General features: G+C 43.8%; 2 protein-coding genes across 3 annotated transcripts in view; one reads left to right on the top strand and one right to left on the bottom strand.

Annotated features, from left to right (window-relative positions):
• Positions 1–582, bottom strand: part of GNPDA2 (glucosamine-6-phosphate deaminase 2) — a 25,680-nt gene extending 25,098 nt beyond the window's left edge. The window contains exon 1 of one of the 2 annotated variants that reach the window (XM_056557319.1): positions 458–582. The gene's annotated coding sequence lies outside the window, so the exon portion shown is untranslated. Of the gene's footprint in view, positions 1–369 lie in introns of both variants that reach the window. The other variant, XM_056557322.1, reaches the window with a different exon arrangement.
• Positions 583–47,644: 47,062 nt separating this feature from the next.
• Positions 47,645–139,560, top strand: YIPF7 (Yip1 domain family member 7). Its single transcript, XM_056557305.1, has 6 exons — positions 47,645–47,774; positions 49,541–49,677; positions 53,635–53,777; positions 59,022–59,167; positions 81,376–81,557; positions 139,158–139,560. Exons 2-6 carry the CDS (start codon positions 49,574–49,576, stop codon positions 139,318–139,320), a joined length of 738 nt encoding a protein of 245 aa, XP_056413280.1. The 5' UTR covers positions 47,645–47,774; positions 49,541–49,573; the 3' UTR covers positions 139,321–139,560.
• Positions 139,561–144,179: the final 4,619 nt, after the last annotated feature.

The following is a 144,179-nucleotide window of genomic DNA, read 5'->3' as shown; positions in this document are numbered from 1 at the left end:
CTGATATTTAGTGGGGTTGGAGAACCCCTTTAAGCCCATAAAGTCTGATAACAGTGCAGGGCAGGGTTTCCCAACCAGGGTGCCTCCAGCTGTTGCAAAACTACAACTCCCAGCATGCCCGGACAGCCGTTGGCTGTCCGGGCATGCTGGGAGTTGTAGTTTTGCAACAGCTGGAGGCACCCTGGTTGGGAAGCACTGCTACAAGTATGAATTGAGACACAGATGTGTTCAGTCTGCATTATCCTCCATGAGCTAAGCACACAGCACTCTTTGTTACAATGTATCAGTGTAAAATAGATAAAAAGCAGAAATAGATGAGCTCATCTCCATGGAAACACAGATGACTGACACACGGGCTGGTCAGGTGACCTGAGAGGATGACAGCACGGGTGTCTCGGGTCACAGGCAGTATAGGCCGGAGCTCAGTCACACAGACACCTCTCCCCTCACAACCCACCAACTTGTTCGCCAGTCTCCCTCCACCGCAGCTCCAGCAACCACTCGGACCTGAGATGATGTCATGACCATGTGATCAGTCACGTGTAGGGGAGGAGTCAGGGCCTGGACTAATTATGAGATGGCGTGTGATTGGATGCTTCCCAGTCATGTGATTTCTCCACTACATTCTACTATTCCTGAAAAAATGACATCTCACACATAAGGCGTGCATATAGCTGTGTGTAATATACAGTATATACAGTGAGCTGTGTGTAATATACAGTGTATACAGAGAGCTGTGTGTAATATACAGTGTATACAGAGAGCTGTGTGTAATATACAGTATATACAGTGAGCTGTGTGTAATATACAGTGTATACAGAGAGCTGTGTAATATACAGTGTATACAGAGAGCTGTGTGTAATATACAGTGTATACAGAGAGCTGTGTGTAATATACAGCGTATACAGAGAGCTGTGTGTAATATACAGTATATACAGTGAGCTGTGTGTAATATACAGTGTATACAGAGAGCTGTGTGTGATATACAGTGTATACAGAGAGCTGTGTGTAATATACTGTGTATACAGAGAGCTGTGTGTGATATACAGTGTATACAGAGAGCTGTGTGTAATATACAGTGTATACAGAGAGCTGTGTGTAATATACAGTGTATACAGAGAACTGTGTAATATACAGTGTATACAGAGAGCTGTGTGTAATATACAGCGTATACAGAGAGCTGTGTGTAATATACAGCGTATACAGATAGCTGTGTGTAATATACAGTGTATACAGAGAACTGTGTGTAATATACAGTGTATACAGAGAGCTGTGTGTAATATACAGTGTATACAGAGAGCTGTGTGTAATATACAGCGTATACAGAGAGCTGTGTGTAATATACAGTATATACAGTGAGCTGTGTGTAATATACAGTGTATACAGAGAGCTGTGTGTGATATACAGTGTATACAGAGAGCTGTGTGTAATATACTGTGTATACAGAGAGCTGTGTGTGATATACAGTGTATACAGAGAGCTGTGTGTAATATACAGTGTATACAGAGAGCTGTGTGTAATATACAGTGTATACAGAGAACTGTGTAATATACAGTGTATACAGAGAGCTGTGTGTAATATACAGTGTATACAGAGAGCTGTGTGTGATATACAGTGTATACAGAGAGCTGTGTGTAATATACTGTGTATACAGAGAGCTGTGTGTGATATACAGCGTATACAGAGAGCTGTGTGTAATATACAGTGTATACAGAGAGCTGTGTGTAATATACAGTGTATACAGAGAACTGTGTAATATACAGTGTATACAGAGAGCTGTGTGTAATATACAGTGTATACAGAGAGCTGTGTGTGATATACAGTGTATACAGAGAGCTGTGTGTAGTATACTGTATATACAGAGAGCTGTGTGTAATATACAGTATATACAGTGAGCTGTGTGTAATATACAGTGTATACAGAGAGCTGTGTGTGATATACAGTGTATACAGAGAGCTGTGTGTAATATACTGTGTATACAGTGAGCTGTGTGTAATATACAGTGTATACAGAGAACTGTGTAATATACAGTGTATACAGAGAGCTGTGTGTAATATACAGTGTATACAGAGAGCTGTGTGTAATATGCAGTGTATACAGAGAGCTGTGTGTAATATACAGTGTATACAGAGAGCTGTGTGTAATATACAGGATATACAGTAAGCTGTGTGTAATATACAGGATATACAGAGAGCTGTGTGTAATATACAGTATATACAGAGAGCTGTGTGTAATATACAGTATATACAGAGAGCTGTGTGTAATATACAGTGTATACAGAGAGCTGTGTGTAATATACAGTGTATACAGAGAGCTGTGTGTAATATACAGGATATACAGTGAGCTGTGTGTAATATACAGGATATACAGAGAGCTGTGTGTAATATACAGTGTATACAGTGAGCTGTGTGTAATATACAGCGTATACAGAGAGCTGTGTGTAATATACAGTGTATACAGAGAGCTGTGTGTAATATACAGTGTATACAGAGAGCTGTGTGTAATATACAGTGTATACAGAGAGCTGTGTGTAATATACAGTGTATACAGAGAGCTGTGTAATATACAGTGTATACAGTGAGCTGTGTGTAATATACAGCATATACAGTGAGCTGTGTGTAATATACAGTATATACAGAGAGCTGTGTGTAATATACAGTGTATACAGAGAGCTGTGTGTAATATACAGTATATACAGTGAGCTGTGTGTAATATACAGTGTATACAGAGAGCTGTGTGTAATATACAGTGTATACAGAGAGCTGTGTGTAATATACAGTGTATACAGAGAGCTGTGTGTAATATACAGGATATACAGTGAGCTGTGTGTAATATACAGTGTATACAGAGAGCTGTGTGTAATATACAGTGTATACAGAGAGCTGTGTGTAATATACAGTATATACAGTGAGCTGTGTGTAATATACAGTATATACAGAGAGCTGTGTGTAATATACAGTGTATACAGAGAGCTGTGTGTAATATACAGTGTATACAGAGAGCTGTGTGTAATATACAGTATATACAGTGAGCTGTGTGTAATATACAGTGTATACAGAGAGCTGTGTGTAATATACAGTGTATACAGAGAGCTGTGTGTAATATACAGTATATACAGAGAGCTGTGTGTAATATACAGTGTATACAGAGAGCTGTGTGTAATATACAGTGTATACAGAGAGCTGTGTGTGATATACAGTGTATACAGAGAGCTGTGTGTAATATACAGTATATACAGTGAGCTGTGTGTAATATACAGTGTATACAGAGAGCTGTGTGTAATATACAGTGTATACAGAGAGCTGTGTGTAATATACAGTATATACAGAGAGCTGTGTGTAATATACAGTGTATACAGAGAGCTGTGTGTAATATACAGTGTATACAAAGAGCTGTGTGTGATATACAGTGTATACAGAGAGCTGTGTGTAATATACAGTGTATACAGAGAGCTGTGTGTAATATACAGTGTATACAGAGAGCTGTGTGTAATATACTGTGTATACAGAGAGCTGTGTAATATACAGGGTATACAGAGAGCTGTGTGTAATATACAGGGTATACAGAGAGCTGTGTGTAATATACAGTATATACCGTGAGCTGTGTGTAATATACAGCGTATACAGAGAGCTGTGTGTAATATACAGTGTATACAGAGAGCTGTGTAATATACAGTGTATACAGAGAGCTGTGTGTAATATACAGGATATACAGATAGCTGTGTGTAATATACAGTGTATACAGAGAGCTGTGTGTAATATACAGCGTATACAGAGAGCTGTGTGTAATATACAGTGTATACAGAGAGCTGTGTGTGATATACAGTGTATACAGAGAGCTGTGTGTAATATACAGTGTATACAGAGAGCTGTGAGTAATATACTGTGTATACAGAGAGCTGTGTGTAATATACAGTATATACAGAGAGCTGTGTGTAATATACAGCGTATACAGAGAGCTGTGTGTAATATACAGTGTATACAGAGAGCTGTGTGTAATATACAGTGTATACAGAGAGCTGTGTGTAATATACAGTGTATACAGAGAGCTGTGTGTATTATACAGTGTATACAGAGAGCTGTGTGTAACATACAGCGTATACAGAGAGCTGTGTGTAATATACAGTGTATACAGAGAGCTGTGTGTAATATACAGCATATACAGATAGCTGTGTGTAATATACAGTGTATACAGAGAGCTGTGTGTAATATACAGCGTATACAGATAGCTGTGTGTAATATACAGTGTATACAGAGAACTGTGTGTAATATACAGTGTATACAGAGAGCTGTGTGTAATATACAGTGTATACAGAGAGCTGTGTGTAATATACAGTGTATACAGAGAGCTGTGTGTAATATACAGTGTATACAGAGAACTGTGTGTAATATACAGTGTATACAGAGAACTGTGTAATATACAGTGTATACAGAGAACTGTGTGTAATATACAGTGTATACAGAGAGCTGTGTGTAATATACAGTGTATACAGAGAGCTGTGTGTAATATACAGTGTATACAGAGAGCTGTGTGTAATATACAGTGTATACAGAGAACTGTGTGTAATATACAGTGTATACAGAGAACTGTGTAATATACAGTGTATACAGAGAACTGTGTGTAATATACAGTGTATACAGAGAGCTGTGTAATATACAGTGTATACAGAGAGCTGTGTGTAATATACAGGATATACAGATAGCTGTGTGTAATATACAGTGTATACAGAGAGCTGTGTGTAATATACAGCGTATACAGAGAGCTGTGTGTAATATACAGTGTATACAGAGAGCTGTGTGTGATATACAGTGTATACAGAGAGCTGTGTGTAATATACAGTGTATACAGAGAGCTGTGAGTAATATACTGTGTATACAGAGAGCTGTGTGTAATATACAGTATATACAGAGAGCTGTGTGTAATATACAGCGTATACAGAGAGCTGTGTGTAATATACAGTGTATACAGAGAACTGTGTGTAATATACAGTGTATACAGAGAACTGTGTAATATACAGTGTATACAGAGAGCTGTGTGTAATATACAGTGTATACAGAGAGCTGTGTGTAATATACAGTGTATACAGAGAACTGTGTAATATACAGTATATACAGAGAGCTGTGTGTAATATACAGTGTATACAGAGAGCTGTGTGCAATATACAGTGTATACAGAGAGCTGTGTGCAATATACAGTGTATACAGAGAGCTGTGTGTAATATACAGTGTATACAGAGAACTGTGTGTAATATACAGTGTATACAGAGAGCTGTGTGTAATATACAGTGTATACAGAGAGCTGTGTGTAATATACAGTGTATACAGAGAGCTGTGTGTAATATACAGTGTATACAGAGAACTGTGTAATATACAGTGTATACAGAGAACTGTGTGTAATATACAGTGTATACAGAGAGCTGTGTAATATACAGTGTATACAGAGAGCTGTGTGTAATATACAGGATATACAGATAGCTGTGTGTAATATACAGTGTATACAGAGAGCTGTGTGTAATATACAGCGTATACAGAGAGCTGTGTGTAATATACAGTGTATACAGAGAGCTGTGTGTGATATACAGTGTATACAGAGAGCTGTGTGTAATATACAGTGTATACAGAGAGCTGTGAGTAATATACTGTGTATACAGAGAGCTGTGTGTAATATACAGTATATACAGAGAGCTGTGTGTAATATACAGCGTATACAGAGAGCTGTGTGTAATATACAGTGTATACAGAGAGCTGTGTGTAATATACAGTGTATACAGAGAGCTGTGTGTAATATACAGTGTATACAGAGAGCTGTGTGTAATATACAGTGTATACAGAGAGCTGTGTGTAATATACAGCATATACAGATAGCTGTGTGTAATATACAGTGTATACAGAGAGCTGTGTGTAATATACAGCGTATACAGATAGCTGTGTGTAATATACAGTGTATACAGAGAACTGTGTGTAATATACAGTGTATACAGAGAGCTGTGTGTAATATACAGTGTATACAGAGAGCTGTGTGTAATATACAGTGTATACAGAGAGCTGTGTGTAATATACAGTGTATACAGAGAACTGTGTGTAATATACAGTGTATACAGAGAACTGTGTAATATACAGTGTATACAGAGAACTGTGTGTGATATACAGTGTATACAGAGAGCTGTGTGCAATATACAGCATATACAGATAGCTGTGTGTAATATACAGTGTATACAGAGAGCTGTGTGTAATATACAGTATATACAGAGAACTGTGTAATATACAGTATATACAGAGAGCTGTGTGTAATATACAGTGTATACAGAGAGCTGTGTGCAATATACAGCATATACAGATAGCTGTGTGTAATATACAGTGTATACAGAGAGCTGTGTGTAATATACAGTGTATACAGAGAGCTGTGTGTAATATACAGTGTATACAGAGAACTGTGTGTAATATACAGTGTATACAGAGAACTGTGTAATATACAGTGTATACAGAGAGCTGTGTGTAATATACAGTGTATACAGAGAGCTGTGTGTAATATACAGTGTATACAGAGAACTGTGTAATATACAGTATATACAGAGAGCTGTGTGTAATATACAGTGTATACAGAGAGCTGTGTGCAATATACAGTGTATCCAGAGAGCTGTGTGCAATATACAGTGTATACAGAGAGCTGTGTGTAATATACAGTGTATACAGAGAACTGTGTGTAATATACAGTGTATACAGAGAGCTGTGTGTAATATACAGTGTATACAAAGAGCTGTGTGTAATATACAGTGTATACAGAGAACTGTGTGTAATATACAGTGTATACAGAGAGCTGTGTGTGATATACAGTGTATACAGAGAGCTGTGTGTAATATACAGTATATACAGTGAGCTGTGTGTAATATACAGTGTATACAGAGAGCTGTGTGTAATATACAGTGTATACAGAGAGCTGTGTGTAATATACAGTATATACAGAGAGCTGTGTGTAATATACAGTGTATACAGAGAGCTGTGTGTAATATACAGTGTATACAAAGAGCTGTGTGTGATATACAGTGTATACAGAGAGCTGTGTGTAATATACAGTGTATACAGAGAGCTGTGTGTAATATACAGTGTATACAGAGAGCTGTGTGTAATATACTGTGTATACAGAGAGCTGTGTAATATACAGGGTATACAGAGAGCTGTGTGTAATATACAGGGTATACAGAGAGCTGTGTGTAATATACAGTATATACCGTGAGCTGTGTGTAATATACAGCGTATACAGAGAGCTGTGTGTAATATACAGTGTATACAGAGAGCTGTGTAATATACAGTGTATACAGAGAGCTGTGTGTAATATACAGGATATACAGATAGCTGTGTGTAATATACAGTGTATACAGAGAGCTGTGTGTAATATACAGTGTATACAGAGAGCTGTGTGTGATATACAGTGTATACAGAGAGCTGTGTGTAATATACAGTGTATACAGAGAGCTGTGAGTAATATACTGTGTATACAGAGAGCTGTGTGTAATATACAGTATATACAGAGAGCTGTGTGTAATATACAGCGTATACAGAGAGCTGTGTGTAATATACAGTGTATACAGAGAGCTGTGTGTAATATACAGTGTATACAGAGAGCTGTGTGTAATATACAGTGTATACAGAGAGCTGTGTGTAATATACAGTGTATACAGAGAGCTGTGTGTAATATACAGCGTATACAGAGAGCTGTGTGTAATATACAGTGTATACAGAGAGCTGTGTGTAATATACAGCATATACAGATAGCTGTGTGTAATATACAGTGTATACAGAGAGCTGTGTGTAATATACAGCGTATACAGATAGCTGTGTGTAATATACAGTGTATACAGAGAACTGTGTGTAATATACAGTGTATACAGAGAGCTGTGTGTAATATACAGTGTATACAGAGAGCTGTGTGTAATATACAGTGTATACAGAGAGCTGTGTGTAATATACAGTGTATACAGAGAACTGTGTGTAATATACAGTGTATACAGAGAACTGTGTAATATACAGTGTATACAGAGAACTGTGTGTAATATACAGTGTATACAGAGAGCTGTGTGCAATATACAACATATACAGATAGCTGTGTGTAATATACAGTGTATACAGAGAGCTGTGTGTAATATACAGTATATACAGAGAACTGTGTAATATACAGTATATACAGAGAGCTGTGTGTAATATACAGTGTATACAGAGAGCTGTGTGCAATATACAGCATATACAGATAGCTGTGTGTAATATACAGTGTATACAGAGAGCTGTGTGTAATATACAGTGTATACAGAGAGCTGTGTGTAATATACAGTGTATACAGAGAACTGTGTGTAATATACAGTGTATACAGAGAACTGTGTAATATACAGTGTATACAGAGAGCTGTGTGTAATATACAGTGTATACAGAGAGCTGTGTGTAATATACAGTGTATACAGAGAGCTGTGTGTAATATACAGTGTATACAGAGAGCTGTGTGTAATATACAGCGTATACAGAGAGCTGTGTGTAATATACAGTGTATACAAAGAGCTGTGTGTGATATACAGTGTATACAGAGAGCTGTGTGTAATATACATTGTATACAGAGAGCTGTGTGTAATATACAGTGTATACAGAGAGCTGTGTGTAATATACTGTGTATACAGAGAGCTGTGTAATATACAGGGTATACAGAGAGCTGTGCGTAATATACAGGGTATACAGAGAGCTGTGTGTAATATACAGTATATACCGTGAGCTGTGTGTAATATACAGCGTATACAGAGAGCTGTGTGTAATATACAGTGTATACAGAGAGCTGTGTAATATACAGTGTATACAGAGAGCTGTGTGTAATATACAGGATATACAGATAGCTGTGTGTAATATACAGTGTATACAGAGAGCTGTGTGTAATATACAGCGTATACAGAGAGCTGTGTGTAATATACAGTGTATACAGAGAGCTGTGTGTGATATACAGTGTATACAGAGAGCTGTGTGTAATATACAGTGTATACAGAGAGCTGTGAGTAATATACTGTGTATACAGAGAGCTGTGTGTAATATACAGTATATACAGAGAGCTGTGTGTAATATACAGCGTATACAGAGAGCTGTGTGTAATATACAGTGTATACAGAGAGCTGTGTGTAATATACAGTGTATACAGAGAGCTGTGTGTAATATACAGTGTATACAGAGAGCTGTGTGTATTATACAGTGTATACAGAGAGCTGTGTGTAATATACAGCGTATACAGAGAGCTGTGTGTAATATACAGTGTATACAGAGAGCTGTGTGTAATATACAGCATATACAGATAGCTGTGTGTAATATACAGTGTATACAGAGAGCTGTGTGTAATATACAGCGTATACAGATAGCTGTGTGTAATATACAGTGTATACAGAGAACTGTGTGTAATATACAGTGTATACAGAGAGCTGTGTGTAATATACAGTGTATACAGAGAGCTGTGTGTAATATACAGTGTATACAGAGAGCTGTGTGTAATATACAGTGTATACAGAGAACTGTGTGTAATATACAGTGTATACAGAGAACTGTGTAATATACAGTGTATACAGAGAACTGTGTGTAATATACAGTGTATACAGAGAGCTGTGTGTAATATACAGTGTATACAGAGAGCTGTGTGTAATATACAGTGTATACAGAGAGCTGTGTGTAATATACAGTGTATACAGAGAACTGTGTGTAATATACAGTGTATACAGAGAACTGTGTAATATACAGTGTATACAGAGAACTGTGTGTAATATACAGTGTATACAGAGAGCTGTGTAATATACAGTGTATACAGAGAGCTGTGTGTAATATACAGGATATACAGATAGCTGTGTGTAATATACAGTGTATACAGAGAGCTGTGTGTAATATACAGCGTATACAGAGAGCTGTGTGTAATATACAGTGTATACAGAGAGCTGTGTGTGATATACAGTGTATACAGAGAGCTGTGTGTAAAATACAGTGTATACAGAGAGCTGTGAGTAATATACTGTGTATACAGAGAGCTGTGTGTAATATACAGTATATACAGAGAGCTGTGTGTAATATACAGCGTATACAGAGAGCTGTGTGTAATATACAGTGTATACAGAGAGCTGTGTGTAATATACAGTGTATACAGAGAGCTGTGTGTAATATACAGTGTATACAGAGAGCTGTGTGTAATATACAGTGTATACAGAGAGCTGTGTGTAATATACAGCATATACAGATAGCTGTGTGTAATATACAGTGTATACAGAGAGCTGTGTGTAATATACAGCGTATACAGATAGCTCTGTGTAATATACAGTGTATACAGAGAACTGTGTGTAATATACAGTGTATACAGAGAGCTGTGTGTAATATACAGTGTATACAGAGAGCTGTGTGTAATATACAGTGTATACAGAGAGCTGTGTGTAATATACAGTGTATACAGAGAACTGTGTGTAATATACAGTGTATACAGAGAACTGTGTAATATACAGTGTATACAGAGAACTGTGTGTAATATACAGTGTATACAGAGAGCTGTGTGCAATATACAGCATATACAGATAGCTGTGTGTAATATACAGTGTATACAGAGAGCTGTGTGTAATATACAGTATATACAGAGAACTGTGTAATATACAGTATATACAGAGAGCTGTGTGTAATATACAGTGTATACAGAGAGCTGTGTGCAATATACAGCATATACAGATAGCTGTGTGTAATATACAGTGTATACAGAGAGCTGTGTGTAATATACAGTGTATACAGAGAGCTGTGTGTAATATACAGTGTATACAGAGAACTGTGTGTAATATACAGTGTATACAGAGAACTGTGTAATATACAGTGTATACAGAGAGCTGTGTGTAATATACAGTGTATACAGAGAGCTGTGTGTAATATACAGTGTATACAGAGAACTGTGTAATATACAGTATATACAGAGAGCTGTGTGTAATATACAGTGTATACAGAGAGCTGTGTGCAATATACAGTGTATACAGAGAGCTGTGTGTGATATACAGTGTATACAGAGAGCTGTGTGTAATATACAGTATATACAGTGAGCTGTGTGTAATATACAGTGTATACAGAGAGCTGTGTGTAATATACAGTGTATACAGAGAGCTGTGTGTAATATACAGTATATACAGAGAGCTGTGTGTAATATACAGTGTATACAGAGAGCTGTGTGTAATATACAGTATATACAAAGAGCTGTGTGTGATATACAGTGTATACAGAGAGCTGTGTGTAATATACAGTGTATACAGAGAGCTGTGTGTAATATACAGTGTATACAGAGAGCTGTGTGTAATATACTGTGTATACAGAGAGCTGTGTAATATACAGGGTATACAGAGAGCTGTGTGTAATATACAGGGTATACAGAGAGCTGTGTGTAATATACAGTATATACCGTGAGCTGTGTGTAATATACAGCGTATACAGAGAGCTGTGTGTAATATACAGTGTATATAGAGAGCTGTGTAATATACAGTGTATACAGAGAGCTGTGTGTAATATACAGGATATACAGATAGCTGTGTGTAATATACAGTGTATACAGAGAGCTGTGTGTAATATACAGTGTATACAGAAAGCTGTGTGTGATATACAGTGTATACAGAGAGCTGTGTGTAATATACAGTGTATACAGAGAGCTGTGTGTAATATACTGTGTATACAGAGAGCTGTGTGTAATATACAGTATATACAGAGAGCTGTGTGTAATATACAGCGTATACAGAGAGCTGTGTGTAATATACAGTGTATACAGAGAGCTGTGTGTAATATACAGTGTATACAGAGAGCTGTGTGTAATATACAGTGTATACAGAGAGCTGTGTGTAATATACAGTGTATACAGAGAGCTGTGTGTAATATACAGCGTATACAGAGAGCTGTGTGTAATATACAGTGTATACAGAGAGCTGTGTGTAATATACAGCATATACAGATAGCTGTGTGTAATATACAGTGTATACAGAGAGCTGTGTGTAATATACTGTGTATACAGAGAGCTGTGTAATATACAGTGTATACAGAGAGCTGTGTGTAATATACAGTGTATACAGAGAACTGTGTGTAATATACAGTGTATACAGAGAGCTGTGTGTAATATACAGTGTATACAGAGAGCTGTGTGTAATATACAGTGTATACAGAGAGCTGTGTGTAATATACAGTGTATACAGAGAACTGTGTGTAATATACAGTGTATACAGAGAACTGTGTAATATACAGTGTATACAGAGAACTGTGTGTAATATACAGTGTATACAGAGAGCTGTGTGCAATATACAGCATATACAGATAGCTGTGTGTAATATACAGTGTATACAGAGAGCTGTGTGTAATATACAGTATATACAGAGAACTGTGTAATATACAGTATATACAGAGAGCTGTGTGTAATATACAGTGTATACAGAGAGCTGTGTGCAATATACAGCATATACAGATAGCTGTGTGTAATATACAGTGTATACAGAGAGCTGTGTGTAATATACAGTGTATACAGAGAGCTGTGTGTAATATACAGTGTATACAGAGAACTGTGTGTAATATACAGTGTATACAGAGAACTGTGTAATATACAGTGTATACAGAGAGCTGTGTGTAATATACAGTGTATACAGAAAGCTGTGTGTAATATACAGTGTAGAACAAAATTAGCAGTGAAAGTGAGACAAGTTAGTTAATTAATTATACATAATGAGTTCACCTGACTGGAACCTATAACCCCTACCCAAAAACCACAGACACTTGTATCTTATGCAGCAATAAACGTATTTAATGGGAGGGTATACATGTGCCGCCTACGGACTACAGGAAAAGACAATTTCAGGTAAGAATACATTTTCTACTTCCTGGTCGTCCTTAAGGCGGCACGAATGGGACATGCAAAGCAATGCAAGGAAAGAAAGGGAGGGATATCAATGATTTATGGCACTTTGAAGCATTCTCGAGCCAAAGGCCGATCCCTCGGATGATGCTAAATCGATCCTGTAGTGTCTTATGAACGTGTTCGGTGATGCCCACGTGGCCGCTTTACAAATCTGGTTCATTGGAACATGATACTTCTCAGCCCAGGAGGCAGCTATAGACCTTATGGAGTGAGCTCTTAAGAGAAGAGGGGACTCTTTATCTTCCAAAAAATAACAATGCTTGATGGTGTCCCTTATCCATCTTGCTAACGATGATTTGCTCGCTCTTTTCCCCTTATTCGGCCCTCGGATTGTCTGAATTCTGAGGTTCCCTGCAGGTAAGTAGAGATGGTTCTCTTTACATCCAGGAGATGCAATTCGTCATCTGACTCATCTTCAAATACAGGCAATATGATTTCCTGATTAATATTAGCTACTGTGGAGACTTTGGGAAGGAAACCCGGCATAGTTCTTAGTATAACCGCATCTGATAGCAACCTGAGATTGGTTTCTTTCGATGACAGTGCTTGAAGCTCACAGATTCTTCTTACAGATGTAATTGCCTCTAGAAAGATACACTTGAAAGTCAGGAACTTCAAGGAAGATTTTTCCAGAGGTTCAAATGGAGGTGATATTAGTCTATTTAGAACCAAAGTTAAGTCCCAAGCTGGTAACGGACTATGGAAGGATGGGCGTAGTTTGTTAATAGCTCTGAAAAATCTGCTGATGAGAGGTGTTCTTGCAATAATCCCATTAAGGCAGGAATTAATGGCGGTCAACTGCACTTTGAGTGTATTCGGCTTCAGACCCTTTTGGAAGCCTTCTTGTAAGAACTGCAACAGAGATGCCACTTGCTCTGGAGAGGATGATTTTCTGGCCCACCAAGCTGAGTAAAGAGACCACACTCTATTGTATACCTTGAGGGTAGCTGGTTTTCTAGAAGCTAAGAGGGTAGTAATGACTTCCTGAGATAAGCCCTGATCTGTCAAGGCTCTGAGTTCATGTTCCATGCCGCAAGCTGGAGTCTCCCAAGGTCTGGGTGAAACATCCCTGATTGGAGAAGTAAGTCCTTCTGGATGGGTAGCTTCCAAACCTGATTTTTCGCCAGATTCAAGGCCAGCGGAAACCATGCCCTCCTGGGCCAAAATGGCAGGACCAACACCGCTCTCACCTTCTCGTCCCGGATTTTCTGAAGCACTTTTGGGATCAATGGAATCGGGGGAAAGATATAGACAAAATACTTCTTCCAGCTGATCGACAGAGCGTCTATCGCTAGCGGATTCCCCACTCTGGACAGGGAACAGAACTGGGGGAGCTTCTTGTTCTGAAAATTCGCCATGGCATCCAACTCTGGTAGACCCCACATGTACGTGATCTTGAAGACCAGAGGATTCAATTCCCACTCTCCTGGGCAGACAGAGTTTCTGCTTAGCCAATCTGCTCTCACGTTGTCTACTCCCTTGATGTGGATTGCTGTCAGAGAAAAGAGGTTTTCTTCCGCCCAGAGCATGATGCAGGCACACTCCTTCTGCATGGAGGGGCTTCGTGTTCCCCCCTGCTATTTCAGGTAGAACACTGCGGCTAGATTGTCTGACTGCACTTGAACAGCCCTGTGGAGAATTCTGGGCTTGAAGTGGATGAGCGCTTTCCTGATTGCCGTGAGCTCTTTCAGGTTCCAGGACATTTGCCACTCCTTTTGCTACCAAGCTTCTTGTACCCAATGGTCCCCTACATGGGCACCCCAGGCCAAGCCTGAGGCATCCGAGGTGAGGACCGTCTGAATCGGACTCTTGAGAGATCTGCCCTGCAGGAAACGTTGTGGGTGTATCCAACAATGGAGATCTTTCTTCACTCCAAGTGAAATCCTGATGGTCATCTCCAGGGAGTCTTAGCTTTCGTCCCACTGGCTCAAAATACAATTCTGTAACATCCTGAAATGAGCTTTCGCCCATGGTACAGCTTCCAGAGATTATGTCATCATTCCTAACACCCTCATCGCCTTCCTCACTGAACACTGATCTACTTGAGCTGTTAATAAAACCAATAAGGATTTTTATCCCATAGCCTCCCGCCCTCCGGTTTTGGACAGATTTCAAGAGCTTGTGGAGCGTGACTTAGTTAAATTACACGAGAACGTAGAAAAGACAAAACGCTCCGCTGGCTCTAACCTGTCCAAAAATGAGATTGCGGCAATACAAGAACTTAAAAGTAACAACAACATTGTAATCCGCAATTCTGATAAAGGTGGTGCGATCGTGATTTTGGATGTAGGCTTGTATGAAAAACTTAATATGGACATGCTTCACGATCACACCACCTATAGAAAGTTATCAGGTGATCCAACTAAAGGATGCCAAACAGCACTCAGCAGGTTATTGGAGGAGGGAGTGAGCATGGGTGTTATTGACAACAAAATGAAAGAATTTCTTATGGTGCGGGACCCTGTCACCCCGGTCTTCCACTCTCTCCCCAAGGTCCACAAGGGGTTTTTTCCACCTCCCCTCCGCCCTATTGTGGCGGGTATTGGATCACTTGGGGAGAGACTGGGTGACTTGGTTGACAGCTACCTGCAACCTTTGACTAGGGTGACCCCGAGCTACATCCGAGATACCAAACATGTCTTGAATATTATGGAGCACATCCAATGGGATGATACATACGCATGGGCTACCTATGATGTAGCATCACTATACCCTTCCATTCCTTGGGAGGAGGGCCTACGTGCACTGGCCAAACATATGGATTTCTACAGCACTTACTCCCCTGGTTTGAAGGAGTTTATTTTAATGGCCACTGAATTCTTGCTAAAAAACAATTTTTTTATGTTTAACGGCCATTTTTTACTTCAAACCAGGGGAGCATCGATGGGGGCCAAATATTCCCCATCGTTTGCAAATATCTATATGAGCCAGTGGGAGGAGGAGATCATCTTTTCAGATGCCAACCCATTCCAATCACACATTAAGTGGATGGGGAGGTATATAGATGATCTCCTCCTCATCTGGAAAGGGACAGAGAGGGAATTTGCAGAATTCATTAAATTTATAAATTGCAATAACCTCAATCTTTCGTTTACGTCTACTTTTTCACAAAATAGCATTTCCTTTCTGGATGTGTGCCTATCCACCAGTAATAACAAAATTGTGGTGGCTCCATACAGAAAGGAGAATGCGGGAAATTATATATTACAAGCTAGTTCGTGCCATCCATCACATGTTGTGAATAATATCCCCTTCGGAGAATGGTGTAGGCTTAAACGTAATTGTTCCGAAGAAAGTACTTTTTTGAAAGAATCGGATGCACTTTTTGAAAGACTACAAGAGAGGGGATATAGTGCCTCTGTTCTGAGCAAAGCTAGAGATAAGGCGGCTGCTCTGGACAGATGTACACTTATATCACAAAAGCCATATAGAAACAGTAAAACACAGAATAATGATTTGGCTCCATATTTTATTACACAATACAGTAAACAGTATCACAAGATAGGACAAATTATCAGGAGATATCTGCCTATATTGGAACAGGACCATATGTTCTGCGACTTGTTACAAAACAATGTCAGAATGGTATCCAGAAGGGGACCTTCTTTGGGGACTATCCTTTCTCCAAGCATGTACAATAGTTCCATCCGAAATAAGGGATATGGGGAAAGTAGATGGCTACGACACATTGGCAATTGGAAATGTGGCCACAATATTTGTGTCACGTGCAAACATATGCATGTAGACAAACATTTCCAATCTTACTATAGTAATAAAATCTATCATATGAAGGATTACATTAATTGTAACTCTAAAAATATTATTTATTTAGCCTCTTGTGAATCATGCCATTGCCAATATGTTGGGTGCACCGGCAATACATTAAAAACTAGGATACGCAGACACATGTCTGATGCTAGAAACGCACTTTCATTTGATATCTCAGCTTTGTCCAGGCATTTTAAAAATACCCATAGTGGGAATGTGGATTCCCTGCGGGTTATGGGAATTGAAAGAGTTAAAAGACCTGTTAGAGGAGGAAACATGAGAAGATTATTATTAAATCGTGAGTCCTATTGGATGTTCATGTTGGGGACTAGGGAGCCCAACAGACTCAATTTACGTCAGGATCTCATACTTACTTATTAATGTTTATCACTAATATATTATCCCGATGGTTTCTTCTCCGATTTCCCCATTTTCTCCTATACCTCCATGTATATTTATGTATATATATACGTATATATATGTATATATATATATATATATATATATATATATATATATATGTGTGTGTGTATGTGCGTGTATGTATATATTTATATATATTTTTCTATATAACATGGTATTGTGCTATGTATGTGTTACGCCGAGCGCTCCGGGTCCCCGCTCCTCCCCGGAGCGCTCACGGCGTCTCTCTCCCTGCAGTGCCCCGGTCAGTCCCGCTGACCGGGAGCGCTGCACTGACATGGCCGTCGGGGATGCGATTCGCACAGCGGGACGCGCCCGCTCGCGAGTCGCATCCCAAGTCAATTACCCGTCCCGGTCCCCTGCTGTCATGTGCTGGCGCGCGCGGCTCCGCTCTCTAGGGCGCGCGCGCGCCAGCTCTCTGAGACTTAAAGGGCCGGTGGACCAATGATTGGTGCCTGGCCCAATTAGCTTAATTAGCTTCCACCTGCTCCCTGGCTATATCACCTCACTTCCCTTGCACTCCCTTGCCGGATCTTGTTGCCTTGTGCCAGTGAAATGGTTTAGTGTTGTCCAAAGCCTGTGTTACCTGAACTCCTGCTATCCATCTTGACTACGAACCTTGCCGCCTGCCCCGACCTTCTGCTACGTCTGACCTTGCCTCTGCCTAGTCCTTCTGTCCCACGCCTTCTCAGCAGTCAGCGAGGTTGAGCCGTTGCTAGTGGATACGACCTGGTTGCTATTGCCGCAGCAAGACCATCCCGCTTTGCGGCGGGCTCTGGTGAACACCAGTAGCCTCTTAGAACCGGTCCACCAGCATGGTCCACGCCAATCCCTCGCTGACACAGAGGATCCACAACCTGTAAGCCGAATCGTGACAGTAGATCCGGCCGTGGATCCCGCTGAGGTGCCGCTGCCAAGTCTCGCTGACCTTCCCACGGTGGTCGCTCAGCAATCGCAGCAGATTGCCCAACAAGGACAGCAGCTGTCGCAGTTGACCGCCATGTTACAGCAACTTCTGCCTCTGCTACAGCAGCAACCATCTCCTCCGCCAGCTCCTGCACCTCCTCCGCAGCGAGTGGCCGCTCCTAGCCTCCGCTTGTCCCTGCCGGACAAATTTGATGGGGACTCTAGACTCTGCCATGGATTTCTGTCTCAGTGTTCCCTGCATATGGAGATGTTGTCGGACTTGTTTCCTACAGAACGGTCTAAGGTGGCGTTCGTAGTGAGCCTTCTTTCAGGAAAGGCCTTGTCTTGGGCCACACCGCTCTGGGACCGCAATGATCCTGCCACAGCCACAGTCCAGTCCTTCTTCGCTGAGGTCCGTAGTGTCTTCGAGGAGCCAGCCCGAGCTTCTTCTGCCGAGACTGCCCTGCTGAACCTGGTCCAGGGTAATTCTTCAGTGGGCGAGTACGCCATCCAATTTTGTACTCTTGCTTCCGAATTATCATGGAATAACGAGGCTCTCTGCGCGACCTTTAAAAAAGGCCTATCCAGTAGCATCAAGGATGTGCTGGCCGCACGAGAGATTCCTGCCAACCTGCAAGAACTTATCCATTTGGCCACCCGCATTGACATGCGTTTTTCTGAGAGACATCAGGAGCTCCGCCAGGAAAAAGACTTAGATCTCTGGGCACCTCTCCCACAGTATCCTTTGCAATCTACGCCTGGGCCTCCCGCCGAGGAGGCCATGCAAGTGGATCGGTCTCGCCTGACCCAGGAAGAGAGGAATCGCCGTAGGGAAGAAAATCTTTGTCTGTACTGTGCCAGTACCGAGCATTTCTTGGTGGATTGCCCTATTCGTCCTCCACGTCTGGGAAACGCACGCACGCACGCACCCAGCTCACGTGGGTGTGGCGTCTCTTGGTTCAAAGTCTGCTTCTCCACGTCTCACTGTGCCCGTGCGGATTTCTCCTTCAGCCAACTCCTCCCTCTCAGCCGTGGCCTGCTTGGACTCTGGTGCCTCTGGGAATTTCATTTTGGATTCTTTGGTGAATAAATTCTGCATTCCGGTGACCCGTCTCTTCAAGCCGCTCTACATTTCCGCGGTCAACGGAGTTAGATTGGATTGCACCGTGCGTTACCGCACAAAACCCCTCTTAATGTGCATTGGACCCCACCACGAAAGGATTTAATTTTTCGTCCTTCCCAACTGCACCTCTGAGGTCCTCCTCGGTCTGCCATGGCTCCAGCTTCATTCTCCCACCCTTGACTGGACCACCGGGGAGATCAAGAACTGGGACTCTGCTTGCCACAAGAAATGCCTCTCCCCCCCTCCCAGTCCCGTCAGGCAAGCCTCAGTGCCTCCTCATGGCCCCCGTCCTGGTGTCACCCTGCCCCGTGCCAAGCTTCACCCTCTGCCCTCCCTCCCCATTCCCACTCCTGCTGTACGGCCTGCCTTTGAGGAAACCCTTCAATCATTCCCGGTGTCCTCATCCCATGGGAAGCAGTTACCGGACAAAGAAAGGGGGAGACCTAAGGGGGGGGTACTGTTACGCCGAGCGCTCCGGGTCTCCGCTCCTCCCCGGAGCGCTCACGGCGTCTCTCTCCCTGCAGCGCCCCGGTCAGTCCCGCTGACCGGGAGCGCTGCACTGACATGGCCGTCGGGGATGCGATTCGCACAGCGGGACGCGCCCGCTCGCGAGTCGCATCCCAAGTCACTTACCCATCCCGGTCCCCTGCTGTCATGTGCTGGCGCGCGCGGCTCCGCTCTCTAGGGCGCGCGCGCGCCAGCTCTCTGAGACTTAAAGGGCCAGTGCACCAATGATTGGTGCCTGGCCCAATTAGCTTAATTAGCTTCCACCTGCTCCCTGGCTATATCACCTCACTTCCCTTGCACTCCCTTGCCGGATCTTGTTGCCTTGTGCCAGTGAAAGCGTTTAGTGTTGTCCAAAGCCTGTGTTACCTGAACTCCTGCTATCCATCTTGACTACGAACCTTGCCGCCTGCCCCGACCTTCTGCTACGTCTGACCTTGCCTCTGCCTAGTCCTTCTGTGCCACGCCTTCTCAGCAGTCAGCGAGGTTGAGCCGTTGCTAGTGGATACGACCTGGTTGCTACTGCCGCAGCAAGACCATCCCGCTTTGCGGCGGGCTCTGGTGAACACCAGTAGCCTCTTAGAACCGGTCCACCAGCACGGTCCACGCCAATCCCTCACTGACACAGAGGATCCACAACCTGTAAGCCGAATCGTGACAGTATGGATAATTGAATTTAAACCATTGAGAAAGGGCTGGAGATTTTCCCTATACATAATCCTGTGTGTTTATACATGTATTTATTCTTCATATCTTTTTTGCAACCAGGTATTTATATGTAATAGGTGGATTATATGTCTGGATCCATGCCGCTTTTTATATATATCCCGATTCTTTGTTTGTGTTAATGATCATGTGACTAGATATCTGTGTATATAAGTCCATTATTACACCATGTTTTTATGCCATGACTAAGTGCTCAACAGCCCGAAACGCGTAGGCTACTGTCTCCTGTACTCTTTGCTATTCTGCATGTTGAATAAAGCACCGGATTTTACCTGCTACTATTGTGCCGGACCTCATCTATTAACCTTTAGACCATAGAAAAACTGGCTGCAAATGGTAACATTTATTAAAATACACATGTTAAATTTAGGACAGTTTTGCATGTTGGTAGTCACTTTGGCCCCCAACTTTTCGTGCTGTCTGTAAAAGAAATTAGTAGAGACGCCCTGGTAACTAATAGAGTGAGATTCACAGTGACATTGAAATGTAAATATTGTGGGACAATGACAGAAATGGTCAACAGGGATTGCCATATTTCCCCAAGGATATGTACACGCATACTTCATTTAGGGAAAACTGGGTGAGATATGAGAAATCCAGAAATAGGACTTAATTAGGGCGTGACAATTGTCACGCCCCCTCCCAGAGACTTGCATTGAGGGGGCAGGGCATGACATCATGACGGGGCGGGCTATAACATCACAAGCTCCCGGCACCAGCTCTAAGCGTTCGGAACATTTTGTTCCAAATGCTGAGCAGCGGAGTACCCCTTTAATTCCTGTTATCAGGCCTGACCTTTTATAGGATGAGTGTTTTATCGCATGCTGGAGCATGTTTTCTGACTGGCCCAGATTAGCACAGGTGCTGAATACAACCCAGTCTGCAGACTGAAGTTGTGAGGAACCTGCACCACTGGTGACAGGTTGAATCTAGAGGTTTTCATCCTCAAAAAAGGAGATATTGTAACCTGTGTGAGTAACACATTTGTTGACTGTTGTGATGGGTGGCTGGTAGTAAGCCACCTGAATAGACAGGGAAGAGATCTATATAGTTAGCGTTGTACAAGCAGGACTTATTTTGTGAGTGTGTGAAGGCTATATTTATTTTGGTCCTGAAAAAGACAGGAGAAGCCCTATTTAAACATTACTTTCAAGTCCCTGTCTCTATTTGCTATCTTGCCACTATTTGACTGGTTTTCCGGAGCTAATATCCCACAGTATGTAAGAATTTCTTAAGAAATGAAGAGAAGTTATCAGCTCCACCAGAAAGGACTTCACAACAGGAATACAAATGGACTGGCAAAGGTGACGCGTTTCAGCATCCTTAGAGTCTTACTCATACGTATGAGTAAGGCCTCTAAGGAGGCTGAAACGTGTCACCTTTGCCAGTCCATCTGTATTCCTGTTGTGATGTAAAATAAACTTCATGTAAGAATTTCTTATACCATTTTCTGCCATGACCCCTTTAACTTTTTGTTATTTTGAAATATTAAATGGCTTAACAGAATGTTATCTACATACTTAGATTACACATAGAACAGTGGTCTCCAAACTGTGGACCTTTAAGTGTGGCAAAACTACAGCGCCCAGCATGCCCGGACAGCCAACCGATGTCTGGGCATGCTGGGAGTAGTAGTTGTACAACATTTGGAGGTCCACAGTTTGGAGACCCTTGAAGTATGTAGATGTCATCTGGTTAAAGGGGTATTGCGGGATTATTGCTCTCCGAGTGTAAGACAGGGGCAGCAAAGTTAGTCTAGTTACTAATACACTTCACTTACCTGTGTTTGGTGCTTGGTATCAAATTTCTTTGTGCAGTCCAAGAAGATGATGTCAACACCACACCACATATGCTTTAAGTACACCGGTTCCCACTATACAGCTGCGGTATTCTTGCGTTTCACAGCTCCGTCGGTGCCCGTGTCAAAAGCACATCATGTACGATACCATTCACAGAAGAATAGATGACACGGCACTCGATTAGCTGCTTATTCTTTGCTGCTTTATTGGCCACTTGCCGGCCAAACACAGGAGGATACACTCCACCAAAAACGCTATTGTTTCACGTCACAGAGACGCATTTTCAAGGTGTATTGGGAAAAGAGGGCGGATCTCCCACTTAACCACTTAGTGTATGTTTAATATGCAAACCACAAAAATGTATAAAATCACATAGAAATACATAATCTTGATTGTATACATCAAAGATTAATAAGAACATACAAGATTACAGAATTACAAGAAGGAGGACAAGTCATTCCTATCATTCAATCCCAACATGCTAGTGGCTCCCGTCCAGATAATCCACCTGGCTTCCGCCTGCAGTAACCTTGTATGTCTGTCCACATTGCTTTCTGTATTCTGAATGCGTTGTAAACCTAAAAAACGAACTCCAGTTACTGCCCCATCATGTTGTTCATTCATATGCATCATAAATCGGGGGGACCCCTTCCCAGAACTTAAAGAATAGAAGTGCTCCCTTATTCTAATAAAGAGCGGGCGTATGGTTTTCCCAACATAAAATTGCATACAGGGGCAAATTATTGCACATACCATAAAGTCTGACCTGCATATTATATATTCATTTATCACATGTTTAACAGAACCCAATTGTACAACACGGGATGTATCCAAATATTTTTTCTGCTGGAAAAAATTAAATCTCTACGATTCTGTTTCCTTGCTCTATCAAACTCTTGCTGAATAGATAACTCTGGGTAACCCCGGGCTCTCAATTTGTTCATTAGGGCACACGACTGTTCCACAAATGCCGCATAGTCTGAGTTGTTTCTCCTTAAACGGAGGAACTGTCCATATGGTAGGGCTCTAGTTACATGTGAGGGATGATAGCTAGAAAATTTAAGTAAAGAGTTAGTAGCTGTCGGTTTTTGATACCTCTTAACAGTTGTTATACTCCCATCCTCCAAAATCAATTCAACATCCAAAAATGTAACCCTCCTCCCTCCAAAGTTAGCAGTAAATTGCATATTAATAGGTTGCATAGAATAAGGGAGCACTTCTATTCTTTACGTTCTGGGAAGGGGTCCCCCCAATTTATGATGTGTATGAATGAACAACATGATGGGGCAGTAACTGAAGTTCGTTTTTTAGGTTTACAACGCATTCAGAATACAGAAAGCAATGTAGACAGACATATGAGATTACTGCAGGCAGAAGCCAGGTGGATTATCTGGACGGGAGCCACTAGCATGTTGGGATTGAATGATAGGAATGACTTGTCCTCCTTCTTGTAATTGTGTAAACTTGTATGTTCTTATTAATCTTTGATGCATACTATCAAGACTGTGCTGCAGTGGGTGGGGAGACCGGTATGTGGGAGGGAAATAAATCACCTCCAACCTTCAAAAAAAAGGATCCTGGGGATTGTAGTTTGGGGGAGGCCACTGAAACAGGAAGCAGCCAGATCCCAAAACAAGCCAGCAGCGTGATGTGGATACAGGACATGGTCATTTACCACCAACACAAGAACATCCTTGGTTAGTATGTCCATCACTGTATGACACTTAAAAGGGGTACTCTGGCCATCATGCCCCCTCCCATAGACATGAATGGAGGGGGCTTGGCACGTTGTCAAGACCACGGCCGCCCGAAGCCAGTGTTCTATGGATACTGGTCAAAATGCTGGGGTGCCGGCCCGTAGATCACAGGGGGTCCCATTGGCCGGTCTACCTGCGATAAGATTTATAGGGGAGGAGTACCCATTTAATTACTAAAGTCACCTTATGTTATATAACCCCTTCAAAGGTATCAAAGTTTTCAGTTTCGTATCTGTAGAAGTAGCTATGCTACATCACAGTAAAGAAACACAGGTCAGATGCTGTGAATTTAGTCTGGATATGATCTGAAATATAAGTAGTAGGATATACATCATATATTCCTTTCCACAAAGTAATACATTCGAATTGTGGTTGTAAATAACCAAGGAAGGCTCCACGTGAAATATTAGCCAGCTAGAGACGATAAATCAGGGCATCTTACAGCGAGATCCAGGCTGGCATGACTAGTGACTGAATTATTATGGGATATTATTTAAGGGAAGCAATTTTTGTTACCTCATAAAACATCACCTTTCACTTGGCTTTATAAATATTTAATCACAGGGAAAATTGTCGTTGCTCATTCAATTACTAACGGATGAACAGTGGAGTTAAAGGCAGAGGCCTCCTCCGCATCTGTAGGCAGGCGCTGTTCCGTAAGGAAGCAGTAGGTTAATGTAATCTGTCTATAGATAGATGGTATAGAAATATGCTTGACGTCTGACGTAGAAGACATTTTATATTTTTAATCTAAGGTGATTGCTGATGTGTTCTGAAATAAAGGTGCGGAGTGCTGTAGAGACATGATGGAGAGCCATAATTCGTATGGTGATCTAATGGGAAGTCAGATATTTGTTGTCATGGTAGAGAGGATTCCATTTGTCTCTTCTGCTATCTAACATGATGCAGTGTGAAGGCCCATGCACTTTGCTCTTGTCATCATGGTGATATATATAACAATTATAGTATCAAATAAAAGTAGAAGGACATTTGTTATTTCTTACAACCTTCTTGTGGTACATATGTTACTTTAGCTGTAGAGCTTCCAATGTTAAGCCTGTATAAAGGAGGATGATTGAATGGTCTATTGCTATTGTATATTGCTGGTTATCAAGACCTTACAAACCATAATAGTGGCCTTCCCAGCTCTTAAAGGGGAACCTGTTATATTGATATTACAGGTATCATGTTATAGAGCAGAAGGAGTTGAGCAGATCAATGTGTCATTTTGTGGGAAAAGTTCCAGGATCACTTGTCATTTATTCTGTTTATGGAACCTGAGACACCAATACTAAACTAAATCCCACGAACCAACACTTAAATACTAAAATAAGAGAAGAAAATTAATGGTGATCATCAGGCTGCGGCATTTATTAATGAGTAACACATTTGGCATAACATAAACATTAACCATGACGAAGTAATGGGTATTCAATTCATACTTCATAAATAATGACAATCAAAAAGTATTTGCCCCAACTCTTAGGGCAACAAACCCTCCTCTAATAAACATCGCAACATTGGTAAGAGAGGGAGAGCAGTGCGATGTGAATCCTCTTGACACGGAGGCGAAGTTATAAGCCCTCGGCACTAACGCCACAGACCAATCAGTCCCAGCACACCGCAGGTCACAACTGTAATGAGTAGACAAGGGGATGGGGAAAAAAGGGGGACAAATAAAATAGCATGAAAGAAACCTATCTACAACACCACAATGGAGTTCCTAGTACCCTGTGCCTTCCTTTCAGAGGGAAAGGTGGGGCTCCCATCCATTCTAAGCAGTCAAGTGGGCAGTCCTATCAGTGATTGGCAGCTCTCCCTATATGCACACAGACACAGATAGCTGTCCATAACTGAGCAGGACCTCCTACTTTACTACTTAGCCCAGAATGAGCCAGAGATTTACATGAATAAGTGACAAGTTATCTGAAAATGCTTCCCAAATTAAATATCAGTATGTTCAGCTGCAGATTGGATGGCATTTTTAATGTGATAGGTTCCCTTTAAAGAAGATGCATAGGAAGCGAGGCCTAAATTCAGGCTGGCTACATTTCCATTCTCTAACTTTAGTTTGATAATTTGAGGGTTCCATTTGTCTACAAGCAAGAGATGTTAGGAAATAAGTAAGAACTGGTCACTATCATTTAGGGGCCTCCTATACTGAATTGGCCAATGTATTATATCCTAAATAATCTCCTTGCAGTGGCCCCTCCTGTATCAACTTTGACATTTACACTAGCAAGACTCATTTCATTCAAAGGATATAAGAAGTCTGAAAAGTAATTTTATCGCTTCTGTATGCAACTATACAGACCCCATATAATAAAGTTAAAGGTGTTATCCAGAAAAAAAACCTTATATTTATCAACTGGCTCCAGAAAGTTAAACAGATTTGTAAATGACTTCTATTAAAATGTTTTAATTCTTTCAGTACTTATGAGCTGCTGAAGTTGAGTTGTTCTGTTCTGTCTAAGTGCTCTCTGATGACACCTGTTTCGAGAACTGTCCAGAGTAAAAGCAAATCCCCATAGCAAACCTCTTCTGCTCTGTGCAGTTCCCGAGACATGCAGAGAGCACTGTTGCCAAACAGAAAAGAACTACTCAGCTTCAGCAGCATAATTATTGGAAGGATTATTTTTTTACAGAAGTAATTTACAAATCTGTTTAACTTTCAGGGTGCCAGTTGATAAATATAAAAAAAACGTTTTTTTCCTGGAATACCCCTTTAACCCCTTAAGGACCAAGGGCGTACAGGTACGCCCTTGGTCCTGCTCTCCTGATATAACGCGGGGTTACACAGTAACCCCGCGTCATATCGCGGCGGGCCCGGCGTCATAGTGAAGCCGGGACCCGCCTCTAATAGCGCGCAGCGGCTAAAAGTGAAACCGAAAGTGGCCGGCTAGCTCAATCGGGCTGTTCGGGATAGCTGCGGCTAATCGCGGCATCCCGAACAGCTGACAGGACAGCGGGAGGGCCCCTACCTGCCTCCTCGCTGTCCGATCGCCGAATGACTGCTCAGTGCCTGAGATCCAGGCCTGAGCAGTCATGCGGCAGAATCGTTGATCACTGGTTTCTTATGAGAAACCAGTGATCAATGATGAAGCTCAGTGTGTACAGTGTTATAGGTCCCTATGGGACCTATAACACTGCAAAAAAAAAGTGAAAAAAAAAGTGAATAAACATCATTTAACTCCTCCCCTATTAAAAGTTTGAATCACCCCCCTTTTCCAAAAAAAAAAAAAAACACAGTGTAAATAAAAATAAAAATAAACATATGTGGTATCACCGCGTGCGGAAATGTCCGAATTATAAAAATATATCATTAATTAAACCGCTCGGTCAATGGCGTGCGCGCAAAAAAATTCCAAAGTCCAAAATAGTGCATTTTTGGTCACTTTTTATATCATTTAAAAATGAATAAAAAGCGATCAATAAGTCCTATCAATGCAAAAATGGTACCGTTAAAAACTTCAGATCACAGTGCAAAAAATGAGCCCTCATACCGCCCCATACACGGAAAAATAAAAAAGTTATAGGGGTCAGAAGATGACAATTGTAAACGTATTAATTTTCCTGCATGTAGTTATGATTTTTTCCAGAAGTCCGACAAAATCAAACTATATAAGTAGGGTATCATTTTAATCGTATGGACCTACAGAATAAAGATAAGGTGTCATTTTTACCGAAAAATGTACTGCGTAGAAGCGGAAGCCCCCAAAAGCTACTAAACTGCGTTTTTTTTCAATTTTGTCGCACAATGATTTTTTTTCCGTTTCACCGTAGATTTTAAGGCAAAATTACTGATGTCATTACAAAGTAGAATTGGTGGCACAAAAAATAAGCCATCATATGGATTTTTAGGTGCAAAATTGAAAGAGTTATGATTTTTTAAAGGCAAGGAGCAAAAAACGAAAATGCAAAAACGGAAAAACCCCCGGTCCTTAAGGGGTTAAGGACAATACACTGGTTTCTGGTGACTAGGTGAATTTTTAATCCTGGGGAAGTCACATCTGTGATGGAACACGGGGGGCCCTTTCCCTCCTAGACATTAGGCAGGACTTTAGTGAGGACTTTCATTTTGTTTCTTATTTTGGGCACCTTATACTTGTAACTGTTCACATATTCTGAATTGCCTATAGCGTTATGTATAATTCCAGTCATTTTAGTGTTTGATTCTATTTATCATTCATACATATTATCTTACTCTTATTGTGAGCCTATTATTTACAATCAGTAGTTATTGTATATGTCCTCTTGTGTGTTATATACAGCCCTGCGCGAACTGCAGCATGTACTCTGCTATATTCATGTGCTGGTATGTATGCTTCATATATGTATCGTAAAATTCATTCTTTTCATAGTATATTGGTTGTTCTGTGTGTTTTCCTTGCTGTATTTTGTTCTCTCTATGATTACTATATTGTCACACCCAAGTTCTTAGTACTGTTGGTGGTGTCCATACTTTTCTTTGTGTGTAGGAATATTTTCCAGCTACATGGCACAACACAAAATAAGTACTGGCAATACATGTTACAGTATTCAATGTTAGTGTCTCAACCTCAAGGATATCATCCTAAATAGTACCAGGACTATTGTGTATTGCAGTATAGCCGTCTAGGTTTCACAACATTTGTGAGTTATGTTTAAGTAAATAAATCGTTCTTTGGTCTACAAGAGAAAGTAATAGAGCAGGAAGCCAATGACTCTATGATCCACCAAAATATTTAAAGGGTAGCTCCCACCAAGTACTATATAATCTAATATGTCCCTACCTAGTAGTAATCTAGCCCTAACCCCCTACCTGGCTTCAAAAAAATTTTAATTGCTTTAATAGAGCAGATTTTGTGCTTCTAAATCCGCTCTATAAAGCAGGGCAGGAAGCAGCGCTTCCACACAGGCGCGACGTCACTGATGCCTTGCTGGGCACTTCCGCCCTCACATCGTCTATGCATGAGTGTTATTTATCTAATAGGGTGCCTCCAGCTGTTTCCCAACTACAACTCCCAGCATGCCATGATTGCTATTAGCTGTCAGGTCATGCTGAGAATTGTAGTTGTGAAACAGCTGGAGGCACCCTATTGTCTAGTGCCATAGTGTCACAAGAATGCCTCCCGCGAGCGCGATCGCTACCATCACCGCTAGCGGGGTCCCTCTCAGGGTACGGGAATAGATTTAAAAGCCTTGCGCTCAGCTAACGTAGTACTGTGCAGGTGCAGCACTACGCAAATAGCGTAGGGCTAACGTAGGCAGCGCTAAGAGCCTGGGGTTAGCCCTACGCTATTTGCGTAGTACTGCTCATGCGCAGTACTACGTTAGCTGCGCGCGAGGCTTTTAAATCTATTCCCGTACCCTGAGAGCTGACAGGGACGGGGAACAGAGCCGCGCTCGGCATTCTTGTGACACCGTTAGTGGGCACAGGGACCCCGCTAGCGGTGATGGTAGCGCTCGCGCTCGTGGGCACAGGGACAGGGTAACGGGTGGGCGGGGCCGTGCGCGAGGCCAGTGGAGCTGGCCAATGCGTGCAGCCCCAGCTATCAGCGTGCTCGCTCTCGCCTGTTTGATTGACAGGCGGGAGCGAGCACCACAGTGCTGAATTTCGCCAGGCTTAAATGAGTCGAAATTCAGTAGTGACATCACTGCCGAATGCATTGGGCCACTAGGAGGGCGACCCCGAATTTAAAAGTGATTTTAAACTTGTTTAAAATCACTTTTTTTAATTAAAGTATATTAGAGTTATGTTGTAGTACTTAAGTACTACAACATATCAATTTTTTTTACTTCATGACAGTGCCCATTTAACTGTATTGTAGTGTCCTGACGTTTAAAATAGGATCCCTGGCTGAAACCTCCACTGTGTGCATACAACAGCCACAAGCAGTCTCTACTGTCACATGAATACATAATTCCAATGAAAAGGTAAATTACAGGCAGAAATGCTGAGCAAACTCTCCTTGCATATGTCCCTGTTTCCCCCTATTTGAGTGTGTTAGCGATTCCTCATATTAAAGGACGACGTGTTACAAAGTCTAGCCTTCACTCCTTCCTCCACCTCTAGAAAAAATGTGAACAATGTCAAATGAAAGCAGGTACTTGGTTTAATTGTAAGTGTAAGGATCTGAGGACGTTAGTTCTATTGTAGAATTCATATTCTTTACATCAAGGTGAAGGAATCCAAAGAAAAATGTTATGAAAAAGTCCTTTCTACTCAGCAAAGTGCTTTTCTAAAGAGTCCTTTAGCAATGAAGTTGAAGATCATCTTAAAGCACAGTCATATATATATATATATATATATATATATATATATATATATATATATATATAAAAAACTCAACGTGTGTGTGTGTATGTATGTATGTATGTCTGTATGTATGTGTGTATGTATGTGTGTATGTTCCAGCATCACATCCAAACGGCTAAAGATATTAACATGAAACTTGGTACACATGTTACTTATATGTCAACAATAAACATAGGATAGGTGATTTAACCCTTACTCACCCCCATTTGCCAGGGGCGGGGTTTATGTTTAAAGTCCCATACAAGTCAATGGGAAATATATGTTACTGCATAACTTCCAAACGGCTGGAGATATTTCGATAATACTTGGTCACATGTTACTTATATGTCTACTTAAAATATAGGATAGTTAATTTAACCCTTAACTACCCCCATTTGTGAGGGTCGGGGTATTTGTTTAAAGTCCCATGCAAATCAATGGGAAATGTATGTTCCCACATAACTTCCGTAGACTTGGAGATATTTCAATAACTGGTACACATATTATGGGTCGGGATAGGAGGTCGACATAGGAGGTCGGGATAGGAGGACCGGGATAGGAGGTCGGGATAGGAGGTCGGGATAGGAGGACGCGATAGGAGGACGCGATAGGAGGATGCGATAGGAGGATGCGATAGGAGGTCGGGATAGGAGGTCGGGATAGGAGGTCGGGATAGGAGGTCGGGATAGGAGGTCGGGATAGGAGGACGGGATAGGAGGTCGAGATAGGAGGACGGCATAGGAGGTCGGGATAGGAGGACGGGATAGGAGGATGGGATAGGAGGATGGGATAGATGGACGGAATAGGAGGACGGGATAGGAGGACGGGAAAGGAGGACGGGAAAGGAGGTCGAGATATGAGGACGGGATAGGAGGACGGGAAAGGAGGACGGGATAGGAGGACGGGATAGGAGGACGGGATAGGAGGACTGGATAGGAGGACGGGATAGGAGGACGGGATAGATGGACGGGATAGGAGGACTGGATAGGAGGACGGGATAGGAGGACGGGAAAGGAGGACGGGAAAGGAGGTCGAGATATGAGGATGGGAAAGGAGGACGGGAAAGGAGGACGGGATAGGAGGACTGGATAGGAGGACGGGAAAGGAGGACGGGATAGGAGGTTGGGATATGATGACGTGATTGATATGACAACAATATATGAGGACAGGATACAGTGGCGTCTCCAGCATTCATATTTAGGGGGGGCACATGGGGGGCCAGTGACAAAATTGGGGGGGCAATTTTAAAACGTGTGTGTATGTGTGTGTGTATATATATATGTATGTATATGTATATATATATATTGTCACGATGCCGGCTGGCAGGTAGTGGATCCTCTGTGCCAGAGAGGGATTGGCGTGGACCGTGCTAGAGGATCGGTTCTAAGTCACTACTGGTTTTCACCAGAGCCCGCCGCAAAGCGGGATGGTCTTGCTGCGGCGGTAGTGACCAGGTCGTATCCCCTAGCAACGGCTCAACCTCTCTGGCTGCTGAAGATAGGCGCGGTACAAGGGAGTAGACAGAAGCAAGGTCGGACGTAGCAGAAGGTCGGGGCAGGCAGCAAGGATCGTAGTCAGGGGCAACGGCAGAAGGTCTGGAATCACAGGCAAGGAACACACAAGGAACGCTTTCACTGGCACTAGGGCAACAAGATCCGGCGAGGGAGTGAAGGGGAAGTGAGGTGATATAGGGAAGTGCACAGGTGTAAACACTAATTGGAACCACTGCACCAATCAGCGGTGCAGTGGCCCTTTAAATCGCAAAGACCCGGCGCGCGCGCGCCCTAGGGAGCGGGGCCGCGCGCGCCGGGACAGAACTGACGGGGAGCGAGTAAGGTACGGGAGCCGGGGTGCGCATCGCGAGCGGGCGCTACCCGCATCGCGAATCGCATCCCGGCCGGAGGTGGTAACGCAGCGCCCCGGGTCCGTGGAACCGACCGGGGCGCTGCAGTGAGGGAAGTGTAGCGAGCGCTCCGGGGAGGAGCGGGGACCCGGAGCGCTCGGCGTAACAGTACCCCCCCCCTTGGGTCTCCCCCTCTTCTTGGGGCCTGAGAACCTGAGGATCAGACTTTTGTCCAGGATATTGTCCTCAGGTTCCCAGGACCTCTCTTCAGGACCACAACCCTCCCAATCCACTAAAAAAAAAGTTCTTCCCCTGACCTTTTTAGAGGCCAAAATCTCTTTGACAGAGAAGATGTCCGAGGAGCCGGAAACAGGAGTGGGAGGAACAGATTTAGGAGAAAAACGGTTGAGGATGAGAGGTTTAAGAAGAGAGACGTGAAAGGCATTAGGGATACGAAGAGAAGGAGGAAGAAGAAGTTTGTAAGAGACAGGATTAATTTGACACAAAACTTTAAAAGGACCAAGATAGCGTGGTCCCAACTTATAGCTCGGGACACGGAAACGGACATATTTAGCGGAGAGCCATACCTTGTCTCCAGGGGAAAAAATGGGAGGAGCTCTTCTTTTCTTATCTGCGAATCTCTTCATGCGAGAAGAAGCCTGTAAGAGAGAATTTTGGGTCTCTTTCCATATGGTGGAAAGATCACGAGAAATTTCATCCACAGCGGGCAGACCAGAGGGCAAGGGGGTAGGGAGGGGGGGAAGAGGGTGACGGCCGTACACCACGAAAAACGGAGATTTGGAGGAAGATTCAGAGATTCTGAAATTATACGAGAATTCGGCCCAAGGTAGAAGATCTGCCCAGTCATCCTGGCGGGAGGAAACAAAATGTCGTAAATAGTCACCCAAGATCTGGTTAATTCTCTCTACTTGTCCATTGGATTGAGGATGGTATGCAGAAGAAAAATTTAATTTAATCTTGAGTTGTTTACAGAGAGCCCTCCAGAATTTAGACACAAATTGGACGCCTCTATCCGAGACGATCTGTGTAGGCAACCCGTGAAGACGAAAAATGTGTACAAAAAATTGTTTAGCCAACTGAGGCGCTGAAGGAAGACCAGGAAGAGGGATGAAATGTGCCATTTTGGAGAATCGATCAACGACCACCCAAATAACAGTGTTGCCATGGGATGGGGGTAAGTCAGTAATAAAATCCATACCAATCAGAGACCAAGGTTGTTCGGGGACAGGTAGAGGATGAAGAAAACCAGCGGGCTTCTGGCGAGGAGTCTTATCCCGGGCACAGATAGTGCAGGCTCGCACAAAGTCCACCACATCAGTCTCTAGAGTCGGCCACCAATAGAAGCGAGAGATGAGTTGCACAGATTTCTTGATGCCCGCATGACCTGCGAGATGGGAGGAGTGACCCCATTTGAGGATCCCAAGGCGTTGGCGTGGAGAAACAAAGGTCTTTCCTGGAGGAGTTTGCCTGATGGAGGCTGGAGAAGTGGAAATCAGGCAGTCAGGAGGAATGATGTGTTGAGGAGAGAGTTCAATTTCAGAGGCATCTGAGGAACGAGAGAGAGCATCGGCCCTAATGTTTTTATCAGCAGGCCGAAAGTGAATTTCAAAATTAAATCGGGCAAAGAACAGAGACCACCTGGCCTGACGAGGATTCAGCCGTTGGGCAGACTGGAGGTAGGAGAGGTTCTTGTGATCGGTGTAAATAATAACTGGAAATCTTGATCCCTCCAGCAGATGCCTCCATTCCTCAAGTGCTAATTTAATGGCTAGAAGCTCTCGATCCCCGATGGAGTAGTTCCTCTCCGCCGGAGAGAAGGTCCTGGAAAAAAAACCACAAGTAACAGCATGCCCGGAAGAGTTTTTTTGTAGAAGGACAGCTCCAGCTCCCACTGAGGAGGCATCAACCTCCAATAGGAAGGGTTTAGATGGGTCAGGTCTGGAGAGCACGGGAGCCGAAGAAAAGGCAGACTTGAGTCGTTTAAAGGCGTCTTCCGCTTGAGGAGGCCAAGACTTGGGATCGGCATTTTTTTTTGTTAAAGCCACAATAGGAGCCACAATGGTAGAAAAATGTGGAATAAATTGCCTGTAATAATTGGCGAACCCCAAAAAACGTTGGATGGCACGGAGTCCGGAGGGGCGTGGCCAATCTAAGACGGCAGAGAGTTTATCTGGGTCCATTTGTAGTCCCTGGCCAGAGACCAAGTATCCTAGAAAAGGAAGAGATTGGCATTCAAACAGACATTTCTCTATTTTGGCATAGAGTTGATTATCACGAAGTCTCTGAAGAACCATACGGACATGCTGGCGGTGTTCTTCAAGATTGGCAGAAAAAATCAGGATATCGTCCAGATATACAACAACACAGGAGTATAGTAGATCACGAAAAATTTCATTAACAAAGTCTTGGAAGACGGCAGGGGCGTTGCATAGACCAAAGGGCATGACCAGATACTCAAAGTGTCCATCTCTGGTGTTAAATGCCGTTTTCCATTCATCCCCCTCTCTGATGCGGATGAGATTATAAGCACCTCTTAAGTCCAGTTTGGTAAAAATATGGGCACCTTGGAGACGATCAAAGAGTTCAGAGATGAGGGGTAGGGGGTAGCGGTTCTTAACCGTGATTTTATTAAGACCGCGGTAGTCAATGCAAGGACGTAGAGAGCCATCTTTTTTGGACACAAAGAAAAATCCGGCTCCGGCAGGAGAGGAGGATTTACGGATAAAGCCCTTTTTTAAATTTTCTTGGACGTATTCAGACATGGCAAGAGTCTCTGGGACGGACAGAGGATAGATTCTGCCCCGGGGTGGAGTAGTGCCCGGGAGGAGGTCAATGGGACAATCATAAGGCCTGTGAGGAGGTAGAGTCTCAGCTTGTTTTTTGCAAAAAACGTCCGCAAAGTCCATATAGGCCTTAGGGAGACCGGTTACATGAGGAAGCACAGGGACACGGCAAGGTTTACTGGGAACCGGTTTTAAGCAGTCCTTGGAACAAGAGGGCCCCCAACTCTTGATCTCCCCAGTGGACCAATCCAGGATTGGGGAATGGAGTTGAAGCCAGGGAAGTCCAAGAAGGATTTCAGAAGTGCAATTGGGGAGGACCAACAGTTCAATCCTCTCGTGATGAGATCCGATGCACATTAGAAGGGGCTCCGTGCGGAAACGTATAGTACAGTCCAATCTTTCATTGTTTACACAATTGATGTAGAGGGGTCTGGCGAGACTGGTCACCGGGATGTTGAACCTGTTGACGAGAGAGGCTAAGATGAAATTTCCTGCAGATCCAGAGTCCAGGAAGGCCACAGCAGAGAAGGAGAAGGCAGAGGCAGACATCCGCACAGGCACAGTAAGACGTGGAGAAGCAGAGTAGACATCAAGGACTGTCTCACCTTTGTGCGGAGTCAGCGGACGTCTTTCCAGGCGGGGAGGACGGATAGGACAATCCTTCAGGAAGTGTTCGGTACTAGCACAGTACAGGCAGAGATTCTCCATGTGGCGTCGTGTCCTCTCTTGGGGTGTCAGGCGAGACCGGTCGACCTGCATAGCCTCCACGGCGGGAGGCACAGGAACAGATTGCAGGGGACCAGAGGAGAGAGGAGCCGGGGAGAAGAAACGCCTCGTGCGAACAGAGTCCATATCCTGGCGGAGCTCCTGACGCCGTTCGGAAAAACGCATGTCAATGCGAGTGGCAAGATGGATGAGTTCATGTAGGTTAGCAGGGATTTCTCGTGCGGCCAGAACATCTTTAATGTTGCTGGATAGGCCTTTTTTAAAGGTCGCGCAGAGTGCCTCATTATTCCAGGATAATTCTGAAGCAAGGGTACGGAACTGTACGGCATACTCGCCAACGGAAGAATTACCCTGGACCAGGTTCAACAGGGCAGTCTCAGCAGAAGAGGCTCGGGCAGGTTCCTCAAAGACACTTCGAATTTCCGAGAAGAAGGAGTGTACAGAGGCAGTGACGGGGTCATTGCGGTCCCAGAGCGGTGTGGCCCAAGCCAGGGCTTTTCCAGACAGCAGGCTGACTACGAAAGCCACCTTAGACCTTTCAGTGGGGAACTGGTCCGACATCATCTCCAAGTGTAATGAACATTGGGAAAGAAAGCCACGGCAAAACTTAGAGTCCCCATCAAATTTATCCGGCAAGGATAGTCGTATTCCAGAAGCGGCCACTCGCTGCGGAGGAGGTACAGGAGCTGGCGGAGGAGATGATTGCTGGAGCTGTGGTAGTAACTGTTGTAGCATAACAGTCAGTTGAGACAGCTGTTGGCCTTGTTGCGCAATCTGTTGTGACTGCTGGGCGACCACCGTGGTGAGGTCAGCGACAACTGGCAGAGGAACTTCAGCGGGATCCATGGCCGGATCTACTGTCACGATGCCGGCTGGCAGGTAGTGGATCCTCTGTGCCAGAGAGGGATTGGCGTGGACCGTGCTAGAGGATCGGTTCTAAGTCACTACTGGTTTTCACCAGAGCCCGCCGCAAAGCGGGATGGTCTTGCTGCGGCGGTAGTGACCAGGTCGTATCCCCTAGCAACGGCTCAACCTCTCTGGCTGCTGAAGATAGGCGCGGTACAAGGGAGTAGACAGAAGCAAGGTCGGACGTAGCAGAAGGTCGGGGCAGGCAGCAAGGATCGTAGTCAGGGGCAACGGCAGAAGGTCTGGAATCACAGGCAAGGAACACACAAGGAACGCTTTCACTGGCACTAGGGCAACAAGATCCGGCGAGGGAGTGAAGGGGAAGTGAGGTGATATAGGGAAGTGCACAGGTGTAAACACTAATTGGAACCACTGCACCAATCAGCGGTGCAGTGGCCCTTTAAATCGCAAAGACCCGGCGCGCGCGCGCCCTAGGGAGCGGGGCCGCGCGCGCCGGGACAGAACTGACGGGGAGCGAGTAAGGTACGGGAGCCGGGGTGCGCATCGCGAGCGGGCGCTACCCGCATCGCGAATCGCATCCCGGCCGGAGGTGGTAACGCAGCGCCCCGGGTCCGTGGAACCGACCGGGGCGCTGCAGTGAGGGAAGTGTAGCGAGCGCTCCGGGGAGGAGCGGGGACCCGGAGCGCTCGGCGTAACATATATACATATATATATATATATATATATATATATATATATACACACACACACACACACACACCCACACACCATGCAGAACATTTTTTATTTACCTTACCACAATACAGACCCCTGAATCATCACCACTTACCATAAAACAGACCCCACTATAATACAGACCCCAGAATCAGATCCCTGCATAATAGACCCCATCCCCCTGCATAATACAGACCCCAGTCGTGTTGCGCAATAATATACATACAGTTACATTAACTGACTCACAATTCACATATTTTATGGTCGGCGTCATCCTCTTTCCTTCTGTTCTCCATCTGGCTCAGACCGCCATGACGACTTCTTCCAGCCAAAACCCATCACTGCAGCATCTGCAAGACAAATATCTTAGTTTCTGCATTTTTTCCAGTGCCCTCCCCAGAAGTGCAGAATTCAGTGGAGTTTATTCCATTCCAAACAGTGTTACAGAGTAAGCAACGTTTCAGCGACCTGTCTTCACCTTTGCCAAGCACTAGAAGCGACGAATCGTAACCTGCTCTGTAACTCTGTTTAGAATGGAATAAACTCCACTGAACTGCACTTTATACTTTGGTGTGCTGAGATTGTCCTTGAATATAGGTGGCTAGCTAGGTTGGTAGGCAGCCAATTAGGTAGGTAGGTAGCTATGTAGATATGGAGGTTCATAGGTAGGTAGCAAGGTAGCTAGGTAGGTAAGTGGGTAGCTATGTATGTAGGTAGGTAGCTGGGTAGCTAGCTAGCTAGGTAATTAGGTTGCTATGTAGGTAAGTAGCTATGTAGGTAAGTAACCAGGAGGCTAAGTAGGTGGGTAGGTAGCCATTAATAAGGTTGGAAGCCATGTAGGGAAGTAGCCAGGCAGGTAATTAGGTAGGTTTCAAGGTAGGGAAATAGCCAGGCAGGTAACTAGGTAGGTTGCCAGGTAGGGAAGTAGCCAAGCAGATAATTGGGTAGGTAGCCAGGCAGGGAAGCAGCCAGTGCTCCTTCACATCATCACCCCCCTCTCACCTACACCCCCCTCACCTCCTCCACATCATCACCCCCCTCTCCTCCTCCACATCATCACCCCCCTCTCACCTACACCCCCCTCTCCTCCTCAACATCATCACCCCCCTCTCCTCCTCCACATCATCACCCCCCTCTCACCTACACCCCCCTCTCCTCCTCCACATCATCACCCCCCTCTCCTCCTCCACATCATCACCCCCCTCTCCTCCTCCACATCATCACCCCCCTCTCCTCCTCCACATCATCACCCCCCCTCTCCTCCTCCACATCATCACCCCCCCTCTCCTCCTCCACATCATCACCCCCCCTCTCCTCCTCCACATCATCACCCCCCTCTCACCTGCACACAACCCCCCTCACCTCCTCCACATCATCGCCCCCCTCTCACCTGCACACATCCCCTCACCTCCTCCACATCATCACCCCCTCACCTCCTCCACATCAACGCCCCCCTCACCTCCTCCACATCATCACCCCTCTCACCTGCACATACACCCCTCAGCTCCTGCACATCATCACCCCCTCACCTCCTCCACATCATCACCCCCCTCTCCTCCTCCACATCATCGCCCCCCCTCTCCTCCTCCACATCATCACCCCCCTCTCACCTGTACACAACCCCCCTCACCTCCTCCACATCATCACCCCTCTCACCTGCACACCCCCTCTCACCTCCTCCACATCATCACCCCTCTCACCTGCACACACCCCCTCACCTCCTCCACATCATCACCCCCTCACCTCCTCCACATCATCACCCCCCCCTCACCTCCTCCACATCATCAACCCCCTCACCTCCTCCACATCATCACCCCCCTCTCACCTGCACACACACCCTCACCTCCTCCACATCATCAACCCCCCCTCACCTCCTCCACATCATCACCCCCCTCTCACCTGCACACCTCCTCCACATCATCAACCCCCCCTCACCTCCTCCACATCATTGCCCCCTCTCATCTCCTCCACATCATCACCCCCCCTCACCCCTCCACATCATCACCCCCCCTCACCTCCTCCACATCATTGCCCCCCCATCTCCTCCACATCATTGCTCCCCCATCTCCTCCACATCATTGCCCCCCCATCTCCTCCACATCATTGCCCCCCCCCATCTCCTCCACATCATTGCCCCCTCATCTCCTCCACATTATTGCCCCCCCATCTCCTCCACATCATTGCCCCCCCATCTCCTCCACATCATTGCCCCCCCATCTCCTCCACATCATTGCCCCCCCATCTCCTCCACATCTGAGCCCCCCCATCTCCTCCACATCTGAGCCCCCCACCTCCTCCACATCATTGCCCCCCTCCAGCTGATGCCAGGATGATTAAAAATTTAAAATACACCTTTACTCCCTATACGCAGGCTCTCCTCAGCAGCACAGGGGGCTGCGTTCTTCTCCCGCTATAGTGCAGGCACCGATGAGTGATGTCATCGGCGCCTGCACTGCGTGGGGGCAGAGTTCACAGGTCTCCTCTCAGTGAAGCGGCAGGTCCTGTGGCTCAAACTGAGAGGAGGCTCAGCTGTGTGTGCGTGTGTGCACACAGCTGAAAGCGGTGCTCGCTCGCCTGGGGATCTGGGACAAGTGTCCTGGATCCCCATTAGCGGAGTGAGCACCTCCCCGCCCGGAGCCCCGCGTGCCATGAGTGGTTGCCGACCCCTGACTTCGTTTATTTTAAATTGGGGTGGCACAAGGGGGGGCACGGCCTGATCTAGGGGGGGCCATGGCCCCCTCTGCCCCCCCCCCTAGCGACGCCACTGACAGGATATGAAGTCAAAAGTTTCATCCTTTGTTTATTTTCCTCCCCAACAAGGATTAGGAAGGAAAAACCGGGCAACGCTGGGTGCTCAGCTAATATGTGTGAAGGCTGACGCAGTTAGCCTGTATTTGTGAGAGGGGGCGGGGTTAATCACTATAAGAACCCGCGGTGCCCTAGCACAGCACGCCGCGGGTTCTTCACGTGATGAGAGGTCAGCTGACACACCAGTCAGCTGACCGGAAGCTGTTTCCGGCGGTGCGGTGCGGTACGGTACGGGTAAGTGGCCGGGGCTGGCCTGGGTCGCGGCATTTCTCCGCAACTCTCCGGAGGTAAGCCGGAGTCCGGGGGTGTACCCTCGGTCAGGCCCCGGCCCCGGTTTCAGTAACAGTGGGACACGTGGCCCGTTCTCTTCCTCCGGCTGGTCTGGCACGGCAGTGCATAACGAGTCCCCTCCGGCAGTGGGACCCGTGACGGGGGCATGCTGCTGCTACTGTCTTGGGATGGCTGCGCGAGTTCTCGCTCCCCCACGAACCCCCGTGGCAGTACGGTACCGGCATTTCTACAGCCGGGTCGGTGCTATCACCTTAGGGTTTTCTGCCAAGGTAATGGCCCTTGTTGTGGTATCGGGGAGCTTATAGGCTATCATCATACCCCCGCCACCTGTCATGGTTATGTAGTGTATATTGTGTGTGTCGGTTACCGGGTTCGTGCACAATGGGGGAAGGGGGGGGGGGGGTTTAGTCACATGCCAGCACGTTCTCTGGCTACTCAGCTCTGCATTTTACTACAAGGGGTTAATTATATGCCGGCACGTTCTCTGGCTGCTCAGCTCTGCATGTTACTACAAGGGGTTAATTATATGCCGACACGTTCTCTGGCTGCTCAGCTCTGCATTTTACTACAAGGGGTTAATTATATGCCGGCACGTTCTCTGGCTGCTCAGCTCTGCATTTTACTACAAGGGGTTAATTATATGCCGACACGTTCTCTGGCTGCTCAGCTCTGCATTTTACTACAAGGGGTTAATTATATGCCGACACATTCTCTGGCTGCTCAGCTCTGCATTTTACTACAAGGGGTTAATTATATGCCGACACGTTCTCTGGCTGCTCAGCTCTGCATTTTACTATTAGGGGTTATTATATGCCAGCACACTCTCGACTGCTCCGCTCGTTGCATTACAGTAAGGGATATTTAAAAAAAAAAAAAAAAAAAAAGAGGTTATTCTATGCACTCATTCCTTCCACGCATACAGTCAGATAATTATGCCGAGCACACGATTTATTTTCTACGCATACGGTCATGTAGTTGTTGGTGTTCACGCTCTTATAATTTATTCCTCATACACGGTCATATAGTTGGTCTGAGCAGGTTCAAAAAAAAAAAAAAAAAAAATTTTTTTATCTTCGTTCCTATAATTATTCTACGCATACGACCATATAATCGGTTCCTTGCACACGCCCCCTTAATGTGCTCCATGTATATGATTATATATGTATATATACACGTACACGTTTTAGCTTATTCAAGGTTCACGACACGGCCCTGTTTCATGTGTTTGTCAAGGCACATGCACTTGTAGCATTGGTGCAGTTCAGGCGCACGTAGTATGGGCGCTGGTAATTCTGTACATGCACTCATGGTATTTGTACGATTCATGCACTCGCGCACGTTGATTACGCTCATGGCATTTTTCTGTTTACTCGTTCGTAGCATTTGTGCCTTACGCACGCTTGTGGGATTTAGGCCTTACAGGTGCTCGTGGGATTAATGCCTTACACGCTTGTAGAATTCATGCTGTACACACGCTTGTGGGGTTTATACAGTACACACGCCTGTTGGTTTCATGTGGTACACATGCTTGTTGGGTTTATACTGTACACACGGTTGTAGCGTTTGTGCTGTACACACGGTTGTAGCACTTATGCCGTGCACACGCTTGTAGTGTTTGTGCTGTATACACGCCTGTACATGCTTGTAGGATTCATGTTGTACTCACGCTTGTAGGGTTTATACGGTACACACGCTTTCACATGCTTGTTGGATTTATACTATACACACGCTTGTTGGATTTACACAGTACACACTTGTAGGATTTATGCTGTACGCACGCTTGTAGGATCTATGCTGTACACATGCTTGTAGGGTTTATACTGTACATACGCTTGTACATGCTTGTTGGATTTATACTGTACACACGCTTGTTGGATTTATACTGTACACACGCTTGTAGGATTTATGCTGTACACACGGGGGTAGCGTTCATACTGTACACTCTTTTGTTGGATTCATACTGTACACTCTTGTTGGATTTATGCTGTACACTCACTCATAGGATTCATACTGTACAAACGCTTGCACACACTCGTAGGATCCATACTGTGCACGCGTTTGTTGGATTTAGACTGTGCACGCTGGTACGTGCGTGTGGGGTTTGTGCTGCACGCGCGCTTGTAGGATATATTCTGTGCACGCGCTCGTGGGGTTCATAGTGCACACACGCTTGTACACGCTTGTAGGATTTATACTGTACACAGGCTTGTAGGATCATCCTACACACGTGCTTGTAGGATTTATTCTGCACACGCGCTCGTAGGATTCGTACGGTACACGTTCGTAGGATTTGTACTGTACACACGCTCGTAGGAATTATACTGTACACATGCTTGCAGGATTTATACTGTACACACGCTTGTAGGATTTATATTGTACACACGCTCGTAAGGTTTTGTACTGTACACGCTCGTAGGATTTGTTCAGTACATGCCCTTGTAGGATATATACTGTACGCTCGCTTGTAGGAATTACGATGTACACACGCTCGTAGGAGTTACACTGTACACACGCTCATAGGGTTTTGTACTGTACACACGCTCGTAGGATTTATACTGTGCAGTGTACACACGCTCGTAGGATTTATACTATGCAGTGTACACACGCTCATAGGGTTTGTACTGTTCACACGCTCGTAGGGTTTATACAATACACGCTTGTAGGATAAGTACGGCGCACTCGCTTGTAGGATTTATACACGCTCGTAGGATTTATGCTGTACGTAGGATCTATACAGTACATGCGCTAGTAGGATTTATACAGTACACGCGCTCGTAGGATTTGTGCTGTACACGGGCTCGTAGGATCTGTGCTGTACACGGGCTCGTAGGATCTGTGTTGCACACTCGCTTGTAGGAATTATACTGTGCAGGCTCGTAGGGTTGTATTGTACATGTGCTCATAAGAACCATGCTGTTCGTGTGCTCGTGGCATACGTCTAGTACATGCGCTTGCGATGCTTGTGCGGCTCTTGCGCTTGTAGCATTTGTGCCGCGCGTGTGCTCGTACAGCGCATGTAGTGTTGTTCTGTGCATGGGTACGTGGTCATAGAATTACTGCATGCATGTATTGTTTATCGGTTGTCGTTGGCCATACGCACATGCAGTTTGGTTGTGCATTTGCGCATACAGTTGTCCTGAGTATAGGTTCATCAAGTTTGTTGGTAGAGCCACTCATAGCTGTTAGACGGCACAGTTCTATACATATGCACATAGTTGTTCCATTCATATTTTTGTATAGTGGGGCCGGGCTTACGTATATAGTTTGTTCTTGGAGTTCGTGTACGCGCATTTAATTCATTCGGTCGGTACGCTCAGTTTCCATGCATACTCTCGTATAGTCTGTCCTGTGCGTATGCTCATCCAGTTGGTTGGACAGTTGCCCAGTTTGTTAGAGGCCATATAGTTTTGTGCATACGCTCATATAACTTGTTCTGGGTGTTTGCTTACGCAGTTCGTTCTGTGCATGTAGTTAGCTTATGCATACAGGTCATTCGGTGAACACAGGCAGTGGTTGGGCCATACGTCCGTATGGTTCTTTCTCTGTAAAACGCATATACAATTTGATCGGTGCATACGCTCACATAATTGTTAGGTGCTCACATAGTGTGTTCCGTACATACCAACATATAGTTTGTTCCACGCATGTTCACATAGTTCGTTTGTGCATATGCCCGTATAGCTTGTGCATACGCGCACACAGTTCGTTCTCGGCATGCTCACTTAGTTCTATGCATATGCGTATAATAGTTTTTCGGCATACGCTTACTCAGTTAGTCCATGCAGACGCACTCATAGTTTGTTCTGGCATACGTTCACTCAGTTAGTCCTGTGCATACGCGCAAATAGTTCTGTGCTTACGCTTATGTAGTTGCCAAGCGCACTCGCTCATTAAGTCGTGTGCATTCACTTACTTAGTCTGTTCCATGGACTTGCTCTGGTAATCGGTTTATGTTGTTCAGTGTTTCTGCTAGTAGTTATTGTGACGTACATATTTGATAGTTTGGTGCATACACTCGCTCGTGTAGTTCATTCCAGCTCACGTTCATATGCTTTGTGCGGAACAGGCTCTCATATAGTTTGGTCGGTGAATGCGGTCAAGGTGTCTGGGGTGGACACGTGGTCTGGGTGTTATTGATGAACACATGGTCTGGTTGGTTTGCCGGGCCCACGTTCAGTGTCATGTGCAGCATATGTGCCAAGGAGTTATGCTTGGTATATGCTTACGGTATTCATACTCGGTACATGTTCATATACATTCAGCACATACGTTACTTTGTTTGAGGTTTTCAATTTCGGATTGACCAGTCACGTCTACAGGTCGGTCCGGATACAACCTGTCACGGCTTCAGGTTGGCGACAGTGTCATCACATACGTTGTGTTTAGGTAGCAGTTGGGTTAGGCTACAGGTATAGCTTTATTTTCGGATGCCACGTATATACGTCAATCATGGTTACGACCTGTCGTGGCTTGGCTTTGATACTTTGTTTTATAGTTAATGAAGTTTCAGACCTGTCACGTCTACAGGTCGGTTCAGTTACTACTCGACACGGCTTCGGGTTGACGACAATGTTATGTGTTTTCACAAGTTCATTAGCATCAGGGGCCACGTATATACGTCAATCATGGTTACGACCTGTCGCGGCTTGGCGGTGATACTTTTAGTTTCGTAGTTAATTGAGTTTTCAGACCTGTCACGTCTACAGGTCGGTTCAGTTACTACTCGACACGGCTTCGGGTTGACGACAATGTCATGTGTTTTCACAAGGTCATTTAGCATCGGGGTCATGCATATTGCTTGGTTTCAGTTGAAGTTTGGCTGTCTTAGCTTCAAGTTGATCATTATTTTGGTTATACATTGGCTGAGTGTCATGATCAGGCTTGCCGCATGAGTGGTGTCATCACCTGTCACGTCCACAGGTCGGTTACAGTTACAACCTAACACGGTTTTAGGTTGACGACTAGGTAGTTATGTTTTAGGTACATATGCACTTGGGATTATGCATACGGTCAGGGTTTGGTTTGTAGCAAGTACTCGGAGGAGCTTACACACACTTTACTTTCCTACTTGGTTTTATAGGGTTTTTGCCACTCTTCTCTTCATCAAGCACGATTAAGTCATACCTAGCGGTGGTTCAGCTCCACATCTCATCGGCACATTCCGACTTGGCCTCCTTGTTTCATTCGATACAGTTAAAGCGGAGCTGAAAGGTGCGCTAAGGATCCAAGCCTTCTTCCCGTCAGCCTTTGTCGGCCGACTCGTTCAGACAGTTAGTAGATGTTCTAGACAGGACCCCCGTTCAGCTGCAAAGATAGTTTGTGTTGTAAAGCAGCTTTGTTTCTGGGTTACTATGGCTTCCTCAAACCTGGTGAGTTCTCTAGTAAAACGAAAAATGACATTTGTTGGAGACTGAGCCAACTGATATGGAATTCCGATCACCATTAGCTTGAGTTGAGCGCTACCAATACATCGTTACCCGGGCAAGTCGTTACCATATGCTGCTTTTCCACATTTCATTTCATAGGTAGTGCCCGGTTTGTCTGCTACGTGACCCGTTGTTCACACGCCAGGGAGCCAGTAGGTCACAGCCGTTATTATTATTCTGAAGTTTTGCTCTCACCACTCCGCAATTCGTTAAAGTACGCATTTTAGTGATATGCTTTGGGGGGTGACTTGGCTGTGATATCTGGACACCCCCTTCGCATCAGGTGCCTCCTCATCAGCATCACGTCAGGGGATGCCAGCCCGTGTGATTTGTAATTTGAGTCGCTGAATTCTAGCTCATACATGCGCCCATCCCCTATCTAAAGTCTGGAAGGTCCCAGGCTTTCCAGTTTCTGGTTCGGTAATGTTGTCTTATTTCATAAAGCGTTTTTGTTTCAATATATTGAAGTTTTGCCCTCTATTTTATTCAGGTGTACCTACACGCGGCAGTATATGGCACAACTCAGACTGCCTGTTAGTTAGTATATCAGTGGTTAGGTAGGTACGCTACGCATTTGAGCCACCGATCACAAGTGTGAAGGCTGACGCAGTTAGCCTGTATTTGTGAGAGGGGGCGGGGTTAATCACTATAAGAACCCGCGGTGCCCTAGCACAGCACGCCGCGGGTTCTTCACGTCCCACCCAACCCCCCCTCTTTTAAAAGATTAATTTAATCTCTTAGGAGTCTTTTTCTATCTAAGGTATGCCCTCTATTTTATTCAGGTGTACCTACACGCGGCAGTATATGGCACAACTCAGACTGCCTGTTAGTTAGTATATCAGTGGTTAGGTAGGTACGCTACGCATTTGAGCCACCGATCACAAATATATATGCTAAAATAAAAACTGTATTTTTTTTGTAATTGTCAATGGTGAAATGGTAGTATCAGGCATCAGAAAGTTATTTGCTCAGTGAGTTTTTAACCATGTGTCCATGTCAGGAATAGATATAAACTGAGACCCTTTTTTTTACATTTTGTAAACTACTTGTGAAGGAAAAAACTTAAAACTTTTGACATGTCACTATGACACATGATTTTTTTTTTTTTTTTTTACTCTAGGTCCACTTTAGTTTACAGGATTTGGACAGTTTTATGTAAATAAAGGTTAATGCTGCCTAATTAACAATATCTCCTTTATATTTTGAGGATGACTGATCTGGTCATGCTTTCACACAGTTGAAAAAAATGGCACACACAGTGTTATTAGGGCATACAAACTCAATAAAGGTGTGTGTGTGTGTCCCGACTCAGGGACCCTCTCTGTGAATAAGAAAGAACAGAGCAGAGTCCTAGCTGGATCGATCAGTCCTCATTTTCCATGCCATGTACGGTAATATTCCCCTTTTGCAGTCGGGATAGCCTGTATTTTGAGACAACCCCTTTAAGATTTCATTATATATCAGATATATAAGGATAAAAGAAAAAAATGTATATGTGTGTGTGTGTATATATATATATATATATATATATATATATATATATGTATATATATATATATATGTAACATTATTAGTACGCACGCATTCTACCACGTAAGTTATCTCGGAGATCTTATATTTCCTTTATTTTTATTTATTTTACTTTAGTCTTTTATTTCTGTTTTCCTTTTGGTTTGGTTAAACAACTGCCTATCTTATGTAAGATTGAATGGACAATCAAGTCTTCCTATATGCAGTAAACAACTGTTCGCTGTTTTTGTTGTTGTAAAATAATAGGTTGACAGCTGCGCCTGTCCTTTATACATGTTTGTTTTTTTATTTTGGTAAAATTCAATTAAAAAAAAAACTATTGAAAGTAAGATTTCCAGTTCCATCTGACCTCATGTCCGCCCCCCTGTGCACACATGGATGCATTTGTTATTATTGTGATTACATGTATCCAAATTGGTCATCCTGCAACCACATGATCCTCCTGGCCGAAGGGCATGTACTTCAACCAAATATAGCCAAGTATAAATAGCCCCCGGATCCTCGGCCTCATCCCCACTGATAAACAACTGTTGTGTTTCTGTACACTTACATTCATTTAAGGTATGTGCCAACTGCAATATAAATTCTAGAAAAGCTAAATAAACATCTTATTCTGCATTTAACCCTCTTCTCTGCTGCTGTCCCGTTTACTAACAGGCTCTGCTGCAGTGTTGGATGTGTCCTTGTATAAATCAGTCATGTCTCGGCACTTTTAGTGCTCTGACCTATGGCTTTCATATGATTACAGTCATGCATTGAAATATTCCAGTAATTGACATTGGAAATCAAATCCCTGCGTCTAACAGTTCTTCAGAAATATGAATCATAACATCTAGGAGAACATTATTCCATGTTGGTGACAACTATTTTAGTTTTTGCTGACTTCTGATATATATGTTAACAATGATTGCAGAAATGCAATGCAGTTCTAGATGTGAATAGTGTTTTCAAAATCTCATTCATATGTAGCATATTTTTTTAGGGCATGCTGCATAATTCCCATTATATTGTGGATTTAACCCTTTGCAATGTAATGATTTGCTGCAGACTTTTTTTTTGTGTGTAACATTACCAACATGAAAATGCAGTCCTATGGAAAACAGTGTTGCATTTCACATAGTGTAACACAAGCAGTTGTGCTGATTGAGAAGCTGTCAGCAGTTTCATGCTGCCCTAACCATGAACAGCATGAAATAGTAACAGGTTCCCGGCTTACAGTGATGTAAAATTTCCCAGAAAACTTAGGGACAGATTTACTTAGACTGCCATGTCATAACTAGTATAAAGCTTAACTTTTGATTATGAGAATACTTCTTTATCTAGTGGATAAATGGAGTAGCAGTGCGCCAATCCTCTAGTTATCCCATATCTTGTAGATTGTGGATAACTTTTCATTATGAGAGTGCCCTTATAAGTTCACCGGAAGAAAATGCAAAAAATGTATTAATAAGCACAAGTCTCTTAATAAATTTGGTACAGCTGTGGTCATCCATACTCCACAAATTAAAATTGACACCAGCTATGATTTCTGCTACTTTTAAAAAGATTTTCAGTACTGTAATTATAGTAAATCTGCTAGGCCATGGAAGCCCCCACTCTATCTGTTTTTTTTGTATTTTTTTTATTTTATTTTTTTTATGAAAAATGGAAAGGTGGTGCAATAACCCAAAATGTGAAACATCCACCCCCCCCCCATTATCTGGGGGCCACTGGAGCTGGCGGCTGGGTGAGGCTGGGCCGCATGTGCCCCTCACATATAATGCCCCCATCATGTGCCCCTCACATATAATGCCCCCATCATGTGCCCCTCACATATAATGCCCCCATCATGTGCCCCTCACATATAATGCCCCCATCATGCGCCCCTCATCATCCACCAGCAACCCCCCACATTCCCCCTAGCCCTCTGGGAAAGGGAGTGTACTGGTGGCAGCGCGGACGCAGATGAAGTCCAGCCAGACACACACACACACAGGGGACGGAGATGCACCCCCATCAAATCTTGTGTGAAGTCTTCTGGAATTTAGCGCTGCTTGCCTGAAGCAGGAAATCACCTGCCTGGAGCCCGGAACTGCATGTCCCGGGCGTCGGGCGATACAAATTACACATCCCTGGTGCGGGCCGCAAAATTTCATCTTGTGGGCCGCAAATGGCCGGCGGGCTAGGAGTTTGAGACCCCTGATCTACACTATCTTTTTCTGAATGACCCTGTATTAAAAAAATAACAAAACCTCATTTTATTTACGTGTGGTACAAGGATAGCGCCTAATCTTTCACAATATCAATGAGACAGTGTTATATTCTAATATTTACCTTTCTTCATATAGTTAAGGTAAGAAGCAGAATAAGAAGCAGCACCAATGGATCAGTTTGATTCCGATTTTTATCAGTCCGATTATGTAATTGAAGACACTGATCAAGGACTCTTTGTTACTGGGCAGGGCAGCATGTATGAGGACAATAGGTAAGTACAGGTTGTACTAATATTAAATCTGATATATTGTCTAAAATTAGTGCAAACATTTTCAGTAGAGCATCAGTCACAACATCCTAGAAAAAAATCATAAGACAATATATTTTGGAACAATTTGCCATCATATCAAATATGGGCATAGTCACTGCCACAATAACTATATAATTTTGAGATTTACTGCCTGTTTTACATACTGTAATGCTGAGCAGTGAGAGATTGGATTGTTATTATGAAGCTTACCATTTAATGGTCTATTCACACGTACAGTATTCTGCTCAGATTTGATGCGCAGGATTTTCTGCTGCAGATTTCAATGTAAACTGAATGACTGAACACAGCTTGAAATCCTGTGCATCAAATCTGTGCATCAAATCTGCACAGAAAACTGTACGTGTGAATAGACCCTAAGGGTCTATTCACACGTACAGTATTCTGCGCAGAGTTGATGCACAGGATTTCAAGCTGTGTTCAGTCATTCAGTTTACATTGAAATCTGCAGCAGAAAATCCTGCGCATCAAATCTGCGCATCAGATCTGCACAGAATACTGTACGTGTGAATAGACCATAAATGAGTATTTCGATATTAAAAAGTGTCTGATTTTTGTCATTCTACTCTTGTGTATGGCTGCCTGCTATTGCAGTTCAGTCCCTTGGACTCACTTTATGTATACAACTGTCCCCATGGTCCTATTATTTTTGGCAGAAACACATTGAAAGCATTGATGCAGTGGCAAAGCCTGTATATTGGTGCAAAAAACCTATGTAGCTGCTATACCACTTGCTTTGCTGCTGTGTACACTGCCTTTCACTGCTGTGCCCTAGAAGAATTGTTCCTATATAAATACAGTGCTCCCTTAAGTTACAATATTAATTGGTTCCCGAATAACCATTGCATGTTGAACTCTATGGAAACCTGGTAATTGATTGAAAAGCCCCAAAATGTCATAAAAAATGGGAAAAAGTAAAAAATAAGCAGATATCTAATATTGATAAAGCAAGTACTGTATATATCGGCATATAACACACACTTTTAAAACTTACATTTAAGGCAAAAAGCCTGCGTGTTATACGCCGATAAATCTTCTGGTCACTGATTTAAAGCGGCCGCAGCAGCGGCTGTCTGTTAAGTATTAGCATACACGGCCGCGACCACTTTAAATCAGTGACCAGCGGCGTCTCCTCCCCGCTCAGGAAAACTGTCACTTGTTTTCTCCCGCACTATCCACAGGTACTGGTGTGGTGGATAGTGCGGGAGACGCTGATTAAAATGAGCCCTACCTTGTCCGGATCTGCCCTACCTTTTAATCAGCGTCTCCCGCACAATCCACCAGTACCTGTGGATAGTGCGGGAGAAAACAAGTGACAGTTTTACTTTTCATTTTCCCTCCCTCCCCCCTCCCTCATCATTCCCCCTTTTCCCCCGCTTTTCATAGTTTTGTTTATTTTCCTTACCTGGCTGTGCTTTGGCAGGTCAGGTCAGGCGGGGGTCTTGCGGGCTGTGGTCAGTGAAACAGATGAGTGACGTGCTCTACCGGCTTCTCTGCGCGGCATCAGGGATGTCACTTTTCATTACCGGTGGTCACCGCCAAAAAGTGACATCCCTGATGCCGCGGAAGGAGCCAGGAGAGGACGTCACTCATCTGTTTCACTGACCCCGCAGCCCGCAAGACAGCCGAAACCAGCCAGGTAAGGAAAGGGGAAGAGTGGTCTTCAACCTGCGGACCTCCAGATGTTGCAAAACTACAACCACCAGCATGCCTGGACAGCAGTTGGCTGTCCGGGCTTGCTGGGAGTTGTAGTTTTGCAACATCTTGAGGTCTGCCGGTTGAAGACCACTCATAGGAGGAACATGATGGGGGATGATGAGACAGGGGGAAATGATGAGGGAGGGGGGAATGATGGGGGGGGGGGTGATGAGACAGGGGGAAATTATGAGGGGGGGATGATGGGGGGATGATGAGACAGGGTGGGGGGATGATGAGGGGGGGAATGATGGGGGATGATGAGGGGGGAATGATGGGGACATGATGAGACAGGGGGAAATGATGAGGGGGGAATGATGGGGGACATGATGAGACAGGGTGGGGGGATGATGAGGGGGAATGATGGGGGACTTGATGAGACAGGGGGAATTGATGAGGGGGGGAATGATGAGGGGGGGAATGATGGGAGGCATGATGAGACAGGGTTGGGGATGATGGGGGACATGATGAGACAGGGTGAGGGGATGATGAGGGGGGAATGATGGGGGACATGATGAGACAGGGGGAAATGATGAGGGGGGGGAATGATGGGGGACATGATGAGACAGGGTGGGGGGATGATGGGAGACATGATGAGACAGGGTGGGGGGATAATGATGGGGACATGATGAGACAGGTTGGGGGGATGATGAGACGGGGAAATGATGAGGGGGGGGTGATGGGGGGACATGATGAGACAGGGTGGGGGATGGTGAGACAGGGGGAAATGATGGTGGTGGGGGGCACTAAATGCTTAATGTCTGTATGGCTAGTAGTGGTCTATGACAGGGGGAAATGATGAGACATGGGGGGGATGATGAGACATGGGGGGATGATGAGACGTGGCGATGAGAGGGGTAAATGTGGCACAGGGACTGATAAAAGGGAAGGAATGATGTGGCACTGGAGGGGACAGGACCAAACTGAGGTGCAGAAGAAAACGAAGTTGGGGGGATGATGTGGCATTTAGTCCAAGTCATTTATTTTACATTTTATTTTTTTAACTTAAATTTCCCTGTTAAAATGGGGGTACGTGCTATATGCCCATAAATACGGTAAGAAAGAGCTGCTGGAAGCTGTAAATCACTGTCTATGTAGAGGACAGAAGCTTCTTCAGGGTCCTGAACAGTACACACTTAACCTAGTGTCCAAAGGAGTAGCTAGCCTTAGCCCAGGTAAAGTGTAGTACAGAACATGTAGTACCTCCCTGTACTGTAGGGGGAGCTTCCAGACAGCCAGTCAGTGCACGCACTTCAGTAATACAGGTGTTTTATCAGTGATCTGCCCATTTTGATTGATCAGTTCTTCTAACCAATAACACGTTTTACAGATCTGGGCTGTCTGTATAATTGCATTGTGATATAAAGGGAAATAAATTCCTGTCATGAGGGCTTACAATCTACAGGGGGAAGAAAACAGTAGGTGAGGGAGACTGCTGCTCATCAATGAGTTAGGGAAGTGGTTGTTCCCAGTGCAGTGGCAACAGGGTTACTGTAGGTTATAAGTTTTTTTTTGTTTTGTTTTTTTTGTTAAAGAGATGGGTCTTTAGGTTGTTCTTAAAGATCTTGATGGTAGATATGATCTGGATGGGTCAGGGTAGCAAGTTCCAGTGTATGGGGAAGCACAGGAGAAGTCTTGGAGACAGTTGTGTGAACTGCGGATGAGTAGAGAGCACAGGTGGAGGTCTTGATAGGGTCAGAGATTAGGTGAGGGGCTGTATCGGGAGATTGTGCCAAAGATGTACGGAGGGGACAGGTTGGTGATAGCTTTGTATTTTATGGTGAGCAGTTTAAACTGAGTTCCTGGCAATAGGTAGCCATTGAAGGGATTGGCAGAAGATGAGCGAGGGGAGGGGGGGGGGGGGGTTGTCAGGCATCAGAGTTGAGGATTGATAGGAGTAGAGAAAGAGTGTTTGATGGAAGTCCACAGAGGAGGATGTTGCAGAAGTCCAAGTGGCAGGTAAAGAGGGAATATAACACTAGTTTTGTTTGAGTCAAAGTTAAGGAATGAGCAGATTTCATAAATGTTTTTAAGTTGAAGTCGACAGGAGGTGGTAGGGGTCTGGATGTGTTGTTTGAAAGACTTATAAAACTTTCTTTCGTAGAAGTGAAATGTCATTTTGTGTTTGAATTTTGTTCTTCCACTTCATGCTGTTTAAAAAGGTTTTTATTGATTCAACTGCACTTAGTTTATTTTGCTGTACAGAACAAGAACAGCAGAATTTATGCACTCTGGAATGATTTCCACTCCTCTGGATCAAACAGGGTATGTGTATGAAGAACCATCATATCCATCGTACAATTTCCAGACGAATGGCGGTTTTGATGATGAACCGCCGTTGCTAGAAGGTATTGATTGCTCAACCGGGGTTACATGAGGAATGATTAATATGTATGAATATTTGTATTAACTTGGCTTTCATGGGCAATACTAAAAGAAAAACATAGGATGTCTTTATGTAAAATGTTTTTTTAATGCTTTTACAAGGCCAGGAGGGAGCAATACCTCAGAGCTGCTTAGAGCATTTTCTTCATTCACCATCTGTCACATCTTGGTAGCAGGCACATTAACATTAAGACTGGTATATACTGTATAATTGTAAATAATAGTGCCTGCTAGCTTGGAATAGTAACCACTTACAACTTCTTATCCTGCAAGTGGCTGATAAGCCATATATGTATGTTACATATGATATATACAAAAACAACAAGCCATAAACCACTAAAGCTGTCTGAGCAAGGAATCAAGAAGTATTGGCGACATAGGCTTCAGTGTGCTGAAAGCTGCCTGTGTAGCTTGTGCAATATGAATTTCCTTCCTTAGGTACCGTATTTTTGCCCTATAGGACGCACCGGCATATAAGACGCACCCAATTATAAATGTGCAAAATCTAGAAAAAAAAGATTCTGCATCCAACAGTGATCTTCAACCTGCGGACCTCCAGATGTTGCAAAACTACAACTCCCAGCATGCCCGGACAGCCGTTGGCTGTCCGGGCATGCTGGGAGTCGTAGTTTTGCAACATCTGGAGGTCCGCAGGTTGAAGACCACTGGATAGGAGGTAGTACTCACGTGTCCCTGCCGCTCCGGACCCATCACCGCTGCCCTGGATGTCGCTCCATCGCTGTCGCCGCGTCCCCGACGCTCCGGACGTCTTCTTCCCCGGGATCCACGCTCTCCGTCGCAGCCATCACGTCGCTACGCATGCTATTGGATGACGGGACGGCGTGCGCGATGACGTGATGACGTTGAAGGAGAGCGCCGCCATGCAGGGGATCCCGGCACGGAGCAGACACCGAGGAGGCAGGTAAGGTCCCTCCCGGTGTCCTGTAAGCTGTTCGGGACGCCGGATTTCACCGCGGCGGTCCCGAACAGCCAGACTTTCACTTCAGACGCGGCGGTCAGCTTTGATCACCGCATCTGAAGGGTTAATACAGGGCATCACCGCGATCGTTGATATCCTGTATTAGCCGGGGTCCCGGCCGTTGATGGCTGCAGGGACCGACCCGATAGGTGTGTGTATTCGCCGTATAAGACGCACCAACTTTTCCCCCCCAGTTTTGGGGAAGAAAAAGTGCGTCTTATACGGTGAAAAATACGGTATATCACATTTTTATGATGGCCTTATACATAGGACCTGCAGCAGACAATAAAAAAGATCAGTTCCTGCTCCATTTAATATCATTATTTTGCAGCATATTGGACTTGACTGGAAAATAAAGATCCAAGCTTTGATATGGGACCCTGTGACTTCTATTTACCCTCCAGATGACTAACAATGTTATGTTTCCAGTTTGTAGTCAGTGATAGGAGTAGCATTACAATTATGGTGTAGGCTAAAACCTTGCCAATGAAAGTGCTCTGCACTGTATGGCTATGAATGTCTGAGCTGTTAAATCCACTTGCTTCCCTTCACGTTTAGACATTCCCCTAGGATTGTATAGCTGTGTACATTTAGAACGCAAAATGGAATTACGCAATACATCAATTCAACTATTCTAGTTTACAATACAAAGGCCCACGTTCATCATTGTCTAGACTGTTTTTTGTGTCTAAAAAAGGGTAAAAAAAGGCGCAAGCAGGGTTTTTTTGCGCTTTTTTTGCCCCTTTTTGTTTACACATTTCTGCTGATTTTGAGTTGCAATCCACTGATTTTGGCAATAGACATGATATGGAAGGGATTTATCATTGCACCTTTTTGTAAAAAGGAGCAAAAAAAGGTGCAAAGCCACTGAAAAGTCTCTAAAACGACACCAGCCCTGACATGGTGTAGCTTTTTGGTGTATGTGAAGAGAGAAATTTCAGAAAATGTGACCTGCACTAAATTTATCAAATGCTCTGTGACCATTTAATAAATTTGGTGTTCCTACACATTACCAGCACACAAAAAAAAAGGCGTACAAAAATGCTTCACTTACACTACAATGATAAATGTGGGGCAAAGTATATAAAGGATAAAGATATAGTATATTCTCCAGTAATTACAAAGACATGCGTGGGTGTACACACATATAGGAAACATTAACCTCTTAGCATGTTTATATTTTTTATTTTAGCAGCTTTTGCTGTTCAGAAAATGCAGATTTAAGATGACCTGTGACCCCTACAATATGTGTGCCATCATCATTCACTGTTCTTATGCACTTTGTCTTCTAGACTTCCATTCAGGAGTGAGATCAACACGAAAGAAAAGTAGATGGAGCACTCATTAAGTTAAAATTTCCAGATTATGTTTATTTCATGTCATGTTCCAACATGAAGGCACAATGGGGAGACATATATCCAGGGGGCAGGGAGTGTGGTAAGGCAACTGTTTCGTACCAACAGGTACTTCTTTTGGCTTCCACACTGTTGGTACCTGTTTTTAGTGTTGCTCGCGAATATTCGCAATGCGAATTTTATTCGCGATTATAGCATATTCGCGAATTCCCGAATGTTCGCGAATATAGCACTATATATTCGTAATTACGAATATTCGTTTTTTTTTTTTTCTTCACAGTACACATCACAGTGATCACCCCTCTCTGCTTCCAGCTTGTGTGGTGTAAAGAAGGCTTTATTAATGCTACTGTGTGAGACTGGTGCGCGTATTTTCACTTATGCTAATTTTGTATATGCAAATTTTTTCATTTGCAAATTTTCACTTATGCTAATTTTCGCATACCCGAATTTTGCATATGCGAAAATAAAACGTGAATATTGCGAATATGCGAATTTAGCGAATATATGTCGAATATTCGTCCATATATTCGTGAAATATCGCGAATTCGAATATGGCCTATGCCGCTCAACACTACCTGTTTTACAAAACTGTTGTCTTACCAAGCTCCCTGCCCAGTGTATATACCTCCTTGCTGTGCCTTTATAAATAAAGAATGTGGATATTATAACATGGTGAGTGCTTCATCTACATTTTTATTGTGTTGAGCACCTGAACTATTAATCCAGCGGCCAGCTGCATTTAAATCCTAGACTCCTATGTCCTCATCGTTCCCTTGATTTCAGTGGAGTCCTCGATACCATTGCAACTATCTTCTTCTTATATATATTCCCTTCAGGAGTAATCAGTCTTAATATACTAAGAAGAGCCTAGACTGTCAACTGGGTGGTCAACTTCAGCAAATGCTAGTTCATTGGCTGATCACATGGTTTTGCACTGTCAAATACTTCTTGTTTGTCTATCACATATTGCCCTGTATAATAGGGGATGTGCGGCCAACGGAGTGAAGGGCAGCAGGAACGATACAGCAGTCTGTCATGCAACCCTGCCCACATGATAATTAAGCTGTATAATAGATTAATTGATCACTAATCTATCTGATTGATACAGGCTTTGGGCAGCAGTCTTTCCTTATATCACCTTAGACTAGACAGTTTACAAATGCACCAGATTTACTAAACAACCTGAGCCACTGTGAATCTGTTGCATTTTAAGATGTTAGACAGTTGTCCTGAATTCTCTTCAGTGTGTTAACCCTGCTCATATCTATTATAACTAAAGTGATAGGTAAGAGGACAAAACATTATTGTCTGAGGACCCAATCTGCTTTGCCTCTCTCATCCATATTGTCCAATTGCGCATATCGAATCTCTGTGTCATATGTATTGAGTAGTGATTACTTACAAACCACTCCATTATTACTATTATTATCTTTCATGTCTATATTGACAAATATCTCCTTAACATATTGCCGTTATGTTCCTCTACGCTGGGTTTACAAGGGTGATTGCCACTATAATTAATATTCATTCTTTACTATAATGACGCTCAGTGCCAGGGAGCAAGGAATCTTATGTGCAGGTCTGAGCAAAGCTGCTCTGTTCACTCCCTCTATGTTTGCGTCACTGGGGGGGGTGTTCCTGCGCTGTAAAGCTTGATCGTCTGCCCGGAAGTGAGGTCAGATGCCTGATCCTCGCTACGCACAGCGAGAGAGCCGGACAACTCTGGCTCCCTGCATGAATACAGGTGTATCCTCTCGGTTTCGTTTTTGATTCCACGAACCGTGAGTAGGATAGGACTGTTACCATGCAGCTCTACAACTTTCCTCTTCACAGGCCTGAGAACTGAATGGACTTTTTTCTCTCTGAGTTCTTTTAAAGGTGGACTTAGATGATGTCTGATTATTGAATATATGGATGTGTATGATTTGACCATAAGAGAAAGCAACTTTTTCCTCTACAGGAATACTGAGCTATAGAAATTAGTCTACTATGCATGTATTTTCCTTTTCAGGATATATAGGAATAGACTCTCTCTTATAGGTCCTGTTGGTCACCACCATCCAATTTGTACTTTATTTATTGCTATTTGTTCCTTATTTGTATCGCTATGAATATACCCCTTGATGACACTGTCTTTAATCTAGCGGCAGAAACGTGTTGAGGTAGTATTTGATTTTGACACCCATAGCGAGACTATACTATATTTGATAGTGGGTCTGAATGCTTAGGGTGTGGCACCGCTGAGCTGGCTGGGCCCTACAGAACCAAGTGAGTAGGTTCTGTTTATATATAGAACCAATATGGGTCTTTTGTGTTATTTTTCACTTGAGCACTTTTTATAATTATTATTTTAAAGCATATCTTGTAAAAGTTACATTTTAAGCACATCCCTGAACACTTGTTCCCTTGTAAGATCCAAACTTTTAGTCCAACTCTGATTATTAGCATTATTTTTTATTACGCATATTGGATTTTGTTATTTTCTTAACTGACTGGTAAAAAAGCATGTTAAAACTTTAAAAATAAACACATAAAAAGAACCAAATACATGCAGTCACGTAGTACCACATATGTGGCTTTAAAAAAAAAAAAAAAAAATCTGAGAACATTTCTCTCAACCATTAAAAAAGAAAAATGCTACAATGTGTTTCTTTTGTGCAAACGTTATGCTTTGTGATTTCTACCGTTCACATTTTCCAAATTCGTACAGGATCTGCTGCAGATATCAATGTAACTAAATAATTGAACACAGCATCAAATCTGCAGCAGATCCTGAATGTGTGAATGTAAACTTGGAAGTGATATTCATGAGCTGCATACCTGGATGTTCATATAATGGTGACTACATTTTCTTGTTTTTTTTTCTGCAGAACTGGGTATTAATTTTGATCACATATGGCAAAAGACGTTAACAGTCCTGAACCCATGGATGCCAGCAGATGGCAGTATTATGAACGAAACTGACCTGGCAGGCCCTACAATGTTCTGCTTTGCCCTTGGATCCACACTCTTGCTGGTATAATTTTGCATTTCATAATGATAATTACTTGGTGTATCCGCTATAGCCGTTCATCACCCATAATTACGACACGTATGTGTAACAGTATATTTATGCTCTATTTAAAATAATGCAGCTGCACTGAGATACAGTTCAGTTTCTTCATGCTGTCTGCCTCCCCTGCATCTGAGATATACTAGTTTATCTTAACAATGTGCCTTTCGGAAAACATTTCAAGTGGGGAGTGACTGTAATTCAAAAAACAATCACAACGAAAGGGAGAAAAAAAGAATTATTAACCAATTTATTGTGCAAGGATTTTTCAAAGGCACGTTTCAGGCAAATAAATACTTTTTAATTAGGAATTGCAAGCTGTAATTATAGGTGATAGATGATATTAGTCACAGCACGTTCTACATCCTCTTTGGCATAACAAACTACAATAATAAGCAATATTGCAGGTTCTTATCCCGTATCATTTAGTCTTCACAGTGACTGTTTAAAGTGAAGTTGTCATTATATTTTTTCCTTAAAAAAAACAAACAAGTAATGAAATAAAAAAAATCTAATATTGCTATTATTTATGTTTAGGCTTTTTAGTCCTTGGTGGAGCCATAGATATGTGGAAAAAGTTTTCTTTTTTTAATTTTTTTTATCAAAGACACTAATATACAGTATGGGCTAATAGCATTCGGTATCCATGTAGGGCTTTATGCCTTTAGCAGAGCCTATACCTGCAACTTCATACTATGTCAATGGGGTCCCTCTAGATCCGTTGGGGTCCATCTTGCATGGACCATCTGGCTTTGTTCTCTTCACCTAATTGTAATGTGTAACAAAGACTCCAATAGTAGAAAGCAGGGATGGTCAGCTCTCAGGATTCCCAGCACGGCCGTATACTCCAATATCGGACAACAAACAGAACAGGTAGCCAGTGGTATCGATGAAACTCTGTTTATTCGGATCCCATAAAAACCGCATGCAAGCGGGATATCAGCCAGCAAACAACAATCAGTAAGCGTGGACGCGTTTTGGGTATACACCCTTCGTCTTAGCACATTATACTTTACTGACAATCAGGTATATATGGGGGTTTAAAAAGGAAGGGGTGGAGTCAGGACATAGTCCAAAAATGTAACTCTTTCTACTCCCTAATTAAATCAACCCTTACAAACACATAAGATTGAACCTGATATGTTATGACAAATGCATATACATAAAAAAAAATATATATAGCAAAAGATTAAACATAAACTCAGTGACAGAACACTGTAGAAAAATAATTTCTTTTATAAAAGCATGAAAAAATACTTCATAGAAAAAGTCGCAAGGAAAAACCGTACCATGTGAACAGGACAGAAAAAGGAAAAGAGAGGGAAGGTAAAAATATCGCTTGAAACATGGAAGAAAAAAATGATGTAATTAATAATGCAGGATGAGGTCATTTCTTAGATTCAGACCACCAGGCTGGATGGTCTGGAGATTATGTATCCAAAAGACCTCTCTGTTGTGTAACAACCTCATTCCATCACCTCCTCTCAAAGGTCTAAGAACACATTCGATGCCGCAAAAAATCAAATGTGTTTAGACGCAGGTTTGTACAGTTTGTTAAATAGAAAACTCCTTTAGGATCGGAACACCTATGGTACACTGTCATCTGATCCGACATGCCTTTTTAGGGAGGATCTGAGGACAGTGTTGAATTACGGTCTGGAGTTGGGCATCATTTCTCAAAAACAATATGATTACATCTTGGTCCCTAACCCCACCACCCCCATTTTCCACTCACTGCCTAAGGTACATAAGGACCGATCCCCCCCACCCATGAGACCTATTGGGGCGGGGATCGGTTCCTTGAACGAACGCCTTAGTCAGTGGGTGGATTCAGTTTTAAAACCTTTGGTTCCCCTTCGTCCTAGTTATATCAAGGACTCACAGCACTTGTTGTCCATAGTGAGCCAAGTTAAGTGGGATTCTTCCTGTTCTAGGCTCACATTGGACATAGAGTCCTTATATTCATCTTTACCACATAATTTGTCTATTTTGGCCATTAACCACATTATGTCCATGTTTTCCACTTTTAGTTCTGAACTTCAAAAATTTGTCACTGAGGCGAACCCTAATGTACACACATCCACATACCGCAAGCCTAGTGCTGGTAACTCTCTTTTGAGAGCTGAATCTTGCCACCCAAGACACACAATTTCTGCTGTGTCTGTGGGTGAATTCACTCGTGCAAAACGCAATTGTTCCTCTGAGGAACTCTTTTGCAGTGAATCCCTTGCGGTCAGGGAACGTCTTCTAAACAGGGGTTATCCATTACATTTACCGTAATTCCCAGGGCTTTAAATAAAGTTCAGGACAAGGACAGAAAAAATCTTTTGACTTCAGCTAAGAAAAACAAAAAGAATGAAAGTACAGGACGAAAATGGTCAGGGGATGATAGGGATACTTTTGTACCTACCTTTAGTGCAGAATATCATGAAATAACTAAAATTGTAAAAAAAAATATTTACCTATCCTGTCACAGGACCCTATTTTGGCCAAGTTCACAAGAGGCGGTTGTAGATTCTCCTCCAGACGCGCCCCCACCTTGGGTAACATGTTGTCTCCCAGCATGTTTTCCACCAACAGCGAGACTAGTCCCAACTGGTTGCAGGTCAAAGGGTTTTACAGGTGTGGACTGTCCCGCTGTGTGGTGTGCAAACATGCACAAGTCACAAAGGAGTTTGTTGATTATAATACTAATCCTATTTTTCCTATTCGTTCCTTTATAAATTGTCAAACTACATTCACGGTGTATATCATTTGCTGCACAACGTGCAATCTTATGTACGTTGGTAGCACCATACGTCCATTAAAGAAACGTATCCAAGAACACATTCGAGCTGCAATCAATCTGCTCCATGTGAACGTCTCCACTGTCTCTAGACATTTTCGTGACGTCCACGGTGGTGATGTTTCCAATTAGATTTTTTGCGGCATCGAATGTGTTCGTAGACCTTTGAGAGGAGGTGATGGAATGAGGTTGTTACACAACAGAGAGGTCTTTTCGATACATAATCTCCAGACCATCCAGCCTGGTGGTCTGAATCTAAGAAATGACCTCATCCTGCATTATTAATTACATCATTTTTTTCTTCCATGTTTCAAGCGATATTTTTACCTTCCCTCTCTTTTCCTTTTTTCTGTCCTGTTCACATGGTATGGTTTTTCCTTGCGACTTTTTCTATGAAGTATTTTTTCATGCTTTTATAAAAGAAATGATTTTTCTACAGTGTTCTGTCACTGAGTTTATGTTTAATCTTTTGCTATATATATATTTTTATGTATATGCATTTGTCATAATATATCAGGTTCAATCTTATATGTTTGTAAGGGTTGGTTTAATTAGGGAGTGGAAAGAGTTACATTTTTGGACTATTTCCTGACTCCACCCCTTCCTTTTTAAACCCCCATATATACCTGATTGTCAGTGAAGTATAATGTGCTAAGACGAAGTGTGTATACCCGAAACGCGTCCACGCTTACTGATTGTTGTTTGCTGGCTGATATCCCGCTTGCATGCGGTTTTTATGGGATCCGAATAAACAGAGTTTCATCGATACCACTGGCTACCTGTTCTGTTTGTTAACAAAGACTCTGTTTAATGCAGATGTGAATTTAACCTAACTAAATTATAATTACATAAAAATACACATTTAAAAACATAGTAATTCAGCGGGGGGTATTGAGTATTACAATAACCACTACCCCTCAAGTGGGATAAGGGCCACTTATATATAAATTCATGGACCATGGGTCAAAGAAGCCTGGTTACTCTTGGTGGGGTTATTGTAATTGATTTTTTTTTATTTTTATTTTTTACCCTGGGCTTTTGCTTGTGGTCCAGGAGTTTGTGTGTAAGGCAATCCATCCATTAGTAAGTCTATCAACCCTTTCTAGTTATCAGGAACCATTGCTGCTGCATTGTGTGAATTAATAGAATTTAAGATTTTCCTTGAAGCCAACAGAGGCAATTGAACACAGCAGGTTATATATGAACTGTGAAAGATATAAACACATAGCCAATGTAATTAAGCATAAATGAGAATCTCTGGTTAACACATTTGTGAGCCTATTGAGAGTTTCTGATTTGTATGTGGATCCTTATGGAAATGTGTATGATGGGAACTGTATAAACACAAATTTCAAGAGTGCCACAAATGAGCAGTTTCTTCTCTTTGTCTCCAAAGCATCTAAAATGAGAAAAGAAGCAACTTTGCAAATAGTCTTAAAATGCTCCACTGGAAAAACATTTTTTAATTGGTGCCAGACAGTTTGTAAATTACATATATTTAAAAATCTTAATCCTTCTAGTACTTATCAGCTGCTGTATGCTCCAAAGGAAGTTATTTTCTTGAATTTCCTTTCTGTCTGACCACAGTGCTCTCTGCTTACACCTGGCCATTTTAGGAACTGTCAAGAGTAGGAGCAAATCCCCATAGCAAACCTATGCTACTCTGGACAGTTCCTGACATGGACAGAGGTGTCAGCAGAGAGTACTGTGGTCAGACAGAAAGGAAATTTAAAAATAAAAAAATTTCCTCATTAATATACAGCAGCTGATAAGTACTGGAAGGATTAAGATTTTAAATAGAAGTAATTTACAAATCTGTTTAACTTTCTGGTATCAGTTGATTAAAAAAAAGTTTTCCAGTGGAGTACCCTTTTAATAAATAGAACAATTTTGTGTCTACCGCTCTTGTTTCCTGACTACAAACTCTTTGTATCCTGCAGTCATCCTCGTACTATTATTTCTTCTACTTCGTACTATTTTTGATATGTTAGCAAAAAGTAGAGGACTGGTGGGGGAAGTGTGGCTGCAGGATGGCACTATAATGGGTTTGTAGTCATTAAAGGGGTAGTTCAGTGGTGAAAAACGTGTCCACTATCCTAAGGATAGGGGATAAGTTTCAGATTGCGGGGGTCCGACCGCTGGGGCCCCCTGCGATCTCCTGTACGGCCAGATAGCGCATGTTGACCACCGCACGAAGCAGCGGCCGATGCCCCTCTTCAATACAACTCTATGGCAGAGCCGGAGATTGCCGAAGGCAGCGGTGGGACCCCCCACGATCTGGAACTTATACCCTAAGGGGATACGTTTTTCACCACTGGATATCTCCTTTAAGGGTATGTTCACAATACAGAATTTCAGCGTGGAATTCCAATCTGGAATTCTGCTCGGAGTAAAAGTATGAGCGGCCTTCACCAAAATCCTTCGGCGCTAGGACCATTGAGACCTGCACCGTCACCATTGACGGCAATGCAGTCCACACATAATTCTGCCAAAAGAATGAACATTCATTCTTTTGGCATGAGAATTTTTGTGTCATAATTTTCTCTTAAATTGGTGTAAATGGGTCTTTCACTGACTCATTGACACTACAGAATTTCAGAGAAAGTGTTTTTGGTTCTCAAGCCGCAATGAGAAATTCATACACCCTAGTGTCAATGGGTAAGCGAATGTTTAGGTGGGGAAGGATGGGTAGAAGGTGAATTAGGTGGAAAGTGCAATGCAATTCATAACACATAAAGAGAGCAATAGTCACAAATATAGTGCATCTGCTTTTTTGTAGTGCATCACGATTGTGTGAATAAAGACCATTTTTTTCACCTCGTTGGAGTACCACTGTACATCAGTTATCTGGAGCTACCAGGGTCCCTGACCAGGACCAGACACAGTGGGCACCCGGGCAGTTTTTCTGTGGTGTGCTGCGTTTCTGTGACTGTTTTATATATATACACATATATACAGAATTTTTTGGAGGGGGAGGTAAAGACATAGGGGTTTAGTGAGCAAGATAAAAACAGTGATGGATAACTCACTGTTCTCTCCTTGTCTTAAATCAGAATAATTAAATCACAGGATCATTTTTGGAGTATACACTGTGTATAACATAGTGTATATTAGGGAATTACATTCACATTAATTCCTTCTGTTTATTAACAGAACTGCTCAGAAATTAGAGTGACTCCCAGTGGCTTCCCAGCAGCTCATCAGCAGACACGGAAATTACTTTGTCACTTTTATATTATTTTATAAGATATCATACTTGTGGATTTTGCTACTTAGTGGATACGTTTGCTTTCCCCAGTTGACACTGTAAAGTAGAAGCTTGATTCCTGTATTTACTGTATAAGTAGCTTTCATTTTTATGCTTATAGAGACTCAAAAAATAATATTTTGCAGTGCCATCATATTTGGTATTTCCTATATTTTTATATGTGTCTACACTGTCAATATTCTAGATGTTACCACTTGCTCTAGAAAATAGTTAAGATACAGCTATGACATTGGTTGGGTGAGGGAGTTTGTCGCGGGAGCCAAATCCACTTCATACCCTGTGGATGCGATCTGTGGCCGACACCCTGAGGTAATGACCTACATTGGAGATTTCAACTGTTTAGATGCCGCAATCAATAGCAATCGTGAAACAGTATTTAGATGCAGCAATGGTGGTATAGTGGAACAAATCACCAATTGGTTGTCAGAGCAACCTGACCAATCATTGCATTGCATTGGTTTATGTAAGCAATCGAATAAGTCCTCTAGGGGGCATAAAAAACTGTACTTCATTTAAGGAGATGGTATGCTACTGTTTTCAGTCTGATCACAAAACTGGATACAGGGCAAAATATTAGCCGACCGGAGTCACTATCTGACTCTGGTCGGCGCATTTAAATGAATGCGATTTGGCGCTGGCCTAGCTGGGATACGGGAGTGGCGGTGTTAGACTCACTGCAGACGGCAGGTACCCAGGAGGAAGTAGATACGTAATTCCACGGTGGTCGGGAGCAGGAGATGTAGTAGATCCACTGATCCTGTGGGGCGGATGACGCGGGCTGTACCAGGGAGCGGAGTCTAAGGTGCCGCTGGTTTTCACCAGAGGCCGCAGCAAAGCAGGATGTACTTACTGCGGCAGGCGGCACCCAGGTCGCTACCCCTGGCACGACTCGACCCCACAGCCGGATGAGGTGAAGCGTGGCACAAAAGGAACAGGCAGGACATAGTCAGGCTGACAAGAGGTCAGGGCAGGCGGCACAGGAGCGTAGTCAGTAGGGAAGCAGAAGGTCAGTAGGCAGGCGGCTAGGAACACAGTCAAGTCACGGAATGCAAGGTCTGGTACATGGCAAGGAACACTGTAAAACTGAGAGAAACGGTTGATAACCAGAGGCTTGAGGAGAGATACATAAAAGGAGTTAGGAATGCGTAGGGAAGGTGGTAAACGGAGTTTGTATGAAAGTGGATTGATTTTTTGTAAGACCTTGAACGGACCTAGGAATCGAGGACCTAATGTGTAACTTGGGATTCTGAACTGAATGTACTTAGAAGATAGCCAAACTCTTTCACCAGGAGAGAAGGATGGAGGAAGTCTTCTTTTCTTGTCTGCTGCCTAGAATCGAGTCTGTCGCCAAATAGAAGAGAAATCTCGGACAAGTTCGTCCACAGCTGGCACACTCGAAGAAACTGGAATTGGAAGAGGAGACCGGGGATGAAGACCAAAAACAATAAAAAACAGAGATGTCTTCGTGGATTCAGAATCTTTATGATTGTAGGAAAATTCGGCCCAGGGAAGAAGATTAACCCAGTAGTCCTGACGAGCTGAAACAAAATGACGTAAATAAGTCTCCAAGATTTGATTTACTCTCTCCACCGGGCCATTGGACTGGGGGTGGTAGGCAGAGGAGAAATCCAAACTGATGCCAAGGCAGGAACAGAGAGCTCGCCAGATTTTGGACACAAACTCAACTCCGCGATCCGAGACAATATTTTCTGGAAGACCATGAAGTCGGAAGACATGATGTAAGAAGTGCTTTGCCAGTTGTGGAGGTGGGTTCCAGAAAGTGGAACAAAATGAGCCATTTTAGAAAACCGATCAACCACCACCCAGATGATCATGTTATTATGTGATGGTGGAAGATCGGTAATAAAGTCCATTGCAATGTGAGTCCATGGAGTCTCAGGAATAGGCAACGCTTGCAAGAGTCCTACGGGTCTCAGTCGAGGAGTCTTGTCTCAAGCACAAGTGACACAGGAACATACAAATTCAGAAACATCATGTTCCAGAGGTGGCCACCAGTAGTGCTGGGAGATTAAAAGAAGAGTCTTACGTACTCCAGGATGGCCAGCCAAAAGAGAAGAATGACCCCAGTTTAGAACTTTGCATCTCAATCTGACTGGTACAAAAGTTTTACCAGGAGGTACCTGTAGAAGATTAGCAGGAGCTGCAAAAATCATACGGTCAGGAGGGATAATATGTCTAGGTGTAGGATCCAAACCCACAACGTCAGAAGATCTGGAGAGGGCATCAGCTCTAATATTCTTGTTAGCTGGACGGAAATGAATGAAAAAATTTAATCGGGAAGAGAACAACGACCACCTTGCCTGAGGAGGATTCAAGCGTTGAGCAGACTGAAGGTACAGGAGATTTTTGTGATCTGAATAGATGCTGATCGGATGAGGAGAGCCCTCCAACAAATGTCGCCACTCCTCTAAGGCATCAAAGTTTTTTATAGCAAGCAGTTCACGATCTCTGATGGAGTAGTTTCTCCCCGCTGGCGAGAAAGTTTTAGAAAAGAATCCACAGGTCACTGTCTCACCTTGGCACCTTTCTGGGTAAGGATGGCACACGCTCCAACGGAAGAAGCGTCAACCTCTAGGGCAAAAGGTTTTCCTGGATCAGGTCTTGATAGCACGGGGGCCGAAGCAAAGGCAGTCTTTAGGCTGGAGAAAGCCTCTTCTGCCTCAGGAGGCCACAACTTAGGGTTAGCATTCTTTTTGGTGATGACGACAATGGGAGCAACCACAGAAGAGAAATGTGGGATGAACTGATGATAATAGTTGTTGAATCCCAGGAAACGTTGAATTGCCCGAAGACCGGTAGGACAAGGCCACTCCAATACTGCAGACAGTTTTACTGGATCCATTTGCAGACCTTGATAAGAGTAGATGAACACAGGTGTGTAGGGCAAACAACGGTCTCGCCGGCAATTAAAGTTCAGGTGAGTGTGCTCATAAATGATAGTGACTCACGGTTTAGCTGAAAGATTTTCTTTCACGTTTATTCAAGTAGTTTCAAACACGTTGTCTCGCAGGACATGAAGTTTAGCAGCGTTTTTTTCATAGCAGCATAGATGATAACATGCTCCGTGCTCCTTTCAGTCTGGCCCAACGTTTCGGGGGCACGCCCCCTTAGTCATGCGCAGTAACTGACCGGAACAAGAACGTATAAATAGTAACATAGAAGCCATACATATTAACCCTTTAGATAATTTTTACATATGCGCATTAATAATAAATAAACAAAGAAGGCAACTATGTAACTAATAAGGTGCTTCAATATAATTACTATCACTGCAGCGACGCATAATTATGCATCACTACAAGAATGCATTGAAATTACAGCATTCATTCATGCCTCTCGGTGTGAGCGTGTCAAGTTCCGTGATCCAAAATGTTTCTCTTTGCAATAGCCTCTTGCGGTTTAGATCTTCATTAGTCTGTATAGGTACCTGCTCCAACACTAACCATCTAAGGTCAGAAATTTGGTGTCCAGCCTCTTCATGTCTTGCTACGGTGGTTTAAACCACCGTAGCAAGAAATTATAAAGAGGCTGGACACCAAATTTGTGAAAGGAGCACGGAGCATGTTATCATCTACGCTGCCAAAAACCGCTGCTAAACTTCATGTCCTGCGAGACAACGTGTTTGAAACTACTTGAATAAACGTGAAAGAAAATCTTTCAGCTAAACTGTGAGTCACTATCATTTATGTGCACACTCCCCTGAACTTTAATTGCCGGCGATACCGTTGTTTGCCCTACACACCTGTGTTCATCTAGTACTATTGAACAGAGATACTGGAACTCTGTCGTATGGGCTGTGTTGATATACATATGCTACTGATACAACTCGGTTATATGTTGCTTTAAGAGACCTTGATAAGAGACAATATATCCATGAAAGGGAAGACTGGATTTCTCGAAAAGGCATTTCTCTAGTTTGGCATAGAGATGATTCCTCCGGAGGCATCGTAGGACCAAATGTACATGAGTACGATGCTCCTCCAAGTTGGAAGAATAGATCAAAATATCATCAAGGTAAACAACAACACAGGTATAGAGAAGATCGCGGAAGATATCATTGACGAATTGCTGAAAAACAGCTGGAGAATTGCAAAGACCGAAAGGCATCACCAGGTACTCAAAATGTCCATCTAGGGTGTTGAAAGCCGCTTTCCATTCATCCCCCTCTCGAATTTGAATTAAATTATAGGCTCCACGTAAATCCAATTTGGAGAAGACTTTAGCCCCCCGAAGAGGATCAAAAAGTTCTGAGATCAAAGGAAGAGGATAACGATTCTTGACCATGATTTTGTTGAGACCTCTGTAGTTGATAGATGGACGAGAGAACCATCCTTCTTGCTTACAAAGAAGAATCCGGATTTTCAAATAAATTCCTTTTGGAGATTCTCTCGGATGTATTTTGCATGGCTTGAGTCTCCGGGACAGACAAAGGATAAATTCTGCCATGACGTGACATAGTCCCAGGCAGTAAATCAATAGGGCAGTCGTAAGGACAATGCTGAGGCAAAGTCTCGGCCTGTTTTTCGCAGAAGAAATCAGAAAAATCTTGATAAGGGAAGGGCAGACAGGGTATAGGAAAAACGGTAGAAAAATTTTAGGCTGGACTGATTCTAGACAACGATTTTGACATCACTGTCCCCAGCGGGTGATCTCTCCAGATTTCCAGTCAAGCTGCGGAGAATGGCGCTGGAGCCAAGGAAGACCAAGAAGTATCTGTGAAGTACAATGTGGAAGCACAAATAATTCAGTCCTTTCCTTATGCGAGACTCCCACTTGCAAAAGAAGAGACTCCTTGCATTAAAGCACTCTACAGTCCGGATTTTGTCCTGTGACGGAGGAGATGAACAGAGGCTTGGCAAGGCGACTCACAGGAAGGCGATATTCATGCACAAGAGAGGCATCAATGAAGTTACCAGCTGAACCTGAATCCAAAAGTGCTGAAGCGAAGAAAGAAGTCTGAGCAGAAACGTGAACTTGTGCGGAAATATTCAACCGAGGAGAGACGGTATTCACACCCAGAGAAGCCTCTCCAATGTATCCTAGGTGCGGACGTTTTCCTGGATACTGAGGATGGGAAGGACAGTCTTTGAGAAAATGCTCCTGGCAGGCACAGTAAAGACACAAATTCTGGTGGCGTCATCAGAATCTCTCCTACTGGGAGAGGCGAGAATGTTCCACTGGCTTAGCCTTTACGGTAGGTACACTTTCATTACGTAGCTCCTCCTGTCTTTCAGAAAAACGTGCGGCCAACCGGATCAGTTCACGCAAGTTAGTCGGAGAATCTCATGCGGCAAGAACGTCCTTTATTCTACTAGAAAGTCCTTTTTTAAATAGAGCACACAAGGCCTCATCGTTCCATGCCAACTCTGAAGCAAGGATACGAAACTGGACTGCATAGTCTCCGATGGAGGAAGGCCCTTGTCTTAGTTAAGAAGAGCCGTCTCAGCAGAGGAGGCACCTGCAGGTTCTTCAAAATTGCTGCGGAATTCAGTCAAGAAGGCTGTGAGGTTAGAGGTAATTGGGTCACTATTATCCCAGAGCGGAGTAGCCCATGCCAGGGCCTTACCAGACAAGAGGCTAACCACAAAAGCCACCATAGCATGCTCTATAAGAAGCAGATCTGCCAAGAGCTCCGAATGCAGGGAGCACTGAGGGAGAAAGCCCCTACATAGCTTAGGATCTCCGTCATACTTCATGGGAAGAGGAAGAAGCAGCTTAGATCCACAAGGAACTGCTGGAACTGGTGGAGACTGCTGTTGCGTGGACAGAAGTAACTGTGCCATGGCGGAGAGTTGACTCAACTGCTGCGCCTAAAGGGCCAACTGCTGCGACTGATAGACCACTTCGGATGGGAGATCCGGATCCTCAGGCAGAGGAACCTCAGTGGGATCCATGGGCGGATCTTACTGTTAGACTCACCGCAGAAGGCAGGTACCCAGGAGGTAGTAGATCCATAATTCCCTGGTGGTCGGGAGCAGGAGATGTAGTAGATCCACTGATCATGTGGGGCGGATGACGTGGGCCGTACCAGGGAGCGGCACCCAGGTTGCTACCCCTGGCACAACTAGACACCACAGGTGGCTGAGGTGAAGCATGGCACAAAAGGAACAGGCAGGATGTAGTCAGGCTGGCAAGAGGTAAGGGCAGGCGGCACAGGAGCGTAGTCAGTAGGGAAGCAGAAGGTCAGTAGGCAGGCAGCTAGGAACACAGTCAAGTCACGGAATGCGAGGTCTGGTACATGGCAAGGAACACTGTAAAACTGCTTTCTCTAAGGCGCTGGGGCAAACAAAGATCCAGCAAGGGCAATAGGAAGGGGCTGGAACTTATAGGAGAGGTGCAGGTGTGTGACTAATTACGGGCTCACTGGCCCTTTAAATTTCAAAGCTCCAGCGCACACGCTAGGAGGCGGGGGCACGCGCGCCGGAGCTGAGGCACAGAGACCGGGGAAGGAGGTGAGTGACTAGCTGGGACTCTCATGCGGGTGGGTACCACATTGTGAATCCCAGCCCTGCCGGTGGTGGACAAGGACGGGGAGGTGCGCTCACGGCCGGTATGTCCGGCCAGAGAGCTGTACATCACAGCCAGTTTTGAAATTTCCCAGACGATTTTGCAAACGTAGTGTAAATGCACCCTAACAGGTGTCACGATTCGGCTACAGGTAGTGGATCCTCTGTGTCAGCGAGGGATTGGCGTGGACCGTGCTGGTGGACCAGTTCTAAGAGGCTACTGGTGTTCACCAGAGCCCGCCGCAAAGCGGGATGGTCTTGCTGCGCCAGTAGCAACCAGGTCGTATCCACTAGCAACGGCTCAACCTCGCTGACTGCTGAGAAGGCGTGGGACAGAAGGACTAGGCAGAGGCAAGATCAGACGTAGCAGAAGGTCGGGGCAGGCGGCAAGGTTCGTAGTCAAGATGGATAGCAGGAGTTCAGGTAACACAGGCTTTGGACAACACTAAACGCTTTCACTGGCACAAGGCAACAAGATCCGGCGAGGGAGTGCAGGGGAAATGATGTGATATAGCCAGGGAGCAGGTGGAAGCCAATTAAGCTAATTGGGCCAGGCACCAATCATTGGTGCACAGGCCCTTTAAGTCTCAGAGAGCCGGCGCGCGCGCGCCCTAGAGAGCGGAGCCGCGCGCGCCAGCACATGACAGCAGGGGACCGGGACGGGTAAGTGACTTGGGATGCGATTCGCGAGCGGGTGCGTCCCGCTGTGCGAATCGCATCCCCGACGGCCATGTCAGTGCAGCGCTCCCGGTCAGCGGGACCGACCGGGGCGCTGCAGGGAGAGAGACGCCGTGAGCGCTCCGGGGAGGAGCAGGGACCCGGAGTGCTCGGCGTAACAACAGGCCTACAGAAGACTCTACAAACTGCAAACACCTCTGTTTATGTGTCCGCTGGTATAAAAATACTGACGAAGACTGATGTTCATGGAAGGACATGATGAATGAAGCCTAAAAAAAATTGCAACCCATCTCAAGTTTGCCTGATGCCACATGGATGTAGAGTGCTTTTGGGAATATGTTCTATGGACAGATTAGACGGATGTGGATTTTTGTTTAAACAGAAATGCACAAAGCTACGTTTGCAAGAAAAAAAAAGGTAAAAATATTATGCAGGAGACTGTAAAGGCAGCAGTCCATGATTACAAGCTGAAGAGATGCAACAAGACAATGATACAAAGCTTTTTGTTTTCTTTTCTGTTTTTTGGGAGGCAGATAAAGAAAATACTGCAATTATGACATTATACCCAGTCATACTGCACCACACTGCCAGGTACACAGACACCTTTGGTAAGCCTGGGGGCTTTTATAAGACCCCCGGCTGCCATGATTGAAGATTGGAGTTAGATTGCTAGTCAGCAAGGATAAGTACCCTTAATGACTGCTATAAAAAGGCATATTCACAGTCATTAAGAGGGTATATATATGTGTGTGTGTGTATGGATAGGCACCCCCATTCCCAACTCAAATACTCACATATAGTACAGTGTGGGCTTCTGGCCACGTCTGCCTTTAGGCTGTTTGCTGAAAATGAAAGAGTGAAATATTACAAACCCCACAGACATGTGCAGCTGTCAGGAAGCTCGTTGACCTCATTAGAACGTTATTTTAACTCATTCCTTGCCTGGGGACCCAACTTGAGAGGAGCATTAATTCTTGGCATATCTGCAAATATTCTGCTTTTCTTATACATGTCATTCACATCCATATTTTGCAAACTGGAGGACTTTCATTTACATTACAAGTTTAAATTCTAGATTATTTTAATTCTGTATGGGGAAATGTGCAGACCCAGTGGACCAATTTGTTCTTTTTTTTGCTGTCAAATTCTACCTCTTTATCACTTTCAGGAAGTGGATTTTGTGATTGTAAGCAGAAGATGAGGAAATAAAATTATGTGATCGAAGTGTGAAGCTGTTATACATCCCAAAGAAACCAATTATTAGATGGTTTAAATTCTGATAGAATTCCAAATTCCAGCTAAACATTTGTTGTTGATTCAGTCACATCTTAAAACATATCTTCTTAGAACTTCTATGTGTTCAAGAGTTGGTAAAAATAAAGGGATAGTTATTCAGGGATAAGGGCCATTTACATCCAACATAGGCCACCAAGATCATTTAAAGGTTGAGGGTACAGGACTAATAAGTTATACCTGATGAATAAGTACTATTGTTGCACCAGCCTTTGGTTTGTATGTTGGGGGCTATATTCTTCAGTCAGCGCATTTTCAAGTAGTCCTAAATCCTTTTAACTGGTTGTCAGGGGAATAAAAATAGTTTTAAAACAGCTCAGAATATGGTTATTAAAAAGAGATCATACTTACCTCTTGACATGGTATCTCACCTCTTGACATAGTAGACAGTCCCTGTCCAGACTTAAAAGTGCTACATCCTTTATATTTTGTTGTACATTTTAATCTGTTTGTAGCACAATTGAACTAGGTATCAGCTAACAAGGACACTCCTGTGGCTGCTCTAAAAGCAAGCTGCTACCCCCATATAGCATTTTAACACATAGTATACAAGTTTTAGCACTTTATCTTTTGAGATTTTGTAACATTTATTTAAATTAGTAGTGTGGGGTTGGGGTGTGAGGTGCAGGATAGGATTCAGGGCAGATGTTATGGCCCGAGGGGCAGATGGTATTAACCTTTTCTTGCCGTGACACCAGGGTATGGTTTAGCCTTAACCACCCGAAGGTAATACCGCTGATCTTTGGTTAAGCAGGGTGAATGAAGACACCAACGCCATGTATAACGGCAGCTTTACTGAGGCAAGACAGGTGATATAGTATTTGCAGTACAGCCAAATATCCCAGGGAGGTGACTAGTGACACAGGGGGACCTTGCAGGCTTGCTGGGACTTGCAGTAGTTAGACTGACTTTAGTGCAGGCCACGGTGACTACAGATGGACGTGAAAGAGATGGTGACTGTCAATAAGATGACTTGACTTCCTGGTGACTGACTTGTGGCTGCGAGACTTATGGCTTGAGGCTTCCAATGCTCTGGACATAGACACTGGAACAACTTGACTGTACTTGACCTCAGGAACTAAGAGAGAGATTGCAGCCCCTCCCCTGGTTATATAGGGGGCTGTGCAAGGAGCCCATAGGTCACTTGGGGGGTCACTTGGTCACTAGTGCCTCCTGGGTAACAACCATGTGGTACAAACATTAAAGAAACAATACACTTTTATAATACAAACATATATACATTATGGTGATACTATACATACAGGGAAAGTATAGGGCCACACCATCCCATACTGGGTCACCACAATAGCAAGCTCCTTTAAACACTGTTGTTACGCTATGTGCTCCAGCCTCACACGCTGGCCGTGAGCGCATGGTCCCCTTACCTTCTGCTTCCGACGGGGCTGGGACTTGCACTGCAGGACGCACCCGCATGCGAGCCCCAGTCCGTCACTCTCCGAGTGTTTCCCCTGCCTCCGCTTCCACCTCTCTGCTCCGGCGCATGTGTCCCCGTCCCTTAGGGCGTGCACGCGCCGGAGCTTTAAGATTTAAAGGGCCAGTACGCTCATTAGTGTAACCACCTGTGTCTTGTTGATAAATTCCCCCACCCTCCTCAGTTCTCTGCCGGATCTTTGTTGCCTTATGCCCTAGAGAAGGCGTTCCTTAGTATTGCCTTGCCGTGTACCAGATCTCCTGCTCTTGTGCCGCCTGCCTACTGAAGTTATGCTACATCCCGACTACGCTACTGTGCTGCCTGCCCTGACCTACAGCTATCCTGACTACGAGTTGTCTCATACTTTCTGTGCTTCGCATCTCCTCAGCTGCCTGTGTGGTTGAGCCGTTGCCGGGGGTTACGACCTGGGTGTCGCCTGCAGCAGCAAGCCCATCCTGCTTTGCGGCGGGCTCTGGTGAAGACCAGTGGCACCTTAGACTCCGTTCCCTGGCACGGTCCGAGTCATCTGCCACACAGGTCCAGCGGGTCCACATACACCAGAGTTCCTGTCTTCAGAAACGTGAGTGTTACAGTAAGATCCGGCCATGGATCCCGCTGAGGAATCCCTGCCTGAAGTTGTGGATCTTTCCTCCATTGTGATACGTCACTCACAGCAGTTGTCCCGACAGGCACAGCAATTTTCTCAATTTGCAGCCATGATGCAACAGCTTTTAGCCTTGCAACAGCAGCAGGTACCACAATCTGGCCCACTCCCACCTCCAGCTCCTGCAGTGTCTCCTGGCTCCCAGCTGCACCTGCCTTTGCCTTCCAAGTATGATGGGGATTCCAAGTCATGCAGAGGCTTTGTTACACAGTGCTCCATGCATTTGGAGCTCATGTCTGAACTGTTTCCAACTGAACGTAGTAAGGTGGCCTTTGTCATTAGTCTACTTTCTGGAAAAGCCCTGGCTTGGGCTACACCCCTTTGGGACCTTGGTGATCCAGTATCCTCTAATTTCTCTGCATTTTTGGCCGAATTTCGCAGTGTCTTTGAGGAACCCGCACGTGCCTCTTCAGCTGAGACAGCATTGATGAATCTATGTCAAGGAGATTCTACTGTTGGTGACTATGCAGTTCAGTTCCGCATTCTAGCCTCTGAACTCGCCTGGAATGAAGAGGCCTTGTGTACCACATTTAAAAAAGGACTGTCAAGCAGGATTAAAGATGCCCTTGCAGCACGAGATCCTCCATCTTCTTTGTCTGAACTTATCCACTTGGCCTCACGCATTGATGTGCGTTTTGCCGAAAGACAGGAGGAATTGCGCTTTGAGAGGCAATCTGCCCGTCTGACATCTGTGTCCCAACGTTCTCCTCTTCTGTCTCTTCCGCCTCTTGCCAAAGAGGTTATACAAGGAGATCGTCCTCGTCTTACCAGCAGGAGAGGTCACGACGACGCAACCAGAGTTTGTGTTTGTACTGTGCTAGCCCGGAGCACTTTCTCAAGGACTGTACTGTTCGTCCGCACCTAGGGTATGTGGGAGAGGCATTCCTGGGTGTGAATACTACCTCTCCACACTTAACTATTCCTGTACAAGTCTTCGCTTCAGCCAAGTCTTCCTTCAGCGCTACAGCATTTTTGGACTCCGGATCTGCAGGTGACTTTATTGATGCGGCTTTAGTCCACAGGTATCATCTTCCTCTTACTCGGCTTGCCAAGCCCTTGTTCATCTCCTCTGTAAATGGACAAAATCTGGACTGTAAGGTTCACTTCCGTACTGAATCTCTCCTCATGCAAGTGGGAGTATCGCATAAAGAGAAGATTGAATTCTATGTTCTACCACACTCTGTACTTCTGAGATTCTTCTTGGTCTTCCTTGGCTGCAACGCCATTCCCCGCAACTGGATTGGAGAACTGGAGAAATATTCGCTGGGGACAATCCTGTCAAAATTTTTGCCTCCAATCTGCTCTGCGTAAAGTTGTTTCTCGTCCTCCACCTTTACCTGGCCTGCCGCCACCTTACCAAGATTTCTCGTATGTCTTCTGCAAGAAACAGGCTTTATCTCTGCCTCCAAATCGTCCTTACGACTGCCCTATTGATCTTCTGCCTGGTACCACTCCTCCTCGTGGGAGGATATATCCTCTTTCAGTTCCTGAGACCAAAGCCATGGCTGCGTATATCCAGGAGAATCTCCAAAAGGGATTTATCCATTAGTCCTCTTCTCCTGCAGGAGCAGGTTTCTTCTTTGTAGGGAAGAAAGATGGCTCACTCCGTCCATGCATTGACTACAGGGGACTTAACAAAATCACGGTCAAGAACCGTTACCCTTTACCTCTTATCTCAGAACTTTTTGACCACTTACGTGGTGCCAAGGTCTTCTCGAAGCTGGACTTACGCGGTGCATATAATCTCATTCGTATCCGCAAGGGAGATGAATGGAAAACAGCCTTCAATACTCGTGACGGACATTTTGAGTATCTTGTTATGCCATTTGGTCTCTGCAATGCTCCAGCCGTTTTCCAGGAATTTGTTAATGATATCTTCCATGATCTTCTTTACACCTGTGTTGTCGTATACCTTGATGACATCCTGATCTTCTCTTCCAACTTAGTGGAGCATCGTGCTCATGTTCGTCTGGTTCTTCAGAGACTACGGAAGAATCATCTCTAAGCCAAATTGGAGAAATGCCTGTTCGAAAAGTCTAATCTTCCGTTTCTTGGCTACATTGTCTCTCATCAGGGCCTGCAGATGGATCCAGATAAGTTGTCTGCAGTTTTGGATTGGCCTCGTCCCTCGGGCCTACGTGCAATTCAACGCTTTCTGGGATTCGCTAACTACTATTGTCAGTTTATCCCACATTTTTCATCCTTGGTTGCTCCTATTGTAGCTCTCACTAAAAAAGCATCCAATCCTAAGTCTTGGCCTCGAGAGGCTGAAGAGGCCTTCTCCCGTTTAAAATCTGCATTTGCCTCTGCTCCCGTGCTTACAAGACCTGATCCAGAGTGGCCCTTTGCGTTGGAGGTTGATGCCTCATCTATTGGAGCGGGAGCCGTCCTCACACAGAAAAACGCCAAGGTCAAGAGTGTAATTTGTGGGTTTTTCTCCAAGACTTTCTCTCCTGCTGAGAGGAATTACTCCATTGGAGATCGGGAACTCCTCGCTATTAAGCTAGCTTTGGAGGAATGGTGACATTTACTGGAAGGTTTTTCTCATCCAGTCAGCATCTACTCCGATCATAAGTATCTTCTATACCTTCAATCTGCTCAGCGTTTGAACCCCCGCCAGGCAAGATGGTCACTCTCCAGGTTCTCTGACGTCATTGGTTTGGACTCCACGCCTAGGCATATTATTCCTCCTGACCGTTTGATTCCTGCCGCTCCTGCCGAGATTCAGCAATTTCCTCCAGGAAAATCCTTTGTGCCCACCAGATTGAGACGCAAGGTCTTGAAATGGGGTCATTCTTCCTTGACAGCAGGACATCCTGGAATACGCAAGACCCTACTTCTTATTTCCCGGCACTACTGGTGGCCCCATCTTGAACGTGATGTTTCTGATTTTGTTCGGTCCTGTGTAACTTGTGCCCGTGACAAAACTCCTCGGCAAAAACCTGCAGGACTCTTACAGCCTTTACCCATTCCAGAGACTCCCTGGTCCCATATCGCCATGGATTTCCTCACCGATCTGCCACCTTCTCATAATAACACTGTCATCTGGGTCATGGTAGATCGGTTTTCCAAGATGGCTCACTTCATTCCTCTACCAGGTCTTCCTTCTGCTCCACAGCTGGCGAAGTACTTCTTGTCGCATGTCTTTCGTTTACATGGTCTTCCACAACATATCGTTTCGGATCGATGTGTGCAGTTTGTCTCTAAGTTCTGACGAGCCCTTTGTAACCGTCTGGACATAAATCTGGACTTCTCCTTGGCCTACCACCCTCAGTCCAACGGTCAGGTGGAAAGGGTCAATCAAATCTTTGAGACTTATCTTCAGCATTTTGTTTCAGCTCGCCAAGATGATTGGGTCGACCTTCTCCCCTGGGCTTAATTCTCATATAATCTTAAGGATTCCGAGTTCACGAGGTTGTCTCACTTTTTTGTTGTCTACGGACTCCATCTCCGTCCTCCTCTTCCTCTCCCAGTCTCCTCCTGTGTTCCTGCTGTTGATGAGCTGGTCCGTGACTTCTCCACCATCTGGCAACAGACCCGACAGTCATTGTCCCAGGCTTCTTCATGCATGAAGGCGCAAGCGGATAAAGGTAGAAGACCTCCTCCGTCCTTCTCTCCTGGTGACATGGTGTGGCTTTCATCCAAATACATCTGCTTCAAGATCCCCTGTTACAAGCTTGGTCCCCGCTACCTTGGTCCCTTCCAGATTCTACAAAAGATCAATCCTGTTTCCTACAAACTCCGTCTACCTTCTACATTACGTATTCCCAATTCCTTCCACGTCTCTCTCCTCAAGCGACTGGGAGGGTTACGGTCCTGAGGAGAGATCTTGGGAACCTGAGGAGAATATCCTGGACCTTGACCTTCTCAGGAGTTTCCTCTCTCGTAAAAGGAGGGAGAGACCAAAGGGGGGGGGGGGGGGTACTGTTACGCTATGCGCTCCGGCCTCACACGCTGGCCGTGAGCGCATGGTCCCCTTACCTTCTGCTGCCAACGGGGCTGGGACTCGCACTGCAGGACGCACACGCATGCGAGCCCTAGTCTGTCACTCTCTGCGTGTTTTCCCTGCCTCTGCTTCCACCTCTCTGCTCCGGCGCATGTGTCCCCGTCCCTTAGGGCGTGCGTGTGCCGGAGCTTTAAGATTTAAAGGGCCAGTACGCTCATTAGTGTAACCATCTGTGTCTTGTTGATAAATTCCCCCACCCTCCTCAGTTCTCTGCCGGATATGTGTTGCCTTGTGCCCTAGAGAAAGCGTTCCTTTGTATTGCCTTGCCTTGTACCAGATCTCCTGCTCTTGTGACCTTGACCTTGCTTCTCTGCCGCCTGCCTACTGAACTTCTGCTACGTCCCGACTACGCTACTGTGCTGCCTGCCCTGACCTATAGCTATCCTGACTACGAGTTGTCTCATCCCTTCTGTGCTTCGCATCTCCTCAGCTGCCTGTGTGGTCGAGCCGTTGTCAGGGGTTACGACCTGGGTGTCGCCTGCAGCAGCAAGCCCATCCTGCTTTGCAGCGGGCTCTGGTGAAGACCAGCGGCACCTTAGACTCCATTCCCTGGCACGGTCCGAGTCATCAGCCACACAGGTCCAGCGGATCCACATACACCGGAGTTCCTGTCTTAAGAAACGTGAGTGTTACAACTGTTTAAAGTGTGATAATAAGAGTGACTTACTGTACCTCACTGGTTTATGCTGTGAAGTCACTTGTGGCAGCTCGCAGTTCCACAGATGTGAATATAACTCCACTAGTGTGAATATAGCTAATATAACATGTAACATGTAAATATAATTAACTAGTCTTCTACCAGTGGCTCAGGAGCTACATGTGACTCATGACCCTTAGTTCTGTGGCTTGCAACAAGAATCCTGAGTTGCAACTATTTACTCCAATGAAAAATTGATAATATTGAGCATATCCGGACTCCCAAATGGTGCCAGTTTGAATGATATTGTACCAAATTATTTTACATGTACCATTTAAAGGTCTTTAAAAAACTTTTGACATGTAATAGAGACATGTGAAAAGTTTTGATCGGTGGTGGTCTCAGTACTGAGACCCTAACCGATCATTACAACAGGCTCCATTATAAGTCAATGACTTATAGATGTGATGGTTGCTGCATTTTACAATCTTTTCTAATGGTTTTTCCCATTTGGAGTAGAATGTGGATCCCAACAATCACACAATGTTAAATGTGGCTTACAAGATCTAAAGGCTTGGCGATGTCTGTAAAGTAGTATAATAAATATAACCAGTAGTCTCTACAAGCGGCATAGACTTACTGAGTCACCAAATATACATTTAGTTTGGTTTGGGCTAAGTTATTATATACATTGTATTCAGTGAAACCATAGTGCGGCACACGCTATAGCGCTGATTAAAACACAAACTTCTTTAGACAAACAACAGCATGAAACAATATAAAGTAAATCAATATATAAAGATGTTCTCTTTTTGCATTTTCTCAAAAAACTAAATAAAAACAATTCCGCAATTCAGTCTAAAATTTCTCTTTTGTCTGCAGGCAGGAAAGATTCATTTTGGCTATGTGTACACAATGAGTATACTTGGCTGCCTGGGAATTCATGCTTTATTAAATCTGATGAGTATCACAGGTGTCTCACATGGATGTGTTGCCAGTGTCTTGGGTTACTGCCTTCTGCCTATGGTGATTCTTTCTAGCGTTGCAATATTGTTTTCTTTACAGTAAGTATCAATATATGGAAAATAAGTTCATTGTGATACTCTTTCTTTACACTCGTCTATAGAATGTTTTCTTATGTATACAAAAACAAGTCAAAGCTGACTGTTTCCAATAGTAATAAAAAAAATACTTCAGAATCTTAAAGGGTTACTCCGCACCCAAGCGTCCTTAACATTGAGTTCCTGAATGCTGTGTGCGGGCTTGTATGTTCACACCCGCCCCCTGGTGACGTCATGCCCCCTCATGTGACGTCACGTCCCGCCCCCTCAATGCAAGTCTATGGGAGGGGGCATGACGTCACGAAGGGGCGGGCGTGAACACAGAAGCCCATACACAGCGTTAAGGAACTCAATGGGGAGCGGGGTAACCCTTTAAGAAATATGCTTATTATTGAAATGTGAGTCAACTAAAGCATAAAAACTTACAGTATGTGTAAAATGTTATTCTATAAATATTAACAGAAGCATATAGTGGTAGCTTGGACAAGCTCCATGTGTTAGAAAGGTCCCTTGACTAAAAGCTGATGACAGGGTGTGTAGAAACCTGATAGAAAGTGTTTAATTCCCCTGCAGTACTACCATAGGGGAAATAAAGCATTACACAGTTCCCACCGAAGCAGGTGAGTTGTATGTGTCCTCCAGGACAAGAAAAAACTTTTGATGCTGCTCTTTTCTTTGGGTAATAGATGATAGTCCTGATTAGGGACCCCTTATCTGGGTTAGTGAGCTACCTAAAATATAAATCATGCCTTGCGGGGTTCTTACTGTAAATGATTATGAAAGGGTATGTGCTTATCTTCTATTTAGAAGTGTTTGAAGATGTTATACATGATTGTTTCATAGCCAGGACCTTCATTGATTGCTAGGACAAAGGGACTCTAACACTTTGGGGTTAGCCGGCTGTTGATAGAACCTGTGCTCCAGGGTTGCTTCATTTTAGCAACTTATTAGTTTTGCACTAATAGTGCATTTGAAAGGTGTGCACACCCTTTATTTACATTTACAATGTCCTATAAAATCTGGGCTTATATTCAATGATTCCCTATGTAGATAACCTTTGCCCACCTCATACAGAATACATAAAACCTTAAATTGCTTAAATGGTAACAGTTATTTTTAACAACTTCCCTCCATGTGATACCTTTGGTCATTCCTAAGAAATGACTTCTTACCCCTTAAAGGAGTAGTCTAGTGAAAAGTATCTTCAGTCCGTTGTACCTGGGCTGCAAAAAAAAAAAAAAACTAAGCAAACTTTAAAGGGGTACTCCGGGGGAAAACATTTTTATTCATTTTTTTAAATCAACTGGTGCCAGAAAGTTAAACAGATTTGTAAATTACTTCTATTAAAAAATCTTTACCCTTCCAGTACGTATTAGCAGCTGTATGCTACAGAGGAAATTCTTTTCTTTTTGAATTACTCTTTTGTCTTGTCCACAGTGCTCTCTGCTGACACCTGATGCCCATATCAGGAACTGTCCAGAGCAGGAGAAAATCCCCATAGCAAATCTGTGCTGCTCTGGACAGTTCCTGACACAGACAGAAGTGTCAGCAGAGAACACTGTGGACAAGGAAAAAAAGAAATTAATAAAGAAAAGATTTTTCTAATAAGTACTGAAAGGATTGAGATTTTTAAATAGAAGTAATTTACAAATCTGTTTAACTTTCTGGCACCAGTTCATAAAAAAAAGAGTTTTCCACTGGAGTACCCCTTTAACTCACCTTCCTCTGTTACCTCGTAGTGCCGCGCAGCTGTTCGGTCCTCCGATCTGGTCTTCTTCCTTCTTCCGTGTGCATGGATCGTCACATCGTGGTAAGCACATCGCTGGCTGCTGTGATGTCCCGCCTTAGCCAGTGATAGGCAGAGCGCAGTGTGACGATCCATGCACAAGGAATAGGACTGGAGGACCGAACAGCCGTAGCGGCGCTTTTCATTAGACTACTCCTTTAAGAAACAGCTCTAAAGTCTTGGCCAATAGGTGTCTCTCTTCCCTGCAATTTGCCATCTAATGGCTGTTGTTAGGGGAATTGTGTCTCTAGTTACAGACACCAAAAGACAGAACACAGAATTGGGGACAGGGCTTAGCATGTGTTCTGTGCGGAAGAGACTTTGTTCTTCACCCCTTGAAGACCAAGCCCATTTTGCCCTTAAAGGAGTACTCCGCTGCTCAGCATTTGGAACAAACTGTTCCGAACACTGGAGCCAGCGCCGGGAGCTTGTGATGTCATAGCCCCGCCCCCTCAATGCAAGTATATGCCGTCTTGCCCCCTCCCATATACTTGCATTGAGGGGGCGGGGCATGACATCATGAGGGGGCAGGGCTATGATGTCACGAACTCCCGATGCTGGCTCCAGCGTTTGGAACAGTTTGTTCCAAACGTTTAGCAGCGGAGTACCCCTTTAAGGTCCAGGCCAATTTTATTTTTGCATTTTTGTTTTTTCCTCCTTGCATCTAAAAATCATAACTCTCTTATATGTTCATCCACAGACCCATATAAGTGCTTGTTATTTGTATGACCAACTGTACTTTGTAATGACATCACTAATTTTACCATAAAATGTGTGGCGCAACAAAAAATATAGGTTTCGTTTCCACGCTGTACAATTTACGGTAAAAATTACATGTTTTCATTATTTTGTGGGTCAATGTGATTAAAATGATACCCTTGTTTATTGCTTTTCTATTATTGTACCACTTTAAAAAAAAAAATCTTAAACTTTTTAAAGAAAATTAGTATGTTTAAAATTGCCCTATTTTGACCACCTATAATTTTCAAATTTTTCTGTATACAGGGTGGTTTGAGGGCTCATTTATTGCGCCGTGATCTGTAGTTTTTATTGGTACCACTATTGCTTATATTTAACTTAGTGATTACTTTTTATAAAAAAAAATTTTTGTAAAATGTGACAAAAAAGCTGCAATTTTGGACTTTTTTACGCTTACGCTGTTCACCATACAACATATTTTACATTATATTTTGATAGTTCGGACATTTCCGCATGCTGCGATACCAAATATGTTTATTAATAATTTGTTTATGCTTTTTTTAGGATAATATAGCAAAAAGGGGTTATTTAAATTTTTATTAGGGGAGGGGCTTTAAAAAATATATATATTTTACGTATTTTTTTTTTACTATTTTCTTTACACTTTTATAGTCCCCATAGGGGACTATTTATAGCAATCATTACATTGCACATACTGAACAGTGCTATGCTTAGGCATAGCACTCATCAGTATTGTGGGTGATCCGTTGCTCTGGTCTGCTCGACCTCAGACCAGAGCAGAAGACCCTGGGATGATGGCTGGAGCATGTAAGGAGACCTCTGGCCGCCATGTTGGTTGATCGGATCCCTGCGGCAGCGCCGCAAATAATCTGATCATCCATTTATATGCCCGTATTGCCGCAGATGCCGTGATCTGTATTGATCACGGCATCTAAAGGGTTAATAGCGGACACCTGCACGATCGCTGATGTCCACCATACAGGCGGGTCTCTGGCTACTGATAACCACTGGGACCTGCCGTGCATGATTCAAGCACCAGTCCAGTGCTCATGTCATGTACAGGACATAAATGTACGTCCTGGTGCTTCTGTATGTACACAGTCTTGCCTCTTGTATCTAATTTCCCCTCCCCTTACCCTTTAGTCTCCAGGTTTGCCATTCAGCAGCAGATCAGTGCTTAGTGTAACCCCTTCCTTGCTGCACTGCTGTTTCCTTCCTTTCTGATCACATAGTGCCACACCTACAAGTGCATTGCATCAGTAACCCTCCCTGACCACATACCATCTATAGTAAAGTACTGCAAATCATCCTTCAGCACAGTGCCAGCCTGTTCAGTGCACTTTTCCCAACACTAAGTCATGGCATAGCAGACAGAAGTATGTGCTGCCCTGTTCTGGCAAACATAACAGGGCAGGAGGCAGGGAAGGGGACCCTCCTTCACCATTTTAGCTCACGAAATTGCTCATGGTGTCGCAGAGATTTCGTGAGCTAAAATGGCGAAGGAGGGCCCCTTCCCTGCCTCCTGCCCTGTTGACTAACTATCATCTGACTAACGGATGATCTTTCACTTTCACTTTAGACGCCGTGATTGTCATTGATCACGGCATCTAAAATATTAATGACCATCATTAGCAGTGAGTGTCCGGCTACTGATCATAGCCAACGCTCACTGTTCAGAAGCTCCTGCGCTTGCTTCAAAGTTGCTTAAGGATCCAGGGTGTACAGGTACTCCCTTGGTCCTTAAAGGGGTACTCAGCTGGAAAAAAATTTTCTATAAATCAACTGGTGCCAGAAAGTTAAACAGATTTGTAAATTACTTCTATTTAAACATCTTAACCCTTCCAGTACTTATCAGCTGCTGTCCATATCAGGAACTGTCCAGAGTAGGAGCAAATTCCCATAGAAAACCTATCCTGTTCTGGACAGTTCCTGACATAGACAGAGATGTCAGCAGAGAACACGGTGGTCAGACAGAAAACAACTATACAAATTCCTTTGGAATATACATCAGCTGATAAGTACTGGAAGGAGTAAGATTTTTAAATAGAAGTCATTTACAAATCTGTTTAACTTTCTGGCACCAGTTGATTTAAAAAAAAAAAATATTGTTCTCCAGTGGAGTACCCCTTTAAGTACCAGGACGCAAGGGCGTACCTGTATGCCATTGGTCCTTAACCGGTTAATATGCCCATGCCTTCGCTAAATAACATTTACATGTAATGGCATGATAATATTGCACAGTGCTGCACCCACCATTCTCTGCAAAAAGTATATGGTTGTGGCATGTCACTATACAAAGTACTCAGTTCAATACTGTACAGTCACATCTCCATACATAGCAATCAAATAACAGTACTATAGAATGTCTAAATAAAACTGCTAAACAACTAGTATTTATGGTGGTCACAAGGCTAAGTTCCAAGGCCATCTGTGGTGACTCCTTTAGCAGCTGATGTGCCCTGTGCAGCCACACTGGTTAAATGCCTAAAGTTGGCCCCCGTGTGTACCCACCAACCGTGAGTTGACAGCTTGTGTGCTAAGCATATGAAGCATATGTGATCTGTAGTTCTGCTGCTCACTTGCCTCTGTGTCATTTTCCTGGTACCTCGATCTTTCTATTATGTTTTTATCTAGTAATACAATTGTGACCTTGTTATATAATAGGGAGGAGTGGGCCAAAAGTGTCCTTGACATGGCTCTGCATTACTACTCCACGTGAAAAGTAACTTAGAAACATTATGGATTCTGGGGGATTCAGGTTGTTCTGCATTATGAATAGTATAATTTATCATTACAAGAATAGCAAATCTGGAAATGGTTCTCTCAATGTTTCAAGGAAGTTAACATAATGGATCACATTTACTTATCAGGGTATCCATATGCTCCGTACAAATAGAAATCATTCTTACAAATAAAAAGTCATGTATCATTATGACAAAGCTATCCCATCAAACTAAGGATTGTTACTTGTATCATTTGTCCCAATTTCACATCCCATGAAGCTGATAGAATTGTCAGTTGCAACCTTTTCATAGGAAATGCCAAAAATGTAACAGATTTATGTTCTTTTGGCTGCCAACCTAACATGTGAAGCAGACTGTGGCAGAAATAATAGTTGGCAAATAATGAGAATTGGTAGGACTATTAATGAAAAAAAATGTGTTTTCCTATTCAGCCCATAAAGCTCCAAACCGCATCTGTGGACAAGAGCAGAAATTATCCCACTTCATTTACCATTTCTCTGTTTACAGGAAATAGTATTATGTATTGATGCCAGGTATTACTTGACGTCTGTGGGTTTAAAGAGGGCATCCTAGTAATTGTATTTGCCTTGCTCAAAGGGGCTGGAACGGATAAAGATCACCAAACCATAACTTTTAGATAATAATTAATTTGTCATATAAAGCAGAATAAATAATTATACAGTATATGCATGAATAATAAAAGGAAAGACTCTGGCCTGTTTTGCCAGATGACAATTACCTGTTGATATGCAACCCCAAGTTACTTTTATTTAAATCCACTTTCTTTTAAAAATATTCATCTCAATATTCATCTCTCCTTTTCAGAGCCCAATGTTTTCTTTCACTAGAATCAGAAATGTTCTGCTTTTATAGCTTGTGCAGAGTAAATAAATAAGGGAATAATAAAATGTGAAGTCTCACTAACTACACAAAAACACACAGTAAGGCAGCACTATTACTTAAATACTTAAAGGGGTACTCCGGTGGAAAGCAATTTTTTTCATATCAACTGGCCCCATAAAGTTAGTTATGCCTCCTACTCTTATCTGTAAATAATATAGGCACAAATAACAGTCTCCCTGTCTCTTCCTATAAATAAAAGGGATACACCGGTGGAAAACTATTTTTTTTTAAATCAAATTTGTAAATTACTTCTATTAAAAAATCTTAATCCTTCCAGTACTTATTAGCTGCTGTATACTACAGAGGAAGTTGAGTAGTTATTTTCTGTCTGACCACAGTGCTCTCTGCTGACACTCTTTTTTTATTATAAAAGTACAAAACTTATACAAAAACACAAAACAAGCTTAACCAGCTATAACATAAATAAGAAATACACTGGTACCAAAGAACAAAAACAAAACCCTGCCTAACCGGCCAGCCCAGCTTTACAAAGACCTAAAATATGCCAACCCACCTAACCGAACCACACTCACACGCATACCAAAAATGAACATAAAAATAGCGCTTGGCTTATCAAAATATGAAAATAAAATTTAGCACTACCTGGCTACAACTCAAAACCATCCCTATTCGGGAAACACAAAAAAAAAAAAATAATAATAATACAAAAGCACAACTTGGCTTAGCAAAATATAAACATAAAATTTAGCACTACCTGGCTACAAAAAAAAAAAATAAAAAAAATAAAAAAAAAATAATAATAAAATAAACAACGTAACAACATGATAAAATCAAGTAAACCACGTAACATAATAACTGGTCCGACTGCCATGACTACTGTAATGCTGTAATATAGAAACAAAATGAAAAAAATATATAAACAATATACATACAAAATCACATGAACATAATAATATAGTATTTAACTAAAAATAAATATATACACTAAAGAAAACCTACAAAAACAATAGAAAACCCTACCAAAATCCCTACACTAAAACTGTACCCTCTCCCACACCACCCCTCCTGCACATGGGTCAGAGTCCATACCGTTCGTACACAAAGTCCTGTCCCTAACTGACCCATGTCAGGTCCCCAAAAGAAAAGCAAAACACCACCACCCACAAATACACCCTCCCCACCTAGCACTCCTCCCAACCAACTTACACACAAACTTATACATACTAACATATACACACTAAACCAAAGCTACCTTAGGCCCAAGTTTGGTCGCCTGTAAGCCCTTCATACCATATCAGCTTAAAACAAAACAAAAAGCTAGCGTGTGCATGCATTAGCCCACCACCAGGAAGAAGGATGGCAGACTTGATACATCAAAATAATTTTTAACTCTTTCCCTAACTCCCCCCTACAATTTTCCCTAATTCTATCCCTCCATTAAAACTGACCCTGCTCTCACCCTATCACTATCCCTATAACACTGCCCCTAACCAAAATAAAGGTACTCTACCTAAAAAGGTCTAGTACCTAGGGCACATCAAAAGAAAAACCTCTCCACAGGAGAGAAGCCCTACTGGTACCAAGACTGCCATACTCCAAAGACCTGATCTTCCCGAGGTCACCGGTGATATTCTTACAGACCTCCACCTCGGAGAGGATTTTCTGTTGGGTCGACACTAAACACCGTGCGTTCCACGTGTAGTACCTAACCACTAAACTAACTAAGAATAAAGTGCCCCGATCTCGGCCACCCAGGTTCCTGAATGCCCCATAAGCCCACTCCGGATAGGTTAGGCCGGCAAGTTGACTCCAGCCGATGGAAGCGCCCACCCTGTTGTAAACCCCTATATTAAAGGGACAATGAAGCAGGAAGTGGTCCATGCTTTCCAGCGTGTCCCCGCACTCTTCTCGGGGACATCCCCGGTCATCAGAGTTCCTGCACTTCAGGTTGTCCCTTACATATAGTTTCCCCTGAAAGCAGCGCCAGGCCAAGTCCCAAAACTTCTGGGGGATCCTTTTCATGTTTAAAAGGTACAACCCCACCCTCAGATCCCGACCTGGGCAGTCCCTGAGCGCCAGAGGCTTCTGGAAATGGGTCAACAGAACCCGTTTGTCAAGGAACTGCCTTGACTGGGTCCTGATCTCCCACACTCCCAGACCCCACCGACGTATCGCCTTCAGAGTCGGGGTAGCATAAGCCGGAAGATATCCATGGGGCGTGCGGAGGTCCTTCACTCGCCCTCCTCTCTCCCATTCCTGGAAGAAAGGCCGAAACCATTCCCTGCAGGAGAGTACCCACGGAGGAGCCCTCTCTTTCCAGAGGTTTGCGATGTTAGCTTTCAAGAAGGTGTTCGTAAAGAACACCACAGGGTTTACCATAGATAAACCCCCTAGTCTCCTCGTGTGGTACGTAACCTCCCTCCTGACTAGGTTCATCCTGTTCCCCCATAACAGTTGGAAAAACAGGCTGTAGATCCTAGTGTAGTAAGCCTCTGGTAAGATACATACAATGCCCAGATAGATAAACAAAGGGAGCAGGTACGATTTGATCAGGTGTACCCTTTCCCTGAGGGTCATAGACCAACCCTTCCACTGGTCCACCTTCTGAGCGGCATCCTGGAGCTTACCATCCCAGTTTTTGGTGGGATAATCATCCTGGCCGAATGTGATGCCTAAGACTTTTGCTGATTCTTGGGGCCCTGGAAGGGTGTCCGGGAGATCAAACGTGGGATCCCCCCCTCCCAGCCAGAGACTCTCACACTTACCCCGGTTGATCTTAGACCCGGATGCCTCCGAGTAGCGGTCCACCTCCGACATCACCACATCGACCTCCTCCTGTGAGGAGACGAAAATAGTGACATCGTCAGCGTACGCCACCACTCTCTGGGTGACATCCAGCTCCGCCAGACTCATCCCGACTCCCGCCAACGGCCCACAATCTACCCTCCGGACGAAGGGATCGATTGCGAACACGTATAAAAGTGGGCTCAAAGGACAACCCTGACGGACTCCGGACCCCACCTCAAAAGAGCGGCCAGACCAACCGTTCACCAGCGGGAAACTCTCTGCCCCTGCATACAAGATCTTAAGCCAATTAACAAAAGTACTCGGTAAGCCATATCTCAGGAGGACGGACCAGAGGTACTCGTGGTTCACCCGATCAAACGCCTTGGCCTGATCCAGGGACAGCAAGTACCCCTTCCAGAAACCCGCACTACTCCGCTCCACTGCCTCCCTGACACTAAGGACAGCACTTAAGGTGCTTTGGCCTGGAACAGAGCAGTGCTGAGTCTCCGAAAGGAGCCGGGGTGCAAACTTCACCAGCCGATTAAACAGTATCTTGGCCAGAAGTTTCCTGTCCGTATTGAGAAGAGCTATGGGCCTCCAATTCTCAATTCGGCTGGGATCTTTACCCTTTGAGAGAAGAATCAGGGCTGACCTCCTCATTGACTTCGGCAGAGTGCCCGAGGAGAGACACTCATTGAATACCTCAGTCAAGAGGGGAGCTAAAGACTCCTTAAAGGTCCTGTACCACTCGGATGTTAAGCCATCCGGACCTGGCGACTTCTTAGGGGCAAGCCCCTCGATCGCCAGTCTCACTTCCTCTTCCCTGATTTCTTCTGCCAAAACATCAAGAGAGGGGTCTACCCCTGGCTCAGGAATGGTTTCAGCCAGGAAAGCCGACATCCTGTCTCGATCTAGATCCTTCCTTCCCAAGAGGTGCGAGTAGAAGGATCTGACGACCTCCAAGATCCCTGATCTGGACCGATTCAGAGATCCCGTACTATCAATCAGTCCTGAAATGACTTTACTACTCACTGACATCTTACAGTTTCTGTAAGGGTCGGGCGAGCGGTACTTCCCGAAATCCCTCTCAAAAACCAAAGATGCGTGCCTATCGTACTGACACCTCATCAGCAAGGATTTCACTCTGGAGATATCCTCTCGGCTACCTCCAGTCGAGACGAGAAGCTCGAGTTTCCTCCTCAGACCCTTATACAAGCGATACCTGTTCAGGGACCTGAGGCTCGAGAGCTGGCGGAAGAACCCCGCAACCCGCTTCTTGAATATCTCCCACCACTCCAGCTTATTACTACAAAGATCCAGTAAAGGTACCTGACTCTGAAGAAAATCCTCAAAGGACTGTCTTACCTCCGCTTCCTCCAGGAGGGACGAATTCAGCTTCCAATAACCTTTTCCCATCCGGGGGGTCTCTGAAACATTCAGGGAAAACAAAATCATACAGTGATCGGAGAACTCCACCTCAACCACGGACACTGCGGAAGAGACGGCTTCCTCCTTCAAATAAAACCTATCTATTCTAGACCTGCGACTACCTTGATGATAGGTGAAACCCGCGTGGCCCGAGGGGCTCCGGATGTGGGCATCCTCTAGGCGAGCTTCTCTAGTTATGCTAATCAGTGCCACACTATCGCAAGTCAGCGGACCATTGGAGCCTCTCCTATCTTGGGACCTCGTGACATTATTGAAGTCCCCTCCAAAGATCACCTGCCGACTCGTAAAAAGAAAGGGCTTAATCCTCATAAAGAGATCTTTACGGCCCCGCTTAGTTTGCGGGGCGTAGATGTTAATGAGTCGGAGCTCCTGTCCCTTCATGAAGACATCTAAGATCAGGCACCTCCCCATTTCTAATTCAATAACCCGTCTGCATTCAACAGGAGCGGTAAAAAGGACCGCCACCCCACTATACGGCTCAGCCGCAAGAGACCAGTGGGAGGGCCCGCGCCTCCACTCTCTCCTGGCTTTTACCAGGGAGGCTAGATCTGACAACCTTGTCTCCTGCAGATACAAAATGTCGGCTTCAACACGGCCGAGAAAATCAAAGGCTGCAAATCTAGCCGTATCCGACTTTATGCTGGCACAATTAATAGATGCCAGCGTCAATGGGGTGAGTGCCGCCATACAGGGTGATTGAATTAGATGGCCTCACCCTTTATTTCTTTTTCCCCTTCTTTTTAGCCCCCTCATCCCCCGAAGACGACGAAAGGGCAGGACCACTCTTACATCTTTTTTTAGACTCCGATTGGTCCATAAGGTCCCCGTGTCCGTCCGGCCCCGGTCTAGCCCTGCCCTCTGAGGAAGGTGCCTCGACAGGACAGGGCCCAGTTCCCCCCAGAGGCTCTTTCTCCCGAGGCACCCCGCCCTCACCTTCCCCCTCCAAGGAGGGGGAGGAGATGGTATCGAGGACGAGGTACCGGTTTGACAGGTCAATCAGAGGGGGGGCAGCCAGGCTTCCGCTTTGGACCTGGCCCGTAGTACCAGGAGCTTCAGAGGGCTCTGACATCTTCTTTCTCCCTTTCCTTTTGCCCTTTTCTTTCTTTCTGGGCCTCACCCCACTCTCCTCATCCACACTTTCATAGTGGGAGGAATCGGAAGGGTCGGCCATATTGCTTTCCTCTCTGTGAAGTCTCCTGATCTCCTCATCCAGCACATTCTCCACCAGGGCTTCAGCAGTTACAGGGCCAGCTTCAGGAGCAGGGACTGAAGCTACCCCCGCCACCTGGGCACTCTCCAGCTCCCTACTCCTTCTACGATTTTCCTCCTGCCTTAGTTTGGCAGGGCCCTTTTTCCTCCTCACTAGCCCTGTTGCGCCCCCATCCCTGCCCGTACCCTCCCCAGCCGAGGCAACTTCACAGCTCTCCTCAGCTGGAGCGGCCGCTGCATGGGCGAAGGCGCTAGGACAACGGCTGAAAGGGTGTCCGAGGACACCACACAGGTGGCACCGGATCTGCCGACAGGATGCGGCCAGATGACCCACCCCACCACACAAAGCGCAGACCTGCACAGTACAGGCTGCGCTAAAGTGGGTGGGGCCTCCACACCTGTGACAGACCTTAGGCTGCCCCTGGTAGAAGACCTGGATCCTATCACGTCCAAGGAAGGCGGCTGACGGAATGTGGGCAACCGTACTCCCTGAACGCTTGAGTTTGACGGAAAACGTCCAGGCCCCGGACCAGATCCCGTGCTCATCCAAGTTTTTCTTGGGCATGTCCGTCACATCCCCATACCATCCGAGCCAGGTCATGATATCATAACAAGAAAGTGACTCGTTACGGGTCAAAACGGTCACCTTCTTGACAGCATTCTGACGGGAAATCGCCTTTACGGCGAACTCCCGCCAGCCGGGCTCGTTTTTTGCAACTTCGTAGTTTGACCAGAAGAGTTCGAGACCCTCTGGCCGAACGAAACTGACATCAAACTCAGACGAACCGTAGGGGTGGATCAGGGCAAAGATGTCACATGCCCTGAATTCCATCTGGAGGAGGAGCTCAACCACTTTAGCGCGAGGCGGGCACGCATCCTCGCCCCTCCAAATCAGACGGACCACATTCCTACGGTTATTGTCCTGCCCGGTTGTCGGGAGGGACCAGACCACCTCCCCATTCCGCTCTCGGAAAGCCCCCAAACCGTGCCTCTCTATCCAGAAAGACAGGTCGACCTCACCCCTCCCCTCTACCTGGATCGACCTGTCGCCCCTACGCAGAGCCTCCAGGAGGCGCTGTTGCAAGTGGCCTCCAGAGCCGGCCGGAGACGGGGACCCCCCTGAACCCCCGGCAGCGACATTAGCATAACTTCTAGGAGCAGTCACTACCGTGGGGGCAGCCGGACCAGACCCAGACCCATCAGTACAGCCACTCACACCACTACTCCCATCTTTATTCCCATCCATACCAGACTTCCCATTCTTACCACTACTACTCCCACCATCATTCACTCCACTTACACTCCTCACATCCACAGCTCTACTACACTCAGCATTCTCACATCCTCCACTCTTTTCCTGCCTAATGGATTCTGGGCTGGCTGGGACTTGTAGTACTGCTGGTCTTATTATGGTTTTCTGTGCTGGGGTCGATGCTGCTGCTGCCGGGGTCGACACTGATGACTCCTCCTCCATGTGCGATGACACCTCCTGAGTCTGGGGCTGCCCCTCAAAGCACACCCCAGCTCCTCCCACAGCGCCATTGCTTGGTTTGCCTAACCACACAGGCTCTGCAGGGGATATCGGTGCCCGGACACTCCCCCCCTCACAGAGGAGTGCCCCGCAGCACCCACAGAACACACAGTACTCGGGGGACCGCCCCCCGAGCACACAGACACTCCGCTCTCCGCCACCGGTGCCCGGACACTCCCCCCCCCTCACAGGGGAGTGCCCCGCAGCGCCGGTAATGCCCACAGTTCTCGGGGAACCGCCCCCCGAGCACACAGCAGCAAAACTCGCCTCTGGCACTGGGACACGCCCCCCGCCACCCTGGGGCGGCCCTGCAGTGCCAGAACTGCCCACCATGAGCCCATCCTTCCCCTCCCTACCGGCAGGATGGGTGTGCTTTACAGCTATTGCGTCCGCAGCCTTTTCTGACGCCATGCTGTACCCCCCATGCTGGCTCCATTCCACTACAGAAACGGAGTCTGGCAGTCTGGGGGGCCCAGCAGCCTGAACCAGCTTTGCAGCTGGCCCTGACTGCTGGAAAGGGACAAACATGTACTTTACTGTCTCCTGAGTCTTCTGCTTCTTACGCTTTACTGCCACATCATCGCACTGGTCATCTCCAAAGGTAAAGTTCTGGAGGTGGGCTGGGGACTCCTGCATAACAATCGCCCTCAGTAATCCCCCAGCCTCACTCTCCAGTTCATCCTCCTCGCTCTCACTTAATGGAAGCGCCACCTGGGATGGCTCTATGTAGCTGTCCTGGGTGTTATAGGGAGTAGCTACAGGCAAGACATCCATTTCCACCACTTGTGCTCTTTCTCCCACATTCTCCTCCTCCTTCTTCTTTATGCCTTCACCATCCACACTTTCTTCACCGCCACTACTCTCCCCATCATCCACCTCCACCTTACCTGGGGATTTCATGGCGGCAAACCGGTTGTTGTTCTGAAGCTTCTCCTTGAAGAGACCGCTCCCCTCCAAGATCTCTGCTCTCCTCTCCTCCAGCTGCACAATCTCAGCCTTCAGTGCTGAGATCTTTCTTCTTAGCTCTGGTCTGCTCTTTTTGGGTGCAGTGTTCACCAGATTCTGAGCCCCTTGCAGATCTTGTCTGGCCAACTTCAGCTCCTTGCCACAGCGATCATATTCAGCAAACCGCGCGGACATGCGGGAGCAGTAGGTGGCGCTGGACTCCTTGGGCCCTCTCTCTGCCCACAACTCCACACTTCTTCTTCTTGCTTTTCTTTCACCAGTCCTCTGGCTGGCAACTGTTGCCGGGGGTGCAGAGCCTGCATTGCTGCAGACTCTGCCAGATCTTCTCCCCCCGGCCGGAATGGCTGTTGCTGTTTGCTCTCCACCCCCCGCCAGCCTTGAAGAACGGGAGGTGGAGGCCAGGACGCCATGCAGGAAAGCTCTCCCAAGGAGGCTGCCACACTCCTGGGGAGGCTGATGAAACACCTGCTCTGGTCTGCTGGAAGTCTCTGGAGCACACACAAAGAGACACACCCGAATGAGCTGCACACTGAACTGCTCTGAGCTACAGGAAGTGCTCTCTGCTGACACCTCTGTCCATGTCAAGAACTGTCCAGAGTAGGAGCAAATTCCCATACCAAACCTCTCTTGCTCTGGACATTTCCTGACATGGACAGAGGTGTCGGCAGAGAGCACTGGGTCAGACATAAAAGAAGTATACAACTTCCTCTGGAGCAAACAGCAGCTGATAAGTAGTTCTCCACCAGAGTACCGCTGTAGACTGTTCTCTTTGTACCTATATTATTTACAGGTAAGACTGGGAGGCATTACTATCTGTGCCCACATCATCTACAGATGGAAACAGACAACACTATCTGTTTATCATTTACTGGGAGAGACAGGGAGGTAGTACTATCAATATCTACCTAATTTATAGGAAAAAACAGGGAGACAGTACTGCCTGTGCCTCTAACCTTTACAGCTGAGATTGAAAGTACTATCTGTGTTGAATTTGCATCAACTTTAACTTTTAGGTATTCTTTTACACTATGTATCCATCTGCCCATCATTCTTTATTATTACATATGGAATTTAATGCTTGTTGTTTTTTTTAATGATAATTTGTATTAAAGTTTTTCAAATACAAATAAACCCCATAGGGATACAGTAAAAACATGGCAATATAACACCGTATTTTCACATTCCATGTTCAACATTAGATATTTAAGGCCCTTATCTTGGGTAGCCATGAGCATAATCTCAAAATTTAATGCAAACAATACCTAAGGAGACACAAAGAAGAATAGAGGAAAGAGAAGAGAAAAAGAAAAAAGAAAAGGCAGAAGTAAAAGTAAAAGGAGTGGCCTTGTGCTTAGGGCAAAGTTTAATCTTATAGTAGATAATGTCTAATCATGAAATATATATATGCTGATTGGGCAACAAAACGTATTCCCTGTTTACAGTTATTTGTGACAACTTATCATAAATAATGTTAATGGTTTACCTTTTTCTGAGAACTAAACAAACTATAATTCTTCAATATCAGAGATCAAGTATTCCTAAAGAAATAAACATCATATATTCTTACAAAGAGGGGAGAGCATCCATACCTGCCAACGTTTGATAAAGGATTTATTTCTGTTCGAACCTGAGGCTATAATTTTTTCAAATGAAAAGGTAGTATTAAGTTTTGCAACCACCCCCTCTAGAGAAGGGATATTTGCCGATTTCCAATTACTCACAAGTGCTAATTTTGCCAATATACATATAAAACAGTATAGATCTCTCATCCTAAAAGGAATAGTATTAATATCAAGAAATATTAAAACAGATTGTGGGGACTATGGGACAGGACAGCCCAGTACTACTTTTACCAATTGCTTACATGAAGACCAGAAGGTTATGATCATAGGACAGAACCATTAGATATGGTAAAGAGTGCCTGAACAGCCACATCCCTGCCAGCAGAGATGGGAAGAACCTGGATAGAGTTTAGTGAGGTGATCAGGAGTATAGTACCATCAAAGTGCCATTTTTATAGCTGATTCTACATGAGAGGAACATTGAAAAGTTGAGTGGATTGTTTTAAAAGCGTGTTGCCATTGCTCATTGGAGAAAAAGACCTAGGTCCTTTTTCTATTGACATAAAGGATAAATCTTAGAAAAAACATTAACTTGGAGAAGATTACAATAGGAGGGTTTAAGCCCCTTTGTTAGAAAGGAAAAACCTGTAAGGGCAGTATAATCCTTTAAGGGATCTACAGGTGTGAGGGTGTGCAAAAAGTGACATACTCATAAATATTTGTAAAAATCAGTATTAGGTAAAGCATAATTTGTTTCAAAGATTCAAATGTGTGTATGTTAGATCCCTCATATAAGGACCGTACATGAGTAAGTGTTTGCGCTATCCAAAATTTCTAATCTAGGTCAGTAATATTTGCCTGAGAGTCAGTGGTAAGTCGCCTATTTTAGGAGCCACATATGGAGGAGAGTGGGTAACATAATAGCACCAAGCAGTATATGATGCTTTAACCAAAAGATTCCACAGAGATGGCGCCTCTAAATCCTAAAACGGGAAATATAGAAGATCTTGCAGTAAGAAGGGAGCAATAGCATTATTTTCTATCTCGACCAAGGATAGATCAGGGGGCTGCACCACCAATGCCTAAGCATAGCCACCAAAGTGGCGATGTAGTAGCTTCTAATATCAGGAACACCAAGGCCTCACACCATTTTAGACTTACTGGGATGTTTAGTCTCGGATGTTTCCCAGCCCAGATGAAAGAAAATAGTAACGCTTGAGCTTTACTAAAAAAAAAAAAAGGAGTAGGAAGAGAGATAGGAAGGGTATGAAATAAATAAAGAAACTTGATGAGGAGGAGCATCTTGGAAGTCGCTACTCTACCTATCCAAGAAATATCTGCTTTGGAGAAATTATTAATGTCAGTAGATATGGTTAGTAAAAGGGGTTCATAATTTTTGGAATAAAGTTTATTATGCGGATATGATAGGTTAATCCCCAAATACTGTAAAGAGCAAGATTGCCAATCAAAGGCAGCAATATTGAGAGGTAAAGCCTTGGTATTAGTTCCATAAAGCTGATAATAAGAAATAGCTCCAAACATAGAAATGTTATCTAAGACCGCTGACAATGAGATAGAAGGGTTCGTCAAAGATAAAATCACATCGTCTGCATATAATGAGATAGTATGGGACTTAATACACATAGTGACTCCCGATACAAGAGGGTCTAGACGAATAGCATTCGCTAATGGCTCCATTGCTAAGATATAAATAAGGGGGGATAGGAGACAACCCTGCTGTGATCCGTTAGTGATTTTGAAGGAATTTGAGAGGGTCCCATTGGCTGATACATGAGCTGAAGGGTGCGAATAAAGAGAACGTATGGCAGAAAGAATATAACCAGAAAAACCCATATGTGTTAGAACCGAGAAGGCGTATGACCACCGCAGGCAGTCAAACGCCTTCTCAACGTCTAGTGCTAAAATCAAAGCTGGAATATGTGTTTGTTCTAAGTAGGACACTATATTCAGTAGACGTCTGATATTGTCCGATTCCTGCCGTCCTACAACAAACCCACTTTGATCACTATGAATCAGTGAGGGTAAAACCTTAGAAATACGTGTAGGCAGTATTTTTTCAAAGATCTTTATGTCCTGATTTAATAAGGATATAGGACGATAATTTTGAGGTAATTTGGTGGGCTTTCCTGGCTTAGGAAGAATAGTAATAATAGCTTCCAAGTTCTCTCTAGGAAGCTCCCCAGTAATCAAAGCTGCTTGACAGAAGTCCCGAGGAAAAGGGGACAAAAGCTCGATGAAAGTTGTTATTCATTTTTAATACAGCTAATAATACATCATTCTTATTCTGCACTGGTGCAGCTACCGACATTGCTAAATTGGGTATAGATTAAGTGATCATAAAGTGTATTAGTAAAGGAAAATGTGACAGATTCAAACTTTTATGATATTGTCACACAGTGTGGCAATTTTAGGGATTTCTACAGTCCAAAATCTGCACTAAATCTGTTTATTTGAAATTGCCAATTGCAGATTTTGCTGCCTTTCTGGATCAAGTCCACAGTAAAATCCACAAAACGTGAATTTATTTCAGATTTTGGCTTCCCATTTGAAGTCAATGAGAAAAATCTACAATACTAACTTGTAGCAGATCCAACACAACATTTAACATGCTACAGATTTAAAATCCAAACTGTAAGTAAATATTTACTGCAGATTGGATTCCACAGAAAGTTGATAAGATATTTTTAAATCTCCTGTGCTTTGTTGCTACTGCATTTAATGTGGATTTTTTAAGTAGAAATTCTGTGGCAAACTGTCAGCAAATACATCACGTGACACTACAATAACTTTCATTTACTAAGAGTGTAGGATGGTATTTGTTGTAGGTTTAATAGTCCATGTTTTTTTGCTTACTTATTAGTATGTTTACTATTATTTGTCATTTGTGTGACATTTTTTTGGCACAATTGTGATGTATGCAGGATTATTTAGCACACACAGGAAAAGTTATAATTTTAAATGAAATTACAAATGAATGTTCATACACACATTTTAACTATGAGACTTAGAACCAAGCAAAATCCTTTAGAAAAAAACACCAAAATATGTTAGTGCCTTATCATGCCACATAGGGCAGCAAAAATTCTGGCCTGAGCGTACCCAGAACCCTTTTCACTGTCTATTTACATAATTGCCCTAAAAAGCGGTTCTACAAATGGGCGCCAGTTCCTCTGCAGGACTAACGTGCAGGGGCACCATGAGTTGAAATGATAAACAGAACTATACAAAGGGGAAACAGTTCAAGGTACAAGACAGGGCACCATGATACTAGACAATGGAATGAATGCAACGTAGTAACAAACAGATATCAGGGAAACATAGCAGCAGGTATATAGCATACAGACAACAGCCTCAGAACCAAAACAATAAACTGCAATGAGGAGAATATGAACTAAACAGGAAATTACATGCAAAGACAACAAACCTCCATAGGTATAGGCTGGATCACAAATGGGAGCTGGGAATCTTGTCAGTAGAAAATGGTTTAATTACCCACAATGCCCACAGCAGTGGGGAGGGGTCTCTGAGCTAGTAGTAGGTGATCTGGTAGTCGATGATGTACCGTATTTATCGGGGTATACCACGCACCGGCCTATAACACGCACCCTCATTTTACCAAGGATATTTGGGTAAAAAAAAGGTTTTTACCCAAATATCCATGGTAAAATGAGGGTGCGTGTGTGCGAATGTATACCCCGATACACCCCCAGGAAAGGCAGGGGAGAGAGGCCGTTACTGCCTGCTTCTCTCCCCCTGCCTTTCCTGGGGTCTAGAGCCCTGCTGCCGGCCCTTCTCTCCCCCTGGCTATCGGTGCCGCTGCTCCTTCTCTCCCCCTGACTATCGGTGCCGGCGCCGATAGCCAGGGGGAGAGAAGGGGCAGCGGCACCCATTGCCGGCCCCGTTGCCTCCCCCAATCCCCGGTGGCATAATTACCTGTGTCGGGTCCGCGCTGCTGCAGGCCTCCGGCACGCGTCCCCTGCGTCGTTGCTATGCACGGCGCGACGCACTGACGTCATGCGCCGCGCCGTGCAGCGCATAGCAACGATGCCGGGGACGCACGCCGGAGGCCTGCAGCAGCGCGGACCCGACCCAGGTAATTATGCCACCGGGGATGGGGGGAGGGAACGGGGCAGCGGCGCCGGCCGCTTCTCTCCCCCTGGCTATCGGCGCCGGCAATGGGGCGCCGGCACCGATAGTCAGGGGGACAGAACGGGCAGCGTCGCCGATAGCCAGGGGGTGAGAAGGGCCGGCAGCAGGACTCTAAACCCCAGGAAAGGCAGGGGGAGAGAAGCGGGCAGCGACGGCCTCTCTCCCCCTGCCTTTCCTGGGGGTGTATCGGTGTATAACACGCACATAGACTTTAGGCAAAAAAAATTTTGCCTAAAAAGTGCGTGTTATACGCCGATAAATACAGTATGTCATCCTGCAGTCCACAGGAAGTCAGAGTCTGACATCCTGTTGTAACCGTTAATTACGGGAAGATTTAGAGAGTCAGAATAGTGATCACATGACCAAGAGTAAGGAAACATAGATGCAGCTGTTCTTGAATAATACAAATGGTGCTGTAGGACTAGTGATAGTGAGTGTGCAAGATATAAGGGGACCCGATCAGCCCAGACAAATTGCCCTGTCTGTCCCCCATTATAAGAGTCCCCCACTACCAGTACCTGTATGGCCTGCCCTGCACGCCTCCCTCCCTCCTTACTGGAGCAGACACCCCCCTCATGGTCAGAAGCTGTGTTTTACTGCAGTACTTCTAGCTCTGAAATGGCATCCCCCTCATCTGCCAACCAGGCAAACTTGTTGGGGTGTGCCAATTCAGGACTAGCCTGTCTGACACTTTTCCCTCTACCCTGTTTTCTACCTGTAACCCAGCTAGCTGCCTGACTGTTCTGCAACCCCATTCCACATAAGTGCCCCACATAAGGCAAAAAGGAATGTGTCTGTTGTTTTTAAATATTGTTTTATGATCTATTTTTTATTTGCAAATTATTTTAAAGTAATCCTAAAATCTAGCATTTTTCAGTCTGGCCACTAAGCGCTATGTGGTAGCTTGGGGGGTGTAGGGTTGAACAGGGGTGTTGCAATGTAGTGTTTCTGGGTATAGGATTAACTCTTGATTGTTGTGATGCCAGGGTGATGGCTTCCTCTGTATAGAAATGTCCTACCGCCACCCGTCCCAAGAGCGATAGGGAGGAATAAAGGATTGTCCACAGCTGGAATTGTAATAAACTTGAAATAACTTTACTGCAGATTTTATGCAGGATGCAATTAACAACTGTCTTTACAAGATGACCGGGATTTAGGCTCCTCACAGGTTGGCTGCAACTTGGGAGGAAATAAGCTTTGATTCCTTTGTATGCTGTTCCACTGAATTTAGGGGTATGTTTAGGTTCAGTAGTCACATAGGATTTGGTAGGATGGAGTTGGATTAACTCACGGTTTAGCATGCGGCTGAAGTGGAAGGTTTCAGGCCTAGATTGTCTTGTCAGTGTGATAACAGATCTGCTCAGTCTGGTAGTCCGGAACTAAGAGAGAGATTATTGGATACAGCGCCCTTATATACTGAAGGGGTGGGATCAAAGCTTATTGGTTCCCCAAACCTGTCAGTCCTAGTACAAAGCATTATGGTACATCACATGACCTATCACATGACCCAAAGGTCCTTAACCTTAGCATAACAGAGTTAATAAATATTACATGACCCAAGGTCCTGTACATTAATTGCACTATAATAAAATATATTAAATATGTACATTTTTAATGACATTAGGAGGTGACTAGGGGTTAATCCACCAAGAGAGCCCTATCAGCACGGAGGAACTCTGACTATGGGGACCCACGACTAAGGTACGGGACCAGGTCCAGTACCGGGCCACCACACTTATAATAGTCTGATCCTGTTCTTCTATAGAAGTCAACAAGTCATTTCCAGATCGCATTTACAACAAGTCTGTTTGGACAGACACAAGAAACCATGGGGGATATTTATCAAAACCTGTCCAGAGGAAAAGTTGCTGAGTTTCTCATAGCAACCAATCAGATTGCTTCTTTAATTTTTCAGAGGCTTTTTAAAAAATTAAATCATTTAAGGTGCCAAACCATACCTATACAAACGGGGTTTGGCACCCTAAATGATTAATCTATTACTTTTGTCCAGGTCTCTTCTTTGCATTGTTTTGTGCACTGCATGTATGCTTCCTATGTATTTGTGCCTGGCTTATTCCTTTATAGTGTGTTATACCCTATGCATCTAGCCAACATATCTATTCTCTGTATGTATTCTGCTGCCTTTATGTGATGTCTAATTGCATGTTTTTTTATTTTTTTCTGTAATTAAAATAAAAATAAAGATATGTATACATTTTCCATATTCAGTCTGTGGCGCACTGTGTTCTGATTTAGGTGCTCCTTAACCATGTTTAGACACTTACTATATCTAATCTAGCATCTCTTACGTGTGGGAGTGACTGCCAATTGGTAGTTTGGCTGTTAGCATGCATGAACGCATTTATGTCGGTGTTAGGGTGCATTCACACCACGTTTTACAATACAGTTCACGTATCAGGTTTTTGATGAAAAACAGATTCCTCAAAACCTTACTAAACTGCATCAAAGCGTGTGTACAAATTTCAACCCGTATACAGTTAAAAACAGTTTTTAACTGTATATGGTTTGAAAAATGATGTCCGGTTGCATCCGTTTTTTAAGAAAAACTTTTCACTCCATTTTGAATAAAGTTTCACTTGTTTGAGTGAAATTCCAAGAAAAAAACTGTGCAAAGTCAAAAAACGTATGGTGAAAACCGGATGGAACCGTATGCACATACGGTTCTGTACAATTCCCAATGACTCCCATGTTTTAAAAAAACGTATATGGTTTAATACAGCTTTTCACCCGGAGCAAAAACCGTGGTAGGCTACGGTTTTGGTATGGGAAAAAAACTGACAAAACCGTACAGGATGCAAAACGGACACAACCTGATGCATCTTTTGGCATACGGTTTTCAATGGAGAGTCAATGCATACGGTTTTCAATACGATTCTGTATGGTTTTCACATTGAAAACGTAAACGAGAACTGTATTGCAAAAACGTGGTGTGAATGCAGCCTTAGACTGCATATGCACATGAACTTGGTTTAACTTGTTGCCCTGACAAAATAGGGGTCCAAGTGAACTATTTGAAATGCTAGCAGGTGTATTTCAGTGCCGGGTGATATTGCACTAAACTGTGCCTGGACTTGACAAAACCGCTACGTTGTTTTTCACTATAATAGCTTTGTGGGTATGTTCAGTCATGCACGCTGACAGCCATCTATGGATCAGCCACTTTGAAATATTGTCTGCACGTGATTAGATGACTATATCGCATCAATACCTTGCTCACGTATGAGAGTGTTTACTAACAGGACTGCCAGTTGATAGACTGCAGAATATAGCGGCACAGCTAAGTGTTGTCTGAGGCCAGTATAGCTGACCTTAGAGAGACAAAGTGTTTAGCCATCAGTGTACGTGCATGCAGTAACGTCAGCTGGCGTACTGTATATGCATAATATATATATAAGGCCACTCTCCCAGAGGGGGTCTGTTAGTCTGTGCACTAATATATATATATAGTCCTTATTTAAGGCATTGCTATCTGAAAATTGCAGCACTGAGCCCATACATTCAAGACTTTTACACCATAGCCTGGGACTCCTTATCAATATCAACCATGATAGGGGTAGTATTGGTGGACTTGGGCCTTAGCCCTGGTGTGTGACAATCAGAAATGAGAAAGAGAGTGAGATGCTCAACAGATGAGCTATAGAGCAGGAGCATTTTAAAATAGTCATAGGGACTCTACATCACTGATTTTTACACAATTAATAATAAAGGTTACGTTTTACGTTACTATGATTTTTACTTTCCCAGTATCACTAGGAAAATGGTCTCCTGTGTCTGTCCAAACAGACTTGTTGTAAATGGGAATTGATTTGACCTGCTAGTAATATTTGCTCCTATGGTCCATGTGGCTTCTGTACAGTGTAACATCTAGCAGACGCTTGGACTAGTGTTGCTCGCAAATATTCGCAATGCGAATTTTATTCGCGAATATAGCACTATATATTCGCAATTACGAATACTCATTTTTTTTTCACAGTACATATCACAGTGATCATCCCTCTCTGCTACCAGCTTGTGTGGTGTAAAGAAGGCTCTAATACTACTGTGTGAGACCACCGGGCGAATTTTCATATATGCAATAATCTGCATATGCAAATTTTCGTATTTTCGAATTTTTGTATGCAAATTTTTGCATGTGCAAAATTTCGCGAATATATGGACGAATATTCGTCATATATTCACTAAATTCGCATATGCGTAATATTCGCGATTTAGTTTCGCATATGCGAAAATTCGCATGCAAAGAATTCAAAAATACGAAAATTTGCATATGCAAATTTTCGCATACGCAAATTTTCGCGTATGCGAAACTAAATCGCGAATATTACGCATATGCAAATTTAGCGAATATATGACGAATATTCGTCCATATATTCGCGAAATATCGCAAATTCGAAGATGGCCTATGCCACTCAACACTAGCTTGGACTCACTTAGGTGATTATAACATGTTGGATTCTTGTATGTTGATGAATCTTATATAAAGAAAGAAGAATTGTTGCATTTGAAACAGCGTATGTGTATATTTTCTTCACACAAAGTATATTATTATCAATTATACAACTTTTTATTACACAATGAATACTTTTTACTTTTTGAAACATGTTAATAATAGAACCCAATAATCTTTTCTTAATGTTATTATGTTGAGATCCTTTTGAGGCATCGTTTCCTTGCATGTGTTTCAATATAGCCTGTTGCTGAATTGCCTCTTGTCCAGGATCATGGCAGGAATTTATCAAGGTTTCTGTAGGTGCTCGTTTTCTCACCATTAATTTGCTTGTTGAAAAATGTGTACGTACACCAAATGTATTAAATGGTGCAGAGCATGTGATAAATACAGTGGTCCCTCAACATACGATGGTAGTCCGTTCCAAACGGACCATCGTTTGTTGAAACCATCGCATGTTGAGGGATCCGTGCAATGTAAAGTATAGGACAGTGGTCTACAACCTGCGGACCTCCAGATGTTGCAAAACTACAACACCCAGCATGACCAGACAGCCGGTGGCTGTCCGGGCATGCTGGGTGTTGTAGTTTTGCAACATCTGGAGGTCCGCAGGTTGTAGACCACTGTTAGAGGAAGTTGTACTCACCTGTCCCCGCCGCTCCGGACCGTCACCGCTTGTTACCGCTGCCCGGGATGTTGCCGGCCATCGCTGTCGCCGCATCCCCGGGGTGTCCCCGACGCTCCGGTAAGGCCTCTGCTTCCCCGGCATCTTTGCTCTCCGTCGCCGCCATCATGTCGCTACGCATGCCGCTTCTATTGGATGACGGGACGGCGTGCGCAGCGATGTGATGACATTGATGGATAGTGCCGACGATGGAGGGGATCCCGAAGAGGACGAGCCGGAGCCCCGAGGACAGGTAAGTGATCGTCAGCGGACCACACGGGGCACCGTAAACGGCTATCCGGTGGCAGCTGAAGCAGTCAGCGCTGCTGGATAGCCGTTTATGCGATGGCCCCTACATACAAAAGCATCGTATGTTGATGCTGCCTTCAACATGCGATGGCCTCCGAGAGGCCATCACATGTTGAAATTATCGTATGTCGGGGCCATCGTAGGTCGAGGGGTCACTGTATGATTCTGGAGCACATTTTTTTTTCTTCAGTAGACAAGTTTGTATGGTGCCTTCTTTGTGACTTTTTAACCCGTTTGCGCCTTTAATGTGCACTTTGTACAAATGCATTGTTTTTTGCTCTGATGCAATAAAAAGCCTGCATTTTAACCGGACCTGGCGATTGGCTCCTTGAAGTGATAGTCTGTATCTAACCCCACGCTTGGCAAATGGGTGGAGTACGTGCACCCCACTGGTGATCATCCTGTGCTGGGTCCCTTCCATTGGATTGTACAAATGCTAAATATTTTTTTAATTGTTTAACACTGGTACAAGATAAAGGCTAAATGTTTGAGTATAATGGCCACACTGCAGCATTGTGTTTATGGAGTCAGCCCCTGCCTACCACTCACATATCAATATCAACCCAAAATAGATAAACGGAGATAGATAGGTAGATAGATAGATATAAATAAACAGGAGAATACAGCAGCACACTGCTAGTACAAAGATACAGATAAAACATGAAATGCTATTTTGCTACATTGCAAAAAATGAAAAAATTGAGGTACATTGCTCACCATTTGGCCAAATAGTTTGGACCATCCCACCGCAATAAGGTAACCTCATTGGGACGGACCCTACACTGTGAATGAGCCTCTGTGCAATCAGTTACCAGGCTTGTAAGGTCTGGAACATCCAGCACCTTTATAAGATGTTGGGATACAGGAGCCAACATGGAGGTAGCCACTCCCCCATATGTATAACACAAAAAAGGATAAGTTGGGCAGTTTTTTTTTTAGATTTATAGATAGATAAATAGATAGATAGATAATTCTCCCAGTTTCCTGACAGCACTGGTACCACACATGATATAATCTGGCACCATAAAGAACCTTCAGTTTTTGAAGCCCCAGTGTCTGGGCACCACTGATTACTGTAGCCTGTTTGATCCCACCCTTCACACACTTATAGCCTCCCATGCTGCAGTGTGTGTGTCCCCATGCCTTATCATGTTTCCCTCTTATCCACTAGGCATGCAGTGCAGTATGTATTAAGGAGACCTGCACCCTGGACAATCACATACACTTTCCATAGAATCCCCTCACAGCACACAAACAGTTAATGTTGCACAGGGGGAGGTGGAGTCAGACAGCCCTGACAGGACCCTACATCTGCAGAGAGATAATGTAGGTAGAAGTGCTCACCGATTATTGAAAAGCACAGCCAGGGACTCTGGGCAGTGACAGGAGTCACCTCTCCCAACCCCTGTACTAAGCATACCTCCCAACATTTGCTGAGAGGGACAAGCCACGCCCCTAACCACACTCACAGCCAGCGTGTGCGGCCGAAGCGCATAATGTAACACTAAGCAGTCCCTCTAGAGCATTGCACAGTGTTGTTTTAAAGTCCCACACAGCTGCTGTACAACGCTGTCCGCAGGCAGTTTTGTAGGACAGGTCTGAGCTTGCGTAGATTTGGGACAAATTCAAGGCTTAGCAAAAAATCATCGACAAATCGCTAATGATGAATCCATGACCACTGCATTACTGGGAATCTGTGTATAACAACAAAAGCTGAGTTCTTGTGTAAACCAAAAGTCGTAAGAAAAGTCGCTAATTTTAAACTGAGTCAAATCCTGTGACAAATCCTTTAATAAATTCTTGCCCATATTACTAGAGATGAGCAAAGCAGTTTGAAACAAATTGAATTACTTCTGGATTTTCCCAAAAAGTTCGATTTCTAAACCAATCTTTTCTCGATTGAGGGGAATCGCTCAAAATAGTTGCCACCATTTTAGCAATCAGTAGGGGTTAAAGGATCTGACCCTTTTAACCTTAGCCCCAAGTTTGACAACTGTCTTAACATTAAAGGGGTATTCCAGGAAAAAAGGTATTTTTATATATCAACTTGCTCCAGAAAGTTAAACAGATTTGTAAATTACTTCTATTAAAAAATCTTGATCCTTCTAATAATTATCAGCTGCTGAAGTTGAGTTGTTCTTTTCTGTCTGACAACAGTGCTCTCTGCTAACATCTCTGTCTGTCTCGGGAACTACAAAGAGCAGAATAGGTTTGCTATGAGGATTTGTTTCTACTTTGGACAGTTCCCGAGACAGGTGTCATCAGAGAGCACTTAGACAAAAGAACAACTCCACTTCAGCAGCTCATAAGTACTGAAAGGATTAAGATCTTTTAATAGCAGTAATGTACAAATCTGTTTAACTTTCTGGAGCCAGTTGATATATATATGTATTTTACCTGACCAACGTCACTGAGTAGGTGTGGTCTGGAAGAAGCACAGGGAGCGGCGCGAAATAGCTATTACCAACATGCTCCTTACCTGGTCCTGCGTGGCATGAAGACCTGCCCGGTGTTCCCGCTGCTGTAAAGCCCTCTGAAATAAGTCAAACTGAAAGAAGACTCGTGAGTGCCCCTTCAATTTATTTCTTGTTGATATATAAATATATAAGTTTTTTCCTGGATAACCCCTTTAAGGCTATGTTCACAGAGAAGATTTTCTGCACAGAATTCTGCATGGAAAGTCTGCAGTAAATTCAGCAGAAATTAATTGCCCATTTACTTCAATGGAATTCCTGCAGCGGAAATTCTGCTGTGTGAATGGGACAGTGGAATCCCATTGAAGTGTATTGGCTATAAATTCATGCAGAATTTTCATGCAGAATTCCATGCAGAACATAGCTTGGATATAGCTGCATACAATTGAGTGTGATATCAAACTTTTTCAGGGCAACTGGGACACTTTCGATTTGAACCATATTGAACCTGAAATGAACATCAGGAAATGTACTCATTTATGTTATGACTTTTTAGCAGTAGAACACCTGTTGTCTCTACAATACTGAATTATGTCTACCTACTTATGAAAGTGTTAAAAATGTTTAAACTAGCTGTTTATATACCGTATTTATCGGCGTATAACACGCACTTTTTAGGCTAAAATTTTTAGCCTAAAGTCTGTGTGCGTGTTATACGCCGATACACCCCCAGGAAAGGCAGGGGGAGAGAGGCCGTCACTGCCCGCTTCTCTCCCCCTGCCTTTCCTGGGGTCTAGAGCGCTGCTGTTGGCCCTTCTCTCCCCCTGGCTATAGGCGCCGCTGCCCGTTCTGTCCCCCTGACTATTGGTACCGGCGCCAACAGCCAGGGGGAGAGAAGGGGCAGCGGCACCCATTGCCGGCACCGCTGCCCCGTTGCCTCCCCCCATCCCCGGTGGCATAATTACCTGAGTCGGGTCCGCGCTGCTGCAGGCCTCCGTTGTGCGTCCCCGGTGTCATTGCTATGCGCTGAACGGCGTGGCGCATAGCAGTGCGCCGCGCCGTGCATAGCAACGACACAGGGGACGCACGCCGGAGGCCTGCAGCAGCGCGGACCCGACTCAGGTAATTATGCCACCGGGAATGGGGGGAGGCAACGGGGCAGAGGCGCCGGCAATGGGTGCCGCTGCCCCTTCTCTCCCCCTGGCTGTCGGCGCCGCTTCTCTCCCCCTGGCTATCGGCGCCGGCACCGATAGTCAGGGGGACAGAACGGGCAGCGGCGCCGATAGCCAGGGGTGAGAAGGGCCGACAGCAGCGCTCTAGACCCCAGGAAAGGCAGGGGGAGAGAAGCCGGCAGCGACGGCCTCTCTCCCCCTGCCTTTCCTGGGGGTATATCGGGGTATACACGCGCACACACGCACCCTCATTTTACCATGGATATTTGGGTAAAAAACTTTTTTTTACCCAAATATCCTTGGTAAAATGAGGGTGCGTGTTATAGGCCGGTGCGTGGTATACCCCGATAAATACGGTACTATTAGGGGGGGAGATTCATCAAAACTTGTGTAGAGGAAAAGTCGACCAGTTGCCCATAGCAGCCAATCAAGTCGCTTCTTTCATTTTTGAAAAGGCCTCTGAAAAATGAAAGAAGCGATCTGATTGGTTGCTATTGGTGACTGGTCGACTTTTCCTCTGCACAGGTCTTGATGAATATCACCTTATGTCCTTGTTATTTTTGTTTTTTGTCATTTTATTTGTATAATACTGGGTATAAGCTACAGAGCAACCTGCCTCCTATTTTATCCTGCTGAGATCCGATCCTGTGAAGGAGAATATGGAGCTAAAATATGGAAGCTAAAGTTATAGCAGTTGTGCCTTGTCAGTGAGGCCGAAGAAGACATATGCAGCTGTAACTAATCGTAATGTACACTGTTTGTTAGAGAGAGATATACTATTTTACATAGTGAGAAAGGACACAGCGGTACAAAAAGTGATGAGTGACCATAATATAGAAGAATAAACAAAGACAACAGCTGGATTCAGAAGCAGATTATCCATTAAAGTGCAGGAAAGATCAGACCCCGCAGCCTTAGCAGGGAACACCATCTGTCCTGCTCAACAATGTTTGTGGATGATATATTTTCGAAATGCAAGACGACAAAAAGCCATGTAATTCCAAACCAATAAAGAGCGGCCAGTGCTATCTCTACAAAGAGAATATAAGGTAGAACTCATGTCTTCACTTCAATAATCTAGGTTAAAAACACACTGTCCTCAACATTATTTCTCATGCTCATATCTATACAGTGATCCCTCAACTTACTATGGCCTCAATATGCAATAGTTTCAGCATACAATGGTCTTTCCTGGACCATTGTAAATTGAAACCAGACTCAACATACAATGCTACAGACAGTCCAGATCTGTGAAACGTGTCAATGGCCGGAAGAACTGACCAATCAGAATGGGCATTCACTGGTAAAACCCCTGTATTACTGAAGTGTATGCACTGACTGATGTCTGGTAGCTCCCCCTACAGTACAGGAAGGTATTACATGCTCTGTACACTTTACCTGTACCAGGGTTACCTGCTCCTCTGGACACCAGGTAAGGGCGACTCCATGTTGCTTTTTTAGGACACTGCGTGTTCTGTACAGGACCCCGAAGAAGCTCCTGTCCTCTACATAGACTAGTGTTTCCCAAGCAGGGTGCCCCCAGCTGTTGCAAAACTACAACTTCCAGCATGCCCGGACAGCCGAAGGCTGTCCGGGCATGCTGGGAGTTGTAGTTTTGCAACAGCTGGGGGCTCCATGCTTGGGAAACACTGACACAGACAGTGATTTACAGCTCTCAGCAGATCTTTATTAATTTAAAGTTATTGACCGAGTATAAGCCTAGGGTGGGAAATACATCATCCCCCCCCCGTCCTCATGCAGACCCCCGTCATTAACAGCCCCCGTCATTAACAGCCATCGGCTGTCCGGGCTTGCTGGGAGTTGTAGTTTTGAAACCTCCGGAGGTCCGCAGGTTGAAGACCACTGCGGCCTTCGACATCATCCGGCCCCCTCTCACCCCCTTTAGTTCTGTACAGTACTCGCCTCCGCTCGGCGCTGGTCCGATGCTGCAGGACTGTCCGGTGAGGAGGTCGTCCGGTGGGATAGTGGTTCCGGGCTGCTATCTTCACTGGGGGCGCCTCTTCTCCGCGCTGCGGGCCTGGAATAGAGGCGTTGCCTGGACGATGACGCAGAAGTACGTTGGTAATGAACGTACCTCTGCGTCGTCGTCAAGGCAACGTGACTATTCTGGGGCCGGGCCCGAAGCGCTTAGAAGAGGCCTCCCCGGTGAAGATAGCAGCCCGGAACCACTATCCCACCGGACGACCTCCTCTCCGGACAGTCCTGCAGCACCGGACCAGCGCCGAGCGGAGGCGAGTACTGTACAGAACTAAAGGGGGTGAGAGGGGGCTGGATGATGTCGAAGGCCGCAGTGGTCTTCAACCTGCGGACCTCCGGAGGTTTCAAAACTACAACTCCCAGCAAGCCCGGACAGCCGATGGCTGCCCGGGCTTGCTGGGAGTTGTAGTTTTGAAACCTCTGGAGGTCCGCAGGTTGAAGACCACTGCGGGTGGAGAGTTCACTCGAGTATAAGCAGAGGGGGGTGTTTTCAGCACAAAAAATCATGCTGAAAAACTCGGCTTATACTCGAGTATATACGGTACTCTTCTGTGACTGTGCCTAAACAAAGCATGCTGCCGTAGCATGAGAAGCATCTGCAGGACTTTATTTCATAGATAAGTCAATCAAAAATCAGTCTGGTATTTGTTAACTAATATTTGCTATGCTATGTATGCTTTAATGCATCTATTAATTGAGCCTGCCTGTTACACAGTGCAATATCAGGCTGCTCAGTCGATAATCACTACATGTAATACTGCCATGAGTTTGTAGGTAATAACTTATTGTAAATTATCACAACATGGATACTTCTTAAAGCGTTCCATTATGTAAGGATAGGGAAGAGATGTAATGATAACTATTACTGGGTGATAAGGCGCATGTTATATAATACCATAAGGCGCATATTAAATAATACCATATGGCGCATGTTATATGGTACCAAAATATGGAAATAAAATGATAAAACATGATAATAGAAACTATTACAGGTTGGTATGGCGCATATCATAATACCATAAAGTTATATAGGTGTAACTGATTAATATGTTGAGACAAAAATACTATACTGTGTCAGGTCTCAAGAAAAGATATTAGGTGATATCATGTCATACTATTTATGGGGATAGGAGGAAGACATGATATATCAAAATGATGATAAATGATTAATCAATAAATGTAAATGGCTGCTGACTATTATTAGTGGTGAAAAAATGATAGTGTAATCATAGTAGATGGACAAGTTATAGGTCACCAAAGGCAATTGGTGACTATATTGGAGACAGCGGTAAAGTACAGACTGCAAATTATGGACCAATAAAGGAGGCAAAGGAGAGTGTATCATTGAGGCCTTCTGGATGCAACGTTTTGAGTCTAAATATCCATTTTGCCTCTTTTTGTAGTAATTATTTGTCAACGTCCCCACCCCGGCCATCCTTACGTATTACCTCAATTGTTTGAAATGATATATCAAAGGCATGATCTGCATAGCATGTGCGGATACGTATGGATGAAGGTTTTTCTCTTGTGTGCTCTATATCACCTACATGCTCTAATATGCCGCATCTAAATTCCCTAAATGTCTTGCCTATATACGCCTTAGAGCAGAGACAGGTGCCTTGATACACGACGCATGTCGTCTTGCAGTTGGCAAAATCATAGTTTCCGTATTCATACCATCCTGCACTTTGCTAACATCCACTCTAATATTGTATCATCTCATATCTCACCAGCAATTCACTGGCTACATCTTTGGCTACAAATGCTTTTCATACATAGACTCCCCAAGTGAACAATCTATTGTCTATTTATGCAATTACAGACTACTATCTAGGTACCCTAATAAGTGTTATCACTTCACCTCATTTTTGCTTACACTGTAGGGTTTTTGACACATTATAATACTCTGTGTGTTGAGGGTTGATCATTCCATCTAATACATATCATTGTAATCTCATCCCCTTCCTGACACATATTTTATTATTTTGTCCTGTGCACATAAGCGCTAAGGAGGGAAAGTCACCGTGGTTGAGGCCATCCTGTTAAGGAGTTGGTTCCCTCAAAAGACAGGGCCAGTGATATGGGGGGCCTTAGTCTGTAGGGTGGGCATTTTTACCTTTCCCCTTCCCCAAGGTTCCACTTCCATCTGTGGACCAATTCAACTAATCTTTAAACATCTACCTATGTGCATCATCATATCATATCTCATCATATCATACCCTCACTAACACACCACTTGGATAACACCAACACTATGGCCCTCATTTACTATTGCAAACCCGATGTTTTGTTGGGTTGTACGCCGGTTTCTGTCGCATTGCGCCAGAAATTCTGTCTGCGCCAGATGTTGCGCCAGAATGTGCGCCAGAATTTGGGCTAGAATTGAAAAAACCCAGACTAACTCTCCATTTTGCTAAGAAAACCCAAAAAGGGGCATGGCTGCTGGGAAATGGGGTGTGGTCTCCGAAAAGGGGCGTGTTCCCGACATTTTCACAAAAAACAACATCATTACTAAGGTTTCCACATAAAATGTGGTGGATTTCAGCTGAGGAAAACCCGACAGATCAGAGCATGTGTAAAAAAAAAAAGCAAAGTGTAGGAAAAGTGGAAAATGTAGGGAAACCTTAGTAAATACCGTGGAAAATAAATTGTAGGGAATTAAAACCCACAAAGAAACCTAAACTCCGCTCTTAGTAAATAATAGCCTATTTGTATTATTTGTGAGCACTTATTGTTTGTAATTGTCTAGGTGACCCAGAACCGAATCTCTGTGGTACCTTTTTAGTTATATTGAATAAAAGTTATATTTTATCTGTCCTAAGGGGTAGTTTATGAATCTGTGACATTATATTGATTTTGATTGGCAATCCACTACTCTGGGTTTTGCATATTTCAGTTTTTTCGGAACTGACCATTTAAAACCGCTTCTTGTTTCTTTGACGCTAAGGTAGAAGCCTGACTTGTTCCTGTGCTTTGTAGGACTTGTAACTATGAATCTTGGGGTTCTCTAGCTCAAGGCTGGTTATGCGGCTTACTGATCCCACACCATTTACTTGGCCAACCTGAGATGCATTGGATTTGGTTCATCAAGGTGTGATGTAAAAGAGTCCATGAATATCTTCCCTCTTATTCTACCCTTGAATTCTAACTTGATAGCCAGATTGTGTTTTGGCTGAGATAGGAATTCAGCTTCTGTCTCTTTGGCCCACTTTATGGGTTCCCATTCCTTTTTTCCCATAAGGGAGCGCATACGGCAGGGGGAAGCTAAAAACTTGCACTCCCGTATGCCTGCGTATGCGCTCCCGTATGTAATTCATTTCAATGAGCCGGCCAGAGTGAAACGTTCGGTCCGGTCGGCTCATTTTTGCCCCGTATGCGCTTTTACAACCGGACCTAAAACCACGGTCGACCAAGGTTTTAGGTGCGGGGAAAAAGCACATACAGGGCAAAAAGGAGCTGACCGGACTGAACGTTTCACTCCGGTTGACTCATTTAAATGAATTACATACGGGAGCGCATATGCAGGCATAAAGGAACGCAAGTTTTTAGCTCCCCCCTGCCGTATGCGCTCCCGTATGGGGAAAAACGTAATGGGAACCCAGCCTTACTCGTACTCAACTAGTCTCAACTAAGGAACAGTGACTCAGGGCTTTTATATCCCCTGGAGCACATGACCTGATATGAATTTCTGTGGCAATAATACAGACGCAGACATTCTGCAGAGTGCAGAATCCCATTGAAAACAATGAGGGACTGCTGGACCGGAATTATCTAGCAGAATTCTGATATAAAATTCCGTAGTGTGAATGGGCCCTTAGGCCTCACAATTAGTACAACCACCAGAAAACTAGTTATAAACTAGATAAACAACCTGACTGAAAACATGTTGTAGACTTTGGTAGCATGTTTCCCCACTGAGCTTATGTGCAGCCATTTCAATTAAAGGATAAAGATCTACTTTCACATCGTAGATTGAGTTCACATGATGCCTGATAGATTTTTAAATAAAGGAAATGGACCAAAAGAGATTGTTTAATGAGATTTCATGTCAGAGGATTGTAGCTATAGATCCGTGCTTTCTGATAGAGGGATTAACCTGCATCTTAGAGGAAAGAAATGTCATTTATACCAGAGAAATACAGATTATGGAGGTATTAATCTCATTCTGGTAGCACTCCTCATATATGTCTGTTCCTTGTAATAGACACTGATTTAACTCTTTCTTCAATAGGAGTAAAGATCCAGGAAATTTCCAGGATCTCGATATTATCAGTAAAAATGATCTAATTAACAGGTTTGCTTTAAAGATTCTAATTCCTTATGATAATAATGATAATGGATATTACGGGGTATTTTTTATGCATAATTATGCCCAGACTGGTTAAAAAAAAAAAAAAAAAAAAGTCCTATAGTCACCTTTCTCACCCCCTTGCCACTGTTCTGACAGAGCAGTACTTCCAGGTGTTGGAACAGGGACTTGCTCACTCACTACAATTATACTGGTCGACCTTGTATGTTGTATGTTCAGACCAGAACCTGAAAACCTGGTTATTGGTTCTGAAGCCACCAAAATTTCATACAAAAAAATTGGAAAAATTTGAATTCAAGAAATATATGTAGATAGCTAATACAGATAAAGCAAGTCCATATGTATATATATATATATATATATATATATATATATATATATATATATATATATATTGTAAGGATTCCTCCTTGGGGATTAGCTCCGGGATCGTCCTGGACACTGCCACGGGACACGTTTCCACTCAATAAACCCGCAGACAACGGTTATTCATGCACGCCTGGCACCTTGCCAGCTTTATTTAGACAGGTTGCAGTGGGAAAACAAAACATAACTCAGGAACAAACCAAAGTCCTAGACCGTCTGGTCACTGACTACACATATCAGCATGCCCTGACTACTATCTGGTGAGCTACCCTCAGCCAGCATAAAACATGTGCCCCTGCAACCTGTTACTCACAGTTCACACCACTTCTTGGACCGCTCACAATTCGCTGTGTGTTTCCTCAACAGGGTCCGTGTGTCTCCCCCTACAGCGTCATGCTGTTACCAGGGAGAGCCCCAACTATTCTGTTTCTTTTCCTTTTAAACACACTTTCCCTTCCTGATACCTCATTAATCAGGCAACAGGTGGAGCATTCTGCAGAGATAGCAAGGGAAATACACCCTTTCCTTGCCACACTGCCACAATATATATATATATATATATATATATATATATATATATATATATATACATACAAGTAAGAAAGAGCTGTTGGAAGCTGTAAATCACTGTTTATGTAGAGGACAGGAGCTTCTTCAGGGTCCTGTACAATACACACAGTGTCCTAAAAAGTAAAATGGAGCCGCCTCACCTAGTGTCCAAAGGAGCAGCTAACCCTGGCACAGGTAAAGAATAGTACCGAACATGTAGTACCTCCCTGTACCGATTTACCAGTGAATGCTCATTCTGATTGGTAGGTTCTTCCAGCCACTGACACGTTTAGCAGATCTGGACTGTCCATAGTTTTGTATGTTGAGGATGGTTTCAAGTAACAGTGGTCCACAAAAGACCATTGTATGTTGAAAATATTATAACCTCTGGTCATTGTATGTTGAGGGACCATTGTACTAGCTTAGACAGGATATCACTGAGTGACCACTTCTCAGTTCCTTATCGATTGCTGTATGCTCCACAGGAAGTTGTATTTCTTTCTGGAGGTCTTTTCAGGTTGAACACAGTGCTCTCTGCTGACACCTCTGTCCGTATCAGGAACTGTCCAGAGAAGGAGAGATTTGCTATGGGGATTTCCTGACATGGACAGGGGTATCAGCAGAGATCACTGTGCTCAGACTGAAAAGAATTCCAGAAAGAAATACAACTTCCTGTGAAGCATACAGCAGCTCATAAGTACTGGAAGGGTTAAGATTTTGAAATAGAAGTCATTTAAAAATCTGTTTAACTGGTACCAGTTGATTTAATTAAAAAAAAGAATTGTTTCCTACCGGAGTACCCCTTTATGTATCCCATGTATCCTATTCCTTTAAGGATACAGCATATTTTGCCTTGAGGACATTTTTTGCACTTTCATTTTTTTACTTCTCGCGTTTTAAGAGACACATATTTTTTTTTTTTTTTGGGCAACCAAATAAACTTTTTAGTGACATAACATAATTGTACAGTGAAAATAAAAATTTATTTGTTGGAGGGGGATTTTGCAACTTTTGGAGATTTTGTTCTTACACTGTGCACTTTACAATAAAACTTACATGTAATCTTTATTATATCTTTATTCTGTAGGTCAATATGATGTCATCGATACCCATATTTACATAGCTTTTCAATTATTTTACTTTAAAAAAAGTCAAACTTTTGTAGTATGCTCAACATTTAAGATTTCCCTACCTTCTGTGATGGAAAATATGGATTTTATTAAAGACAGAACGCAAATAGTATGCTTAAATCTTTCTTTTACTGTCAACAGCAGCAAAATATTTAAACATGTATAGAAAGGAAAAACTTGTAAAACATGGTAACACAAACATGTTGGTATTCTTGGATCACCAATCAGCATAAAACCTAGTACATATAAGTCTCTGTCCCTATAGTTTCTTCCTCTTTCTTGTAGCGAAGTAGTAAATAGCAAAAGGGGACGCTGCTCCCCGAAACATGTCTGATCCAAGACTGCCTTTGCACAAGAAGTCGGGACTATTTGGATTATTTGTCCACCACTATTGGTCTTTTACTGCCCTCTCAGCTTCTCCCCGCGCTGTCGGGGTAAAGAGGGATCCCACTCCAAAGACCTCCAGTGCTGCCACACGCTACAAACGAACATTACCTTTTCCAGCGGACTACGCAATAACCATCTGTACCGGACATCTTCACCTCTCCTACACCTTCCCCGTGCTGCCGGGGCTGAGAGGCATCAATCCAGATCCCCGTTAAGCGCTGCTATGCGCATATGACTGCTTTTGCCAGAGCTGGTAAGAGGCACTAAGTGCCTGACTTTGATCTATTTTTCCTCTTGTACTTTGTACCCGTACCGTCGGGGTATAGAAGATAGATCTTTAGCGCAAAAACTGTTTATTGGACATATCCTATTACAAACATTGGACTATAAACCCCCACCATTGTCCCAGCGTTTAAGTACAATACTATTTTAACGTCATGTTTTAAATGTTTATAACTTTCTTTTACCATTCTATTTTAGTGAGCTGTCTGCGGCAAGGGCCCTGCCCCAGACCTCACAGTATTATTCAATGAATGTAATTATATTTTATATCTTATTATCTTATCAGACACTTCCTTTCTTTCTTATTTATCTCTATTTATTGTGCCTTATTCCACATTTTCTTCCTAGCCTAGTAGGACTGCTATTTTTCCATTTTTTAAAAGAGGATAAATGATCCTGAGGATCATCTTCATTGTCATCAGAAATTGTATCATAGTTAGAATCGTCTTTGGGATCAGATATGTCTAAATCTTCATAAGAAGAAGAAGTAGGAGATTCAGTATTTGAATCAGGTTTTGTTCTCTTTGAGGTCTTTTAACCAGTTTGTAACTTTTCTCCTCACGGGTAGACGGTCTTTCATGGGTTTGAACCACATTCATATTTTGGCTACATGAGGGTTGTGAGCCTGTATAACTTTCCTGGCACTTCTCTTTATGGGAAGATTTTTCCCTTTTTTGAGAAATATGGCAGTGTGAGTGTTTACGTCTCTTGAGAACTGACATATCTGATTTGCCCGGTTTAATTAATCTGCAAGCTAGTTTTGAAGGGGAATCATCCACCAACCAAAAATGGTTTGACGGAGTTGTGGGTAAATTTTGAGGATTTGCAGGAATCCGTTGGCCTATTGCTAGAGCCATTGATTGAGAAATGGATTCCTGTAGTACAGAAACGGCAGATTGGACTGCTGTATGGACCGATTTGGAAACCGATCTGTCTACTGGGGATTGGAGATGGTCATGGGATATATAATCCATTTCCCTAGGAAAAGAGATGTCCTCAGATCTATTGGTCTCTCTATGTCCCTCAGACATTATGCAAATATATTTAGAGTTAATATACACTTTAAGTATAAAATAAGTATATATAATAAGAGTATTGGAATATATGTATCCAAGGATTTTTATTAATATTTAGTTAATATCAGTAATAACATCAATATATAGGTAGTATTTGTTATGGTCATGGCAGGTGATAGATCCTTTGGGCCTGTGTGGATGATGACTTGAGCCATGCCAGGAAGCAGAGTCTAAGGTGCCGCTGATCTTCACCAGAGCCTGCCGCAAAGTGGGATGGTCTTGCTGCGGTAGGTGGCACCCAAGTCAATACCCCTGGCACGACTCGTCCAGTCAGGTAGCTGGGAGGGGGTGTGGCACAGAAGGAAACTGGCAGGAGGTGGCAAGCTGGCAGTAGGTCAGGGCAGATGGCACAGGTGCAGAGTCAGGGCAGGTGGCACAGGTGCAGGGTCAGGTAAGGAAGCAAGGAACAGGTACACAGTAGCAGAGACACCAAACTTTCACTATGGCAATAGACAACCAAAGATTTGTCAGGGAACCAAGGGAGGAGCTGATATTTAAGGACCAGGGTGCAGGTGTAGACACTAAATTTAATGAGCGCTGGCCCTTTAAGAGTGAGAGCTCCAGCGCATGCGCGCCCTAGGAGGCGGGGGCATGCGCACCGGAGCTGTGAGGACACGGAGAGGCGGGAGGTGAGTGACGGGCTGGGATTCGCATGCGGGCACGTCCCTCGATTGGAATCCCAGCTCCGTTGGCAGCGGGGACATGAGCAAAGGGCCGGAGCACAGGTGTTACAGTATTAGTTAGAATTTGAATAATATAGGTAGTTTTTGTTACTGTATTTAGAAATACACAGAGCAGGTAAGGATGTGGCTGCTTGAAGAGAGAGCACGGAGCTGTGTGAGGAGAAATCCCACGCTATGACTCACAGCTGATGACCAGCTACGAGAACGTGGCTGATGACGCGTCTGTCAGCAGCAGTGCTGAGAAGATGATGACGGCTGCTATACAGAGAAGCCGAGACCGCGGAGAACGGAGGAATAAAGGACTCAGTGAAGATGTATGTGATGGTAAGAGAAACCAGAATGCTATATAACTTCATCAAAAGTGAAAGCAAAGGGACAAAGAAGATAGTTTGAAAGATATGAGGGAAGGAAAGTATTAATATGGCAAAGATGCAAAAATAATAATAAAAGTGCAACATATATAAAGGGGGAAGTTATTGAGAGAAAAAAAATATATATATATATATATGTATACGTATAAAAGGGAAAAAATTAGAAATATGAGAAGAAAAAATTATAATAATATGGTATCTATATACAGTATGTATACATGGACAATATATATATATATATATATATATATATGCAGGAAATACACATTAATACAGTATAATAACAATATTTAATGTGAGACAAAAAACATATAGGTATCTCATCTAGACTGCTGAGCAGCAAGAAAGAGGAAGATACTATAGGGACAGAGACTTATATGTACTAGGTTTTATGCTGATTGGTGATCCAAGAATACAAGCATGTTTGTGCTACCACGTTTTTCAAGTTTTTTCTTTCTATACATGTTTAACTATTTTGCTGCTGTTGACAGTAAAAGAAAGATTTATGCATAATATGAAGCTGTCCTGTCTTGTTATACAATTTTCCTACTCTAACCCTTAGAACTTTTTAAATTTTCCATCTAAAGGGCTATGTGATGATTACTTTCTGCATTGTGATCTGTAGTTTTAATTGGTATCATTTAGGTTTAGAAAGGACTTTTTCATCTCTTTTTATCCCGTCATGTTTCTGTTTTTTGTAAATAGTTAATTTGTTTGTGTAATTCCTCATGCCTCAATACCAAATATGTATATTTAAATATTTTTATTTGAAAAAATTGTAGAAGGGGATTGATTAGAATTAATATTAGGGGAGGAGGCCTTTTATTCTTAAAAATATATATATAGTGGGCCAAAAAAGTATTTAGTCAGCCACCAATTGTGCAAGTTCTCTTTCTTAAAAAGATGAGTGGCCTGTAATTTTCATCATAGGTATACCTCAACTATGAGAGACATCATGAGAAAAAAAAAATCCATAAAATCACAGTGGGGGAAATTTATCATTCAATATAGACATTATTTTCATTCTATCATTGGCGCTGTGATGGCGCAGTCATGTAATATTAGCGACATTTGTGCGACTTTTGTAGTAGACGTTTCCTAAGTTTTTGAGTAGCAGTACACCTATTTCCGATTTAGACATGCAGTGCACCCCTATTTATCATATGCGACTTTTAGAATAAAAATTGCACAAACCCCGATTTCCAGGCGCTAAAGTACTTGTGCAAAACCTCGTAAGCTAGAGCTTTTCCCGCCCATGCAAAGCGGCGGGGAATTCATCATCTACAGTACACACTTATGATAAATTACATGCTGCAATGGAAAAAGTTAGATGGAAAAAACCACGGTAAAAAAGAGTAGGGTACACTTTGAATGATAAATCTCCCCCATTGTCAGTTTTTTTAAAGAATTTATTTGCAAATTATGGTGGAAAATAAGTATTTGGTCAATAACAAAAGTTAATCTCAATACTTTGTTATATACCCTTTGTTGGCAATGACAGAGGTCAAACGTTTTCTGTAAGTCTTCACAAGGTTTTCACACACTGTTGCTGATATTGTGGCCCATTCCTCCATGCAGATCTCCTCTAGAGCAGTGATGTTTTTGGGCTGTCACTGGGTAACACAGACATTTTTAACTCCCTCCAAAGGTTTTCTATGGGGTTGAGATCTGGAGACTGGCTAGGCCACTCCAGGACCCAGCCACGTTTCATCTTCAATGCCTTTGCTGATGGAAGGTTTTCACTCAAAATCTCATGATACATGGCCCCATTCTCTCTTTTCTTTACACGAATTAGTCTTCCTGGTCCCTTAGCAGAAAAACAGCCCCAAAGCATGATGTTTCCAGCCCCATGCTTCACAGTAGGTATGGTGTTCTTTGGATGCAACTCAGCATTCTTTCTCCCCCAAACACGACGAGTTGAGTTTTTACCAAAAAATTCTACTTTGGTTTCATCTGACCATATGACATTCTCCCAATCCTTTTCTGGATCATCCAAATGCTCTCTAGCAAACTTCAGACGGGCACGGACATGTACTGGCTTAAGCAGGGGGACACATCTGGTACTGCATGATTTGAGTCCCTGGCAGCGTAGTGTGTTACTGATGATAGCTGAAGGTTACTTTGGTCCCAGATCTCTGCAGGTCATTCACTAGGTCCCCCTGTGTGGTTATGGGATTTTTGATCACCATTCTTGTGATCATTTTGACACCATGGGGTGATATCTTGCGTGGAGCCCCAGATCGAGGGGGTTATCAATGGTCTTGTATGTCTTCCAAGACTTCCAATAATTGCTCCCACAATTGATTTCTTCACACCAACATGCTTGCCTATTGCAGATTCAGTCTTCCAAGCCTGTAGCAGGTCTCAAATTTTGTTTCTGGTGTCCTTCGACAGCTCTTTGGTCTTGGCCATAGTGCAGTTTGGAGTGTGACTGTTTGAAGTTGTGGACAGGTGTCTTTTATACTGATAACAAGTTCAAACAGGTGCCATTAATACAGGTAACGAGTGGAGGACAGAGGAGACTCTTAAAGAAGAAGTTACAGGTCTGCGAGAGACAGAAATCTTGCTTGTTAGTAGGTGACCAAATACTTATTTTTCACCATAATTTGCAAATAAATTCTTTAAAAATCAGACAATGTGATGTTATGGATTTTTTTTCTCATTATTTGTCTCATAGTTGACAAACCTATGCCTATGAAGATTACAGGCCTCTCTCATCTTTTTAAGTGGGAGAACTTTCACAATTGGCGGCTTACTAAATACTTTTTTGCCCCACTGTATGCACATATATATATATATATATATATATATATATATATATACTTATATACATACATATATACACAGTACAGACCAAAAGTCTGTACACACCTTCTCATTCAGAGTTTTCTTTATTTTCATGATTATGAAAATTGTAGATTCACACTGAAGGCATCAAAACTATGAATTAACACATGCGGAATTATATACATAACAAAAAAGTGTGAAAATATGTCATATTCTAGGTTCTAGCCACCTTTTGCTTTGATTACTGCTTTGCACACTTTTGGCATTCTCTTGATGAGCTTCAAGAGGCAGTCACCTGAAATGGTCTTCCAACAGTCTTGAAGGAGTGCCCAGAGATGCTTAGCACTTGTTGGCCCTTTTTGCCTTCACTCTGCAGGTCCAGCTCACCCCAAACCATCTCGATTGGGTTCAGGTCCGGTGACTGTGGAGGCCAGGTCATCTGGCGCAGCACCCCATCACTCTCCTTCTTGGTTCTTGGTCAAATAGCTCTTACACAGCCTGGAGGTGTGTTTGTGGTCATTGTCCTGTTGAAAAATAAATGATGGTCCAACTAAACGCAAACCAGATGGAATAGCATGCCGCTGCAAAATGCTGTACTGTGCCTTCAATTTTGAATAAATCCCCAACTGTGTCACCAGCAAAGTACCCCCACACCATCACACCTCCTCCTCCACACCAGCACACCTGTGAAGTGAAAACCATTTCAGGTGACTACCCATTGAAGCTCAACAAGAGAATGCCAAGAGTGTGCAAAGCAGTAATCAAAGCAAAAGGTGGCTACTTTGAAGAACCTAGAATATGGCATATTTTCAGTTGTTTCACACTTTTTTGTTATGTATATAATTCCACGTGTTAATTCATAGTTTTAATGCCTTCAATGTGAATCTACAATTTTCATATTCATGAAAATAAAGAAAACTCTGAATGAGAATGTGTGTCCAAACTTTTGGTCTGTACTGTGTGTGTGTGTATATATATATATATATATATATATATATATATTTACACTTTTTAATTCCTTTAAGTAATTAGATTGGTTATACTGATCACTGCTGTGTTATTGTATAGCATTGATCAGTTAAATTGGTGCTCTTCGAGTAGAGTCTGTCTGAGGTCTCCTGCTGCCATGGAAACATAATGTTAACATGTTGCGAAGGGAGGTGATCAGGCACTCGATAGGCGTGGCATGTCATTCAATCTCTTAAATGCCTTAAGGGCACTTAAAGGGTTAAATGTCTATAAAGCAGTTCCTGAGATCGCTTCGTACTGCATGATATAAATGTACGGTATGGTCCATCAAAGCTCAGGCGGCGGTGGTCACATCTAGACGCATATACATCTCCCGGCTGAGTATTGCAACTATTTTTTCTAACCTTGTCATCTTATGACATGAGGAAATGTATGGCGAAGAAATCTGTGTACTACAGTGTGCCCATAATGATGAATAAACCATGGTGGGACACATTATTCATTCTCACTAATAAAACCTATACAGTGACCCCTCGACCTACGATGGCCCCGACAGATGGCCCCATCGCATGTTGAAGGCAGCAGCAACATACGGCCATCGCATTAACGGCTATCCAGCAGCGCTGACTGCTTCAGCTGCCGCCGGATAGCCGTTTAAGGTGCCCCGTGTGGTCCGCTGACGATCACTTACCTGTCCTCAGAGCTCCGGCGCGTCCTCTTCAGGATCCCCTGCATCATCGGCGTTCTCCATCGTCATCATCACGTCGCTGCGCACGCCATCCCGTCATCCAATAGGAGCGGCGTGCGTAGCGACGTGATGGCGGCGACGGAGAGCGCGGATGCCGTGGAAGCAGAGGCCTTGCCGGAGCGTCGGGGACACCTCGGGGACACGGCGACAGTGATGGACGGCGACATCCCGGGAAGCGGTGATGAGCGGTGACGGTCCAGAGCGGCAGGGACAGGGGAGTACAACTTCCTATACTAGTGGTCTTCAACCTGTCCGGGCATGCTGGGTGTTGTAGTTTTGCAACATCTGGAGGTCCGCAGGTTGTAGACCACTGTCCTACACTTTACATTGAACGGATCCCTCAACATGCGATGGTTTCAACAAATGATGGTCCGTTTGGAACGGATTACCATCGTATGTTGAGGGACCACTGTATTGTGATACAGTAGACTGAACATAATCACAAGTACTCTATGCTTGGTTTATTCATCTCTATGGGCATACGTTGCTATACACAGGATCCCCTTTTTTTTGCATTTACAAACTCAGTCCTTCTATATGTGTCCATTGTGATAATAGTTTTTGCAACTATTGCTGCAAAAGGTACTTCCATTATTGGCTACATTGTGCCTATATGTATGTTTCTAACCTGCAGAGATGACATAATCTTTTCTGTTCACACTTTCCTCACTTTACTGTTATTGTAATTGTAGAGAATACATAGAAAACGAAAGATGACTTTCTATATAACTAGATCATTTTGATCCCTACCAGGGCGTATTATACTTCCCCACTTTAAGAAAATGCTGAAAGATATATGGCCTTGACAGTTTTGTAGTAGCGGGTACTGCCACACTATATCAGCCAGCTAATTTATGTGCTTTGCCATTTTCACAGGATTATGGTCATGTGGAAAGAAGAATTATGATCAGGCACATAAAATGTACAATTCCACTTTGGTATTTTTAGCTTAGAAGATGTTATGTTCAGTCATTAAACTATGAACGCCTTCCGTATGGCATTAGCATAGATGTATCCATAACAATAAATGTTAGGACACTTACCATAAATATTATTGGCTTAAGACATAATTTATCTTGATTTTTAAGTAATGAATATTTGTTGCAGCAGATCTCAAAGGTTGTAAAGGACACAAATGAATGGAATATCAGAAAGGGCATGATTTGCATAGCAATCTATTGTGTTGAGATGAGAATTAATAGTTTAGCATAATACTTCTGTTCTCCACCTTCGACAGTCTCAATTTGTTAGAAGGGTCACTTCTCAATAGTCGTATCACAAAGTGCCCTCCTACCTGTATCCCAGCAATCAGTGTTATATGTAGGGAAGCCTGGCAGTAGGTATTTTGCTTCCAAGCAGTGCCACCACAGGGCAAATGAGGCATTACATGTTGTCCATTCAGGTCAATGGTTTGTCTCTGTAATGCAGGACAGAACAGATCTTCCAATCAATAAGAGAGAGATGCATTTCATAGCTGTAATTTTCTCTGACAAAGAGGTGTGGTTCCTGAACAGAGGATCCCCTGTTGTGAGGGTGTGATGAGGGCAGACGGAATAACCATAGGGGCAGATGGCATTAACCCCTTGTGTTTGTGATGCCAGGGCATGGTTCATCCTCTACACCACCCGAAGGTATACCGCTGGATCCTGGGCTGGGCATGGGGCAAATATTGACTCCGACACCAAGTTATGGAACAATGAAGTGTAAGGATCTGGGCTGGTTGCAGGAAGCGGTACTGGAAGTGGATCCCCTGTGTCAGTGAGGGATTGGCATGGACCGTACCGGAGGATCGGTTCTAAGTAGTTACTGGTTTTCACCAGAGCCCGCCGCAAAGCGGGATGGACTTGCTGCGGCAGTAACTACCAGGTCGTGTCCTCCGGTAGCGGCTCAACCTCACTAACTGCTGAGACAGGCATAGTACAGAAGGGACAGGCAGAGGCGTAGTCAGACGTAGCAAAAGGTCAGGGCAGGCAGCACAGATTCAGAGGCGGTAGTCGTTAGCAACGGGTTCGGAAACAGGCAAGGAGTACACAGAAAACGCTTTCTCTTGGGCACAAAGGCAACAAAGATCTGGCAAGGGGAGGAAGGGGCAGGATACATTTATAGGGACAGCTGAAATTGGGTTGGGCCAGGCACCAATTAATGGTGCACTGGCCCTTTAAATTTTACACAGCCACACAGTCGGCACGCGCGCGCCCTATAGTGCAGGGACGTGCGCGCCGGGAACCACGTGACCGGGTAGCAGAGGAAAGAGTCGGAGCGGGTGCAGGTAAGTGAGGATGGGACGCGGGACGTGCGCGGGGACATCCCGCAGTGCGGACCGCGTCCCCACCGGTGACAGAAACAGAGTGTCCCCGGTCAGTGAGTCTGACCGGGGCACTCTGCGGGGACAAAGGTAGTGAGCGCTCCGGTCCAGGAGCAGGGGCTGGAGCGCTCAGCATTACAGGAAGCTTTACTGAGTCAGACAAATGGAATAGTCTATATAGCTTCGCTAGGCCCACGGAGGTGACCAGTGACTTTAGAGACCACAGGGCTTGCTGGGACTTATAGTGGACTTGGAAAATTTCATGCAGGCCACACTGACTTGAGACAGGTTGACTTTGACTGACTTGACAGAGACTGACTATACCCTGTTTGTAGCTTACCAGGCTTTGACTTGGACCTTAGGGGTAGTAGACTTGTGAATCAGTGGCTACGTAGTAGACTTTGGCCTCCTCTGGATTCCAGACACATGTGGTGTCTGTGGTGTTGCAATGGTGTAGCAGGGTCTGGTTGTAGTAACCCTGTGGGGTAAGGTGTTATTAACCCCTGATTGACGCCAGGATGTGGTTGTTTTCTGTATAAGGCCCTGCCGACAACCAACCCAGAAACAGCAGGCAATATAGGAATGTCCACAGCAGGAATTGTACAATAACTGGAACTTTTACTTAAACTTCTTATGAAACAGACTTTACAGTTATGCAGTTTCTCTAGAGGCAAACGGGATGCAGGATACCTCACAGGCTTGCTGGGACTTGTAGTATTGAGATTTATGCAGGCCACTGTGCTACTAATTGTATACTTGAGTTGAGTAGTAGTCACTAGAATTGTAGATAGAGCTTGATAACTCACGTTTTAAAGTGGCTGCAGGTTCCTTAGGCTTTGGCCTAGCTGAGATGAATTTAGTAGTAGATGCAGAGATTATGCTTTCTTTAGGTGGAGGTCTCAAGAGAGCTAACTGAGAGACTACAGCCCCTTATATACTAGGGAGGCTGGACTAAAGCCCATTGGTTGCAAAGCCTGTGGTTCCTGTACCCAGGGAACTCTGGGTACATCACATGACAGTAGATCACATGACCCAGGAAGGTCCTATACATTTTTACAACTTTATATACACTGAACAATATGCACAATACATTTACAATGCATTTATATGAAGCAGTAACTGATGAGAAAGGGGGGGGGGGAGCCCTGCAGGAGAGCCCTATGGACTGCAGGGACTCTTCCTGAGGGGACTTAGGAAGGGTACAGGACCATGTCCTGTACCGGGACACCACACACACACAACGAGGACTTGACCATACTGTATCTCAGCAAAGACTCCAAGAGAGTGAGCTAGCTCCTCCCAGGGCTTATATGGAGGAGATTAGGAGGGGTCCCATAGGTCACCCTGTAGGTCACATGGTCACTGGTACCTCACTGGGTTACAATCACATGACATTTCTTAAAGGCATAACACATTTTATTTACAATACTCTTATTAACAAGCATAGAAGCAGATATACAAAGGAACAGGTGCAGGGGGGCCCAGGGGTCACTGTATTTAGGCTGTCTGACAGGGAAGCAAGGATACAGGGGTGCAACTCCTTTACTGGGCCACCACACATCTCTATTAATAAATGTAGGTTTTCTAAACAACCTGTTCTATATCAATTTTATGTAACTGAACAACCCCTTTAAATTGATAAGCATTTAATATAGGGAAAGCAAACGTGACAGATAGTATTTTGGGTAGTATTTTAGTTAGTCTTTTTAAGGCCAACGGTGCAGACAGAAGCAACCAGGCACCACACCAATGACTCGTGGTTCAGGCAGCATGAAAGTGATGACAAGTTCCCTTTATGGCCGTCCATGTGTAAATCATATCTCTAAATACTGTTAACAAACTAGAGCAGAAACTTAGGCTCTACAGTCACCCCATAATAATGTACAAAAAGTGGACTAGAAATAAAAGATTCAGAAAATAAACAGAGTAGAAAGAAAGAACACATTTAAAATCTGTCCGTAATCAGTAAAAAAAAAAAAAAAAGAAAAAAAAAGTATCTAGGTGACACATTCACTTTGAGGTTAGGATCATTTCAAACTTGAGAAATGTATCAGCAGTATCATTACATTTTTCCCGGAAACACAAAGATGACCGCTCTTCCCTGATAGTACAGGGAGACCAAATGAGGAGGAGATCATGGCACTGATGTCATTTTATTATAATTTTTTCCATTTCGAAGGATTTTTTGTTTGTTATACAAAGCTAAAGCAGAAATACATAGAGAAAGCACAAACAAACATGCAGTAGGTGATTGTATGAACAGGAGATAGTGAAAAAAAGAATGCACAGAACTGTAGGAGACACTTGTGAAAACAGATATAATGCAGCATCCTATTCATGTACAAGAAACATGAATATTGTATGGGATTACATCAATATAACAATTATCGGCCGCTGGGACCCCCAAGATCTCCAGCCCGGCACCCTGGAACATTTATGTTCAGGACAGTGGCTGTGTAAGGCTTCAGGCGGCTGTGGTCGTCATTTCCCCCTCTATTAAATTGGTACCCCAGTGGAAACCTTTTTTTTTTTTTTTTTTTTTTTAAATCAACTGGTGCCAGAAAGATAAACAGATTTGTAAATTACTTCTATTAAAAAATCTTATTCCTTCCAGTACTTATTAGCTGCTGAATACTACAGAGAAAATTATTTTATTTTTGGAACACAGTGCTCTCTGCTGACATCACGAGCACAGTGCTCTCTGCTGACATCTCTGTCCATTTTAGGAACTGTCCAGAGCGGCATATGTTTGCTATGGGGATTTTCTAAAGAAGTATGTGGTAATTTTTTAGAGAAGCATATTAGAAAAACAATTTTTTTTGTCAAGATGTACAACATATAAAAAATGTGTCAGGTCAAGGAGACAGGTACTGCTGGGGATCAGCTACACTCTTTCATGCTGCATGCAGAATACTCCCCCCCCCCCCCCCCCATCTAAAATTGACTCTCTGCAGTCTACAGAGGTGAACTACTAATTACCTCCTGTCTCTTCTACATTTACAACTAAGACTTTTAGTTGTTTCCTAACCTCAGACAGCCAGCATTTGGTATGTTACTCATAGTAATGCTGCTGGCATGTATCCAATCTATGCATAAGGACATTGTGCAGCTCATTTCTCCCATTCGTTCTGAACTGAGCACAAGAGTTCACCACATAGAAGATAAAATGGGAGATTGTTCTACCTCTCAAAGCCATCTGGTGGATGCACTTAACAATTTAGCTGAAGATCTTGAAGAGTTGAAAACCAAAATGATCTTAAAGATTTCTCCTGGTTAAACAGCGATAAAATTTGTGGAAATTTCACTAGCGGAATTGAAGCAATATTTGCAAGTTTGTATTAAGTCTTACTACTGATGATCGTTCCTATGATCCAAGGGGGACATTTATCAAGGTATTTAGAGCCTTTTTTTTTTGTTTACAAACGTCGCACAAAAAGTTGCACATGCGCCCACACATTTTTTGTGAGACTTTTGTAAATAAGCAAAAAGTTACAAACAGCATTAGCTAATCAAATTTTAGTTTTCACTTTGCAGTGGTCAGGTATTAATGATGTGCAAAAGTCACACGTAGGCAAATAAAAGTCGCAAACCCCCTTCAAAAAGTCGCAGGTCTGCTCCAGGTCTGACCTGAAGTACAAAACTCCCGTATGTGAGTAAATTAAAAAAGTTGCCGCTGCTCATCTCCCCCCCTCTCATCTCTCCCCCCCCCCGCCACTCATCTCTCCCCCCCCCACCCCCAATCATCTCTCCCCGCTGCCGCTCATCTCTCCCTCGCTGTCGCGATGAGGCAGGCAGGCAGGCTCCCCGGAATATGAAACGTTTGCGGTAATAACTCAATTATTAATTATGAATTATGGTCATAAAAATATTAATTTTGAAAAATTAATTTTTGGGGAAAATTATCAGAATATCAAAATTATGACCTGGTGAATTGTAGACAAAGCCAATCAATACAATTCACATCTGAATCCAACTATTTCCTCAGATAACAAATTCTTTTTATGACGAGATGACATTAACGCCTAAGGATGTAGTTTTGCAATATACAATAATACACAGGTATTATAAAAGTTTTGCAGATTTATTGGTTATAAGGTTATAAACATAAATGAGTAACAAACACAATGATATACACAATTAGATATATTAGAATCATTATAAGCTTAATTGACTACATAACAGTAGAGAACAATACATGTGAGTAGTAAGTAACTTGTTACTATTAAACAAAAGCTACTAGGTTAGGATTATCATATAAGAAAAAGGTTACATATCACTCTATCCAGAGGAACCTCATGATAAACTACAGTGTAATTTCATATTTCCCGGTCTGAGCTGTGATTGGCCGAGACCGACCACCCAATCACGGCTCACACCAGGAAATATGAAATTAATGCAGGATATGTAGGAGATGACCAGGCAGGGGAAGGGGAGATGAGCTTGGAGGGGGGGGGGGGGGGTGAGAGATATTGCTAAACTACATCTTGCATCATGTAAGTTGTAGTTTAGATATAGGGTGCCACCAGCTGTTGCTTTACTACAACTTCCACCATGGGAGTTGTTGTTTAGGAACAGGGTGCCTCCAGCTGTTGCTAAAGTACAACTCCCATCATGGGAGTTGTCGTTTAGAAATAGCGAGACTCCAGCTGTTGCTAAACTGGAGACTCGCTGTTGCTAAAATACAACCCCCATCATTTGTAATTTAGTAACAGCTAGAGTCTCCTTGTTTGGAAATGGTGGTGTATGGTCGTTTTCCTCAAGGGAGGGCACCATAAATGTACAAACCAATTTCTGTGGGGTTTCTGTGTTTTTTTCTTATCATTTCAGATCCATGTATGTAGAGGGCTTCTTCAAATTCGGTGGACTACGTCGATGACCAGCAATTTTTTTGCTTAATATTAATAAAATGGCTAACGAGGGCTTGTGAGGGAGTGTTTTTTAAATTAAAAGTTTTTAAAAGTGTTGTTTTTTTATTTTATTTACTTTACAGGCTTAGTAGTGGAAGCTGGCTTATAGATGGAATCCATTACTAAGCCGGGGCTTAGAGTTAGCCCCAAAACCAGCTAGCGCTAACCCCCAACTATTACCCTGGTACCCACCACCACAAGGGTTCTGGGAAGAGCTGGTACCAACAGGCTCAGAGCATCAAAAAAGTTTTTTAAACATGTTGTGTTTTTTTGTTTACTTTACAGGCTTAGTAGTGGAAGCTTTCTTATAGACAGAATCCATTACGAAGCCGTGGGTTATTGTTAGCCCCCAAAACAGATAGCGCTAACCACCAATTATTACCCTGGTATCCATCATCACAGGGGTGCTGGGAAGAGCCGGTACCACCAGGCCCAAAGCGTCAAAAATGGCACTCCTGGGCCTAGGCGGTAACAGGCTGGCGTTAATTAGGCTGGTTAGGGACATTAACAATGGTCCTCGCCCACCCTGGTAACATCAGGCTGTTGCTGCTTGGTTGGTATCTGGTTGAGTATGAATATACAGGGAACCCTATGCGTTTTTTTTTTCCCAAAAATAAAATAATGAAAATACAGGCAACCCTATGAGTTTTTTTTCATTATTAGCCAAATACCAACCAAGCAGCAACAGCCTGACGTTACCAGGGTGGGCAAGGACCATTGTTAATGTCCCTAACCAGCCTAATTAACCCCAGCCTGTTACCACCTAGGCCCAGGAGCGCCATTTTTGACGCTTTGGGCCTGGAGGTACCAGCTCTTCCCAGCACCCCTGTGATGATGGGTACCAAGGTAATAATTGAGGGTTAGCGCTATCTGTTTTGGGGGCTAACAATAAGCCCCGGCTTAGTAATGGATTCTGTCTATAAGAAAGCTTCCACTACTAAGCCTGTAAAGTAAACAAAAAAACACAACATGCTTAAAAAACTTTTATTCCAAAAAACACTCCCCCACAAGTCCTTGTTAAACATCTTATTAACATTAAACAAAAAAATGTGGTTCATCGTAGTCCACCAAATCAAGTCCACAGGATACACCGATCTCAAATGAGAAGAAAAAAAAAAGTTAGTACATTTAGGAGTAAAAAGTGGCAACATTTTTTTTATAAACGGTCACAGCTGGGGTTACAAAGTGGTGTTCTGAAATAATTTATTGGTTTTAATGTGTTTTCAATCATGAGTTTTTAAAGCTTGAAGAATTACATTTATTCAACCGGTTAAAGGAGTACTCCGGTGGAAAACATTTTTTTTTTAATCAACTGGTGCCAGAAAGTTAAACAGATTTGTAAATTACTTCTATTAAAAAACATTTGTCCTTCCAGTACATATTAGCAGCCGTATGCTACAGAGGAAATTATTTTAACATTTATTTTTTGTCTTGTCCACAGTGCTCTCTGCTGACACTTGATGCCCTTATCAGGAACTGTCCAGAGCAGGAGAAAATCCCCATAGCAAACATTTGCTGCTCTGGACAGTTCCTGACACGGACAGAGGTGTCAGCAGAGAGTACTGTGGACAAGACAAAAAAAGAAATTCATAAAGAAAATAATTTCCTCTATAGCATACAGCTGCTAAGAAGTACTGGAAGGATTAAGATTTTTAATTAGAAGTAATTTACAAATCTGTTTTACTTTATGGCACCAGTTCATTTAAAAAAAAAAATCCACCGGAGAATCCCTTTAAAGAAAGAATAGGTCTTTAAAGGGGTACTCCGCCCCTAGACATCTTATCCTCTATCCAAAGGATAGGTGATAAAATGTCTGATCGCAGGGGGGTCCTGTCGCTGGGGACCCCACGATCTCTCCTGCTGCAACCCCATACATCAGCAGCCTGGAGCTATGTTTTCTCCATGGCTGATGACGGGCGATACAGGGGACAAGGTATCATGATGTCCCGGCCCACCCCCTCATGACATCACGCACCGTCTCTCAATGCAAGTCTATGAGGGGGAGTGTGGTGGTCATCCCACCCACTCCCATAGGCTTGGATTGAGGGGGCGGGGCATGATTTCACAAGGGGACGGGGTGGCATCACAAGGGGGCAGGGCCGGGACATCACGATACCCCATCCCCTGTATCGCCAGTCATCAGCCACGGAGCAAACATAGCTCTAGGGTGCTGATGTATGGGGTTGCAGCAGTTGGGGGTCCCCAGTGGCAGGACCCCCGTGATCAGACATCTTACTGCTTTCTGATGACTCACGTCCCAGGAGCTGTGCAGCTCCTATGGGGATATTTTCCGGGACGTGACATCATCATTGAGCAGTTAGACAGAAAACTTCAGAAGCTAATAACTATTGGAAGGTTTAAGATTTTTTAATACAAGTAATTTACAAATCTGTTTAACTTTCCGGAGCCAGTTGATATATATAAAAAAAAGTTTTTGCCTGGATAACCCCTTTAATTTACCCAATCATATGGTTTATACATATATATATTTGTAGAAGACATCTGTAATTCTAGGCCTTAGTCCCAGACTAAAGCCTTTACTGAAATAGAAGAACTCTTTGGCATCTTGCATAGAAAATAAGACAAAAAAGTGTCTTTTTTTCTTCTCAATGCAGAAATTATATTCTCTCATTGATGTATTTCTTATTAACATATCTCTATTACATAACACCATAAATTTTACTATTGATTAGATTAAAATGATCAGACCATGCAGGCTATCTAAAGAAGTAACTTACGCCAAAACCAATTCATCACTATGGTGTAGCAATTCATTCTTCATGGCAAATTCTATATATCAGAATGAAATAGATAGCACCCTCGGGGAATACTTTCACATCAACTTAAACTCAGTGAAGAGCCCTTTACTTTATGGAATGCTCATAAAGCATTTATTAGGGGCATATTCATTAAATTGGGTCACAAAGCTAAAAAGATAGGAAGAAGCAAAATGCATCAACTTTCTAGCTGAGATCTAAACCCAACCCCACAATAATAAAACCACCATGACAAATGATCAAACTGTACAACATAGCAGCCTGTGATACATCGAAAAGACTAATGTAAAGGGTCAAAGAATAGTTTTACTACCAAGACAACAAGGCTTGTAAACTGCTAGGTCATTGTCTAAAAAGCCAAACAGCTACATCCAGAATTACATCCAAGATCCCAGATTTTGTTAACAATCCTCAGCTGAACACAAATGTATTGAATATCACTTATTATACAGTTTAACCTGCTATCTAATCCATTTTAGGTTCCCACTTCTCATATTAATGCCTTTAGAGAAGTTGAAACTTGTTTGCAAGACAATTACTAAAATAAGGAATGTTTCCAAAAAGAAATGTTCTCCGCTGTAATCATCCTTTCCGAACCTGGCAAAACCCCACATGTGCCCAAAAACTTTAAAGGGAACCTGGCACATTTAAAATGCAGTCCAATCTGCATGCATCATATTATGGAGCAGGAGGAGCTGAGCAGATTGATATATAGTTTGGTGGGAATCTCTTTAATATTACTTGTAATTTTTTCATGTAAATCTCGGCTCATCCTGGGCCTAGTAAAGTGACTGGTCCTGTTCAATGATTGACAGCTCTCTGTAGCCACACTTACACACTGATAGCTGTCAAGTACTGAGCACTTGACTACTAGCGATACCGAGAGGGTGCTCCGCAAGTAGTGAGAATAATCCGTAGCACTCTAAGTTGAAAGAAAGTTTTTGTTCTTTTGCGTGGAAAACATGAATAATCACAAACAGTTCATGGTCCATACAAAGGACAATTGTAATTCCTGACTTGAGATATATGTATATATATATATATATATATATATATATATATATATATATATACGGTATAGGTCACAGCAAAAAGTAAGCGGACTCCCATATGCAAAAGGCTGTGGTCTTTATTTAGGTCATCAGCAGTGCCACGTTTCGGCTACAATCTAGCCTTTGTCAAGCATGCTTGACAAAGACTAGATTGTAGCCGAAACGTTGCACTGCTGATGACCTAAATAAAGACCACAGCCTTTTGCATATGGGAGTCCGCTTACTTTTTGCTGTGACCTATACCGTATGGATGTTGTGATTCTGGACTGGTTACCCAGATGGTCATGAGCATAGGAGCTGGGACTGGTGCTGTCTTCCTATCTGGATATATATATATATATATATATACACCGTATTTATCGGCGTATAACACGCACTTTTTAGGCTAAAATTTTTAGCCTAAAGTCTGTGTGCGTGTTATACGCCGATACACCCCCAGGAAAGGCAGGGGGAGAGAGGCCGTCGCTGCCCGCTTCTCTCCCCCTGCCTTTCCTGGGGTCTAGAGCGCTGCTGTCGGCCCTTCTCTCCCCCTGGCTATTGGCGCCGCTGCCCGTTCTGTCCCCCTGACTATCGGTACCGGCGCCAACAGCCAGGGGGAGAGAAGGGGCAGCGGCACCCATTGCCGGCGCCGCTGCCCCGTTGCCTCCCCCCATCCCAGGTGGCATAATTACCTGAGTCGGGTCCGCGCTGCTCCAGGTCTCCGGCGTGCTATGCGCTGCTATGCGCTGAATGGCGCGGCGCATGACGTCAGTGCGCCGCGCCGTGCATAGCAACGACGCTGGGGACGCACGACGGAGGCCTGGAGCAGCGCGGACCCGACTCAGGTAATTATGCCACCGGGGATGGGGGGAGGCAACGGGGCAGCGGCGCCGGCAATGGGTGCCGCTGCCCCTTCTCTCCCCCTTGTTGTCGGCGCCGCTTCTCTCCCCCTGGCTATCGGCGCCGGCACCGATAGTCAGGGGGACAGAACGGGCAGCGGCGCCGATAGCCAGGGGGTGAGAAGGGCCGACAGCAGCGCTCTAGACCCCAGGAAAGGCAGAGGGAGAGAAGCGGGCAGCGACGGCCTCTCTCCCCCTGCCTTTCCTGGGGGTATATCGGGGTATACACGCGCACACACGCACCCTCATTTTACCATGGATATTTGGGTAAAAAACTTTTTTTACCCAAATATCCTTGGTAAAATGAGGGTGCGTGTTATAGGCCGGTGCGTGGTATACCCCGATAAATACGGTATATATATATATATATATATATATATATATATCAATAGTAAGCAGCACATCAAGTCAAAAGTCCCAGGGGTGCACGCCAATTGGATCTCGGTGCTCCGATCCCGCTTTAGATAAAAATGATAATAGGCAGCACACAAAAATTTGTGCAAAAGAAAGTGTTCTTTATTCCATATACGAGACAACGTTTCAGCGATCTCACATCGCCATTTTCAATTTTCGATTTGAAAAAGGCGATGTGAGATCACTGAAACGTTGTCTCATATATGGAATAAAGAACACTTTCTTTTGCACAAATTTTTGTGTGCTGCCTATTATCATTTTTATATATATATATATATATATATATATATATATATATATAAACTAGAAAAAATGTATATAGACTTGCATTGAAAGTCCGTCCAGGTCCCATGACATAGAGTCTGGAGAGAACATGCTAAGCGCTGACTTCTTCCGACTCGCTCTTGTGATATCATAAACATTTAGACCCGAGCCAACCTATCCAAACTGTTTATATGTCACTATTATTTGATAATAACTCTGCTTTGACTAATAGTTTGGGGTTCTGGTCCTGAACCCCCCTTCTGTGATGTCCTTACTAGAGGCTCAGTTATAGGGGTATAAAAATGTTTACATAGGGTTTCAAGAGATTAAAGTTATAGTCAAGTAAAATAATAAAATTTCAGTAAGCAACATTATGTGCATGAATTTTTTGGAAGAAATCTTGCAGACAAAATACAGTTAGAGCCTGCTATATCTTGAGCTGGAGACCTAGTAATGAGGTATGGGTTATCACAAGGTTGATGTCATATTTATAACTATTTTTGTATATATTTATATCTTTGTTTTCTATTTTGTAGGGGAATCTTTGGTTCAGTCTTAGCTGCTGCCGTAATTCTGTGGTGCAGTTTTTCAGCTTCAAAAATATTCATCACTACCTTGGCAATGGAAGGACAGCAGCTCCTGGTGGCATATCCTTGTGCTTTACTTTATGGACTTTTTGCATTGCTAACTGTGTTTTGAAATATGAATTTTTCTTTGGATCAAGAAACAACAAAACCTCATCTCTTCTAACCCTTATATTTTCCATTTTCTCAATGCTCTGAGATGCTACATGATATGTATAATAATCTGATGGTGTTATAGGCTGTAATTGGAAGTGTGTCCTGTTCTTGTCTGTGAAACAATATTTGGGGGTTTATGGTATCAAAACTCTCACACTAATTTTACACTCATTACAAAATAATTATAAAAAAGGACAAACCCCTGAGCCTCATTGCCGTAATATCTCTGCTCTCCATCTACACTTTCCTATGAGACTTATTGATGAATACTGAAGATATTACCTGATTAACAATCAAAATTGAGCTCTCTGATAATAATACATAAAAGCTGCAGAAGATTTAAAGCACCTTTTCCTTTAGCATCCAGAGGCTCTTTGACCTCTTAAAGGGGTACTCCGGTGAAATTATTATTATTTTTTTTTTCAAATTAACTAGTGCCAGAAAGTTAAACAGATCTGTAAATTACTTAAAAATTTTAATCCTTCCAGTACTTACTAGCACTGCTGCTATATGCTTCACAGGAAGTTCTTTTCTTTTAAAATGTATTTTCTGTCTGATCACAGTGCTCTCTGCTTACACCTCTGTCTATCTCAGGAACTGTCAAGCAAATGGAGGACTTCTAACAAGAGCTGCAGGTTGAAAGAACGATGCTGGCTGAACGACCACAGGTAAGATTTATGGTTTATTCTAAAACAAAGCGACGAGTTTCACCGCGCATGCGGGGTGAAACGTGTCGTATTGTTTTAGAATAAATTATACATCTTACCTGTGGTTGTTCCAGCCAGCACCGTTCTTTCAACCTGCAGCTCCTGTTAGAAGTCCTCCATTTGCTTGTTCTTGTTCACGGGAAGACCATGGATGGTGGATGGAACCTTCAATCTCACTAACTCAATCCATTGTTGTGTGTGTATGTTGACACAGCCACCTGCGGTAAGCACAATTTCCCCCATATTGGGATTACCCACTGGTGGTAGCTCCCTATGAAGCACCTTTTTGTGTTTTATTTCGGGAACTGTCAAGAGCAGGATGGGTTTGCTATGGGGATTTACAAATCTGTTTTACTTTCTGGTACCAGTTGATTAAAAATAAATTATTTTTCACCGGAGTACCCCTTTAATGACTACCATTTTACATAAGGTTCCTTATTCAAACCTGACACCTTTTTATAAAGTGGTGCGGGTCTCCCATTCTGGAATTGAAGGCGCTCAGGTGTCAGAAACTGGTAGTTTAACCCAGTGTTTGCCAACCAGGGTGCCTCCAGCTGTTGAAAAACTAAAACTTTCAGCATGCCCGGACACTGGTTTAGCCCCTTACATGTCATGGTCAATCATGCCTAAGACATGTAAGGTGTACATGTATACTGTTAACCCCATCGGCTTCCCGGGAACATGATCGCTGTTGCCAATGGGTTTCTATCTACCTAATGAAGGCCCCCAAGCCTGCCATGGATGTTTGCATTCATGTCTGTGCTTCTGGGACATAAGTACCCAAAAATGTTACCAACATAGAAACATAGAAAGTAGAAAGGAATGAGCACAGCACACAGATGAGCACCTCTTCCCACTTGCTTCCCTTTTTAATGGCTCCTTTTTCCAATTTTGCACAGTTCAGGGTCTAGAAAATTATTTAAACCCCTGATAAGATTACTGTTCTGTACTAGTTACACTTTTACAGAATATAATTCTTCAAGGCATAGAGCCAAAATGAAATGCTAAGAAATTTTGTGAAGCTGCAGAATTGTGAATTCAATACTAAGGATCATTACATGATAAGTAAAACAATGGCCCTGGTTTACTAAGAGTGGGGTGTAGTTTTCTTTGTGGGTTTTTATTTCCCAACAGATATTTTTTTATGGTATTTACTAATGTTTTCCTAAATGTTGCACTTTTCCCTACATTTTGCCTTTTTACACATGCTCTGATCTATAGGGTTTTCCTCAGCTCGAATCCACCACATATTCTGTGGAAACCTTAGTAAATATGTTGGTATTTTTTGAAAATGTTGGGAGCACACCCCCTTTTTGGTGACCGCACCTCCTTTTCCCAACTACTAGAGATGAGCGAATCGAAGCTGACTTATCCGAATATCGCAATCGCAATTCTATCTTGCAAGCTCCATTTAATGCGGTCCAGGCTCCAAGGCATCTAAAATGGCAGATCCAAATGTGAGGACATGGGGCAAGGAACTCTGGGAAGGCAAGGCGGGTAGGCGGGATGACCCTGAATCACATGCAGGATGCAGCCTATCAGCAGCCAGTCACCGCTGTGATGTCACAGCCCTATATAATCGTCAGCCATATTGCGGCCAGTCACTTCATTCATTACACTGCAGAGAGATAGGAGGGAAAGCCTGGGAGTGTGTGTTACACAGAAAAGCTTTTTCCAGCAGCGTTTCACCTCCTAGTCACATCAGCATTCTGGTGGACAGAGAACAGTAATTTTTTTCCACTGAAAAGGATTTTTACTGCAGCCATTAACCTCCGAGTCACTTATTTACAGCATTGTATTACAGAGAGTGGCAGAGAGCTGTGTGTTGCCTCATACATTTCTACAAGCTGCCTCTACTTCATAAACCTTAGCAGAGGAGACAGGAATACTTTTTCCAGCACAATTCTGTGTCTTTGTTCCACAACAAATCATCTGCTGGTTATACTAGTCTTTAGATGGTATAATACCCAGCAATCCATTCCTAATAGTCTTTGACAGAGTGCAATTTTGGGTTTAGTACATAGCTTTTGTGTGCGCCAGCACTGTTGTATACTGCTGGTGTTGTGCAAAAATAAGTTTTTTTTTTGCATACTGTAGCGCATTTTTCTGCCCTCATAAGTGCATACCACATACCTACATCTAATAGTGTACTATTTTGTACCTGTTAATCTGTCAAGGGCCTAGATACTATTAAAGGACAGCCAAAAGTAATCACCGGCTGGTGTTTTACTCCAATACGTTTTTTTAAGCGTACTGTAGCACATTTTTCGGCCCTCATAAGTGCATACCACATACATATATCTAAGTTGTGTACCATTTTGTACCTGTTAATCTGTCAAGGGCCAAGATACTGTGAAAGTCCAGGAAAAAGTACTCACCGGCTGGTGTTGTACTCAGATACTTTTATAAGTGTACTGTAGTGCATTTTTTTGCCCTCATAAGTGCATACCACATACGTACATCAAAATAGAAAATAGTGTACTATTTTGTACCTCATAATCTGTCAAGGGCCAAGATACTGTGAAAGTCCAGGCAAAAGTGCTCTACGGCTGGTGTTGTACTCAGATACTTTTTAAAGTATACTATAGCAAATTTTTCTGCCCTCATACGTGCATACCACATACCTACATCTAAGTAGTGTTCTATTGTACCTGTTAATTTGTCAAGCGTCTAGATGCTGTGAAAGGACAGCCTAAAGTACACATCTGCCGCTGTTCTAGACAAATACTGTTTTAAACATAGTGAAGCATATTGTACTCCCCTCATATACGCACTAAGTATGATAGGCAGAGAAGTGCCAGGACGTGCACAGAGGAGTGGAAGAGGCCTAAATTCATCAGGCAGAGGTCACAGCAGACTAGGGGCGAGTGGCAACAGGAGTTGCAGCGAGAGGCCTGAACTCCCGGTATCAGCTCGCAGTCGTGTCTCTACCAGCAAGCCATCTGGCATCAATTGGTTAACATGGTCATCCACTTCATCACAAGTGACATCTGATACCCCCAGTCAACAGTCAGTGGGTTCCTCAGACAAAACCCTCAGTTGACATGGCCCGGGAGCAGTCCCTGTCCTCCCATTGCCACTGTCCTATGCTGTCCCCTACCCTAAAGAAGGATCTTATGCTGTGGGTTCTGCTCCACTATTCAGTGAAAACGACCTAATAGAGGACAGTCAGCAGCTACTGCCCAGCCAAAAAGTGGAGAAGACATCCACTGCTTCCTCTGCTAGGTGGGCAAGTAGTAATGAGGAGAGTGATGTGGGAGGCGGTGTTGCCAGTGTTCAGGATCCTGAAGCAGACACTGTTGAGGAACCTGAGCAGACATCAGTGACGTGCAGACACAACTCGATGATGATGAAGCCGATCTCACTCGGGAGCCGGGTGCAGAAGGGGCTTAATCTTCATAAGGAGAAGAGGGTTGCCCGTGAGGCAGCAGCTGAGCCAGAAAGGTGGTAGGATGGTTGGCAGTCAGCATGATGGCAGAAGTGGAAAGTCTGGAGCCAAACGCAACCAGGGGAGACCATCTGCTTTGCGGCAGCCTACCTTCTCGGGAGGTAGTCGAACAGGGGTTCCTGGAGACGGTGGCAGTAGCAGTCAATTAGTGCAGACTGTTGGTGGGAAAATCAGCTACTCGGCGGTGTGGCAGTTTTTCATCAAGCATCCGGAGGAGATTAACTTAGCCACATGCAAGATGTGTCGGCAGAAGGGGAAGCGTGGCCAGTGTTCCAATGTTGGCACCACGGCCCTGCGTCAACATATGCTTCTCCACCAAAAAGCAGCCTGGGAGAACCGTGGCTCCGATGTAGTGGTCCAGCCTGCTGCATCACCCAGTGGCATGCCGCTCCCTCTTTCAGCTATCCAAGGCTCCACCACCTCAGCCGAAGGGAGCTGTGTGTCATACCCTCCTTCTGTCACTCGAGATTCTCCTGCTCCTCCATGTCTCTTGGACATGGCTTCGCCAATGGATTGTTGGCAGAATGACTGACTAAAAGTAGGAGGAGCAGGAGAATCTGGAGCGACTCAGCACCTTTCAGAGAACTGATGGCTTGTGCCAAGCCGAGGGGGAGAGTGCCAAGCCATCATGTCTTTGTAAAGAAGGCAGTACCAGCCCTACAC

This window comes from Hyla sarda, chromosome 1 (genome assembly GCF_029499605.1).
Source record: "Hyla sarda isolate aHylSar1 chromosome 1, aHylSar1.hap1, whole genome shotgun sequence".
NCBI classification, from domain to species: Eukaryota; Metazoa; Chordata; class Amphibia; order Anura; family Hylidae; genus Hyla; species Hyla sarda.
Note: the sequence above shows the minus strand (reverse complement) of the source record. Positions and strands in the feature narration are given on the sequence as shown.

Excerpts from the sequence above, each read along its gene's own strand:
- YIPF7 (XM_056557305.1), top strand. The coding sequence starts at position 49,574 with ATGGATCAGTTTGATTCCGATTTTTATCAGTCCGATTATGTAATTGAA. Across the intron at positions 53,778-59,021 it reads TGAACCGCCGTTGCTAGAAG|AACTGGGTATTAATTTTGAT; the intron begins GTATTGATTGCT and ends TTTTTTCTGCAG. Across the intron at positions 81,558-139,157 it reads GCAATATTGTTTTCTTTACA|GGGAATCTTTGGTTCAGTCT; the intron begins GTAAGTATCAAT and ends TCTATTTTGTAG.